This window comes from Nerophis ophidion, linkage group LG04, assembly GCF_033978795.1.
Source record: "Nerophis ophidion isolate RoL-2023_Sa linkage group LG04, RoL_Noph_v1.0, whole genome shotgun sequence".
Classification (NCBI taxonomy): Eukaryota; Metazoa; Chordata; class Actinopteri; order Syngnathiformes; family Syngnathidae; genus Nerophis; species Nerophis ophidion.
Genome location: NC_084614.1, coordinates 41,298,360 through 41,442,538, shown reverse-complemented (window position 1 = coordinate 41,442,538; position 144,179 = coordinate 41,298,360). Strand labels below are relative to the sequence as shown.

Here is a 144,179-nt window from a genome sequence, read left to right as displayed (position 1 = left end):
TTTGTGTTTATATTTACCCTTCTTTCCGCCTTTTTCAGACGAGACCCACCCTCTTTAGGAGTCCATGTCAGTCCGTTTACTCTACATCCTACCACACTTTTAGGTTTCCTGCAACACCTCTTCCTGATAGGGTAAAGAACACAACCTGCTTACGTAAATAAGTCTGGGGAGAAGGCACAAGGAGCCAAAGGTGAGCTGCCTGTTGTCATATTTCACAACGAGAACCATTGTTTCGCAGCGAGCTCGTTTCTTGCCATGCAAAGTAGTTTCCCCCCCTGAGCCAATGCATGGATGATAAACAGTTGCAACGGGCAACTTTCTGCCAGATGGAGAACTGTTGAGCAAAGCAAAGTGGGGGAGGATTCTTCCCACCACAGCTTTGTTCTGCTCATACAAATATTTGCATTGTCAGCAAGTGCATTCAAAAAAAGGGTTGAGGACATTTTTTCATGAAGAAGTTTTCTGTCTTCCTCCCTAGAGCGTTATATTCTACCCAAGGGTGTCCTATACAACTTTTTAAATGCTGATACTGATAGTGTGGCCTTCGGCTTTGGCCCATACGGATATTGATCCGATGCTATATCAGCACAAATCACACTGCCAAAAAGAGCTGTCCAAATACAAGATAAAAAGACTACATTTGAGGAACAAATACTAAAATCTAATGAAATCAACTAGCTGCATGGACAGATAATTTTACTATAGGACATCCAAAATTAACATATGTACTACATTTGAGGAACAAATACTAAAATCTAATGAAATCAACTAGCTGCATGGACAGATAATTTTACTTTAGGACATCCCAAATTAACATACTGTATGTACATGTAGAAATTAACAGGGTTTAAAAATCATAAATAAGCATTATATTCAATTATTATTATTGTTTTATTCAACTTGCAATCAGGAAATTAAGCATCCTCGAAATGTTGCAGAATCTTTAAGCAATATTTTCTATGGTAGCAGTTATTTTCTACATTTTTATTTTTTAAAAACTAGAATAGAAACAATATATACCTATACATGCCAAAATTAGTCAGAGATTAAAAAAAAAAAAAGCTTTAAGGCTATGGACATTTCTAGAAATAAAATCTTAAAACTTGGCAAATAATTTTGCCAAGTTTTCTACCACTTATTACCTTTGGGGTCGCGGGGGGCACTGGTGCCTGTCTCAGCTACAATCGAGGGGAAGGCGAAGTACACCCTGGACAAGTCGCCACCTCATCGCAGGGCCAACACAGATAGACAGACAACATTCACACTCACGTTAACACACTAGGGCCAATTTAGTGTTGCCGATCAACCTATCCCCAGGTGCATGTCTTTGAAAGTGGGAGGAAGCCAGAGTATCCGAAGGGAACCCACGCATTCACGGGGAGAACATGCAAACTCCACACAGAAAGATCCCGAGCCTGGGATTGAACCCAGGACTACTAAGGACCTTCGTATTGTGAGGCAGACGCACTAACCCCGCTACCACCGTGAAGCCCCAGTGCACATCACACATACTTCGAATATTTTTTCTTGTGGAATCTTTGAAAAAGCTTGTTCAAGTGAAATTATATCAAACAGAGAACAATGAAAAACACTAATCTTTATTATCAACCATCTGGGATGGACTTATGCCATCTCTTTTTCAAATGTTATATTATGCTTTATTGAGCATCAACAGTGCAGTACAACACACTACATAGATAAACAAAAGTTACAATGCAAATATCTTTTTCCATTGTTTATAAGCTGACACCCATCCACCTCCACCTTTCCAAAAACAAATATATATACAGTATATATTTATGGGTTGTCCTGATACAAATATTTTATGTACTGGTACCAAAATGTATTCACTACTTGTCTAAAATGAGAGGACCACAAAAAATGGCATATTTAGAATAGAATAGATTATAATTGAGTTTTATTGTCATTATTACAGTGAACAGGTTCAAAGATCAACAAAATTGGAGCAGATCCCCGAAGGTAATATAAATAGTAAAAAAAGATAAATATAAAAAAGAAGATATGTAAAAAAAAAAAAAATATATATATATATATATATATATATATATATATATATACACACACACACATATAGAATATTTGGCTATATTTTAACAAAAAAAATATTGTGATGCATTAAACATATTTCTTATTTCAATTAAAACACAATTTTAGCATTAAATAACATAGTGATTACTACACAAGCTTACTAAAAACATACTAAAAAACTTCACTTTTAGTATTAAGCAAGCAAACGGGTTACAAAAGCTCTTAATTTGGCTGCTGATGTATGCAGTATCATATTGTGTCATTCTTCATTCTATTACTTTGTCAAAAAGTATGAGGGACAAGTAGTAGAAAATGGATGATTATTTGATTTGTTCATTTACTGTTAATATCTGGTTGTTTTCTGTTTTAACATGCTCTATCTACCTGTCTGTTAAAATGTAAAAAGGACTTATTCTTCTGTTGTTTGGATACTTTACATACGTTTTGGGTGATGCCAGAGATTTGGGTATCGATTTGATACAAGGTCATACATTGGTCATATTTAAAGTCTTCATGTGTCCAGGGACAGATTTCCTGAGCTTATAAACATAATAAAAATGAAAATAAAGCAAAAAAGATTTTGTGATGATAAAATATCTCGATGTAATCATTGTATTATCGACTATACGGCTCTTGTACTTGATATTGTTACATTCAAAATCTATGCAGACCCACTCTTTGAGGTATTTTATCCTCCTACGGCGTGTAATGAGGCATATTCAGCTATTGTAATGTTTATTTGTTGCAAAGGAGGCGGGGATTAGTAATATAGAAGCGGCAAACAGGCACCTGGGGATAGGTGTGTGTGTGTGTGTGTGTGTGTGTGTGTGTGTGTGTGTGTGTGTGTGTGTGTGTGTGTGTGTGTGTGTGTGTGTGTGCGTGCGTGCGTGTTCTTTTATTTCTACCCTTCTTGAGAAAAGTACCTTCCAAATGAGGACCGGTGAACAAGTGTAGACATAAATCCTGGTCCCAATACGGAAAAACCATTACATCTAATAGAAAATGTCTCATTTGCAGCCCTAGTGGTGAAATCTATCAAAATGAGGGTGGTCCCAAAAAGCAGGGATTTTTTCAAATTGACTGTGTCGATTTTAAAACTGCTCCCCCTCTGGTCAACATATGAAATAACAAGTATATGTAAGAAATTGAAAGGTTTCAATCTTTCGTCACAATTATTTATAACAAATAATTAAATATGTATACAGAGACATATTGTCATAACTTGAAGTAAATAATGAAGATTAAAAAACAATGACAAAAAAAATTACATAAAGTAGGCTTTTTCCTTTACAATGTGTAGACTTTTTTCTCATAAAATTGGGAACAATTTCTCATTCATTTGTTATATAAAATTCCGACTTTTATCACAATATTGCCAATTTTTATGTTGTTCTTGTAAAATAGTGACATTTTTTTTGTGAAAATATGACTTTTGTCATCATTTTGCAGAGTAAAATTCTGATTATTATTATAAATTTGCCAAAATTCTAAGCTTTTCAAGTAAAATTCCAATTTTTATCATAATATTGCACAAATGTTCAGTTTTCCTGTAAAGTTTTGACCTACGTCGAGTAAAATTAAAACTTTTATTATGATAATGCCAAAATTTTAAGTTTTTCTTGTGAAATTCTGACATTTTTCTTGTGAAGTTCCAACTCATTTTTCACAACAAGCTGTTTTATATTAGTATTGTATGTATATATTATTAATGTTGTAAATACATATCATTATATATCTAGAAAGGGTGGTCCTAAAGTGGTAGGCATTTTTTGGAGGTCTCAAGAAGGTAAGAAATACAAGAGTGTGTGTGTGTGTGTGTGTGTGTGTGTGTGTGCGCGCGCGCGCGCGTGTGTGGGTGGGTGTGTGTGTGTGCGTGTGTGCATGCGTGTGTGTATTTATTTGTGTGTGTTGACTAACATGCGCCGCGGCTTGTATTCCAGCCTTGTGACCGCGGCGCACTTCATATATTTCAAAAGTTAAAAAAAAACATTTATTAATTTTAAAAAATAGGGTAACAAACAGTCCGCCATATCAAAATGAATACAATAGAAACAATATGAATGCACAAATATAAAAGTGACACAGAGGGAGATTTAATTTTGAGGAAATTAGATAAAATGAAACATTTTACATAGCAACGTGAAGTTGTTGCAGTAGCAAAGTGGAAGAGAGGCAACAGGCCACAAAGTGTCGGGCCTCTGCTGAAAGCACACCGGCATGTGGGATGCCAAAAAGAGCGGAAAGAGGGTTTGGGTCTTGTGAAAGATAATGAATATTTTAGACCATAAATCTACTGGCTTTGGACAAGACCAGAACATATGTAGGATGCTTGCATCTATTACACGCAATGCTGCCAAGCAATTAAAAAAAATGTGCAAGTAAATAATTAATTAATTGCTCATTATTTAATCTTTTTCAATTTCACCTAAAAATGCTGAGAAAGGCCTCAAATTTGAAGTACCGTATTTCTTTGAATTACCGCCGGATCGCTAATTAATTTAAAACCTCTTCTCACTCCTGCGGTTACCAAAGGCATGCGGTAAAAAGAAGCATGCGATAATTATTTTGAAACCTCTTCTCACTCTGGCACTTACCAAAGGCATGCAGTAAAAATTTGAGTGTGATGTAAGCTTGGACCTTAAATTCTACTGAATAGCTCTTAATCTTCTTCCCTTTATGAGATTTCAAATTACCGGTATTGAAATCAGCCTCCTCCATTTTGAAAATGATGACAGGGGAAGTGTCACTTGTGACCTCACGAGTTTAACCAGGCGGTAATACTAAGCATGCGGTAATTATTTTGCGAAGCGAGTTTGGCCCGGTAGTAAATCAAAGGCAGGCGCATAGTATATGCCCTGCGGCAATACAAAGAAATATGGTATTTGCATATATTGTCAAGATCCGTTCCCCCGATCATGTTTTGTTTAGTCATGTTCTTTTTAGTTTTGAACTCCTTTGTTCCTGTTTTGTGCACTCCTGGGTTTGTTTTGGTTACCTTAGGTGCTGATATATTTCACCTGCCTCTAGTGTTCGGCACGCTCACCTGCTGCCGGACATTAATCAGAGAGCTATTTATTGACGTTGAGCGCCACACTCGTCTGGCTTCCTTATTTGCATTATGGTTTATTCCTGTTTCTCGATTCTTGATTGCTATGCTAAGTTTCTTCCTTAGTTTCCCGTGCGATCGGCACGCTTTCCTTTTGTTTGTTTCCTGTCTTTTTGTATTGTGTATGATTTATGACAATACATCATATTCTTACTTGCACGCTTCTTCCGGAGTTTCCCGTCTGCATCCTGGGAGAACCACACCCGCATAAAGAATGGACCGAACCGTGACATTTGTTATTATTAGGAAAAGTATATAACAAAAAAGTAGCTTTGTAAAATCATTTGTTTGTTTCATGCGTCTGTCTGAAACCTGCAATGCCAGATCTGCTCCTAAACTCATTTCTGCTGCAGGGTCCATGTTTGGTGTTCATGGGGTAAAGCCACTTTCTTTTACCTGATTTCATTTGGCAATCCGACCTTCTTTAGCTCTTTTGTTCCCACTCTGGTCCTTTGCCATAACAACGTCAGAGGCGTAGTGCCTAGTAGGCTCTGGCTCCGGAGTCTGCATTTACCTGTTGATCCTTTGAGCTATCGTTACTGTATTTACTTTTGAACTTTTGACCTGCTTCCAGTTTATGTTCTGTGACTTTGCCTCATCCTTATTTGTAGTTTGTTGTTCTCTAATTCAGTTTTTCACGACAATAACGCGTTTTGTTAATCTTTTGGATTTAGATTTTTTTTGTTTAGCTTTTTCTACACCTGTGCACTCCCTTTGTTAAGGAATCCTTTTTTTTATAAACTTGTGCCTGAGTGGCTGCTTTGGGGTCCTAATACGGGGCTATACTTATGACAATTTGTTGTTTTTAATAGATTTGAACAGATCCATCCATCCATTTTTCTACCGCTTATTCCCTTTTGGGGTTGCGGGGGGATGCAGTCTGTTTTATATATCAAATATCAAAATAAAATATCAGGTTCACATAAAGTATAACAATAATAAAATCGACACATCCAAAAACATTAAGAATCATTTTCTGAGGAATTTGTTTTAAATGTTGAACTTTATTGGTTCTCCTTTGCTTCAGATAATATAAAATAAATAAAACGGATCCATCAACCACAGTGCTAACATATGTTACCAATAGTGGTTTAAAAGAACAGATTCAACTAACGTTTATGTTTGTCACAATTACATGTTAAACTTTGTGAAACGAATCGACAAATGATGACTTTCCTGACTGCCCATCACACATGTCTCATACACATACATTAATATGCAATATTATCTAATTTTTTTAACAGCACATGAACTGATTTATCCACGTCAGATGCTTTTCATTTCTTCCTTATGACATGTGCTCTAATTTTAAATAAAATGTACAGACCATTGTACATGTATATCACAAAATTTATTTGAAATATAATGTACACATCCTAGTACATGTCATACTATATCACTATAGTAATACATAGATGTGTTAGAATACTATAAAGTCTGTTTAATGGTTCAAAACCCATCAGGATGTGATGCTATTCTGAATGACTAGTGTAATAGACAGATGAAAACAAAAAGTATTGTCTACTCCATTCTAAAAACAGGACACCATTCATACTTATATACATACATACAGCAAATAGTAAATCAAAACGTGTAGTTTCATCTGCCTTCTGTTCTGCTAGCCATTCTGTTGTCATACAATAATTCCTGATGTGGCCTGAATCTCATTAGGAAAAATCAGATTTGAACCACTCTGGAGTGTTTAGACTGGCAAAAAAATGTTGATCATAACATACTCGTTTTAACATTTTGTGTGGTCGTGTGTTGAATTCATGATAGTGTGTAGCAAGTTGCTTATTTTGTACATCATTTATTTATTATTTTGTTCATCCCTTTTTTAGTGGCTGCACACAAAACCACAGGAAGATTTTTGTAAATAGAAAAGCATTTACCTTACATCATGATGACTAAACTCTTTTGATCATTTTATTAATGAACATTTTTGCATTCTTGCATCCAAACCAGATAGTCAGAAAGGCAGCAAAGATGTGTTTGTGTTTCAGAAAAGAGCCTGTTTGTACAAATCTTTATTAAGCACAAGTCAAGGATGAATTCTAAGCAACTGAGTAATAGTCGAAGAAAATATGAATCACCGCAAAGATGTGAAAAGTGGGCAAACAGTGACTCACACTTAACACCATCACAATTATTTGGATACACATAACAATATTCAGGCTATGAAATATATTTAAGGGCCATTAGATTGTAACAAGAGTGTGTCATTAGTAGAGCCTTCTGGTCATGAAATAGTTGGTTTTTTTTCAAGTGATGCACTTTATGTGACTGTGGTTTATGGATATTTTTGGAGTGTTCATGTGCAATTGCATAGTGCTTTCAAATGTACAAATGTTGCTAGCAAATATCCAGTACCTCCCTAATATTTCACTAAATTGACTGTTCTTGTTGACAATTTATCAGTTTCTGGTCCACCGTGCTCTTATTACTAAAGTGCTTTCTTAAGTCGACCTAAACTGCATAAAACCTCAGATACAAAGGGGTGTTTTTTTTAATTAAAAACTATCATGATTATGTTGATGTGTTGTACTATTGACAACTTCATTGTTATCGCTAAGCAGCGTGAAACAGTGCAGCTAAGACCCCTTAAAGAAACGTGGCAGGATGGTGCGGAAATGTAAATCACCTTCAAAGTGAAGTGAATTATGTTTTTACAGCGCTTTTTTCTGGAGACTCAAATGGCTTGACATAGTTAAAGCCATAATCTACATCTCAAAGCTACATTTAAATCAGTGTTGTGTGTCACTGGAAGTAGGTGGGTGAGGTGTCTTGCCCAAGGACAGATAGGCAGTGACTAGGGTGGCGGAGGCGGGGATCGAACCTATAATCCTTAAGTTGCTGGCACGGCCGCTCTAGCAACTGAGCCACGCAATTCACACAGACAGAGTTGAACTTAAAACACGCATCTTAAACACTACTTACCTTGAAACAGTAAATACTAAGGGTGTGGGAAAAAATCGATTCGAATTTGAATCGCATTTCTCACGTTGTACGATTCAGTATCGATTCTCTTTTTTTTTTAATCGATTTTTTATTTATTTATTTTTTAATCAATCCAACAAAACAATACACAGCAATACCATAACAATGCAATCCAATTCCAAAACCAAACCTGACACAGCAACACTCAGAACTGCAATAAACAGAGCAATTGAGGAGACACAAACACGACACAGAACAAACCAAAAGTAGTGAAACAAAAATAAATATTGTCAACAACAGTATCATTATTAGTTATAATTTCAGCATAGCAGTGATTAAAAATACTTAATTGACATTATCATTACACATTTATAAAAAATAAAAATAGTGGCGTGGCGCAGTGGGAGAGTGGCCGTGCGTAACCCGAGGGTCCCTGGTTCGATCCCCGCCTAGTACCAGCCTCGTCGCGTCCGTTGTGTCCTGAGCAAGACACTTCACCCTTGCTCCCGATGGGTGCTGGTTAGCGCCTTGCATGGCAGCTCCCTCCATCAGTGTGTGAATGTGTGTGTGAATGGGTAAATGTGGAAGTAGTGTCAAAGCGCTTTGAGTACCTTGAAGGTAGAAAAGCGCTATACAAGTACAACCCATTTATTTATTTTATTTACTTATACAAACCATAAGCAGCCATCCATCCATCCATTTTCTACCGCTTATTCTTTTTGGGGTCGCGGGGGGCGCTGGTGCCTATCTCAGCTACAATCGGGCGGAAGGCGGTGTACACCCTGAACAAGTCGCCACATCATCGCAGGGCAACCATAAGCATACTTCAGATATTTCTTTAAGTTTATTATGAGTATTTCACACTATTTGTTGGATATACAAAGTATTTTATCCCATTGCTACTTTTTAAAGCAGATGACATCAGTCTGGTGACAAGTAAAACCTCCTTTTCACCATGAAGTTAAAACATATGTTATGCTTCTGACTTACCAAAGCTGAAAAAGCCAAATGGACTGTTTCAAATTTTGATTTTTATACAGTGTGACACAAAACAAAGAGTCCTGCAAGTTGAAATGCTTCCTAATTGGCGACCAAATGTTAAACAACTGGGTAACCACTGGGTTGGTGCTAACATTGGAAGCACAACCATGACCATAATTAGACCTAGTAGAAGAAGCTCCCATTTGGACCCGAACTGGTTGATTGGGGGCAAATTCTTTATTCCAATATAAAAGTTTCTGACTGTTGTAACATTGCAGGAAATTTGGTAGGAAAAGCACATCATCCATTTAGGAAGTTGCAATATGCTTTTCTGCAGATTCATCACATTTTTTTAGCCCAATAGACTTATGCTGTCTTTAAATTGAAGTGGAGTGGTAATAGTTTTCTGGACCCCAAGTGGCCACAACAATTCCTTAAGAGGTCCTATTATGCTATTCTTTTTTTCACCCTCTTTTATTTGTATTTGGGATCCCTACAAGTACCGACAATTTTAACTCCAACTATGGACATTGCGGAGATATTTATAAAACAATCCTGCCTTCTTCCAAACTTGCTCCAAATGAGCCATTTGGAATTTGAGACTTTGGCCCAATCCCAATACACCCTCTCACTCACTACCACTAGCCCTATCCCACTACCACTACACCCTCCAAATGAAGTAAAAAGAACCCACACAGCAAAAAGAGGTATCGCGCTTTCCAGAACGGACCCGCGAAACAGACCCGTTTCGGGGTCCACCGGTCCTCAGGAACGGATCCGCCACAGAGGCGGGTCGCGGACCCGCCGTGGCTACGAGCTGTATCCGCTCTGCGTCCATGATCAAAACCTTACATCCGCGGCGGGTGCGCTTGGGACCCGCACATATATCTGCCGCCGACCAGCAACGGACTCATAAAAATCCTGGCTCATCTGGCCCAGGTCCATTTTGGACCCAATTATCTTATTTTCAAAATCCCTTCTGTTCTTGCTGTAGGATAAAATAGGAAACTAACACTATAGTGTTGGTTTCCTATTTTATCCTAGCGATATATCACTAGGCCCTACTACAGCAATATAGGCCTAAGTTTATAAGCTTAGGAAATGCATATTTATAATTATGCATTGCCTTGTATTTTTAAATACAATATTGTCAATAGGCCGAAACAGAAAATGGTCAATTCACTCTATAAAGTAAATATATAATATATGAATATATATATATAAATGTAAATATAGTAAATATAAATATTTAATCTATTAGGGTACAATGTAAACAAATGCTGCTCCATGCACAGCTAACATATCAGAAAATGAATAACTGGTGAAGACAAGAAGTTCAATAAAAGGTTTTTTATCGATACATATTTCTATTCCTCTGTCTGTGGAGGTGGAGGCGGGACTTGTTTCCTCGCTGCCCGATCCGCCGCCAGGTTGAACCACCAGATTGCGTGTTTGGTGACCTCAGCGTCTGTGGCTGACCTTGTCACCACATTTTTTCTTACAGCACCTGTAATCAAACAAGGTTACAAGACAGATACGTTTATGTTAATGGTATGTAGCATCCAAAGCCAAGTATGCTTACACAATACAAAATACGGGATAGGTATTAAGGAGATTACATTTGAAAAACAAACATGACTTAAAGTTACAGGAGGTGGTTAAAATAAGAGGTGCGTAAACTGAATTTGTGATCAGGGTATAGGTGTGCAAGACATCCAAAATGTTCCAAAAATATCGTTATTTGGTTCCTTGATCAGAGTACTGTATGTGGATAAATCTGTGTGTTTTTTTGGCTCTGTTGGATGACGGCGGCGGGGTGGGGGGGCATAAATAAATATCGATAACCAAACTTTGGGAAATTGACATTGTTTTCTTATTATATTTGTACTATCACTCTATGTTTGTATTCGTGTAGGCCTATTAACAAGACCTCACATTATATAAATAGCCGAGTGCGTACCTGAAAACACGTCACTGAACTTAAAGCCAATAGGAACCATTCCGCTGTGAAGGGGCGTTGGCGAGCCGGTTGCAGTCACAGACCGTGCGATCTCACACTACGAAGGAACCATAGACAAGGAACGCCAACTGAAAACTTGCTCCCGTGATGTTATGGGTCACGTGATATGGTGGCGACACTGACGTCGGCTTAGAAGTCGGACACACTTTTTTAACTCCGAACGTATCACGTTAAGTAGCCAGCTGCAGCGCACGAGGCAACGTGAACAAGTCCAATGAACTACTCAATTAGAGGCGGAGAGAATCGCAGCCATTGTCAACGCCGTTTACAATGCCATCGAAAAAAGGAATCAAAAGGAGGGAGTCTCACAGCAAAGTGCATGTTGTCAGAAAGGTAGGATTTTTGTTATCATTATTCAGATAGTTAACAGGAATGTTTTCACTACCTCGTGTGATTTTGTATTACTTTATTTCAGCTTTTTGACGGTTTTGAACATGCGAAGAAACGCAATAAAGGAAGTCGACAAACATCAGTTGACGCGTTACGTTAATCTGACCAAGAGAATAAGTTTGGGAGCAGCTACAGGTATTATGGTTGCTACGATTTTTAAGGCTGCCCCCACTATTGACTTTGAACGTATGAAATATTACTTTGAATTATATACTTACTGAAAAGCAAGGTCTTTCTTGCAATCCTGCTAAAGGCCTTTTTGTTGTTGACACCCTTCCAATTGATTTGATGTGAAACGTCATCTGTGAAGATCCTGCCCAGGATGTTCCAGCTTCACATCCTGGCCTCCAATGGTGGCCAAAGATGAAATCTAAAAGGCATAGACATCTCTTTAAACAAACAGGTACACATTTTTAAGCTTAAGTTGCATTTAAAATGTTTTTGTTCCTGTTGAAAGCCTCCAGGAATGTAAAAAAAAAAGAACCTGTTCTCTTGGCTCATGGACCTATGCTACCTTTACACACGATGTCAAACCGGGCAGATTGTGGCTCACTGACATAATCTTACCACTGGGAAAAGGCGGTTCAGGAAAGGCCTGGTTGTCAAGGCTGATTCAATATAATATTTGCATAATCATGGACAATCAATAAACCTAATGGCACCATTCATATTAAGTAAGAAACCTCACCACTTATTATTGAGCTGGGCCATTTGATGGTTCATTCAAAAATGCGTCAAATGAATCCACTGCCTCCAACTGTTCCAGTGGAAACTGGATATTGGCCATCATTTCCACTTCTGGCCCCGGGGTAATGGTCAACCTGCTAAGCTGGTCTTGGGTGTGTTTAATAGATTTCAGCAGGCTAAGGATGTGAACCTCAGCCGCTGTTGACAAACAGCAGTGTTAGTTAATGACAAAAGTTATTGACATAATTTGAAGAAAATATGTGATTAGTTGTGAATTTGAATTTTTTCCAAAATCTGTGGCACACAATGATTTGTCAGTTATTGCTCACCAGAGCAGGAAATGTTGTTGGCCATTCTTCCCCCTCGCCATGTTGGCCTGTAGGCCAGTCTGGATCCAGGCTCCTCTGTCTGCCACATGTTGAGGGCTGGTGCGGGGGCTGGAGGGAGTCGAGGAGGGACTGCCGTTCTCAGTGAGGTGGGCATTGTGAGAGCGTCATCAGTTAACCATGTCTGATGATACCTAAGGGGCCTATCTATTCACTAATATTTCAGAGATCAGTCCCTACCTTGTGTAACTCTCTGCATGTTTAATGCAGGTGCTGGTGAAGGCATATGAATAAGTCCTTCCCCATGGGAGATAAATTGGTATTAAATGGTTGTGATGTTTTATGCAGTATGTAGAAATCCGAGATCAGATGCAATCTGATTTGAAACCAAATGACCATTGATGTGTTGATATAGATGGGCCCTAGTGTATTCAATATTATTTCGGAGATCAGTCTTTACCTAGAAAGTTATCTCCAGTTGAGGAGTTGACTTGACGAGTACTTATGACTCTTGCTGGCACTCGGCGAGACGGTGGACCTGGGAGAAGGGATACAAGGAGAGGGGAATATCTTAAGCACTAAGAATGATAACAATATCTTTAATATTAATGTGGTGGTTTCGTTTTTTCGATGTTAGGAGATTATTCCTTACTCTGCCAATGCAATTGGCTTGCCAACCCCACAGATGCGAGGTAACCATTTCCCGGGTCTTCCTCGCTATCATCCGAGTCCCCGAGACCAGGGCTGTTGGGTAACCATATCATTGGGATTATTGCAATACCAAAATTACCAAATATACATATAGTACAAAAACAAGACAGAACACACTTACACTGGCTTCCTGTTCCTTTTTTTGGGCAGCTCAACCTCATTCTCTGCCTCAGATTGCAGGTCTGAGGTGTTGTAGCCGTTTCGATATTGTTACATTATTTTTAATGCGTCTTTGTAGTTGTCTAAAATCGAATATGTTAAAATGAAGATGAGTTTCAAATTAGCTGAACATAATATTATTATTATTGATGATGATGTATCAGGTCTCTCTCTTACAAGAGACCTGGTCAGAACATAGACAGAATAGGTTATTCCAAGTAGAAAGAGAAGCAACCATGACGTTATATTTAAACAAGAAGTCTATGAATTTGCATACCACAAGTTCGGAAAACAGAAACGTCAGCCTTTTTTGAACGTCTACATGTCCTTGTCTTAAGGTTGATAAAGAGACAGGCACAGTCTTTCTATTCATGTTTGTGCTAAAAAACAAGAAAATACAGTAAAGTTTATCATTGATCATTGTTTCTAATGTTATATTTAAATAAATACATTGTTAAATAGTGGTGTTGTCTGTTTCATTGCTACAAACTAGACAAGATATAGGGCAACGTTAAATTGTGGGTGCACTTCTTGATTCGGCCCAATGAATAGGCCAAGAGCTGCTAGAAAAATGTGTAAGCAACATTACATTTTAACAAACCAGAAAGTATCTTACCTGATTAAGCGAACGCAGCAGGAGAAATTGTAGGCAAAAATCTAGGCAATCCAGGCAATAGATGATGCTGCAAAACACACAAAATAGAAGATGGGACCAAGTTCCATATAGTAGCGTAAGAAATTATGAACAGGCGCAAAATACCTTAGTTGTCTGAACCGACGTAAACAGTGATTAAAAAAGGTAATTTCTAATTCATTCATTTTAATTATAAAGATTGCAGATAGACACTTTACATTATACATAATATATGTAACAGTCACTGTTCTGCGTTGTGTCTTTTATAGTGATGCACACACAGGAGTTGATGTGGAGGATTTATTCACCTTTTCTTTTTTTTGAATGGAAACAAAAACACGGCGTCTCCCACACAGTCCACAGTAAACAAGATCTCTCTCCACAACTGAGCGTCAGTGCACTCAAAATTATTTATGCTTACATGTGGAAATAACAATAATAATAATAAAAGGTAAAAAAAGTATAAAATAGTCTCTAATTAATTAAATAAAAAACAGTATATAAAATATATACATCAGCAAATAACGAAAATATATATTAAGAAAAAGGATCCTTAATATGTGCAGCAATATACCTAATTTTTTCCACTCACATCAACTCATTTTATATTTTTTTCTACAATTAACTATGCTTGAAAACTCATAACAGACATACCTTTTTTTTTAATGGAAACAAACAACAAGTCACACACAGTCCACAGTCAAAAGGATCTTTCTCCACTAAAGAATAAAGAAAGAAATAATACACACTCATATTAATACCACAGCGGCACACATGATGTCCACACAGACACGCAGCGGAGTTTTTGGCCTGTACGCAAACTCATGAGACCAGGAAACACCTTAATAACTTTCATTTCATTTTCATTTCGTTTTTATTTATCTCCTTCATTGATGTGCATCTTTGATCGATAGACAATTATACCTCAATTACACAATTTTAAATTCACACAACAATGCCTGAGAAGGAGAAGGATAGTTTCCTACCCCCTTTGAGATAATACATAGTCTTACGTCATGGATATCATTTAAACCAACAAATACATCCAAATATAATGAAACAATCAAAAAACACAAGAGAAACACAACAAGTGCAAAACTGCATAAAGTATAAACCAAACAGAGGAAATTATAATAATAATATACACCTCACGGAATGATACAAAGCAAATACAAAACCAGACAAAAAAGTTAGTGAAATAATAAATTAAAAGCTAAATGTAAACAGTTTTGGCTGTCCATATGATCTTATTGTTCTATCTTTATATATGTTTTTCAATTGGAATATATTTGTAGAATCTTTGATCTCATTGTAAAGACAATTCCACAATTTTACCCCCACCACTGATGTACACATTTGTTTTAAAGTTGTCCTTGAACACTGCTGTTTGAAATGACCTTTTCTTCTATGCTCTGTACTCTTAGAGGTGATGACCATACTTGCCAACCCTCCCGGAATTTCCGGGAGACTACCGAAATTCAGCGCCCCTCCCGAAAACCTCCCGGAAGAAATTTTCTCCCGAAAATCAGCTGGATCTGGAGGCCACGCCTCCTCCAGCTCAAACATGCACAGTTCGAAGCTTGAAAGTGAGTATTGCAGGCCGGTCTGACGGCATTTAAAGTCATTTTTAAAAACGACTGCTAATCCTCCTCCTTTTCGACTGGACGACCGCGGAGAATTAAAGTAGAAACACTCCGGAGGCAGAAGTTCATTAAGATGGGCGGACTCACCGGCTCTCAGCCATGTTTCCGTCACACAGAGGAAGTCAAGTCCGCGTGAAGTGAAGAAATCCTTCAGGAAAAATGTTTTGTTTGTCAAAGACCTCGCGTTCACAAGACCGAACATGGCGGGGGCCAGCACGTCCAAGGGCGCAGCTAATCCAGGTGGGGCCTGACACACAGCCCGCAGGTGATGGGGGAGAGGAGCCAGGGGGCGGGAAAGGAAGGCAGGAATCCGGCCAGGTAAAAAAGCTGACTGGGACGTCGAAAAACCAACGTCGAAGTTGATCATACCAGTGGGAAAGGGGCAAAGATCCAACAGTGTTTGGCGGTCATACTCAAGCAGTGAGCTGACAGAGACGAAAATAGACGCAAACAACACAAAAACGAACAGACCTGACAGCGAGAGACGGCAGGGCAAAGCACATACTGGCGCCATCTTCTGGAAACTCGGAATTGACGTTACTCAAATAGTGAAAGGTAAGTGTTGTTGTTTTTTCTAGTAACCAGCAAGCACAGTACAGTTAGTAGAACAATTGTCTTTTTATTACTGTGTATTTGATAGGTGCCGTCTGAAATTCAACTATTTATTTTATTTATATATATAATAAAATAAATCTATATAGCTTGAATTCACCGAAAGTTAAGTATTTTGTACACACACACACATATATATATATATATATATATATATATATATATATATATATATATATGTATATGTATATGTATATATGTATATGTATATATATATGAAATGCTCGAGTTGGTGAATTGGCTGTAAATATACTCTCCTCTTCACCACGCCCCCCACCCCAACCACGCCTCCAAACCACGCCTCTGCCCCACCTCCGACCACACCCCTCGCCCCTCACCCCCCACATCCCAAAATCGGAGGTCTCAAGGTTGGCAAGTATGGTGATGACAAACATTTTTTATAAATTTGCTGGTAATGTTTTACTTTTAGCCTTAAACATGACACACAATGTCTGTAGCTTTACTTGCTCCTGAAGTTTCAATAGACCAGAATTAATAAATAATATGTTGGTGCATTCTATAAGAATGCACACTGTCTTGTGACTTGTTGATAAGCATGAGAGGTAAATTCCCGGATTATGGTTGTTAAATTGTTGTAAAAAATTGACTTTTATGCTAAATGCTGCTGCTGGCATTACGCTAACTAAGCTAATAAACGTGGACTAAATGTGGCATTTTATGCTAAATGCTAGCGGCAGCATTTAGCATAAAACTCATTTTTTACAACAATTTAACAACCATAATCCGGGAATTTATCCCGCATATTTGGTTATCAACAAGTCACAAGACAGTGTGCATTCTTATACAATACTTTAAGAGCGACAACCAAAAAGTTTATAAAAAAAAATAAAAGGATCGAGAGACATAAAAAACGTGATTTACCAGCTCTGAGCGTCGCATCAAGAAAAATACACAGCAAAGAAACTTTACTTAACTAGCATAACATATTCTGCCGAAATTGCTATTCCATTTTAAATAAAATAGTCTTTTTTTACAGAATATAAAGTTTTACTGCTAGTCCTATCAAACAACGTCATTACAATCATACATAAGTGATGATAGAAACACAAAGGCCGGTCATTACTGTGAATCTAGCAATAAATCAATAAATCTATACTTACATTGTGTTCCAGCAGAGAAAGTCCAGAAATTATTGATTTTGGCTCGATCATGCGCTTAGCTTGACCTAGTTAGTTTTTGCACTTGACCAATCTCCATGTTCACCCCTGGGAGGTGAAACAATGAGCAGCAGCGGTGGTCGCGCTCGGGAATCATTTGGTGAATAAACCCCCAATTCCAACCTGTGATGCTGAGTGCCAAGCAGTGAGACAATGGGTCCCATTTTTATAATTCTTGGTACGACTCGGCCAGGGTTTAACTCACAGCCATGCAGCCTCAGTCCAGTCTTTAAGTATTTGTTATGACCCGCTGCCCGGATCATATTCAGGTTTTGAGTCTTTTTGGTATTATGTTCTGCTAATGTTTGTCTTAGTTCCTGGTTGCACTTCCTTGTTTCATTCTATCACCATAGTTACTTATTATTTTCACCTGCCACTTGTTTCTGGACGCACACCTGTTTTTGTAATTTCTGTCCTGATTTCAGCCTGCCTCCTTTGTTCATTCGACCTTGCTTCCTAATTTGTGTTTCACAACAGTGACGACTCTGATTCCAGATTTGTACTTGCTAGCTTCCGCGCTAAGCCTTTGCTCCTCTAGCTCCCATGCTAGTAGTTTTGTTTTGCCTTTTGTGCCTTGTGCAAGTTTTTCTGTTCATAGTCTGTTTTAATTTTAAATAAATTATTTGATCCTTACCTTCACGCTGTGTCCGAGCCCGACTGCACCGTGAGAGAACGAACCCGCATCACGATGCCACGCAATCGTCACAGTAGGAAGCAAGCGAAAGGACGTTCTCTCGCTGCGGGCTTTTCAGATGTCGACCAAGGTACGTGGTCTGTACTCCGAGCAATGGAGGAAGAGACGCTTCGCTGTTCGCCGGACGAAGACATGATATGGGGACCTGGTGGGTTTCTGGTCCCGCTCGACTCCATCTGGCCCGGTGATGTCCCCTCTCAGCAAGCTCGCTCGCGTCCGCGAAGGCGGAAGTCACACTAGAGGGCTTCGCTTCGCGACAGAGACGCTCCAACCTCGCAAACCTTCCCTCCGGATCACAGCCACCAAGAACCAGCCCAGTCTTCCACCCAGCCAATGTTTGGTAATCCCATCTCACACTTTGCCAAACATTTTACAGAGTGGGGTGTCAGTCAGCTGGAAACCAGCGCGGATGACATAATTCCGTTGACACCCCCCGATGACGTCATCCCGTCCACCGCTGATGACATCATCGACAAATGATTTTTTTTAAATTTTGTCTCTCGGCCGATTTCTAGTGACTTTAACAATGCTAAGATCATACACAATCAGGACATTTTTATTAAGAATAGGCCTAGTCAGTCCCAATCACCTGTCTGTTGGATTCCACCCATAAGGACTCAAGCCCCGCCCACGTCAGTGGCCTTGCCCAATAAACCTCAGGTGGGGGTTGGGAGAAGACTTTTTGAACAGTCGAGAGGGGAGGGGTCTACCCTCCTCCTGACCTCCCTCCACCCACCCCTAAAGACAATTCCAGACCACGAGGAGCGTGTCTGGCATTTGCTTCTTGAGGGGGGGACTAGTGTTAGGGAGCTTTGCTACAGAGGTAGTACAGCTGCGCCCAGCCCAGCCGCATCCTCCGGCGAGGCCAACACCACCGGTCTTTCGGCCCACCAAACCGCAACGCTCAGCTAGGCCACCTCCCCCTGCACTACGGCTAGCTGCACCACGGCTAGCACCTGTACCTAGTCCAAGTCATAGTCCTAGTCCTAGTCCTAATTCTTGTCCTAGTCCTAATTCTTGTCCTAGTCCTAATCCTAGTCCTAGTCCAAGTCCAAGTCTGGTTTTCACACCAGTACCTGACCCGTGTCTGGATCCCAATCCAGCACCTGATCCTAGGCTGGATGCCACTCCAGCACCTGATCCAACGCTGGATCCCACTCCAGCACCTGATCCTGGGCTGGATTCCACTCCAGCACCTGACCCAAGGCTGGATCCCACTCGGGCCCCTGATCCAAGGCTGAATCCCACTCCAGCACCTGCTGATCCACGGCTGGATCCCACTCAAGCACCTGATCCAGGGCTGGATCCCACTTTAGCACCTGATCCGAGGCTGGATCCCACTCCAGCACCTTATCCAAGGCTGGATCCCACTGCAGCACCTGATCCAATGCTGGATCCCACTCCAGCACCTGATCCAAGGGTGGATTCCACTCCAGCACCCGCTCCTAGGCTGGATCCCACTCCAGCACCTGATCCAAGGCTGGATCCCACTCCAGCACCTGATCCAAGGCTGGATTCCACTCCAGCACCCGCTCCAAGGCTGGATCCCACTCCAGCACCTGCTCCAAGGCTGGATCACTCCAGCACCTGCTCCAAGGCTGGAGCCCACACCAGCACCTGCTCCAAGGCTGGAGCTCGCACCAGCGCCTGTTTCCACGACGATGACGACTCCGCCTGTTTCCGCGACAACGACAACGCCGCCTGTTTCCATGACGACGTCTCAGCGAACTCGACCTAGCCTGACACGCCAAGCTTCGCCGCCTGCTTCGTCTGCGGCATCCACGCCTGACTCGTCCGCTGCTTCCAGGCCTGCCACGACGACTGCGCCGACGCGCCCACCTCCACGCCGGCCACCGATGTGGCCGTGCCCTGGTCGTCCGCCTCGCCAAGCGCACCCACCTCCCCGTCGGCCACGGATGTGGCCTTTTCGAGGTTGCCTGCCTAGACAATTGCGGCAGCGGCGTTCCACTCGCCGCCGCCATCTGACTTGTCCCCGGTGGATGCGGGAACACATGGCCTGGCGACCCTACGCCATGTCCTCCCTCCGCCCTACCTTCACTCTGGAACTTTCTTATAGTGGGAGGGGTTTTAAGTTATTCTCTGGGACATCTGGAATCTGTCCCTTAAGGTGGGGGGGGGGTCATGTTATGATCCGCTGCCCGGATCATATTATGTACAGGTTTTGAGTCCTTTTTGTATTATGTCCTGCTAATGTTTGCCTTAGTTCCTGGTTGCACTTCCTTGTTTGATTCTGTCACCATAGTTACTTATTAGTTTCCCCTGCCCCTTGTTTGCGGACGCACACCTGTTTTTGTAATTTATGTCCTGATTTCAACCTGCCTCCTTCGTTCATTTGACCTTGCTTCCTAGTTTGTGTTTCACAACAGTGACAACTCTGATTCCAGATCTGTACTTGCTAGCTTCCGCGCTAAGCCTTTGCTCCTCTAGCTCCCATGCTAATAGTTTTGTTTTGCCTTTTGTGCCTTGTGAAAGTTTTTCTGTTCATAGTCTGTTTTAATTTTAAATAAATTATGTGTTCCTTACCTTCACGCTGTGTCCGAGCCCGACCGCACCCTGAGAGAACTAACCCGCATCACGATGCTATGCAATTGTTACACTATTATTATTTAGAATTTAAACCCAACGTTTGCTAACGTGGCTAGCTGGCTAACATTACAAACTAACTTTCCAAACTAACATGTAATATATTATATAACTTATGCAGAAATTGTGCATTTTTCTCAGGCCTTACCTGAGCGCGTCAGCATCTGAAATGCCTCACTCTGAAGAGCTACATTCAAACCCCCTACTCCTTGTTATTCCCACTACACCTAAAATATAGAGACAGGGCTAAAAAGTAGGGTGTGTTGGGATTGGGCCTTAATGACATAATTTACTCAAGTGAACATCTCCATGTACGGTAAAGGTTTACCCAAGGAGCTTCGCGTGACTACGGCATTTTCACTCAGTTGTAGTTTGAAGTTGTAGTCAATAAGTTCCTTCTTTTTCTCTATTCTCTTGTTGTAGGATAAACTGGCTTGTACATGCACATGCATGTTAAAGTAGCTTTGCACAAGCGAAGACGCTGCAAGACTGGCTGTTTCGGACATTTTAGATCAGGGGTCGGCAACCCGCGGCTCCGGAGCCGCATGCGGCTCTTTGACCACTCTGATGTGACTCAGCCGCATACTTGCCGACCGCCCGGACTTCTCCGGTAGGTTTCCAGATTTCAGTGTCCCTACCAAAAATCTCCCGGGTTAACATTTTTATATTTTCACCCGGACATTAACTTCGAGGGCGTGCCGCGATGACAATGCCTCTAACACCTTTTCTACATGTCATCGCGCCAGGATTTACACCATGCTATCTGTGTGCCGTCCGGCCGGTCACATTTTTGATGCGACCGCTATCTGAACGCACACGCAACTGCAAGGTATACTTGGTCAACAGCCATACAGGTTACACTAAGAGTTGTGATATAAACAACTTTAACACTCTTACAAATATGCGCCACACTGTGAACCCACACCAAACAAGAATGACAAACACATTTCGGGAGAACATCCGCACCATAACACAACATAAACACGACAGAACAAATACCCAGAACCCCATGTATCCCTGACTCTTCCAGGCTACATTATACACCCTAAGAAAAAACTAAGAAAAAATGTGGTATGCATTTTTATGGTCATCACTGGCAGGAGATCACAGGTTTTCTGTTCTTAATTGATGGCTGTTATCATTGGTTGATTGCAATGGGAAGTCTGTTTGGAGCCCAGCCAAGTCTGGGAAGCAATGGGATGTGCAGACATAAATACAGCCACGCACAGGCAACAAACGCCTCACCATGTTTTGCTCTGGCCATTATACAAATGTCAAAATAGTTTAAACAAAGGAAAGCAAATAACCCCACAGGTTGGGATGTTTAGAGTCTCATTGGCATCGGGCCAACCAAGACCTGCAGTGTAATATTCATATCTTATTTTTCAATAATGTTCAAGATGTTTATCAGAATTTTTCATCCTTAAACCCAAAACAAGTGAAGTTGGCACGTTGTGTAATTTGTAAATAAAAACAGAATACAATGATTTGAAAATCCTTTTCAACTTATATTCAATTGAATAGACCGCAAATACAAGTTACCGTATTTCCTTGAATTGCCGCCGGGGCGCTAATTAATTTAAAACCTATTCTCACTCCAGCGCTTACCAAAGGCATGTGGTAAAAGTAAGAATGCGCTAATTATTTTAAAACCTCTTCTCACTCCGGCCCTTAATAAAGGTATGCAGTAAAAATTTGAGTGTGATGTAAGCTTGGACCTTAAATCCTACTGAATAGCTCTTAATCTTCTTCCCTTTATGCGATTTCAAATTACTGGTATTCAGAGGTGGGTAGAGTAGCCAGATATTGTACTCAAGTAAGAGTACAGTTACTTTAGAGATTTATTACTCAAGTAAAAGTAAGGAGTAGTCACCCAAATATTTACTTGAGTAAAAGTAAAAAGTATGTTGTGGAAAAACTACTCAAGTACTGAATAACTGATGAGTAACCTGATTACGGCAACAAATAATGCACAAAAACATAAATAATGCAATGAGGAAATATAGAGCCAGGAATATCTCTTAAGCAACTAAAACAATAATATATATTAAATAATAGTACATTAAAATAAAATAAAATAAATGGCACATTGAGCCACAATAACTTAACAGCACCATAGCCTCAGTAGGCATTCATTGATTTGATTGATTGATTGATTGATTGATTGATTAAAACATGTATTAGTATATACACACACATATCATATATATATATATATATATATACACATATGCATATATATGTATATATATGTATATATATATTAAATATATATATATATATATACATACATTTATATATATACAGTATATAATTTATATTTATTTATTTTGCCGTTTTTGTTCACATGTTGAAGGTGTTTTAATGAATATACATGCATGTTTAACATATAGATTCCTATCTTTCATGAAGACAAGAATATAAGTTGGTGTATTACCTGATTCTGATGACTTGCAATGATAGGAATCAGACCTCCACGTTTTCAAATGGAAGAGAAAAAAGTTCCTCTTTTCTGTCCAATAACACATGAAAGTCGTTGGTTTTTGGCATCTTATTTGTCCAGCTTCTATATTCGTTTTTATACACTTTACAATAAATACATTGGCGGCAAACTCCGTGGCTTGCTAGCTTGTTTGCTCTGGGTTTGGGAGACTCTTATTTTGTTAGCGCAGGCGCGATGGAGCGGCACTTTTATTTTGAAGACAGGAACTGTGCGATCAGTCTTTAGGCTTTTGACGGGAAGTACGGTTGAAATAAAAAGTATCTTTTTTCCTTTACACTTTTGATTGATTGATTGAAACTTGTATTAGTAGATTGCACAGTACAGTACATAATCCGTACAATTGACCACTAAATGGTAACACCCGAATACGTTTTTTAACTTGTTTAAGTCGGGTCATGTGACTGCCTGGCTCTGTTTGATTGGTCCAATGTCATCAGTGACTGCATGTGATTGGTGAAACGCAGGCATGCGTAGATCCTACTTTGAAGCTCTGTCATTAACCAAAACAAACATTAATAGATCGATAAAAAAAAGTAGCGAGCTGAATGTAGATAAATGGAACGGAGTAAAAGTAGCGTTTCTTCTCTATAAATATACTCAAGTAAAAGTAAAAGTATGTTCCATAAAAACTACTCGTGGAAGTACAATTTATCCCAAAAGTTACTCAAGTAAATGTAACGGAGTAAATGTAGCGCGTTACTACCCACCTCTGCTGGTATTGAAATCAGCCTCCTCCATTTTGAAAATGATGACAGGGGAAGTGTCACTCGTGACGTCACGAGTTTGACCAGGCAGTAATACTAAGCATGCTCTAATTATTTTGGGAAGCGAGCTTGACCCAGCAGTAATTCAAGGCAGGCACATACTATATGCCCTGCGGCAATTCAAAGAAATACGGTATTTATAATTTGAACTGAGAAACTTTTTATTTTTTTCAAATAATCATTAACTTAGAATTTTATGGCAGCAATACATTGCAAAAAAGTTGTCACAGGGGCATTTTTACCACTGAGTTACATGGCCTTTCTTTTTGACAACTCTTAACATTTGGGAACTAAGGAGACCAATTTTTGAAGCTTTACATGTGGAATTATTTCCCATTCTTGCTTGATGTGCAGCTTTAATTGTTCAACAGTCAGGGGTCTCCGTTGTGGTCTTTTAGGCTTCATATTGCGCCACACATTTTCAATGGGACAGGTCTGGACTACAGGCAGGCCAGTCTAGTACCCACACTCGTTCATTATGAAACCACACTGTTGTAACATGTGCAGAATGTGGCTTGGCATTGTCTTGCTGAAATAAGCAGGGGCGTCCATGGTAACGTTGCTTGGATGGTAACATATGTTGTTCCAAAACCTGTATGTACCTTTCAGCATTAATGGTGCCTTCACAGATGTGTAAGTTACCCATGTCTTGGGCACTAATACACCCCCACACCATCACAGATGCTGGCTTTTGAAAAATCAGTGGTATTCATACTTGCCAACCCTCCCGAATTTTCCGGGACACTCCCGAAATTCAGCTTCTCTCCCAGAAGAAATTTGGAGGCCACGCCCCCTCCAGCTCAAACATGCACAGTTCGAAGCTTGAAAAGGAGGATTGCAGGCGGATCTGACGGCATTTAAAGTCATTTTTAAAAACGGCTGCTAATCCTCCTCCTTTTCCTCCTTTTTGACCGCGGAAAATTAAAGTAGGAAAACTCCGGGGGCAGAAATTCATTAAGAGGGGCGGATTCACCGGCTCTCAGAAGGTGTCTGTGTGTAACTGGCAACCTGGATGTGACACACTCACAGACTTTTTAATTGGTCAAAAGGTGGAGGGAGGGACATCAAAATGAAAACAATAACAATATTTCGGGGCTGTAAATCTAATTTTAAAATTAGCATATCCCGGCTGATCTATTGTTATCCATCCATCCATCCATTTCCTACCGCTTGTCCCTTTTGGGGTCGTTGGAGCCTATCTCAGCTGCATTCGGGCAGAAGGCAGGGTACACCCTGGACAAGTTGCTACCTCATCACAGGGCCAACACATATAGACAGACAACATTCACACACTAGGGCCAATTTAGTGTTGCCAATCAACTTATCCCCAGGTGCATATTTTTGGAGGTGGGAAGAAGTCTATTGTTATCAATTATAAAAATATTCAAAAAGAACATGATTTATAATGCCTTTTGAAATATCAGGGCCATTTAATGATGACTCGACATGAAATTATAACAAGTGGCACCTTAAAGCTTTTACCAAAGGCAACGATCTTAAATGAAACTTTCACTACATAAACAATGTTGACATATATAGTTATATTTTGAAAAAAATCATGAAATGCAACCTTTCCTGAGCAAAAACGATGCATATTTATCCGGGAGAATCTTGATACCAATTTCCTTGACCAAGCCACACACAAAGAAATTTCCAAGTTTCATCTGTTTTGTCGTGTAAAATGGCGTCTGGCGCACAATAGTTCAATATGTCTGGGACTGCGAACGAGGTAATCCTTGATATAGAATAGAATAGAACAGAATAGATTAGAATAGAATAGAAATTACTTTGTTGATCCCTGGGGGAAATTCAACACCACAGTTCGCTCTCAAAAAACAATAAACACTTTTTTTTTTACATGCCAATAATATAAATACAGTGTAATCCACAGCAATATTCACATGTGAATAATATAAATACAGTCTATTATACAGCATTATTCACATGTGAATAATTTATATACAGTCTATTCTACATTTAAGTGCAGTCAAGAAGGAACATATGCATTATACAGTCTGATGGCTGTCGGTATGAAGGACTTCCTGTGTTGTTCCTTGTTGCATTTAGGGAGTCCGAGCCTTCCACTGAACGTGCTCATTCTCTCCGCCAGGTCCGAGTGTAGTGGGTGGGAGGTGTTGTCCATAATGGCTAGGAGTTTTGCTGGACTTCTCCTCTCTGACACTACCACCAGAGAGTCTAGCTCCACTCCCACCACGCTACTGGCCTTTTTTACCAGCTTGTCCAGCCTGTTAGCGTCCCTCACTCTCAGTCCGCTTCCCCAGCAGGCCACGGCGCACAAGAAGGCGCCCGCCACCAGGACTCGTAGAACATCTTCATCATATTTGTACAGACGTTGAGGGATCTTAGCCTCATTCTTGTAGAGGGCCTCAGCGTGTTTTGACCCATTCAGCTTGTTGTCCTTGTGTACACCGAGGTATTTATAATCCTCAACCGTGTCCACATCCACCCCCCTGATGGAAACAGGGGTCGCCGGAGTACTCCTCCTCCTTCCTAGGTCCATAACCAGCTCCTTGGTCTTTGTCACATTGAGCTGGAGGTGGTTCTTTCCACACCATGTGACAAAATCCTCCACCAGTGCCCTGTATTCCTCATCATCACCATCCTCAATACACCCCACTATATATATCACTCAACTATACATCAGATATCACTCAACAAATATTTTTTGATAAAGTATAGAGATCTGTTCCATTGCATAGTTTGAATTTTTTGTTTGTATCTGCTTTTTGCGGGAAGATTTAAGCCTATTTTGTGCTCAGATAGTTTGGGCACTGCTTGCTGTTCAACAGCCTTCTTAGCTTGTATGACCACCGCTGCTTTTTTCACTTCCGGGAAAAAGTCAGTTGCCGGAATACTAGCAATACATATGGATGCCTTTTTTGAGGTCTTTAACATGGCGAAACATTTTATATTTTTGAGTCCTGAAACTGAAATTTTGAAATTGGCTCTCTAGCGCCACCTTTGAAATGAAAAAAAAAGAAGCCCCTCCTACCACTTTCACATATTGACAGGAAAATAGCAGGAGACGGGGCACATATCACGACGGAACGCACATTAAAGTTTCAGGAACCCATGCCTGAAAAACAAACAAAATACCTGAAAACAAACAAGAAGTCGGCCATCTTGGTTTTCGTCTATCCATTTTTGACTAAAACCAAATTTTCGATGGTAGGTCGGTGTATTAGGTGGGACGCAACTGCATGACTCCTGTGGCACCATTATCGCTACCTTGTGGTGGAAGACTACAACAGTCAAATCCTTCTTCCATATGCTCTGATTTTCCTGAAATTTTTGATGGAGGGTCTCTGGGTTTTAGGTGGAAAGCAACTGCATAACTACTGTTACCTTGTTATCTCCCCCATGTGGTGTAAAAGTATGACTGTCATAAATTCCTTCCACATGCTCCAATCTTCCTAAAAATGCTGATGGGGGTTTGGGGTTTATCCATCCATCCATTTTCTACCGCTTGTCCCTTTTGGGGTCGCGGGGGGTGCTGGAGCCTATCTCAGCTGCATTCGTGTGGAAGGCGGCGTACACCCTGGGCAAGTCGCCACCTCATCACAGGGTCAACACAGATAGACAGACAACATTCACACTCACATTCACACACTAGGGCCAATTTAGTGTTGCCAATCAACCTATCCCCAGGTGCATGTTTTTGGCGTTGGGAGGAAGCCGGAGTACCCGGAGGGAACCCACACAGTCATGGGGAGAACATGCAAACTCCACACAGAAGGATCCCGAGCCCGGGATTGAACCCTGACTGCTCAGGACTTTCGTATCATGAGGCACATGCTCTAAGGTAGGACATAATTGCATGACCATAGCGGTATCATTGTCGCTCCCTTGTGGTGAAAAACTACAATAATAATAACTTCCTCACAAATGCGTCGATCTTTCTGAAATTTTTGACGGTGTGTCAGGGCAGTGTTTCTCGCTTTATGTTACATATTTTTATATGAGATTTCCAGTTCATTTTGTTATTATTTTACTTTGTCAATATCTACTCTATTGTATTTGTGTTTGACTGTACTTCTATTTTTACTGAATAGTTTTTGTCAAACCATCTATTTAATTTGTTTATTTCTTCTGTTATTATTTTTACTAGCGTCTGTATATTCTCTGCTGAACAAAGCACTGGTGTGTCGTTTACAAATAGTACTAACTTTAAGCCCTTTGTAAATTTACATACGTTGTTTAAAAAGAGATTGAACAAAATTTGTCCCAGTATTGACCACTGGTGTAAGCCGCAAGATATATTTAATGCTGTAGACGTGTGTTCGCTTAGCTTCACGTATTGCTTCCTGTTGGTTAAGTAGCTTCTTACCCAGTTTAAGACCAACTCTCTGATGCCATACCGTTGTAATTTGTTAATTAAGATATTATGCTTAAATGTGTCAAATGATTATGTTAGATCCATATTGATTACCATATATGGCATTTGTAAGTCCTCCATTATTGCGATGAATAATGTTTGCTCTGTGTCACTATTGGTTCTACCCAAGTGTTCCACTTTTATTCATGAATTTGTCCAATCTGTTGTCAAATAATATTTCAATAATTTTAGAAAGTTGTGGAAGTTAGGAAACAGGTCAATTGTTTATAAACTGTTTTTTGTCCCCAGTCTTATTAATCTGTACTACTTTTGCCTTTTTCATTTTATTTGGGAATTTTCCTTTTTAAAATGATAGGTTGCTGAATAACATCAAAGATTTTGAAATCTCTTCAATAACCTTTTTTATCGCTTCCATAGCAATTACATTACAATCAGTTGAGGTCTTGGATTTACATTCATTCACAATTTGTATTTATTCACCTTATGTCATGTCTGTGAGGAACATTGAGTTGACTTCTATATAAAGTTGTCAATGCGTGGACTTTGGGGTTTGTTTTCCTGGAATGCAAAGGATAGTTGGAGCGGGCAAGGCGTGAACATATATATTTATTACTACAAAAAAGTAACAAAAGGCGCGCAAAAACTTGGCTAATGAAACAAAAACTTGCACAAAGGCAGAAACTATGAACATGAAGCAAAACTCGTTAACCGTGACATGAAAAAACAACTCTTAAGTGGTATGGCAAGAAGCATAACTGAACAGGCATGAGTATCAGAAGATGCATGGCATGAAGTGATTAGCGGTAATGTCGCCAGGCTGACTTCCTGGCAACTATCGGTTTAAATAATAGTGACATGATTAGAGGAAACAGGTGCGTGACTCAAAATGTGAAACGGGTGAAACTAATGGTTGCTATGGTGACAAAACAAGAGAGTGAAAAAGCAGGACCTGAGTGTCCAAAAACCAAACAGAACATACCTTAAACAAAACATGAACACAGACATAACAAAAGTATTATTCAAATCCTCAACTGACACCGGATCGGGAATCCTTTCTTCCAGATTTGATCCATCCATCCATCCATTTCCTACAGCTTATTCTCTTCGGGGTTGCGGGGGCACTGGAGCCTATCTCAGATACAATCGGGCAGTAGGCGGGGGACACCCTGGAAAAGTCGCCACCTCATCGCAGAGATTTATTTCAATATTTACAAAGTAGTTATTAAAGCTTTCAACTACTTTGTAGATTCTGTCAGTTTTTACATTTACGTCCGAGAAGTATTGATGGTAATCCTTCTTAGCACCACTAATGGGGAAGGAATCAGGTTAAAAAAAAAATAATAATAATTTGATGAATGTATGTGTTTTGGTCATGAATTCCAAGAGTGTTATTTGAGATTTATATTGTCAAGAGTTTATTTTAGAGATTAGATTAGATTTTGAACAAAAGGTGAACTCCCTGCACTTAGTCTGTGACAACAAGCAATGATTTAACGTTTGCTTGTAATGAAACAAACAGACTGGCGTGTCAGCTTGCGCTAATCTTGAGACGGGGCGGAACGGTCCATGCGCCTCCTCATGGCTAAATAAAGTTCCACTCGATGGAGAACCTCAGATAAAATAAATCAGGATATCCCACCAGCCGTGACAAAGTGCACCATTGTTTTGGTTCAAGTGGGCAGCCATCCTGACTGACGGTGTGTACTGGACGTGGGAAAAGACGGAAGTTCTTTGTATTGAAGCTTTCTCTGATGGGTCATGACACAACAATATGTTTACATGGGTTATGGCATTGGTCTGATGATTTGACCACACCTCAACCAAGGCTGGATTCCTTGTACCATTTTTAATGGGTAAATGGATAGCTGCTATTTTTATCTACACCAAACAGCAGCGTTCTTCAATGTTTTTTCCAGGTCGAGGACAGCGCAGGGACCCCCTACTTGTATAAAAGTGTGTTTTAAATTAAACTGGTCCTAAGGTATATACCTTGTTATTGTGAAGATAATCAAATATAAAGTATATAGCACTGCTACTAGCATGCTGGAAACTCACATGCTAATCGCTAGCTGACAATTAGCACCTAAATCCTTAGCTTGCTGCTTGCGTCGATGATTGCTATAGTTGTCTTTAATGCTAACATGAATACAATCTAATTATTTATTCATGATGTATTTTAAACCTGCAGTAAGTACGGTGGCCACGCCAATGGATGTTGGATCAATGTTACTTTGTATTTACTGTAATACATTTTAATTTGTGTAATAATCGTGGGGCGGAATATACATTTAAAAAATTTAAAGATTAGCTTTACATTTGCGGACCTCCTAGTCCAGCCGACCGGATGAATCTGAAAGTGAAACAACAATAATGATTTAAAAAAAAAACATGAAATCACTAAGACACTAGTTAAACAACTTGATTTGTCAAATGAAACCTAATTGCTGGCAGGTAGCTGATTCTCCAATAAATTTTCTTGGGATGTAACATTTACAGGTATTAGGGAGAAACCACAGTAAAACTCCTGACAGTTAGTACAACTCTTTTAAACTTAAATGATCATAAAACTGTGATTGATAAACAAACTTTAATAAACTTACGGACAGGTGATATTGCTCATTAACTGGAGAAACAAGCAAGATTAAAGGCAAACATGAATACAAGAGACACTAACGTATTTCTGAATTGCAAAATATATTCATGAATGTGCACATTTATTTTGTGCACATTCAACAATACTGTGGTAATAATGATAACCGTGATCCTTTTGTCACAATAAACCTGATGTGAAATTTTCATTTTGTTTCATACATAGCATACAGAAACATTTAATATTGCAAGAAGGCTACTCTGATACATTTTACACACTAAAAATGCTAAAATTAAATCAGTCTAGCTTTAAGCTAAGCTATCTGAACAAAACAAAACAATGCAAATTAGTGTTTCCTCATCGTTAGTTAATTCATTTTATTTATATAAAATGCTGGGGGCCAATAAAAAGATGCATTACTGTATATTTGTGTTACTACTTATCCCAACTGTACTGTTCTTTTTCTTTAATAAGAAATTAAATAAAATCACACTTTATTCGTGTTCCTGGGTTTACAATCAGTTCTGATACTGATTTGGCTGCTTAACTTCCCCCTGTCTGCTTTGTACTGCAGTGCCTGGTTTTCGGGCTACATGGCAAAGCCACCTGCACGCACACCTGATACCCATTTTCTCCTGACTACTTACGTTCTTCAGTCCATTCACTTGGCGCCAGTAGATTCCTGATGGTTCACCCTTCCAGTTGTGTTTATCTCCTCTGCCCAAACTCCACTCATGCTTCTCAATCCTGTGACTTCCGAGTTTTTTTGGGTGCGTTTTCAGTTTCTCCACACCTTTTGTTTTCATCATTAGTTATTTTTCCTCACTCCTTATTGAGTGCACTTTTTGTTTTTATTGTTATTACTTCTTCTCTGTGTTGAGGTGCCACTGTAATGCTCAAGTCGCATGACAGCGATAAGTGGTGTGTTCCCAAGATGCACATAGCCAAGGAGGCAGTGTGCAAGTAAAAAGTATTTAATGTAAGCTCAAATAAACAAAAGATGAGTGCCTTTACGGAAAGCACAGAAGCATACAGAAGGCTATGAAACAATAAATGCAGAATGATAGCTAATCTTACAAAAAGTGTGGAGCAGAGACAGCTATCTGTAAACGATCATCAAAGTCCCGGCAATGAAGGTTGCAATAGGCTCAAGTCAAATCGTCCTGATTGCTAACAGCAAACAGTTGTGTGGAAGTGCTCAGGGACGAATTGATGCGGCCACAGGAAAACGCCAACAAAACAGGAAAAGTCACCAAACTAAAAGCACAGGACAGGAAGTAAAAACTAAACACAGGAAAATGCCAACAAAACAGGAAAAGTCACCAAACTAAAAGCACAGGACAGGAAGTAAAAACTAAACACAGGAGAATACCAACAAAGTCAAAATAAGACACGGCCGATAGTAACAAATCTTCTGGCCAACAGGGACCTCGCAGAAAAAGAACGTCTTCACTTCGCACTCACTGGCTTAGAACAGACCGCCTTCCAGAAGCTGTCTGCCAATATCGGCATCCTCAGTCAGCGTGTCGATCAGATAAGGACTTTGACTCACCTGGATGCAAGTCACGCCTGGACGGGATCGTCCCACCTTCACCAGCGGCTTTTCTTCCAACTCGTTGGGAGCCCAATATTCCTCACCCCCCAGTTTACCGCTGAGTCTGGCTGTCTGGCTCATTAGTTTTGATCAACAGGCAGGTTCCTATTCTGCAGCCTAAAATATTTTTGTTACGAGCCTGTATCTGACAAAGCTGCCCCCTGGGCCATGGCTGCTAGTAAGAATGCTTCCGCTGTGCGCACGGCACTGCCCTTGTATACTGAAGAAATTTTGTTTCATCAATCTCTAAAATGTAGAGAAGGACTTTAAGCAAGGCAATCTCACTGTGGCTGCATACTGCATGGACTTCCGCCTCCTAGCTGCAGAGAGCGGATCAGGTGACGCTGCTTTATGCAGGATTTTTTGCAAAGGATTAAATTGTCGCATCAATAACGAACTTGCTACCCATTAAGAGACTGCCACCCTTGACACACTCATTGACTTAGCATTTCGCCTAAACGACAGAATACGCTAATGTGCTAAAGAAGGAGGATAGCCGATACTATACCGCTTTGCCTAAAGGAGCGATATCGACGGTGGCAGGAGTCAACCCTGCAATTACTCCTGCCATAACCACCACACGTCAGCCTAACGACGCTACTGAAGCGCCTCTGCAGCTTGGAGGAGAAGTTTCCGCTGCGGAGCGAACTGAAAGCCCGGGCCACCATATTTCCAACTGCTCCATTCCTCCTCCCAGACAGACGGCTTTCCTCCTGCGGGGATCATTAAACAGCCTTCTACTAATACCTGTAGGTTGTGTAAATACCCCCCAGGCTCTTAGACTTGGAAAGAGACTTGAACTTTCAAGGACTTTGTTGGGAGGGGGGGAAGCAATGTCAAGATTGTTGCATTTATTGACTAAGGGGCAGACAATTGCTTTATGGACTCAAACTTTGTCGACTTGTATTAGATTTCTTAAGTTAAAATTTGATCCCCTACGGCGTCCAGTCTTTAGATGGCTGTTTACTGGCAAGGGTGGTGCACCAAACTGAGACTTTCGCTTGACAGCTATCAGATAATCATCATGAGGCGATACCCTTTTATTCTTCCGTCTCAGTCGACACCCATTGTATTAGGTCTCCCATTGCTGAAATGGCATGATCCCAATACAGATTGGGGTAAAACCACTGTTTTGAATTGGAGCATCTTTTGCCACACTAATTGTTTGTGTTCCGCTGCTCCCTCGACAGTCATGATCCCAGGTCCGGATCATGTTTTTCGTCTTCTTCTCCCCTGTTAATTTTGGACTCCTTTAGTTCCTGAACCTTGTCTGTTCCATGCCATAGATAATGCTAGTTGTTCGCTTAATGCCTAAGTATTGTTTAACTCATGCCACAGTTTCGTGAGGTTCCGTGTCCATAGTTATATGTTTCCTGCGCTAAGTTTTTGTTTCTTAGCTTCTTGTGCGAACGGCACGCTTTCCTTTTGTTTGGTTGCTGTCTTTTGTAGTGTGTAGGATTTATTGAGAAATAAATGAACTCCTACCTTCACGCTCTGTCCGGAGTTGTCCGTTCTGCATCCCGGGAGAACAACCTCACAGTGAGCTGGGACCCCGCCTTGTGACAATCTGTTGAGGATACCGGCTGTATATCACAACGCTTAAACAAGTATTTAGTAAAGATCAGACACAGTCCTTTCCCCTCATCATCCTTGCGACTGTTCCATTAAACTTCTGCCAGAGGCATCGTTACCTGTGGAAAAGCTCTATTATGTGTCAGGTCCCGAACACTCGGCATCAAGTAACTATTTTTCCTCATCTCTCCCAGCGGGTCTCATGTGCCTCTCTTTCAGTTTTTTGGGAGGTGAAGAGAAGGGTGTCCGATGCCGCCACCAAGACCAAGGTCTCCGACAATGTTCCTGCAGGCAAGCTATTTTTCCCCAATGAACTGAGATCTAAAGTCCTGTATTTGGGACAGACATTTAGTTTTCTTGTTATCCTAGCATGAGGGACACCCTGTTCCTAGTCACACAAAGGTTCTGGTGGCGGCGATGAAAAGCAACGTCAAGGACTTTGTCAATGCCTGCTCCGTCTGCGCCAGAGGCAAGGCCTCTCATCGCCCTCCAGCCGAGCCGGTCTTCTCCATTCATTACCTATTCTGTCACAGCCATGGTTCCACATCGCTTTGGATTTGATTACAAGCCTTCCAGTTTCTCGGGGCAACTCCGTCATGGTCGACTGACTTTCTAAGACTTCTAAGCCAGCCTCACACACATCACATGCACCAAGCCTTTTATTTAATTACACACGTCACATCATATTGAGAATAAATACGCTGAAGGCTAAACTGCTTCCCTGCCTCAGTGTCGTCTTCTTCTCCCCTGTACTCTTACAAATAACAGCACTTGAAATTTCGTTACACTTGTGCTATAGAATTTATGTAATCAAACACTTCACAAACAACTCATATTTTATTTCTTGGTACAATGTAGCAAATCACCAATTTTTTTTGAACACTAGAATAAAATCAGAGTGGCCCTTCCCTTATAAAAAAGTCATGTTGCTCCAATATTGTGAAGGCATACAACTGCGGCATATTTCATTTGACGAAAAAGGGAAAACAACAACCTTGTCATCAGTGAAAGCAAATTAATCTGTCCATGAAGCATTAAATGTTTTATTTTCATCAGAAATGTTTCTTTTTTTTGATCCGTCCATTGCTAGCTTACCAGGGGTTGACTGCAAAAATATATATAATTGCTTAGCAGCAAGACATGGTGCACAGGGGCTGTGACAAACATTTCGATCGACAATATATTAAAATGTTTTATTTTCATATGACAAAATCCAAGAACTCTCCAAAATAACAACTGCTAAAATAAAATAAATTAATTATCCATCCATCCATTTTTTACTGCTTGTCACTCTCTCGGTCGCTAGAGCCTATCCCAGCTCTACTCAGGCGGAAGATGGGGTACACCCTGGACTATGGCAGGGCCAAAACAGATAGACATACAACATCAACACTCACATTCGCACTCTAGGGACAATTTAGTGTTGCCAATCAACCTATCCCCAGGTGCATGTCTTTGGAAGTGGGAGGAAGCCGGAGTACCCGGAGGGAACCTACGAATAAACTAAAATAAAATAAGTAACCATTATTTGTTGACACTTTGTTTCAAAACCAAAGGGAGCCACGGCGGCTGCATGAAAGAGCCGCATGTGGCTCCGGAGCCGCGAGTAGCAGACCCTTGACCTACACCAATTTGCAATTTCAAGTTTGGAAGGCTTTTTGCAAGGTGTTAGGGGCTATCCGGAGCCTTTCATCAGAATATCAATACCAGACCAACGACCAAACGTATGTGCTAACCAGGACCAAGAGGCGGCACTCTGTTTTGTATGCCACAACACCCTTTATCTTGGTTTTCCCACCCCCCTTGGGTGGAGAATGCTCACAATTCTCTCACCTCCTCGGCCACAAGTATGTCTCCTTTTAAAATCGCCTATGGTTACCAGCCAACTCTTTTTCATTCCCAGGAGTTGGCGATCGCAAGCCTATCTGTCCACCAGCGCATTTGCCGAGCTCTTTGTATGTGGCTGGATACGAGAGCGGCTTTGTCCCAGACGGCCGCCCAGAACCATAAGATGGCGGATCGTGGGACCCTTCGAGCCCACCGGGCTCATCAACCCGGCGGCAGTCCAATTCCAGCTGCATCCATTCATCAAGCAACATCTGTTTGTTCACGTCTCCAACCTCAAGCCGGTTTCCACCAGTCTTGGGGAGTTGGGGGGGGGGGATGTCTGTGAATCTGGCACCTCTGATTCCGCCTGTCTACTTTGTGTTACAGTGCCTGGTCTTTGGGCTGTGGGGCGGAGTCACCTGCACACACCTAAAACCCAATTCCTCCTGATCTGATTACGTAAGCTTTCCAGGTCCCTTGACCCGATGCCAGTAGATTCCTGATGGTTCACCCTTCCCATCGTGTTCATGTCCTCTGCCCTGGCTCCACTCACACTTCTTAGTTATTTCTCCTCACTTCTTTTTGAGTGTGCTTTTTGTTGTTGTTATTACTTCTTCTCTGCTTAAAGGTTCCTTCTTTGGCAAAAGCCGATTGTGAGAGTTACTCTAACACATTAATACCTCGCCAAGGAAATTGTATCAATGTGAAGTATGTTCACTCATTGCTTTTCCTTTTTTGTATTTTGTGGTCTATAAGACCTAACTTGGATGTTGTAGTCGTAATGATTTGTGCAGTCCTTTGAGACATTTGTGATTTGGGGCTATATAAATAAACATTGATTGATTGATTGATTGAACTTATTTCCCACAATTTGAACCCTGCATTTTATTCAACACTGCCCTATTTTATGCGTTTTTGCAGGCTCACAAGCTACGCTTGCCACAACTAAATTTAGCCTTGTCCAATCAGACTAATGAAATTGCCAAATCGATCACAGACGACCAATTAATTTGTTCACATTAAATTAAATGCACTCACACAACCATTCAATCTGCCATTTAGAATGTTATGGACTCACCCTTATAATAGACAACACCCAACAAATTGCACATGACTCAGACGATCAACCGGGCCAACACTAACGTGCCCCGAAAGGCCAGACCGCTGTTCGACAATGTCAGGAGAAGAATGGTGGTGGGTACATCGTATTGTTATGTTAGTTTATATTTATCTGGGTGTGGAGTACTACAATCGGATGTGGGGTTAAGATCCAATCACAGATCTGTCACTTAAAATAATTGATTTATTTAATGTTTAAAATAAAAAAAATGAATGTGCTTATTTTTCATCATGCTATAGCATAAATATTATGTGCCTATAGAGTATTTTATATATTTGCTAAATATATGCTAAAAACTAATTAATGTTACTTTCAGTCCTGTCACTCAAATGCTTATTTGGCTTCGGAACTTAGTACAAAAATGAAATGAAGTTGCCAGAGATGTGTATTATCAATCATCAATCAATCAATGTTTACTTATATAGCCCTAAATCACTAGTGTCTCAAAGGGCTGCACAAACCACTACGACATCCTCGGTAGGCCCACATAAGGGCAAGGAAAACACACCCAGTGGGACGTCGGTGACAATGATGACTATGAGAACCTTGGAGAGGAGGAAAGCAATGGATGTCGAGCGGGTCTAACATGATACTGTGAAAGTTCAATTCATAATGGATCCAACACAGTCGCAAGAGCCCAGTCCAAAGCGGATCCAACACAGCAGCGAGAGTCCCGTTCACAGCTGAGCCAGCCGGAAAACATACCAAGCGGAGGCGGATCAGCAGCGCAGAGATGTCCCCAGCCGATACACAGGCGAGCAGTACATGGCCACCGGATCGAACCGGACCCCCTCCACAAGGGAGAGTGGGACATAGGAGAAAAAGAAAAGAAACGGCAGATCAACTGGTCTAAAAAGGGAGTCTATTTAAAGGCTAGAGTATACAAATGAGTTTTAAGGTGAGACTTAAATGCTTTTACTGAGGTGGCATCTCGAACTTTTACCGGGAGGGCATTCCAGAGTACTGGAGCCCGAAATGAAAACGCTCTATAGCCCACAGACTTTTTTTGGGCTTTGGGAATCACTAATAAGCCGGAGTCCTTTGAACGCAGATTTCTTGCCGGGACATATGGTACAATACAATCTGCAAGATAGGATGGAGCTAGACCGTGTAGTATTTTATACGTAAGTAGTAAAACCTTAAAGTCACATCTTAAGTGCACAGGAAGCCAGTGCAGGTGAGCCAGTACTGGCGTAATGTGATCAAACTTTCTTGTTCTTGTCAAAAGTCTAGCAGCCGCATTTTGTACCAACTGTAATCTTTTAATGCTAGACATGGGGAGACCCGAAAATAATACGTTACAGTAGTCGAGGCGAGACGTAACAAACACATGGATAATGATCTCAGCGTCTTTAGTGGACAGAATGGAGCGAATTTTAGCGATATTACGGAGATGAAAGAAGGCCGTTTTAGTAACGCTTTTAAAGTGTGACTCAAAGGAGAGAGTTGGGTCAAAGATAACACCCAGATTCTTTACCGAGTCGCCTTGTTTAATTGTTTGGTTGTCAAATGTTAGAGTTGTATTATTAAATAGAGGTCGGTGTCTAGCAGGACCGATAATCAGCATTTCCGTTTTTTTGGCGTTGAGTTGCAAAAAGTTAGCGGATATCCATTGTTTAATTTCATTAAGACACGCCTCCAGCTGACTACAATCCGGCGTGTTGGTCAGCTTTCGGGGCATGTAGAGTTGGGTGTCATCAGCATAACAGTGAAAGCTAATACCATATTTGCGTATGATATCACCTAGCGGCAGCATGTAGATGCTGAAGAGTACAGGGCCAAGGACCGAACCCTGGGGAACTCCACACGTTACCTTAACGTAGTCCGAGGTCACATTGTTATGGGAGACGCACTGCATCCTATCAGTAAGAGTTGAACCAAGACAGGGCTAAGTCTGACATACCAATTCGTGTTTTGATACGTTCTAATAAAATATTATGATCGACGGTATCGAAAGCAGCGCTAAGATCGAGGAGCAGCAACATAAATGACGCATCAGAATCCATCGTTAGCAATAGATCATTAGTCATTTTTGCGAGGGCTGTCTCCGTGGAGTGATTTGCCCTGAAACCGGATTGAAAGGTTTCACATAGATTGTTAGACGCTAAGTGTTCATTTAACTGCTCCGCAACAATTTTTTCGAGGATTTTTGAAATAAAGGGAAGGTGAGACACCGGTCGGTAGTTAACCATGAGGTCAGGATCGAGGTTAGGTCTTTTAAGAAGAGGATGAATAACCGCTTTTTTGAATGCTAGGGGAACAGTGCCCGAGGAACGTGATAAGTTTATAATATTTAGCACTGATGGACCTAATAATACAAAGAGCTCCTTGATCAGTTTCCCAGGAAGTGGGTCAAGTAAACATGTTGTTTGTTTTATTCCATTTACACGTTGTAACAATTCCTCTAATGTTATTTCCTCAAAACAAGAGAAACTATTTTGGTGGGCATTATCCGCCGTATAAACAATCGTGTCAGTGTTAATAGAACCCAGTTGTAGCTTGGACGCATTGTCTTTAATCTCCTTTCTAATGACTTCAATTTTCTTACTAAAGAATTGCATAAAGTCATCAGCTGAGTGGGTGGAGCTACTGGAAGGAGTCCCTTGTTGGGTTAGCGATGCTACCGTACTAAACAAAAATTTAGGATCGTTTTATTACGGTGAATGAGATTTGAGTAATATTTAGCTTTAGCTAAGGTAAGCATGCGTTTATAAGTTATTAAACCATCACTCCATGCTTGATGGTGCACCTCAAGTTTAGTCGTGCGCCATTTGCTTTCCAGCTTTCTACATAATAATTTCTGAGCTCTAGTTTCTTCTGTAAACCACGGGGTACGCTTTTTTGGAGCCTTTTTTAACTTTAGCGGTGCTATGTTATCAATAGTTTCGCGCAGGGCGTCGTTAAAGTTGTTAGTGAGGTTATCAATAGAGCCCACATACTTTGGGAATGGTGCCATTACCGAGGGCAGTAGGTCAGCAAGAGTTGTCGTTGTGGCCGTATTAATGTTGCGGCTGCTATAGCAGTTATTATTATTATTAGTTTGCCGTACATGTGTCTGAACCTCGAATTTTATAAGGTAATGATCGGACAATACTTTAGTATACGGGAGTATTGTAACTTTGGAAACGGTGATACCCCTGACAAGCACTAGGTCTATCGTATTACCGTTGCGATGCGTGGGTTCATTTATTATTTGTGTGAGACCACAGCTATCAATTATAGTCTGGAGCGCTACGCACGGTGGGTCCGATGGGGTATTCATATGGATATTAAAGTCCCCCATTATGATTATATGATCGGCGTGTGTCACTAGATCAGCAACGAACTCTGAGAATTCATTGATAAAGTCCGAATAGGGCCCTAGGGGGCGGTAGATAACAGCCAGGTGTAGAGGCAGCGGTGTGACAGACCTCATAGTAAGCACCTCAAACGATTTATATTTATTATTTATGTTAGGACTAAGGTTAACGTTTTCGTTGTATATTAGTGCGACCCCCCCACCCCTTTTCAGAGGACGGGCAATATGCGCATGTGTAAAGTTAGGAGGACATGCCTCATTTAGCGCAAAAAAGTCGTTTGGTTTAAGCCAGGTTTCGCTGAGACCGGTGACGTTAAGATTGTTGTCTCTGATGATATCATTAACTAACAACGTTTTGGGAGACAATGATCTTATGTTTAAAAAACCTATATTATAGGTAGTGGGCTGTTTTAGGGAATTTTTGATCAAATTATCCGTAGTAGCAATATTAATAATGTTGTGTTTATTATGCCCGGTGCATTTAGTATAATTACGACCATATCTAGGAATTGATACGACGGGAATTTTCCGATTGTTTGTTTGTTGCTTTGATAAACTGCAAGCATCATAGTTAGCCACCTCAGTAGAACACATGTCCAACTCTGAAACACTCAAAAAAGAAAAAACTTGTTCTAATTTAACTGACTCCTTACCCAGACCAGTAGTCTCGCATCTTCCATTTAAATCCGGCTTCAGGATGGAGGGAAGTGGTATTCTGTGGGGATTAGCCTTCTGCTTTGTTTTTAGCCCCGCTCGGCATCCGCGTTTCCGATCACACCGCTGGCGTCTGCTCCGTAGACGGCCCCCGCTGCTACTATACTCCCCTGCTTCACAGGCCGCTGGATGTAGCCGCCTAAATATTCCCGTGCTAGTTAGCAGGTCTAGTAAGCACGCGTCTATCAGTCCAAAACGGCCCGATATGTCCACATCCAGAAGTGTCTGGCGGTCGTACGTGATCACGGAGTGACCACGATGTGAGCCAGCCATAAAGTTTGTAGAATTGTCCGGTATTTCTGCCAAATGTTCCATATTTAGCAGGAGCTCCTCGAGGTCGCAGCCCTTCCGGGCGCCGCCATCTTTTATAGTCACAAAACAGTTTAATTTGAGAAACTTACGACAAGGAAATTTGGCTGTATTGGTCCTTTTACATTTACAGGAGACATTCTTCCTTTTTAAAGTTTATAGCACCGTTTTGTGTTTGTAAGGTTTAAGAAGTTAATTTAGGTTTTGAGCTATTGACAAAATTTACATTCAAATAATTCCTCAGTTTTGATTGGGGGATTATGTTTTTTTAATCTTTAAGGAAGTGAAATAATTTCTAGTCTAAACCCAGAACAAAATGACCCAAAGTGCATCAGAAGCAAATAAGCCAACATTAATACACAATTGTATTTCTTAGCTTTCACCCTGGATGAAGCCCTTCTATGAAAACCAATGACATTGAGGAACAATGAGAGTGCATGACAGTATGAACAAAGAAAAGGCACTGCTTGCTTCCCAAAACAAACCAGATGGATTTTCCATTGCGGAGTTGTGTTAATGAGAGGAAGTCGGGGAGTACTTCCCAGGGATTGCATTGTGATACTGTGGACTCTTCCTCCTTCTAAGTTTGATCCAGAGAAACCTCCATGAGTTTGGGCCCCATTCCTACCTGACTTTCTCAGTCAGACATGGTATTCCCCGCCCGGGATGCCTGAAAAACAGCCATTACCCTGATAAGAGGATGTTTGATAATGATTTTAGAGAAACATGCGACCGAGAAGTCACATTGCCAAAGCTAACATTCGATTGAAGCTTAATTATTTTTCCTGTTCTGTACCAAGGATCCGTGGAACTTGGAACAAATACAACAAACCTGTGCTACTGTGTAAACTTGCGGAAGTTCAACTATATTGACAACAATGCAACTTGTTGAAGAATATACTTTATTTCTCTCACAAGAGAGAAATGATGTGGCTTCGGTGCAGATTCAAAAAGTCCACAAAAATAAGGCTTTTTGGCATTACTTTAACACAAAAATCTTATGATTAATTAAGTATACATTTCTTAATGCAATCAAAAAACAACTTTGTCACTAAATAGCACAGTGAACATACTAGAAAATTTCACTTTTAGTAGTAAGTAAGCAAACAAAGGCTTCTAATTTGGCTGCTGACATATGCAGTAACATTTTGTGTCATTTGCCATTTTATTATTTTGTCCAAAATATGAGGGACAATCGGTAGAAATGGATGGATGGATCGATTATTAATTCATTTGTTCATTTACTGTTAATATGTGGTTATTTTTTGTTCGAATATTTTTCATCTACACTTCTATTCAAATGTAAGAAACACCTATTATTGGTTGACAAGACTCTGCAGCATCATGTGGACATCGGGGGCGGTACCTCTGGATTGGCAGACCGGGGTGGTGGTCCCTCTCTTCAAGAAGGGGGACCGGAGGGTGTGTTCCAACTATTGTGGGATAACACTCCTCAGCCTTCCCGGTAAGGTTTATTCAGGTGTACTGGAGAGGAAGCTATGATGGATAGTCTAACCTTGGATTCAGGAGGAACAGTGTGATTTTTGTCCTGGTCGTGGAACTGTGGACCAGCTCTATACTCTCGGCAGGGTCCTTGAGGGTGCATGGGAGTTTGCCCAACCAGTCTACAGTACATGTGCTTTGTGGACTTGGAGAAGGCATTCGACCGTGTCCCTCGGGAAGTCCTGTGGGGAGTGCTCAGAGAGTATGGGGTACTGGACTGTCTATTCGTGGCGGTCCACTCCCTGTACGATCAGTGTCAGAGCTAGGTCCGCATTGCCGGAAGTAAATCGGACACATTTCCAGTGAGGGTTTGACTCCGCCAAGGCTGCCCTTTGTCACCGATTCTGTTCATGACTTTTATGGACAGGATTTCTAGGCGCAGTCAAGGCGTTGAGGGGTTCCGGTTTGTTGGCCGCGGGATTAGGTCTCTGCTTTTTGCAGATGATGTGGTCCTGATGGCTTCATCTGGCCGGGATCTTCAGCTCTCACTGGATCAGTTCGCAGCCGAGTGTGAAGCGACCGGAATGAGAATCAACATCTCCAAGTCCGAGTCCATGGTTCTCGCCCGGAGAAGGGTGGAATGCCATCTCCGGGTTCGGGATGAGATCCTGCCCCAATAGGAGGAGTTCAAGTACCTAGGAGTCTTGTTCACGAGTGGGGGAAGAGTGGATCATGAGATCGACAGGCGGATCGGTGCGGCGTCTTCAGTAATGCGGACGTTGTACCGATCCCTGGTGGTGAAGAAGGAGCTGAGCCGGAAGGCAAAGCTCTCAGTTTACTGGTCGATCTACATTCCCATCCTCACCTATGGTCATGAGCTTTGGGTCATGACCGAAAGGACAAGATCACGGGTACAAGCGGCCGAAATGAGTTTCCTCCGCCGGGTGGCGGGGCTCTCCCTTAGAGATAGGGTGAGAAGCTCTGTCATCCGGGCGGAGCTCAAAGTAAAGCCGCTGCTCCTCCACATCGAGAGGAGCCAGATGAGGGGGTTCGGGCATCTGGTCATGATGCCACCCGAACGCCTCCCTAAGGAGGTGTTTAGGGCACGTCCAACCGGTAGGAGGCCACGGGTAAGACCCTGGACACGTTGGGAAGACTATGTGTCCCGGCTGGCCTGGGAACGCCTCGGGATCCCCCGGGAAGAGCTGGACAAAGTGGCTGGGGAGAGGAAAGTCTGCGCTTCCCTGCTTAGGCTGCTGCCCCGGCGACCTAACCTCGGATAAGCGGAAGAAGATGGATGGATGGATGGATGGATGGATGGATGAATAGTTTTTAATCCTTTTAATCCTTTTCAGCAACAAACAGGAGATAATGCTGCACTATGTAAAGTTGTTTATGGGTTTGTTTATTTTATCCATTAGTGCACATCTGTATCCATCCATCCATTTTGTACCGCTTGTCCCTTTTGGGGTGGCAGGGGTGCTGGAGCCTATCTCAACTGCATTCGGACGGTAGGCGGGTTACACCCTGGACAAGTCGCCTCTTCATCACAGGGCCAACACAGATAGACAGACAACATTCACACTCACATTCACAACATCTGTATGTTTGCTACAGTTTGCTATATAAAACATTCAAAATGTGCAACTAATTCTTACGATACTTAAGTTTTGAGCAAATCAATGACTTGCAGTTCAGTAAAATGTTGAAAAAAAAAAACATTCCTGCATGGCATTCTGACTACAAAACTGTATTTGTATCCACACATTGAGGTAGTTCCTCGAGCAATTTTGTTTGATGCAAGGAAATAGTAACCTGGGAGTAATCACATTAATCACAGTTCAAGTGTGTGATTAACCTCATTAAAAAAATAATCAATCGACAGCCCTGATGTATATATTTACAGCCTTAAATTATGTCCTCATTTTTATTCTAGGGGTATAAAGAAAAAAATTTTTTTCAAACTTTTTTACATTTAATTCTTACTTACCCTTGCTCTACAATTTTTATTCACATCAGGAGAAATTCAAAATAGTGATGTAGTACAGGGGCAGCACGGTGAAAGAGGGGGTAGTGCGTCTGCGACACAACACGAAGGTCCTGAGTAATCCTGGGTTTAATCCCGGGCTAGGAATCTTTCTTTGTGTAGTTTGCATGTTCCCTCCAGGTACTCCGGCTTCCTCCCACTTCCAAAGACATGCACCTGGGGATAGGTTGATTGGCAACACTAAATTGGCCCTAGTGTGTGAATGTGAGTGTGAATGTTGTCTGTCTATCTGTGTTGGCCCTGCGGTGAGGTGGCGACTTGTCCAGGGTGTACACCGCCTTCCGCCCGATTGTAGCTGAGACAGGCAGCAGTGCCCCCTGCGAGCTTAAAGGGAATAAGCAGTAGGAAATGGATGGATGTAATATAGTTCTCCTATCTTATTCTGGCGCCATTAATATGAGACAAACCGGCCAACATATATCTACATATCTTGTAACGTCGGAAAAGTCTCGCTCGCGCCAACAGCGCTATTAATAGTTGAGAACATTTTGTGTTGCCATGGCTACGCTATACAGAAATACAAAAAAAATGGCCAATTGAATAGGTACATAACCTTTTAATGGAGGGCTGCTTTGAGAAAAACTCAAAAAAGGCAACATTACCTCCTCTTGTAGCTCAGCCATAGTTTCTCATAACTCGATGCTTAGGGTCTCATTTTGTTCACACACCTGTTTATTTTAACACCGGCAAAAAAGTTTTTACATCCAATGTGTAGCGTTTTTTTGATTGATTGATTGAAACTTTTATTAGTAGATTGCACAGTACAGTCCATATTCTGTACAATTGACCACTAAATGGTAACACCCGAATAAGTTTTTCAACTTGTTTAAGTCGGGTTCCACGTTAATCAATTCATGGTAAATTCATGGTACATTGTAATTTACTAGAGCAGTGGTTCTCAACATTTTTTCAGTGATGTAGGCCCTGTGAACATTTTTTTAATTCAAGTACCCCCAAATCAGAGCAAAGCTTTTTTGGTTGAAAAAAAAAGATAGAGAAGTAAAATATAGCACTATTTCATCAGTTTCTGATTTATTAATTTGTATAACAGTGCAAAATATTACTCTTTTGTAGTGGTCTTTCTTGAACTATTAGGAAAAAAAGATAAAAAAATAACTAAAAATTTGTTGAAAAATAAACAAGTGTTTCAATTATAATTAAATATTTCTACACATAGAAGTAATCATCAACTTAAAGTGCCCTCTTTGGGGATTGTAATATAGATCCATCTGGATTCATCAACTTAATTCTAAACATTTCTTCACAAAAAAAGAGATCTTTAACATCAATATTTATGGAACATGTACACAAAAAATCTAGCTGTCAACACTGAATATTGCATTGTTGCATTTCTTTTCACAGTTTATGAACTTACATTCATATTTTGTTGAAGTATTATTCAATAAATATATTTATAAAGGATTTTTTAATTGTTGTTATTTTTAGAATATTTTTTTAAAATCTCACATACCTCTTACCATACCTTCAAGTACCCCCAGGGGTACGCGTACCCCCATTTGAGAACTACTGTACTCAAAGATGGAAGCCGCCAAAAATAAGCTTTTTTGTATGTGAACAAGCTGTCCTCACGGCCACATCTTTCATCCGAGTGTCATGTGTTTCGGTGAAAACGTAGACACACATGTCCTGTCTCAGAAAATGTCACTCTTATGGAGGTCATGTGTCCCATTTCACTTCTGTTGACCCTCAATGTCAAAAAAGCCAGCAAAATCTCTCATTGACTCAAAAGTTAAATGTTGGTGTTCAAAACCCAACAAACACAAACATTCACATGTGCTAAATCATTTAAATTCGACCATTTTTACACTTATTGGAAATCTAAGAACATTGGAGCGTTCCCCCAAAACCTTGAAGCAATCAAAGTGTGTTCGAAAAGTCAAACAGTCTGACTTAGTTTGGCAGGATGTTTTTTAACAAATCATACAGAAAATGTTGTATCCTTGTGTAATGGCCGCAGGTGCATCTAATTACATGAAGTCCTTTGAAGTCACGTGGTAGTCCCTCCCCTCAGGCGTCTGAATCTGGTGCATACTTGCCCACCCTACAGATTTTTCCGGGAGACTCCCGAATTTCAGTGCCCCTCCTGAAAATCTCCTGGGGCAACCATTCTCCCTAATTTCTCCCGGATTCCACCCGGACCACAATATTTGGCGCGTGTCTTAAAGGCACTGCGTTTAGCGTTCTCTACAATTTGTCGCCACATCCATACAAACAGCTAGCTGGACAGGTCACATAATATATGCGGCTTGTACACACACACATAAGTGAATGCAAGGCATACTTGGTCAACAGCCATACAGGTCACACTGAGGGTGGTCATATAAACAACTTCAACACTGTCACAAGTATGCGCTACACAATGAACACACACCAAACAAGAATGACAAACACATTTTGGGAGAACATCTGCACCGTAACACAATACAAACAGAACATAACATCCTTTGCATCACTAACTCTTCCGGGACGCTACAATATACACCCCCTGCCCCCTGCAACCACCAAACCCCGCCCACCTCAACCCAGTCCCCCACCTCCATCTCCCGAATTCGGAGGTCTCAAGGTTGGCAAGTATGGTCTTGTGTCTGTATTGTTGTGTAACTAAAAGTTCAAAGGACACACAACATAGACAGACAACTGGGCCACCACTAGTAAAAAAGCATTGTTTTCAATATGCGGTGGAGTCGAGCCAGTCGGGGCTAACTGTTAGCATACTTGTGAGAATGTTAGCATGAACACGTTTTTTGCTAGCTTCTCCTATATTAGCATGCTAACGTTTTATGCTAGCTTTTTTGCACCTTGGTTTTTCTTCTTACCCAGTTAAGTGCTAGCATGCTAATGTTAGCCAGGTAACGTTTTATGTAAGCTGTTTAGCTAATTTTGTTTGTTTAAACCTAGTCAATCATGGACTTTGCTACTCAGTGCTTTTGATCAAGTGAGAATGTTAGCATGTTGACGATTTATGGTAGCTTCTCTTATAATAGAATGCTAATGTTTTATACTACCTTTTTTTGAAACTTTGTATGTTTACACCAACAAATGGCATTTTGGTATTTCTTCTTATCCGGTCATGTGCTAGCATTATAACATTAGCATGCTAGCATCAGCATGCTAACTTTTTCGGCTAATTTTCCACTTTTTTTTTCTCTAATTCCGCAGCCATACACCTTACAGTCATAGAACTTGGAAAGTGACACATGTTAACTGTTAGCATGCTAAAGTTACCATGCTAACTTTTGAGGTAATTTTGCAACCGTATATCCCAGAGTCATATAACTTGGTATGTGACACTTGTTAACTGTTAGTGTGCTAATGTTGAAACTTTTTCGGCTAATTTGACACCTTTTTCTTTAATTCTGCAGCCATACACCCTCGAACTTGGTAAGCATGTGGATGTTAGCATGCTAGCTTTTTTTTTAGCTAATTTCGCATCTGTTTACCTCAAGGTCATATTACGTTTGTGACACATGTTAGCTGTTAGCATGCTAACGTTAACATGCTCATATGTTTGATGTGTTCCATACTAATGTTTTAGGCAACTTCTTTAGCTCATTTTGTATGGTTGAACCTAAAACTCACAGATTCGGACATTCAGTGCCATCTTAAAAGTACGTCCATCGATTCCCGGTCAGAGGTTCAGGGCACAGATAGCAGGCACATCAGAATTTCCGTAGGAATTTTATACTTGTATACATACAATTTTTAAGCTGGTCAGCAACTTGCCACATTCCTGCACCTATTTATTTATTTATTTTTTTTAAATTTATACTTTTGATCATGTATCGCCCTCTAGACTTCAATGATTACTCACAAACAATGAAAAAGAAAATGTATCTTATGCGCTGTCGTCTATGTCAGTAAAAATTTTACCAATATTTCCACTTCCAACTCGAGAAAACATGTTGCGGTAAGTTGTAATTGTTTTAAGATTATAGCTGTACAAATGGAAACATTAGACCTGTTATAACATCATAAGTTACTGTAGAATGTGCATATGTTGTGGTACATGTTGTAATAGTGTGTCTGTCTCTTGCTCGCTCTCTGTCACACACACACACACACACACACACACACACACACGCACGCATGCGCACACACACGCACGCACGCATGCGCGCACACACACACACACACATATATTCTTGTATTTCTTACCTTCTTGAGACCTCCGAAAAATTCCTCCATCTTTAGGACCACCCTTTTTAGACAGAAACTATTTGTATTTACAACATTAATAATATGTACAAACTATGCAAATATTAAAAAGGTAAGCTTTATGTATTTTTTTTTGTGAATTTATTTTTTGTAATTGGTTTTTAATCTTCATTATTTACTTCAAGTAATTACAGTATGTCTCTATACACATATTTATTTTATTTTTGTAATTAATTGTGGTCAACAGGAGCGCAATACAAGTTGTTACACACACTTGCCATTACATATGTTGGCCAGAGAGGGAGCACTTCAAATGTTTACACAAACTTGTTATTTCATATCTTGACCAGAGGGAGAGCACTTTTAAAACCAACACACAGTCAATTGGAAAATTCCCTCCTTTCTGGGACCACCCTAATTTTGATAGATTTAACCACCTGGGATGCAAATAAGACATTCTCTATTAGATGCAATGGTTTTCCTTATTCGGACCATGATTTCGGCCCTAACTTATTCACCGGTCCTCTTATAGAAGGTACTTTTTCTTGTTGATGTCTCAAGAAGGGTAGAAATACAAGAACACACACAAACACACATGCACACACACATAGTACTTGAGTAGTTTTTTTTTTTAGATGACTACTTTTTACTTGAGTAATATTACACTAGAGCAGTGGTTCTCAAACTGCGATACGTGTACATGGGCTCCATCTAGTGCAGGGGTAGGGAACCTATGGCTCACGAGCCAGATGTGGCTCTTTTGATGACTGCATCTGGCTCTCGGATAAATCTGAGCTGACATTGCTTAACACGATAAGTAATGAATAATTCCACTTGTAATCACAGTGTTAAAAATAACGTTCAAAATATAAAACATTCTCATGCTTTTTTTATGTTCAAGAAGTTGCGTTAATGGTAAGAAGTAATTTATTTATTATTGGTTAGTGTGGGGCTTGCCCTCCTGGGGGTTCTCCAGACCACCAAGAGTCTGTTTTAGAGTTACAATATTGTTTTATTTCATTTTTCTCTCAGTTGCTTTCCAGCAATTGTCTTTTTCTCTTTCGTCCTCACTCGCGCTCTGGCTCCAGCCCCTACCCTGTCTCTCCTCCTGGCTGCTGTTTATAACAGAACGACAGGTGATTAGATAACAAGGCCCAGGTGGGCCTTCTATGTACCTGTCGCTAATTTCGAGGCCGGTCCTGGCAACATCCCGCTTTGCTGCAGGCCACACCCCCTCCACAGTTAACATCAGAATAACAACGTCAATACAAAGAATAAGAGACCTATTATACTCTGGAAATGTTGGTCTTACTTAAAAATGCACGTGTTTAGTTGTGTTCAGTGTTAAAAAAAATATTATATGGCTCTTAGGGAAATACATTTTAAAATATTTGGCTTCTTGGCTCTCTCAGACAAAAAGGTTCCCGACCCCTGCTCTAGTGGTCTGCCAAGAATAATGTGATTGAAGTAGTGTTTTATTTTCCTTGATCAAAAAACAATGCTACTGTTCAAACTGTTCATAATGTTAAATATACTTGTTAAACAAAACCTTTGCCTTGTTTTCAACAAATACTTAGGCCTGCAACGCTACTATATTCTAATGTTGGTATGAGGTGATACTAAAGTAACGGTTCTCCTACTTGAGTTCCATTTTTGGCTGCTCTACCCACCTCTGGTGCCACTAAATTAATAGTTAGGATTAATCAAAGCCCCGAAATTCGCTCCTTAGTTTTCGGTCCTGGTTTCTCTTCTTTGCCTCGCACTGATGTGTTTATGACACCAAGTTGTGGTACGCATCCTTAGTAATAGAGTATGTGAGGCCCTGAGAAAAAGCATCATCTGACGGTTGACAGCTGTTAGAAACACGCGGTGAGCGTGCAGATTGAATTGTGTTGAAAAGACCTCCTCTTGCTTGCTGCACCTTCGCTCAGAACAGCCAAGAGGGATTTCCCCCCAATGCAAAACATAAACTTGGCTCCAATAAAAGCATTTGTTGGCACCTCAGTGGACAACAGGAAGTCTTTGTTTATCGAAAAACATCCCGCCGCTGGCTTTGGGGACGCATGACCCTTCTTGTTTTACGGAGACAGAGCGTCAGGCAGTGGTCACGGCGGAGCCCGTAGTTCAAGATCTCAAAATACTGAACAAAGCTGCCATATCCTTAAGATAAACAAGTAAGACACAAGTGTGCATGTGTTTATATAGTGGCGGCGTTGGGTTTGCGTCAGAACCTTGCTCTGTTTGGTATGTATTGTTGAGAAAGGCTGCAGAAGGACACGCCCGTGTTCAGGGGCCACAACACCTAAAGTTAGAAGCAGACTGTTCAATAACAAAATGTTCACATTGAAAATCTACTTGGCCAATTGGGAAAGTGAGGATTTGAACAACATTTTTTTTGTACGAGAAAAGTTGAAACGTGCTTCGTCTACCCAATCAATGGGTCTTTATTAGGTTTCCAGCAATAGATCCATATCATTCACAGTGAGAGTTCAACACATCACTATATATTCTAGAAGTAGAAACCAAAACTGAGTATAGTATATATGGCTGGGTGTAGGGGTGTCCCAATACAACTTTTTCACTTCCCACACGATACCGATATTGATCTGATATCAGCACGAATCATACATACTTTTTTATTTTGTACTGTATTGTGAAATGTTTGAAAAGTGTGATCAGGTGAAATTAGTCAAACAGGTGTACAAAATACTAACCTAAGTCCCAAAAATGTTAAATCAAACCATGGCGGCATGGCGGAGATATTTATAAAAAATTCTTGCCTTCCTTCATACTTACTTCCGTTTGGAATGTGCCCTATTTGTGATGTTTTTCCTAAGTGTGATGTAAGTGGATATTTCCAAATATGGAAATATGGCAGTGGTTCTCAAATGGGGGTAAGCGTACCCCTAGGGGTACTTGAAGATATGCCAACGGGTACGTGAGATTTTTTAAAAATATTCTAAAAATAGCAACAATAAAATCCTTTATAGATATAATTATTGAATAATACTTCAACAAAATATGAATGTAAGTTCATAAACTGTGAAAAGAAAGGCAACAATGCAATATTCAGTGTTCACAGCTAGCTTTTTTGTAGACATGTTCCATAAATATTGATGTTAAAGATTTCTTTTTTTTGTGAAGAAATGTTTAGAATTAAGTTCATGAATCCAGATGGATCTCTATTACAATCCCCAAAGAGGGCACTTTAAGTTGATGATTAATTCTATGTGTAGACATTTTTATTTATAATTGAATCAGTTATTTATTTTTCAACAAGTTTTAATTATTTTTATATCTTTTTTTCCAAATAGTTCAAGAAAGACCACTACAAATGAGCAATATTTTGCACTGTTTTACAATTTAATAAATCAGAAACTGATGACATAGTGCTGTATTTTACTTATTTTTCTCTTTTTTTCAATCAAAAATGCTTTGCTCTGATTAGGGGTTACTTGAATTAAAAAAATGTTCACAGGGGGTACATCACTGAAAAAAGGTTGAGAACCACTGTCTTAAGGTAGTCAAATGCCTCGTCGTCTAATTAGTGACGCGCATGAATGGATGAGTGAGATGAATGAGATGGGACATTGCAGCAAACTTCACGGGGGCTCGCATCCATGAGGGCTTGTATGCCATCTTCTCCTCCTTCGGACCCCTTTACCAATCCTAATACTACTAAATCCCTTAACTAGGGATTTAGTTTAACCCGAAGAGTTTTGTAAGAGTCTGCTATTGTAGTCTGACGGTGTTGTCAATAAGTTCCTTATTTTTCTCCATCCCATTGCTGTGGGGCAGACTGGCTCGTACATGCACATGCCTCCTGCGCCGTTGCCATTTCTAATACAAAGTAGTGTCTTGTTCCAACATATCCGTCAGTAGACTCGATATGGAAGCCCTAAAAACTACAACATGGATGACAGGGAGCAGATGCTGTTGAAGTGGAGGACGTAAATAAGACTGCAATAAAACAACGCGTCTTGGAGATGGTCAGAAAGGTTCGAAGATGGTCTGTAAAACATAATTTATGCAACATTTTGACCAAAGAAACCACCATTACATGTTATGTAGACTACAAGGAAGTGTTTTATATGTAGACCATTTTAAGTTTTTGAAGGGTGCAAACTTTACTGTTTTGCTTAAATTTCTTAATTAACTCTAATCCTAAAAGAAATAAACAAGTAATGATTTTTGTGACCCTTTTGAAGGCTTTTTGATAAGATGATGTCACAAGTCTAAACTAGTAAAAAAAATTAATGTTATGCAAATGTTTACTAATTAACAGCTATGACATCATGGGGACGGCGTGGTGGTGGAGTGGCCGTGCCAGGAGCCGGAGGGGTCCTGGTTCTATCCCCACCTGCTACCAACCTCGTCATGTACGTTGTGTCCTTGAGCAAGACACTTCACCCTAGGGTCGTGGGTCGTGGTGAGGGCCTTGCATGGCAGCTCCCGCCAGTGTGTAAATAGGTGAATGTGGAAATAATGTCAAAATGCTTTGATTACCTTGAAGGTAGAAAAGTGCTATACAAGCATAATATCATTTGATAAAAATACTTTAAAGGGTTAAAAACAAACAGCCAAAAGAAAACTTTGCATGTTTAATATATATTTTTAGGGCCGAATTTGATCTAGGGATTTAAACAAAGTACATTAAAAAATAAAAAAAATTTAAAAAATGTTTTAAATGGCCATTTTTGAAGAATAACAGACTTTATATACATCCCGTTTGGCTTTGGGGTATTGTCGAATAACTGCTAATGTATTGTACGCCTGTGATGGTATTGAACGTGGAAATATTTTAACTCAAGATGAAAAAAAATATTTTCGGAAAAATCCTTTGTAATGGAGTAGAACGACGAAAATATAGCCAAAAAAATGCAGCAAAAATTTACTGAAAGGACAAAAAAAAGTCAGCTTTTATCCCCTGAGGTTTAACTTGAAGTAGAGTGGTAAATGTGTGTTTTTCGGCGACCTTTGGTTGTCACAATAAATTATTGAGTTGAATATTGCGACAGCACGGTGGGACAGGGGTTAGTGCATCTGCCTCACAATACAAAGGTCCTGGTTTTGATCTTGCGCTCGGGATCTTTCTGTGTGGAATCTGCATGTTCTCCCTGTGACTGTGTGGGTTCCCTCCGGGTACTCCGGCTTCCTCCCACCTCCAAAGACATGCACCTGGGGATAGGTTGATTGGCAACACTAAATTGGCCCTAGTGTGTGAATGTGAGTGTGAATGTTTGATAGCAGGTATCAAACAATCCTGCTAACAAACAGGAATGTTTGACAGCAGGAGTACATAAATTATCGTACACTACGATGCCGTTGACCCCCGCCCCCTCACCAACATCTCCTGAAATAAATGTGTCGGCAAAGATACTCACATTTTAAAACAAAAAAATCACGATTGTAGACGACTACAACGTGTCCAATTGTTCACATGGAAGCGTAAAAGGTGTTCAAGAAAATCATTTTGTTCCGATATTTTAAACGACGTTTGAACTATGAGGAACAAAATGTCGTATAATAGATGTAAGATACATATTTGTCTCAAGTTTCGTTAGACACACAAAATTTAAATAGGGCCAAAATGGGATGGGGTTGCGACTTATCCATGGTGTACCCCGCCATCCGCCCGATTGTAGCTGAGATAGGCTCCAGCACCCCCGTGACCCCGTAAGGGATAAGCGGTAGAAATGGATGGATGGATGGAATGATGCGGAGACGTTTGTATGTGTAAATAATATGCAACTATAATTACCTAATACTTGTTTATATTGTAGGCAGCAATAATGTTCAACTAAGGACACTTATTACGTATATCTAGCTTGTGTGCTAGAGTGTGCTTAGCTGTTGTGTAGCTGCTAGTAGCCTATATGTATAAAAATGTTTACCTTTTGTAAGAGACTTGACTAAAATACAAAAAAAGACCAACCTTGTGTGCTTTTTTAGATGTTAAGAAGTTAATGTTTGTTTTGGAGATTCAGATTCAAGTCTACGTATTCTGATGGATGTTTTTTGCTGATATCATACCAATATCCGATATCAATATCAGATCAGGACACCCCTAGCTGGGTATATAAATGGTACAACAATAAAGCAATATAGCACTCGCTCTGCTATGATGGCATTATCATTTCATACTGATGTGAGCCGAAATAAAGGCTAAAACAGTTTCTTGTGGTCGATAAGTTCGGACTAAAACAAACTACAAGGTTAGTTCAGATTGTTGAATAATTGTGTTAAGTGTGTACAGAACGAGCAGTACCTCAAGTCAAGTTTTTTTTTACTTGTCTGGTCTTTGTCAAGGTGCATGTACATCTCATCCATTTCATCACAGTATGACCCCAACTGCTCTTCTTACTTTCACACTATTCTTCCCTGTTGTGTTTAGTCATGTCTTCCATGTTCTGAGCCTCAGACGACGGCGGCCTCGTGTTCCTGGTGCTTTTCCTGCGTCGTTTCCTGGGCCGGTGCTCAGAGAGCCAGTTGGTGACGGCCATGGCGAGGCGCAGGAACCCGATGCTGATGCAGTGCATCTCTGAGGTAATGGGGATGTCGGAAAAGACGGCGTGATCCCGGCCGAGCAAAGCAGAGCTGCACTGGAAGTCTTTGACAATGTTGAGGATCTCCTGACGCTCTGCCTGACGCATCATGCCTCGGACGTTCAGCAGGGTGGACACGTGCTTCTGCCTGTTGAGAGGAAGGAGGTGACTGTGAATGGACGTCGGCTCAGCGGGCTGGCAACCAACGAATTTGAATCGCATGCAGGTGAGTCATCAGTTTCTGGGAAGGTGCTGGTAAAAATTTATGAGCACATTTTGTGACAAAGCTTCACAAATCTCTTCCTGTTGCGTTGCAGACGGATGCTCTATTACTTACTGTAATACCTACCATATTTTTTGGACTATAAGTTGCAGTTTTTTTCATAGTTTGGCCATGGGTGCAACTTATACTCAGGAGCGACTTATGTGTGAAATTATTAACACGTTACCATAAAATATCAAATAATATTATTTAGCTCATTCACGTAAGAGACTAGACGTATAAGATTTCATCGGATTTATCGATTAGGAGTGACAGATTGTTTGGTAAACATATAGCATGTTCTATATGTTATAGTTATTTGAATGACTCTTACCATAATATGTTACGTTAACATACCAGGCACCTTCTCAGTTGGTTATTTATGCGTCATATAACGTACACTTATTCAGTCTGTTGTTCACTATTCTTTATTTATTTTAAATTGCCTTTCAAATGTCTATTCTTGGTGTTGGGTTTTATCAAATAAATTTCCCCCAAAAATGCTACTTATATTCCAGTGTGACTTATATATGTTTTTTTGCATTTTCGGCAGGTGCGACGTATACTATGGAGCAACTTATACTCCGAAAAATACGGTTTAAGATGAAAATTGATGCTGACCCTGTCGATCATCATAGAGCCAAAACTAGTTCCAGTTGTCTTCAACAGGGGGTCTGTGACCCCTCGGGGTTCTCAAAGTTGTGGTGAAATTTTCGGTTGATTAGACTTAAAAAAAAAAAAAATTAAAACATGAATAAATATTATAACCTGCTCAGTGGTCTTGTGGTCCGCCCTGAGATAGGTAGGTTGCGAGTTCAAACCCCGGCCAAGTCATAACAAAGACTATAAAAATGGGCCCCTTTGCCTCCCTGCTTGGCACTCAGCATCAAGGGTTGGAATTGGGGGTTAAATCAGCAAAAATGATTGCTGCTGCTCACTGCTCCTCTCATCTCCCAGGGGGTGAACAAGGGGATGGGTCAAATGCAGAGGACAATCATTGGTACTTTAACTCTAACTTATAATACTGTATCATTATAGTCATGTTGGCATTTAAGATAGCTAGCGATTAACAATTTAGATGCCAGCGAGCGACGAGGCCACTAGTTGCCATCCAGCGGCACTATACTGGATCATTTGAATATCTTACTATTGCACAATAAGAAAAGTAACTTTTGAATCAGTTTAATATGAAACATGATTGTACTGTAGACATTCCTTCGAGATATAATTTTGCATAATTTTAGGGGTTGTACCAAGTCGAAGGGGGGCGATAATCAGGAAAAGCGTCCTCTGCCTACACAAAATAAAATCCAATCTTGTATTTTAAACAAAATAAACACATAACTATTTGTTTATTTTGTGAGTGACAGGTGAATACAAGCGGCCCTAAGAGATAAAACAATTTTCGTCAACACTATTTATTTAATGGAACGTCTGCCAAGACACTTTAAAGAGGACAGGAATTACAAAGTACATTTATCACTTTATTGAGCAAAACTGTTTATATTCAGCCGTAACCACAACACACACAACCAACCAACACACACACACAGTTTGTGTGTGTGTGTGTGTGTGTGTTGGTTGGTCGCACTTGGCCACTGATTCGTTTTTGGCCACACAAAAACTCCAACACCACTAAAAGTGTAAATGACAGGTCATTACACTATGACTCCTCAATCAGGTGTGTGTTTATTATACTGTCATTTATTAAACATTTTAATTAATGGATATTAATCATGAAATGCTGTTACTATATTAAATTAATGCTAACAAAATTATATATTTTACAGAGAGAAAGTTAAAAAAAAGTACACTTTATTTAATGCTAACATCTCTTCGACATGAGAATGTTTTAAAGGCCTACTGAAACCCACTACTACCGACCACGTAATGATGAAATATTAACATTGCAACACATGCCAATACGGGTTAGTTTAATAAATTGCAATTTTAAGTTTCGCACCAAAGTATCCTGCTGAAACGTCGCTGTATGATGACGCGTGCGCTTGACGTCACGCATTGTAGAGGACATTTTGTTCCAGCAGAGTTCCCAGCTATAAGTTGTCTGTTTTCATCGCATAATTCCACAGTATTCTGGACATCTGTGTTGCTAAATCTTTTGCAATTTGTTCAATGAATAATGGAGACATCAAAGAAGAAAGCTGTAGGTGGGAAGTGGTGTATTGCGGCCGCCTTTGGCAACACAAACACAGCCGGTGTTTCATTGTTCCCGAAAGATGACGGTGAAGCTTTACTATGGAACAGAGCGGTCAAGCAAACACGGTTGGATTGGACCACACACACAAAGTACAGTGTATTATGCAGCGATCATTTCGAAACATCGTGTTTCGAAAGGGGGCCCTTGCGAAGGGCAGAGATGGGCATCGCCACCACCTGACCTTCAGGTTGTACAGGTACGACCATATAATCTCACTATAACACTAGTAACACAATAAGCAGATAAGGGATTTTCCAGATTTTCCTAGTAAATTTGTCTAATAACATCTGTCTAATAAATTTGTCTAATAACATCTGAATCGCTCCCACTGTATAGTCTTTTTTTTTTGTAGTCCTTGATTCTCACTTTCCTCGTCCACGAATCTTTCAGCCTCGCTCAAATTAATGGAGAAATCGTCGCTTCCTCGGTCCGAATCACTCTCGCTGCTGGTGGCCATGATTGTAAACAATGTTTAGATGTGAGGAGCTCCACTACCCGTGACGTCACGCGCATATCGTCTGCTACTTCGGGTACAGGCAGGGCTTTTTTTATCAGCACCAAAAGTTGCGAACTTTATCGGCGATGTTCTGTACTAAATCCTTTCAGCAAAAATATGGCAATATCGCGAAATGATCAAGTATGAGACATAGAATGGACCTGCTATCTCCGTTTGAATAAGAAAATATCATTTCAGTAGGCCTTTAAGGGGAACTAAATATGATCTCTTAAAGGGGTACACATTTTTTACAAAGTGGGACCCCCACCCAGACATCCAATACTAGAGCATAGCTCATGAAAAACAAGATTATTTTGCTATTGTCATTGTATGTTTGCATGTATTGTATTGTATGTTTGCATTGTATGTTTGTACATACTGAGCCGCTGAGCTGCTGCATCGCCTCTGAGTTAGTGAACATTAGATAATAAATCATGCATCTCATGTCAATAGTAGAAGGTAGTGGCCATAGACTGAGAAGTTGGTCAACTTTTACATCCAACTTGGACCTAGTGATGGCAAAAATGACACAAAAAGAGGCTATTTTGCGCCCACCATTTAAGAAAATTACAATAATGAATTCTTCATCTGACTGGGAAAGAATAAACATCCCATCAGTCAGTGTCCCAGTGAGAGCAGACATTGTACAGTAAGTTATTGTTTTACTATGTTTGTGGTTTGTATTTCTTTTTTTAGCATTTGGCAATAGTGCTACTTTCTGGATCTGCTTATCACTCAACTTCTAAAACTTGTAGTTCCTCCAATGTATATTCAGGCTCAATAATGTAAAGTTTTCCACCATCATTTATTCCAAAGTAGTTGCTCATGAACACTTCCATGAGTAGTAGTATTGTTTTTGTCAGAGGAAATAGCAAACATTGTGATGCAACTGGGAAATTATTGGACCGCCGTATGCTTAAAATGACCAATATACATAATTATTACATGTTATTATGAATGTGTCTGTTACTACATTACATATTTATGTACAACATGTGTATAAAATGTTTTTGGATGTTTTGAGTGCGTTGTTAATGGAATAGAGCAAATCCCCATTACCTCCTTAACTGAGTATTGCTAGCGTTTAAAGTTAGAATGCAATTGAAAAAATAAAAACATATGTGTATTTGTCTTACATAAGGGATGATAAGAAACATTTTCCAAAATGGTAAATATCCCATTTAATGATAATAATAATTATTATAATAAGTGGACTTGGCAACACTGCCCACAGCGTGGGACAGAATGTTATGACGATGAATCTTATCAATTGTTCCCTGTTACATTAAATCCGGTCGTAACTCTGTGAATTCATGTTGATAATTAATTAACTATCTAACTAACCACAACAATTACATAACCTTCACGCAAGCACAACTTTCATTGACAAGCTTCCTGTGTGTAGTAGTTGTTGGAAACAGTGGCGACTGAAGCGACATCCACATTGTTGTTGGAGCTGGAACTAATCATTTTGAATAAACGTTCACTTTTATTGTACATATGGCTCCGAAAAGAAAGGAAAAGGCATTCCTGAAGGTGGCCGTGCGACCCCTGATTGGGTTGAGGCAAAGGACGGGCGAGAAGGAAAACCTGGAAAGGATGTACTAAAAAAGCCGACCGATCAGAGCTCTGTGGTCTGCGTCTGCAAATTATTTGGAGGTAGATGTAAAGGTCCGCCGAAATCTTCGGGTGGGAAGCTGGCATCTGCCATCCAAGCTGTGTATCGCGAGAAATATTTCAGCCTTTAGGGCCAGGGATGTCAAACTCGTTTTTCATTGAGGGCCACATCGTAGTTACGACTGCAAACAGAAGGCCGCTTGTAACACGTGAATAATGTATGAATTTGCCTCTGGATTTCTTGATTAGTTAAATAAATTGTTTTAAGTAGACTGTAAATTGTACAGTAAAAACTTTACAGTTACAACATTTTACAGTGAAATATCCATCCATCCATCTATCCATCCATCTTCTTCCGCTTATCCGAGGTCGGGTCGCGGGGGCAACAGCCTAAGCAGGGAAACCCTGACTTCCCTTTCCCCAGCCACTTCGTCTAGCTCTTCCCGGGGGATCCCGAGGCGTTCCCAGGCCAGCCGAGAGACATAGTCTTCCCAACGTGTCCTGGGTCTTCCCCGTGACCTCCTACCGGTTGGACGTGCCCTAAACACCTCCCTAGGGAGGCGTTCGGGTGGCATCCTGACCAGATGCCCGAACCACCTCATCTGGCTCCTCTCGATGTGGAGGAGCAGTGGCTTTGCTTTGAGCTCCTCCCGGATGGCAGAGCTTCTCACCCTATCTCTAAGGGAGAGCCCCGCCACCCGGCGGAGGAAACTCATTTCGGCCGCTTGTACCCGCGATCTTATCCTTTCGGTCATGACCCAAAGCTCATGACCATAGGTGAGGATGGGAACGTAGATCGACCGGTAAATTGAGAGCTTTGCCTTCCGGCTCAGCTCCTTCTTCACCACAACGGATCGGTACAACGTCCGCATTACTGAAGACGCCGCACCGATCCGCCTGTCGATCTCACGATCCACTCTTCCCCCAATCGTGAACAAGACTCCTAGGTACTTGAACTCCTCCACTTGGGGCAGGGGCTCCTCCCCAGCCCGGAGATGGCACTCCACCCTTTTCCGGGCGAGAACCATGGACTCGTACTTGGAGGTGCTGATTCTCATTCCGGTCGCTTCACACTCGGCTGCAAACCGATCCAGTGAGAGCTGAAGATCTCGGTCAGATGAAGCCATTAGGACAAAGGACAGCCTTGGCGGAGTCCAACCCTCACTGGAAATGTGTTTGACTTACTGCCGGCAATGCGGACCAAGCTCTGGCACTGATCGTACAGGGAGCGGACCGCCACAATAACACAGTCCGATACCCCATACTCTCTGAGCACTCCCCACAGGACTTCCCGAGGGACACGGTCGAATGCCTTCTCCAAGTCCACAAAGCACATGTAGACTGGTTGGGCAAACTCCCATGCACCCTCAAGAACCCTGCCGAGAGTATAGAGCTGGTCCACAGTTCCACGACCAGGATGAAAACCACACTGTTCCTCCTGAATCCGAGGTTCGACTATCCGGCGTAGCCTCCTCTCCAGTACACCTGAATAAACCTTACCGGGAAGGCTGAGGAGTGTGATCCCACGATAGTTGGAACACACCCTCCGGTCCCCCATCTTAAAGAGAGGAACCACCACCCCGGTCTGCCAATCCAGAGGTACCGCCCCCGATGTCCACGCGATGTTGCAGAGTCTTGTCAACCAAGACAGCCCCACAGCATCCAGAGCCTTAAGGAACTCCGGGCAGATCTCGTCCACCCCGCTTTTTAACTACCTCAGCGACCTCAGCCCCAGAAATAGGAGAGTCCACCACAGATTCCCCAGGCACTGATTCCTCATAGGAAGACGTGTTGGTGGGATTGAGGAGGTCTTCGAAGTATTCCTTCCACCTATCCACAACATCCGCAGTTGAGGTCAGCAGAACACCATCCGCACCATACACGGTGTTGATAGTGCACTGCTTCCCCTTCCTGAGGCGGCGGACGGTGGTCCAGAATCGCTTCGAAGCCGTCCGGAAGTCGTTTTCCATGGCTTCCCCGAACTCCTCCCATGTCCGAGTTTTTTCCTCAGCGACCGCTGAAGCCACACACCGCTTGGCCTGTCGGTACCTGTCCACTGCCTCCGGAGTCCTATGAGCCAAAAGGACCCGATAGGACTCCTTCTTCAGCTTGACGGCATCCCTCACCGCTGGTGTCCACCAAGGGGTTTTAGGATTGCCGCCCCGACAGGCACCAACTACCTTGCGGCCACAGCTCCGATCAGCCGCTTCGACAATAGAGGTGCGGAACATAGTCCACTCGGACTCAATGTCCAGCACCTCCCTCGTGACATGTTCGAAGTTCTTCCGGAGGTGCGAATTGAAACTTTGTCTGATAGGAGACTCTGCCAGACGTTCCCAGCAGACCCTCACAATGCGTTTGGGCCTGCCAGGTCGGTCCGGCATCCTCCCCCACCATCGCAGCCAACTCACCACCAGGTGGTGATCGGTAGAAAGCTCCGCCCCTCTCTTCACTCGAGTGTCCAAAACATAAGGCCGCAAATCCGATGACACAACTACAAAGTCGATCATGGAACTGCGGCCTAGGGTGTCCTGGTGCCAAGTGCACATATGGACACCCTTATGTTTGAACATGGTGTTTGTAATGGACAAATTGTGACTAGCACAAAAGTCCAATAACAAAACACCACTCTGGTTCAGATCCTCGAAGACCTGTGAAATATAGCTGGGTTTCTTTTGTTTGTTTTTTACAACATTTTTACAACGGTAATTGGAAAAATGTATCTAAAGCTCTGATATAAGCTCTGATACAAGCAGTCCTGCTCTGTGTTTACTTGTGCAAAGTTGGACAGCCAATTAAAATGTAAATGTCCTCCAATAAGCACACAAGATTGGTCTTTTCTTGTATTTTAGTCAAGTCATTTACAGAAGTAAACATGGTAGACTCTAGGAGGAGTGGTTCTCAAATGGGGGTACGCGTACCCCTGAGGGCACCTAAAGGTATGCCAAGGGGTACGTGAGATGTTTAAAAAATATTCTAAAAATAGCAACAATTCAAAAATCTTTTATAAATATATTTATTGAATAATACTTCAACAAAATATGAATGTAAGTTCATAAACTGTGAAAAGAAATGCAACAATGCAATATTCAGTGTTGACAGCTAGATTTTTGTGGACATGTTACATAAATCAATCAATCAATCAATCAATGTTTACTTATATAGCCCTAAATCACTAGTGTCTCAAAGGGCTGCACAAACCACCACGACATCCTCGGTAGGCCCACATAAGGGCAAGGAAAACTCACACCCAGTGGGACATTGGTGACAATAATGACCCAGTGGGACGTCGGTGACAATGATGACTATGAGAACCTTAGAGAGGAGGAAAGCAATGGATGTCGAGCGGATCTAACATGATACTGTGAAAGTTCAATCCACAATGGATACAACACAGTCGCGAGAGTCCAGTCCAAAGAGGATCCAAGACACAGCAGCGAGAGTCCCGTTCACAGCGGAGCCAGCAGGAAACCATCCCAAGCGTAGGCGGACCAGCAGCGCAGAGATGTCCCCAGCCGATACACAGGCGAGCAGTACATGGCCACCGGATCGGAACGGACCCCATCCATATTGATGTTAAAGATTTTTTTTTTATGAAGAAATGTTTAGAATTAAGTTGATGAATCCAGATGGATCTCTATTACAATCCCCAAAGAGGGCACTTTAAGTTGATGATTACTTCCATGTATAGAAATCTTTATTTATAATTGAATCACTTGTTTATTTTTCAACAAGTTTTTAGATATTTTTATATCTTTTTTTCCAAATAGTTCAAGAAAGACCACTAAAAATTAGCAATATTTTGCACTGTTATACACTTTAATAAATCAGAAACTGATGACATAGTGCTGTATTTTACTTCTTTATCTCTTTTTTTCAACCAAAAATGCTGTGCTCTGATTAGGGGGTACTTGAATTAAAAAAATTTTCACAGGGGGTACATCACTGAAAAAAGGTTGAGAACCACTGCTCTAGGCTACTCGGAGCTAGCAGCTACACAACAGCAAAGCACACAATAGCACACAAGCTAGACATTGAGCACCTAATTGAACGCTATTGCTGTCTAATTCACAACATTTGTCAATCTGAAAAAAATATGTATAAAATAATTATAGTTTCATATTACTTATTATATATGAGCAAACTACTCATTCAATTTACTGTGTCAAAAGCGTAACCTAAAAAATTATTGTGGCCACTAAGCGGTGACAAAAAAGTTAATTACCACTAAACCTCAACTTAAAGACAGCATAAGTTCAGATGGTTAACAATAAATAGGTTACTGTTTGTCATACCTTGTTCTCTGTTTAAGTAATCTTACTTGATCAAGACTTTTATAACATTCTACACTACAAAATAATAAAAGCATGTAGATTTGTGCTGATATTGTATCGGATCAATATATGTATGGAGGAATATTCAAGGCTCCAATATCAATATTGCATTAAATGTGAAAAAGTTGTATCGGGACACCACTACTTTTTAGTAGTAAATAAACACGATGCACCAGGACTCGGTAAATCTGTCGACTTAGACATGTTAACATAAACATGGTTGGTTCCACTGTAGGCAGTTTTTAGTCTGCTTTCATTTAAATGCATGCTGGAGTAATATATTCCGTGATACAACAGTTCTCAGTCAGTAATCCATCCTAAAACGTCAGCCGAAAAACAACTTTTACAAAAAAAAAAGTTTCTAAAAAAATAATGTAAATCCAATTAATCCATTCCATCCATACATCCATCCATTTTGTACCGCTTGTCCCTTTTGGGGTAACCAGGGGTGCTGGAGCCTATCTCAAACGAAACACATTTTAATTATAGTTTTACTTGCAAAAATATATTGTTTTTATTAATTATGGGTACTCCGGCTTCCTCCCACTTCCAAAGACATGCACCTGGGGATAGGTTGATTGGCAACACTAAATTGGCCCTAGTGTATGAATGTGAGTGTGAATGTTGTCTGTCTATCTGTGTTGGCCCTGCAATAAGATGGTGACTTGTCCAGGGTGTACACCGCCTTCCGCCAGATTGTAGCTGAGATAGGCGCCAGCGCCCCCCGCATCCCCGAAAGGTAATAAGCGGTAGAAAATGGATTATGAACGAATTGGATAATTGATCATTTTACATCACCTCAGTGAAGACTCTTGTTAGCGAAGATGACAATGGTACTTTACTTAAAGTTCTTTTTTGACTCGAATAGTGCTTCTCAAATTATTTACCAAAGTACTGGCACTCACAACTTTATTTGGCCCCAAGTTGGCCTATTTTGCAGTTGTACTCAATAACATTTTTTTAAAAAGCATGGACACTAAATCACCAGCGCATGGATTTCTTTATATGGGCTTTTACGTGTGGGAGCGGTTTGTTACACGCAACATTTGATTGTACAGTACAATAACCGGGACAGTGTATAACTTAACGTTTAACAAAGAACGTTTAAAATCGAGGCTGGTTTTATTTGTTTCTATCAAGGATTGTTTTGATTTACTTTCAGAGTACACCGTTATCATCCTAATGTATTTGTTTTATCAAAGCGGTACATTAATTTGATTGATTGATTGAAACTTTTATTAGTAGATTGCACAGTTCAGTACATATTCCGTACAATTGTCCACTAAGTGGTAATACCCCAAATACGATTTTCAACTTGTTTAAGTCGGGGTCCACGTTAATCAATTCATGGTAAAAAATAATAGTAATACTAACAGTAGGAGGAGTGTATGTACATCCATCCATCCATTTTCTACCGCTTGTCCCTTTTTGGGGTCGCGGGGGGTGCTGGAGCCTATTTCAGCTGCATTCGGGCAGAAGGCGGGTTATACCCTGGACAAGTCGCTACCTCATGTCAGGGCCAACACAGATAGACAGACAACATTCAGACTCACATTCACACACTAGGGCCAATTTAGTGTTGCCAATCAAGCTATCCCCAGGTGCATGTCTATTATAGTATTTTAAAACAAAAAGGCACCCAGACGCCGGAAGGACGACTCGGTGGACTCTGCTAAAATACCAAGAGGGTACATAGCATTGTGAAAGCTTCCACACCTTCTTGGTTCCAAGTGTGGCACCAGTCTGTCTCTTGCAGGGTAGCAGGAATTGGAAGTACTCGGCAGCAGCTTCCTGTCTGCTCTTTAGAGAGTTATGCGTCACAAGCGGTCGTAAGGTTGCCAGCTGTCATCTCAGTCTTAATCTGTGCACAAACAGCTCCCGCGCTTTGGACTGCCCCCGCGAGGCCTCTGAGACTCATCCACTCTCAAAACAATCCCGTGCTTCTCTCCAAAAATAGCAATGTTAATGTAGATATATGTCCACGTTCCTTTCCTTGTTTTGATCCATTGTGACAAAAAAAAACACGTTCATACTCATGCATTTCCCTGCATGGCCAGCTGCCAAAGACAACAGGGTGAATGTGTGGCAGTAAGCATGAATAATATAGGACACTTGGGGTTACAGAGCAGAGGATTTATGTTTTCATAGACTTTTCCTGTCAGAAATAACTTAACACATTTGTTAAATTCCCTTACCGTATATCTGGAAACTCTTTCACCAGGACAGCCACCTCCATCTGGATAGAAGGCGTGTCTTCAAGGAGAATGATGTCAGCAATGTGGCAGATGAGACTGTCCAACCAGGATGCGTTTGATTCCTGGAACAGACAGAACATAAAGAAATTGGTATGCTACTATCTGGCTTTATTGATGAATCCATCAGCTTTAGGAATGGGTACCTTTCAAATTTGAACCGATACGGTACCTCGGAATCGATACGATAAGCGTACAAATTATCGCTACTTTTGTGTATCTTCATCTGATACGGAATGTTAATGGAATGTTAATGTGTTACTAATAAATTCCACTTTTAAATGTAAAATTTTACACAGATGTACTATCAAGCTGTTGTATCTTGTTTTCTTACACTTCTGAGTCTCATTTGCAAGCATGCATTCATTTCATTTTGTCCACGGTGTGTTGAATTTGTAAGTCTTTTTTAGTTGTTGAGTCCTACAACATGTTTATACTTTAAGTATTGTAATTATTACCCACAAACTGTTTTATTGTAACGTGTACCTGAGTTGCAGTTTTGATTACTAAATTTGGGGGTGCTATGTAAAATCGCTAATGCTAAATAGTAGCCTTTAAATGGCATATTCAATGTTTTTTAGCATAGAGCCAACACTTTTAGAAAAGTGTAGCCTTATTTTTAAGAGCTTTTTACCAAAGACTATAAAAATGGGACCCATTACCTCCCTGCTTGACATTCAGCACCAAGGAGTGGAATTGGGGGTTAAATCACCAAAAATTATTCCCGGGCACGGCCACCGCTGCTGCCCACTGCTCCCCTCACCTCCCAGGGGGTGAACAAGGGTAATAATTTCACCACACCTAGTGTGTGTGTAACAATCATTGGTACTTTAACTTTTTAACTTTAACTTTTGACCAGGGCTGTCCCGATCTGACATTGATATTTGATTAAAAAAACAAAACAAAAAACTGTTTATATTGGCCCGCATTTAAAACTTCTAATAGAAGAACCCAGATACAAGCAGTCAGTTCGGCTCCCGCTAGCATTTCTTTTTACTAGCTTAGCAGACCGACACCAAGTTGTCTGTTATGGTCCATTTGAGAGCCATTTTAAAAGTCTTCACTTCAAAACACTGCAAAACTGAACACACAGAAATTAAGTCACTGTAACTTACATGAGAAACAAAATATCATAAAATAAATGCATTAAAACAAATGGGCTAACTTACACTGGATATGTCAGATAGATGCTTCCAATTCCCATTAGCATATTTACATGGCGTTGTTAACGCCTCCATACTTGGCAATCAAAACTAACTAAGATGAATGTTGAAATCAAACAGCTGGTGGAATAGAATATAATAGAATAGAATACAATAACTTTATTATCATTCAGGACATACAAACACAATGGACAATAAAAGTAGCAGCATAAGTCTATCCAGGACGAGCTGCAGTGGGCTTAAACAACCACCAAGTAGAATCTGTTAGCAGATAATACTGTATCCTCTCTTTCTCTTTCGGACTTTTCATGTCTCGACATCGAGGAAGCGGCATTCTTCAAGCATTCTCCACTCACGCTTTAATTGAGAGATGAGGCAAACACTAATCCAGACTTACTGTGTATGATCTTATTGATCTGTAGTGTCTGCCAGAGGGTAACATTTGGAACCAGTGGGTTCCCGGGTCAGAGGAGTTTTTAGCAATATTCTGAGCTCTGCTGAGGTGGATAGCTCTCTTTAGAGAGTAAGGACTGGACTAGACACAGGACTGAAGCACTTTGCCTGGTACTCCATCAGATCCAGAGGCCTTCCTCGAATTTACTGACCTCAGGACACGCCTAACATTGTGTTCTTGCAGTTTGAGAGACATAAACATTAGTTTTGGCAATGCCTTATCCCCTGACCTAAAGGTGAAGTTATGTGCTCTGAGGAGATGATGGGCCTCTCTTGTTAGCTGCCATTCATTCTATATCAGAATCAGAATAGTTTTTATTGCCGTTGTTTGAGAATGGGTTCACAAACTAGGAATTTTACTTGGTGCAATCGTGCAACATAAAACACATATAACATAGAATAGAATAACATGAGCTGTAACTGAGCTATCAGATCTTGTTACTGTTAATGTGTCTGATGGCCGAGGGGAAAAAACTGTTCAGGTGGTGGGAGGTGTGGGTCTGGATTGACCGTAGTCTCGTGCCTGAGGGGAGAGGGGAGAATAGTTTGTGTCCAGGGTAAGAAGAGTCAGCTGTGATGCAACCCACACGCCTCCTGGTCCTAGAGGAGAACAGGTCCTGGAGGAATGGGAGTTTGCAGCCAATAATCTTCTCAGCAGCACGTACGATGCGCTGCAGTCTGTGGCGCCGGGGAACCACACGGTGATGGAGGAGGATGGAGTCGATGATGGTTGAGTAGAACTGCAACAGTATCTCGATCGGCACTTTGAGTTTCTTCAGCTGCCGCAGGAAGTACATCCTCTGCTGGGCCTTGTTGATGAGGGAGCTGATGGTCGGCTCCCACTTGAGGTCCTGGGTGATGGTGGTGCCCCAGAAACGGGTGGAGTCCACAAAGCAGACGGAGGTGGGAGAGTCAATCAGGGTGATGGGGGATGGTGGGGCTGTGACTTTCCTGAAGTCCAAGATTATCTCTACTGTTTCCTGGGCATTCAGCTGCAGGTTGTTGAGGCTGCACCAGAACGCCAGCCGGTCCACCTCTCTCCTGTAGTCGTCGCCATCCGAGTTGAGCACGATGAGGCTAGGGTCGTCCGCAAACTTGAGCAGCTTTACGGACTTGTTGAATGTAGGTGCAGCAATTTGTATGAAGGGAGAAGAGCCAGGGGGAAAGTACACAGCCCTGAGGATTACCAGTGATCATGGTTCAACTGTCCGAGAAAATCTTCCGCAGCCGCACGTGCTGTCTTCGGTCCGTCAGGAAGTCATTGATCCAACTGCAGAGGGAGTCGGACACGCTGAGCTGGTAGAGCTTGTCTCGTAGCAGTCCAGGGAGGATGGTGTTTAAAGCAGAGCTGATGTCCACAAATAGGATCCTGGCGTAGGTTCCTGGGGAGTCCAGATGCTCCAGGAAGAAGTGGAGGGCCATGTTCAATGCATCATCCACAGACCTGTTGGCTCTGTAGGCGAACTGCAGTGGGTCCAAGAGAGGGGCTGTGATGTCCTTGAAGTGGGGCAGGACGAAGCGCTCAAAGGACTTTATGACCACAGACGATCAAGTCATACTTGATCAACAACCATACAGGTCACACTGAGGGTGGCCGGATAAACACATTTAACACTGTTACAAATATGAGCCACACTGTGAACCCACACCAAACAATAATGACAAACACATTTCGGGAGAACATCTTCACCGTAACACAACATAAACACAACAGAACAAATACCCAGAACCCCTTACAGCAGTGGTCCCCAACCACCGGGCCGCGGCTCGATTGGTTACCGGGCCGCAGAAGAATTTTTTATTATTGCGGTTTATTTAAATTTTTTAGATTTGTATTTTTTTATTTATTTCTTTTAATTTTATTTATTAAATCAACATAAAAAACACAAGATACACTTACAATTAGTGCACCAACCCAAAAAACCTCCCTTATTCATGACAGAAACCTCTCTTTTTCATGACAAAGGAAAAAAAAAAAAAAAAAAAAAAATAAAGAATCCCCCCCCACCCCCCCCTGCCGGACCGCGGGATAAATTATCAAACGTTGACCGGTCCGCAGCTACAAAAGCATTAACTCTCCCGGAACTCTACAATATACACCCCCGCAACCACCAAACCCCGCCCACCTCAACACCGCCACCCACCTAGCATAGCTCGGTTGGTAGAGTGGCCGTGCCAGCAACTTGAGGGTTGCAGGTTCGATTCCCGCTTCAGCCATCCTAGTTACTGCCGTTGTGTCCTTGGGCAAGACACTTTACATACCTGCTCCCAGTGCCACCCACACTGGTTTAAATGTAACTTTGATATTGGGTTTAACTATGTAAAGCACTTTGAGTCACTAGAGAAAAGCGCTATAAAAATATAATTCATTTCACTTCACTTCCTCCCCCCCCCCTCACCTCAACCTCGCCCATCTCCAAAATTCGGAGGTCTGAAGGTTGGCAAGTTTGATTTAACTTAATGGCAATGGACAACGGCAACCCACCTAGGACAGACTGAAAGGAATGCATACATAGCTAAGACAAGATAATAAGGTAAGAAAACAATATTCAGTCGCCTAGTGGGTAGAGTGTCCACCCTGACATCGCTAGGTCGTGAGTTCAAATCCCACCTGAGTCATACCAAAGACTATAAAAATGGGACCCGTTACCTCCCTGCTTGGCACTCAGCATCAAAGGTTGGAATTGGGGGTTGAATCACCAAAAATTATTCCCAAGCGCGGCACCGCTGCTGCCCACTGCTGCCCACTGCTCCCCTCACCTCCCAGGGGGTGATCAAGAGTGATGGGTCAAATGCATAGAATAATTTTGCCACACCAAGTGTGTGTGTGATAATCATTGGTACTTTAACTTTAACTTTACCTTTATATACATATAACAACTGGATAGTAAACATTCCATTTCCGATTTTACTCAAGCACTTTTTTCCAGCAGTGTCAGGATTCAGCATAAGGAGCCCACGGAATCACAAAAACACATCACTGGATCAAGTCTTTTTTTAACATTTCATAACTAAAAAGGATATTTTATTTTTAAATTCAGGGACAGTACATACTAATTAACATATTTGTACATTTAAAAATGTCATAGCCATGTGTCAATTGACACATCTTGTCCCCTACACAGGGTGATGTAATACAAAGAACGTAGAAAAACAGAGACCAGGCACTTGCTTAAGGATCATTAGGAATGCTAATCAACATCGTCAACAATTTTGATTGATTCATTGTAAAAACGGCTTTCGTTTTCCCTTCAAGGTCAATGGAATTATTTGCCTTATCATTCTCTAAAAATAACAATATTTTTGTGACGGTCTCTAAAAAGCTGTCCTCCACCCCTCGTATCCATTTTTCACAGTTGCTGCTGTTCACTCTTCAGCGTAAAAGGCCATCAAGGCCATCCTAGACTCACTTCAAAGTTAGCCATCTGACAGGAACAGGAAGATCCCTTCGAACACAGCAGCTTCCTGTTGTCAGCCAAGGTGACGGACGCTTGTTTGAACTCGTGCATAGAAAGGGGGCAAATGCCATGCTGTCCGGCATAGTTGCTTTTCGGCCGCTCCCCCCACGCCCCCACCTCCGGTTAGCGCAAACATATGCCAAATCCATCCATCTCCATCTCACTGACGGCTGGCATTTTTCAAAACTCACTCCTGTATCAACACTGTCTGGCTTATTCCTGACCTAGGAAGCTGGAGGGCTTCATTCCCAGTCACCAGGCTTGGCATTCAGCCTGGCAGTATGTGCACTACGTACGTTCCAAAACATGTGCTAGCTACAAATGCATGTTTGGAGATGACCATTTGGGAGGGAGTTGATTATTTTGTGTACGAATGTACCTGTGTTGTGCTACCGAAACCCGGTTACATAACTGCACTGGTGTCAACATAAATGGTAGTAACCAGACCTGAAAAAAGTGTAGTTATCGGTGCCTCGAATAGTTATCAGGTGGCTGAATGCAGATTCAACCATCTGCAAAAAGTGCATGGCGGTAATATTGTGGAGGACATCTCTTGTTATTAATGTAGCATCTCGACAGAAGCACACAAAGTCTGATGCTCTTTTTAAACTTTATTGCTGACCTTAACATGCCAATAGCGCCCTCATAGCGGTGCAGGCGCTGCAGCGCTCGCACAGCTCTTCCACCTTATGCACCAATGAGCGAGCTGCGTTCAAAAACCTGCGGAATTATGAGCACAAATATTACAACCCAAGCAAGTCGTTTTTTTTTTGCAGGTTCTTTTAGTTGTATATTGCTGCTAAAATTATGACAATTTTTTATATTCCTTAGTATACAAAAAAAGTATTTTTAGTTATATATTAAATATGTTAGATTCGAATGCCAAAAAGTTCAGTGAAGATAAAAAAACATTGTTTTTTTTTTTGTTTTTTTACAAATATTTGCATGTTTTCCATTCTTTAAGTATCGATTGAGGCACGATACCCCTCCATGATTGCATGCTGTTTTAGACTGGAGAAGTCCACATATATTGTTTTACAAAGCCCGTTCCATATGAGTTGGGAAATTGTTAGATGTAAATATAAACGGGATACAATGATTTCCAAATATTTTTCAACCCATATTTAATTGAATGCACTACAAAGACAAGATATTTGATGTTTAAACTCATAAACTTTTTTTTTTTTTTTTTTTTTTTTTGCAAATAATAATTAACTTAGGGCTTCAAGGTGGCAGAGGGGTTAGTGCGTCTGCCTCACAATACAAAGGTCCTGCAGTCGTGGGTTCAAATCCAGGCTCGGGATCTTTCTGTGGGGAGTTTGCATGTTCTCCCCGTGAATGCGTGGGTTCCCTCCGGGTACTCCGGCTTCCTCCCACTTCCAAAGACATGCACCTGAGGATAGGTTGATTGGCAACACTAAATTGGCCCTAGTGTGTGAATGTGAGTGTGAATGTTGTCTGTCTATCTGTGTTGGCCCTGTGATGAGGTGGCGACTTGTCCAGGGTGTACCCCGCCTTCCGCCCGATTGTAGCTGAGATAGGCGCCAGCGCCCCCCGCGACCCCAAAAGGGAATAAGCGGTAGAAAATGGATGGATGGATAATTAACTTAGAAATTTCATGGCTGCAACACGTGCCAAAGTAGTTGGGAAAGGGCATGTTCACCACTGTGTTACATCACCTTTTCTTTCAACAACACTCAATAAACCTTTGGGAACTGAGGAAACTTAATTGTTGAAGCTTTGAAAGTGGAATTCTTTCCCATTCTTGTTTTATGTAGAGCTTTAGTCGTTCAACAGTCCGGGGTCTCCGCTGTCGTATTTTACGCTTCATAATGCGTAACACATTTTTGATGGGAGACAGTTCTGGACTGCAGGCAGACCAGGAAAGTACCAGCACTCTTTTTTTCCGAAGCCACGCTGTTGTAACACCTGCTGAATGTGGCTTGGCAGTGTCTTGCTGAAATAAGTACGGGTGTACATGAAAAAGACAGCGCTTACATGGCAGCATATGTTGTTCCAAAACCTGTGTGTACCTTTCAGCATTAATGGTGCCTTCACAGATGTGTAAGTTACCCATGCTTTGGGCACTAATGCACCCCTATACCATCACAGATGCTGGCTTTTGAACTTTGCGTCAATAACAGACTGGATTGTTCGCTTCCCCTTTGGTCCGGATAACACGATGTCGAATATTTCCAAAACAATTTGAAAAATGTGGACTCGTCCAACCACAGAACACTTTTCCACTTTGCATCAGTCCATCTTAAATGATCTCGGATCCAGAGAAGCCGGCGGCGTTTCTGGATGTTGTTGATAAATGGCTTTCTCTTTGCATAGTAAAGCTTTAACTTGCACTTACAGATGTAGCGACCAACTGTATTTAGTGACAGTGGTTTTCTGAAGTGTTCCTGAGCCCATGTGGTGATATCCTTTAGAGATTGATGTCGGTTTTTTATACAGTGCCGTCTGAGGGATCGAAGGTCATGGTCATTCAATGTTGGTTTCAGGCCTTGCCGCTTACGTGGAGTGATTTCTCCAGATTTTCTGATCCTTTTGATATTATGGACCGTACACTCCTTTGTTGTGGACAAAGGGGTGTACCTCGACCCATCCTTTTTGTGAAAGACTGAGCATGTTTTGGGAAGCTGTTTTTATGCCCAATCATGGTACCCACCTGTTCCCCATTAGCCTGCACATCTGTGGAATGTTCCAAATAAGTGTTTGATGAGCATTCCTCAACTTTATCAGTATTTATAGCCACCTTTCCCAACTTCTTTGTCACATCTTTTTGGCATCAAATTCGAAAGTTAATGATTATTTGCAAAAAAAAATGTTCATCAGTTTGAACATCAAATATGTTGTCTTTGTAGCATGTTCAACTGAATATGGGTTGAAAATGATTTGCAAATCATTGTATTCCGTTTATGTTTACATCTAACACAATTTCCCAACTCATATGGAAACAGGGTTTGTACAAATTTGATAAAAAATATTATTTGTATCACATAATATCAAATTTTACCAATTTTTGATGTTGCTAGTTCAAAAATTGACAGGCAAACAGACATATTATAGCGGACTGCTTCAAGGTGTTACAATTTTCAATGCCAACACAGCAAAAAAGCCTGGTAGAAGGCACTCAAAATGCGCCACCTCAATTCTAATTTATTATGGATATGCCATATATATGGTACTATTGCATTAGCAATTTTACATGGCAATTTCAACACTTCTAATGTTTAAATGCACTTAACAATCAAACAGCTAGTGTGTAGTTAGTACAATACTTACAGTACAAACACTTTGAAGGCTCAACAAAAGAGAAAACTGGCACATTCAACTGAATGGCAAAGACTACTTCCTGACAACAGCAACACACTTTAGATAAACTGAAACTATTGTATACTTTACTCAGAAGCTTTAGAAAACAAAATACAACAACTGGACAGCACAGTTATTGTTATAAGCTCAGTGTTAAACTCTAAAAATATGAGATTTTATTATGACACAAATGACCATTTATTACAAATGCACTGAAAATCTATACTGTTGAGTACCAATACCAATTCAGGGTACATTACTGCCACCTGTAGCTAAAATTTTATTTTTCAATAAGAAAATCTATACTAAAGAATAGAATACAAGTTTTGGCTTGATGTCCAGTACTGTGATAAGTACCCAAGTATTCAAATAATTGAGACTTTTGGTGATGAAACCAACAAATTACTGTTGTCTACAAAATATAGTTAAAACGTACAGATTTGTTCTATGAATAATGACATTGCATTTTGGGAGTTTCAGGTCAGGCCTGCTGACGAAAGGTTCTGTTAAATAGGCCCCTAAAAAGATGGCTACTCCTCAAGAAAAGGCACTACGTGTATCGTGGTTTACTAAAAAAAAATACGGTAGAGATACGCACAAAACGACAGGATTAACTATGGAAGACATGACGTGGCACGAGACGTCGATGGAGCATTTTCAGTGTTGAATAAAGGGAGAAATGGACGACCGAGACAAGCCAAAATGTCCAGATATAAGGTTAGTTATTTGCTCATGAAATAGGGACGGGCCGATCGTTTGGCAACTGAACAGTATCGGAGGAATTTAATGAAAAAGTATGTGATCGGCCATTGCTGATGAATGCCTTCAAAAGCCAAATTACAAAAGCCAAACCCGTTGACAACAGATAGTGGAGGGCGGATCGTTTAATAAATTTGTGATGTCGATACCAAGGGTAGTATCAGTACATGATCAATATTAGAGTGATAAGATTAATATTTTTATTTTCACAAAATAATTTTTTTCCAAACTCATCTTGGACAAAGGAACATTTTGAGGGCAACATCAAAGGGTTTTGCTTTTTGCTTTTGTTTGGTTATTGTGTGACTTTGTTTTGCTCAAACAATTGGATGTAATGAAAGAGAACAAGAAACTACTTTGAATATTGTGTTGGTATGGTTACACTGTCAATAGCACTCATAAGTAAATAAAAACAATTTACAGTAAATACATGCGATCAATATTGGTATGAGCCAAAATCAATCATGGGTTATCAGATTCTTCAGATCCTGATTCGAGCATCCCTATTTTGTAATGAATATGTTAAATTTAAAGAAAAAAAAAATCTGATACAGTAATAATAGTAGGTTACATGTACTCCCTCTTCCTCCTACCTCCAAAGACATGCACCTGGGGATAGGTTGATTGGCAACACTAAATTGGCCCTAGAGTGTGAATGTGAGTGTGAATGTTGTCTGTCTATCTGTGTTGGCCTTGCGATAAGGTGGCGACTTGTCCAGGGTGTACACCGCCTTCCACTCGAATGCAGCTGAGATAGGCTCCAGCACCCACCGAGACCCCGAACGGTACAAGCGGTAGAAATGGATGGATGGTTGATTATGTAAAAGTTGTTAAAAAACAGACTCACCAAATCCTTAAATAGTCCTTTAAGCTGCTTGGCTTCGTCTTGTAAGCGGAATGCCATCCTCTTCCTCATCTTGGAAGACGTGCATATGAGCCGTCCCCGCATGATGGCTCGGACATATTCCACCAGGACCCGTCGGTGCACCTCACCCACCAACGTCTGTGTCATTCAGCAAATCTGTTAAAAATTTGCTGTCCCTGAACCTCTTAGTCCTGCAGACCCTACAAGACACACCTGATACGGTGGAGGGTCCATCCTTCGAAACTTTTTGAAGTGTTGTTTGATGCTGGCTTCAATGGCCTCGAACGTGTCCGTGTAGTTCAGCCATTTTGTCTTGACCATTTTGTCAAAAAACGGCTGAAAAAGACAATGCAGAGTTGGTAGGAGTTGCAAGTATGTAGTGCGCTGAGTGTATGTGACTGAGATACTCTGAGTATTACTTTACTTTTCATACGCCCCAACAGACAATCACCGCTTGTAACAAACTAATCTGTGTATTCCGCGCTTTTGAGTGCCCAAACAACAAATCCCAAGCATTTGCTTTTTTGTTGCATAAAACTACAAAATAATCTGCTGTGAGGCCATAGAAAGTTATGTTTGCCAACACTTTGAAGAAGAAGGTTGAGAAACACTTTTGAATTTACAAAATAACTCGTAACTTAATTAGAAGAGCCCTTGCTCTCCTTCCGCTCCGTTCTTTGCCTGTAGGATTTGGTTTTTCGTGAAAATATTGTCCCATTTTTATGTATCATCTTGGTTATTGTACTGCCAATTGATTTACCTACCAACTACTCCATTTTTACCACCTACCAGAACTGAGTGCCCAACAAAAAAATTCCACAAGCGGGTGACTTTTTTTTTATGGCATCCGGCTGGAAAATAATCCACAATTGGGCCAAATAAATTTACGAGTGCCAGCACTTTGATGAGGAAGGTGAATTTTGATTCCCAAAATAACGTGTAGCACGTAAAGTCTTTAATCGTAATTATTTTGTATTCTGCAGTGCATTCGGCAGGTAAAATTGTAATTACTCTCATTAAAAATGTGTTTTGTGTTTATATTTTTGAGTGGCTGCAATGGATTAATTGGATTTATATTATTTCTGATGGAAACAATTGCTTTGGTTTAAGTTTTGTCAGGCCTTTTGGAATGGGTTACTAGCAAAAACAGAGCATTTTGACACTGTGATGACTTGCAAGCATCCTAAATAAACAGTTTTTCAACCAGTTTACTAGTTTTATTCAATCATTGACTAGAAACTGTAAAGAAAAGTTCATTTAAAGCATTCAAGGACCAAAAACAGTCATTATAATAAAAATGGATGGGCTTAATTTAACACTTTGTAACAAAATCATATATTCAGGGTAGGGTTGTACGGTATACCGGTATTGCTATAGTATCGCGGTACTAATTATTCAAATACGGTACTATACTCTGTTTGAAAAGTATCGGTTCGCTGGCATGACAATGCTGATTTTACAAACAGAGGAGCCTGTTCGACAGCGCACAATCACTGAGTACTTACAAGCAGACACAGTGTGTAGACAGAAAAGGGAGAACGGATACATTTTGTTCTAAAAATTAAAGATAAAGGTGATGTTTTAACACTGAAACGCCCTCAGGAAGAGATGCTTTAAGACATGGCTAGCTAGCTAGCCTCTAACGTCCATTCGCAGTGAGCAGTGTTTTAGCTACTTCTAAATCACTAATACTCGCCTCCATGGCGACAAATAAAGTACGTTCGTATAAATATCACCCCTGCAGGACGAGAACTAGCTAAACATGTTTCACTACACACCATAGGGGGATACACTCTGAATGTAAACAAACACCTTGGGTGGATCTACACCTGACATCCATTGTAATGATACCAAGTACAATAGCGTATCGAGTCAATATTACTATGATTACATCGATATTTTTTATCGTCACAAAATCTTTTTTCCTTTTTTTAAAATTCATATTATATTTATAAATTCAGGAAATATGTCCCTGGACACATGAGGACTTTGAATATGACCAATGTATGATCCTGTAACGACGTGGTATCGGATTGATACCCACATTTGTGGTATCATCCAAAACTAATGCAAAGTATCCAAACAACAGAAGAATAAGTGATTATTACATTTTAACAGAAGTGTACATAAAACATGTTAAAAAAAGAAAATAACCAGATATTAACAGTAAATGAACAAGTAGATTAATAATCAATTTTTACAGCTTGTCCCCCATAGTTTTAAGAAAATAGAATGAGAAATTACACAATATGTTACTGCATATGTCAGCAGACAAATTAGGAGCCTTTGGTTGCTTACTTACTAATAAAAGACAAGTTGTCTAGTATTTAAGGACTAAATTGCAATAGGAAACATATGTTTAAAGTACCCTAAGATTTTTTGTTAAAATAAAGCCCATTTTTTTGTGGTCACCCTTATTTAGAAAAGTACCGAAAAGTATCAAAATGCATTTTGGTGGCGGTACCGGTACTAAAATGTTGGTATTGGGACAACACTAATTCAGGGTAATAAAGGCCAATTTAAGTTAATTAAGTGTACTATTTAGGCCATGACCGCGTAATAATAATAATAAAAAACGCAACCCTTAGAGGGACATGCGGTAGAAAATGGATGGATGAATGGAATAAGGAATTGTATTTATAATGTACTTAAAATTCTATGGTGGGTGACCTGCTCTTGATGTCCTCCTCACCCTAATGTGCTCAAACAGCCTGTCTGCCAGAACCCTCACAGACTGGTTGATGATCCTGTCCAGAGAAGAGTTGGCTCTCTTTCCAGAGTCCTCGCTAGCCTGTTGATCACACTGCCTGCAGCGCTCCACAAAGGTTCTACGGGGCACAAAGGTGGCATTAAAATACAGATCTTAGTTCAAATGAGAGATGGAAGCAGACATGTTTTACCTGAGAGGGGGGCAAGAGTTGACCAGAGCTATTGTCCTGGAAACATATCCATCTCCTCGATCACCGAACTCCGCCTGTGTCTCGTGAAACATCTCCACTTTTCTCTGGAAACTGTACACGATATTTAATAAGATCCAGCAGTACTGGGAAAAGCTCGTTAGTACCCGCGTCAGGACCCGATTAGAATTGCTTTATTTTCCCATTGTTATTTTTTGTATTATTCCGTTAACAAAATCCCTTTTTGGGAAGCTACAACATGCACAAAAACACACCAAGTTTTTTTTACACATTTTAGTTTTAGGGTTCCATTTGCCAAGGCTAGACAAGTAAGGTCATTCATCCAATTGCCAACAACATTGAGTCTTGTATTCTACATGCATGGCCGATGATACCTTGTGCCAAATTTAAGTTTTTAGCATAAGTTTGCTGCTACAAAAGCCAACCCTCTTTGGCTGATAATATATTTATTTTGTGATCCACAAACTAACAGAGCAACTAACTGTGTATGTTGATACCGAGTCTGTAGCCAATTCCTTAGGTTAATAATCATTGGCAAATAGACAGCCTTTATTACAAGTGCCATTATCCCTGGAGGACAAAGCTAAACATGTTACAAACCGAGTAAGAGCAAACGGGACCAGATAAGAAGGCATGCTAATTGCTAAACTAGCCGTTAAACTAGCTTGAAACGACAAACGAAGTAAGTAGTAAAGTTAAGAAATGTAGATTGAAGCGCATTACAGCAAAATGTAGCCAGATATTAACAGGGAATTAACAAGTACGGTAGATTAATAAGAGTGTAGAGAGAAGATTATATAACGTGTTCTGTTGCTGTGTAGCGGTCAGGCGTACACATGGGGAGGGCGGATCGATCCATACATTGGCAGATACCAAGGGTAGTGTCAGTATACGACCGATACATTTTGTATTTTTACAAAATATTTTTTTGTTGTTTACAAAAACAACATGTAATAAAATGTAAAATTTATGTAATAAAATAACGGCTGAACTGTCCCCTCAACACTGCGGTCTCAGTGCTTTGCAGATTTTAAAGTGCCATTGGCCACAATGACAATTAAATACCTATTTAAGTTTCATGTTCAAATTACGACGTTTTTTTACGTGTATAAAGACACTGTAGTTTAAATATTGTGTTGTTACAATCCCGTCCTGTCTTTTTTTTTTCCCATTATAATTAAGATTCAAATTTACAGATAATACAGTACATGTGATTGGTTTCTACCAATATCTAAATCAACCAATTTAATCACAAAGATGTATTTATATTTATTTGTATTTCCTAAATTAATTTCGAAATTTCAAATATTATCATTTACTGTATGATACAGTATACAAATATATCTCTGTATTTGCACTGATATAAATGTTATATTGGTTTCTATGTTATTTTGTTCCTCACCTGTAAAGAAAATCAGCCAAACCGATGAGACTAAACCGAGCCACTCTTGCCCCGAGAAACTGGTTCACAGATGTAGATTTGTCTAGATCAACTTTCAGTCTCTAGAAGTGAGAACAACACATTTTTTTAAGGACATCTGGAATTTAATTGTAATGTATCCCGTTTTTTCTTTTTTTTTACTGCAAAATCATTTTGTACCTGTATGACCGAGCGTGCTAGATGGGACTGATATTCCTCTATGTGTAGAGTATGGGCCCATCGTCGTTCTTCATCATCCAGAACCTGAATCAGCTCTGTTGTTACCTTCTCCTGGAACAACATCAACAAAATGGTCCACATTTATGCACATCTCTCCTAATAATACTAAATTGTTACCTTTACGAGACTAAGACAGTCTTCTTCCAGCCTGTTCACTGTATTTTGAGGCAGAATGGGTTCCAGAGAGGCATAGTTGATGGGTGTTGCGGTGCCTATGGTTCCCAGAACATCCCTTTGTAAAGAGAAACATGTGTTTTGTGGAAAGACAATTAGATCCTTAGAATTAACCGTTTGGTACTGTCTAGTGCTGACATATGTTCTGGTACTCTACCGGTTGTAGATGTTGTAGAACCAGTCCAACAGCGAGTAGACATCAGTAATCTGCAGTGGGTCACTGGTAATGACTTTCAGACGTTTGGCCACAGCTGTATGATAACTTTCCACATACACCTGGAAAGCGGCAAACTCCTCCGGGTAAATAGACACAGCATTCCTCCTTGCTGCATCCAAGTCATCCACCACCCGACACCTCAGGCGCTCAAGATACGAGGACAGCTGGCCGGCTTGAGTGTCCACCTGGTGTGGCAAGCTCCAGTCTGCAGCCTCCGCCACTGCTTCCCTCCACTTTATCTTCAGTCGTCGAGGACGATGGCTGGGTTGGATCTGTAGAGCCAGATCCGTTTGTTGCTCTAGCTTGGTGTCCTCTCGAAGAGTCCAGGCAGCATCGGCATGTTCCTCCTGTTGAATCACCAGCACCACAAGCCCAAGGTTGGGCCCAGCGCTGGGCTGACGGAGAGACTCACGCACAACATCCCACATCTCCTTCATCAAAGCCTCATAGAGGAGCTCCACGTCCTTCTCTTTCCTTCGGCTCGAATCCAGAGTAGCATTGGCGCTCAGTGAGTCATCCAAAGATGAGAATGACAGGGGAATCAGGCCAGAAGGGCTGGGGGGGCTGAGGGTCGGAGTCAGGGTGGGACTGGTCGGACATGGCAGGAGAGACAACAGTTCACACTCCCGCTCTAGCTCCTGAATATGTGTGTCGGCCAGGAGCAAGTCCCGGTGGTTGACTAACTGTAGGATCTCTAGTACTGTTGAGAGAAAATCAAAGACCAATTTTGTTGGAATCATTGTACGTATATGCCATAGTATCAGAAAAGTAAGTGGTCATTTGAGTATGTGTGCATGTCTTGGCTAAAAACTAAGCTATGTATTACTTGTTTAGCACTTGAAAAACATGGTTCCCCAAGGATTCGGCAAACAGATATTTAAGGCTCCCATAGGGTAGAGGAAATGCAGGCATTTCCTGATTTGGCACGCTACTGTTGATTGAACCCGATGACTCAGAACTATGGGGAATTCTGAGGAAATGGGGCACAGGACCATATTTCATGACTTCAATTTATGGGTATTTTACCGACTCAAAATCAAAAATGGCTGAACCAAAAAGAGACAGCATTTGTTAACATTAGTGGTTTAAGAGAACAGATAAATACATGACTATATATTTCATAATGTGTCATAATTGATGTGTGAATGTGAGTGTGAATGCTGTCTGTGGTGTTAGCCCTGGGATGAGGTGGCGACTTGCCTTCCGCCCGAATGCAGCTGAGATAGGCTCCAGCATATCCTCCCCCCACCCCCCCGCGATATCCCAAAAAGGACAAGCAGTAGAAAATGGATGGACGTTGGGTATAATGACTGTTATTCAGGCAAAATACACAAAAAACATCATCCAGAAATAATATGGAGATGCTATGTGTTGTTATTTTCCTGTTGAACTACAGATTAATAGCAACCGCTTTTCCAAACATTGCTTTTATAAGACAACTTTGGTTGCGTGCGTGTATATTAGTGGCATACCTGCCAATGTTTACATTTCAAAATATACTGCAGGACATTTCCCTGAAAAACATTGGGAAATTAGGTATTTTAATTTTCATCAAAAATCAATGTTACATCAATAAAAATTGTAGCATAAACATTTCAATTGTTTATATCGTGATTTTAACTCAAGCAACGCTATTGCTTTGCAGTACCATTTTACACTTATAGACTTTGCGTTGAGCACTGGCAGAGGATGGATGTCAACATCCTAGCAGAGACGGAATGCAAAATGGAAGTTGAACCCACAAAACCCGAATAGTGATTGATGCCTAAAAAGGGAAGAGCAACTATTTTATTTAGCTTTGGTTTGGATTTGAAAATTCAGACACCAACCCAGCAACATGTTGCCAAAAAGTCGATGCTTACGGCTTGGACACGTCTATTCTTTTTTCATCATTTGAAGACACGACATTAAAAGAAAAGTACAGAGACAGTGTTAATTGTTAGGTTTTAAAACAATAGCACTGAAGATACTTTTTATTGTTTTGTAATTGTATTGTCCTGTTTATAGGACAATACAATTACAAAACAATAAAAGTTTTTGAACAATTTCCCTTTTGGTTTGAACAATTTCCCTTGTGGATCATTAAAGTTTGTCTAAGTCTAAGTCTAAATGTAAGTCTAAGTCTATGGCTGCAAAGTTTTTTTCATAAACAAAAGGAGAAAAGATCAGTAAATTTGTCGTTTATTTAATGTTTATATTTATATATACATATATATATATATATATACACACATACACACATATATATATATATATGTATAAATATATATATATATATATATATATATATATATATATATATATATATACACACACATATATATATACATACATACACACACATATATATGTATAAATATATATATATATATCAATCAATCAATCAATCAATGTTTACTTATATAGCCCTAAATCATATATATATATATATACATTCATACATACATACATACATACATGTATGTATATATATATATATATATATATATATATATATATATATATATATATATATATATATTCACACCTACGTAATGGTAAGTGAGGCATCCACTATTTCCCAATTAATGACATTATTAGGGGAATGTTTTCTGATATTATGTGTGCTGTGTGCAGAATTGAGAGCCCCGAATGGGAGATATTTGTGTTTGTTAATAGACACTTTAAGTTTGATTATTCCACACCCTGCCCTTCCTACAAAGACTTGTGCAATAAATGCCTTTTTCGGCTTTTAGCAAACAGACTCCTGTGTCTTGGTGAGAATCAGGTGCCACAATATATACATACAGTATATACGATATATATATATATATATATATATATATATATATATATATATATATATATATATATATATATATATATATATATATATATATATATGTATATGGAGAGTTCCGGTGACGTCATCAAGCTGAATGGCAGCTTAGAGTAACATCTCCCTCGTGAGAAAAGTTATTTCGCACCGTGATACTGTAAAACACCAAATTTTCAGATACTCTCTGAACAAACAAAAGGGGCAAGGATGGGGAAAACCAGAGGAAATCGAGGAAATGTCGCTACAGAGTCCGTAAATGAGGAAAGCCATGTATCCGCGAACAGCTCACCTGTAAAGCTACAAGATGGCGGTGCTAATGCTAACCTTCGCTTGAAGGAGGCGGACGCCGAAGGTTTAGCCCAAGTTCTGGAGGCGATTCGGGATTTCCGAGAAGACATAAAAGAACAGTTAAACGATATAAAATTCAAGCTCACCAACATTAAACAACAAATAACAGACACAGAGGAGCGAATCGAAAAGGTGGAGGACCGGATTCACAACATGGAGTACGTGTTGAACAAAATGATAAAAGTCATTAATCTGCAAGAAAACAAACTACTCGATTATGAAGGGAGATCCCGACGCGAGAACTTGAGGATATACAACGTGCCCGAAGGAGTCGAGGGACCGTCTATCCCAGAGTTTGTGGAAAAACTGCTGCGTGACATCTTGGAGATTCCCCTAACTACGCAACTCGACATTGAAAGAGCGCACCGCGCGCTGGCGCCAAGACCCACCGGAGACAGAGAAGACAAGCCGCGGTCAATAGTAGTCAAATTCCTCCGCTACAGAATGAAAGAAGAGGTCATGCGCAAAGCCTGGGGAAAGAAGAAGATTTTCCTGAATGGGAGACTACTATATTTTGACCAAGACTACCCCCCAGCAGTCCTTCAAAAGAGGAAGGAATATACTGAAGCGAAGCGAGTGTTAAAGCAAAGAAATATTCGCTTCCAGACTCCGTTCCCGGCCAAACTACGAGTATTTTATGAGAACGGCACGCAGTTGTACCGGACAGCAGAGGAGGCGACAAGAGACATGAAGGACAGAGGACTGCCAGTCAGCGTGATTACGCCAAAGGAGAGCCTGCTGGATCAGCTGTCCCGTTTCGCCTGGGAGACCACGGGAGGAAGGAGCCGGGAGGGGACAGGTGAGGAGCCAGAGAAAAGCATCAAGGAGAGACTGCAAGCTTTCAGAAGATAAACATCGTCTTCTCCGGAGGACCTGTTAATCTTGACTGACTTTTTAAAGTACTGGTAAGATGAACAGAACTCAAACAGGTGACTTTAAATTCACCCTAAGACATTCGTGCTATATATAATAACCCCAACTAGATGAGAAATATATACAAATGAGGGATGCATCTATGTAATGAATATAGATTTTTTTCCCCTCTCTATCGAGCGCCATGATGGGGGGCCTCTGCCCATAGGTGGGAGAGGATTTCCCCCACAGCTACATGCAGAGGTGGGTAGTAACGCGCTACATTTACTCCGTTACATTTACTTGAGTAACTTTTGGGATAAATTGTACTTCTACGAGTAGTTTTTATGCAACATACTTTTACTTTTACTTGAGTATATTTATAGAGAAGAAACGCTACTTTTACTCCGTTCCATTTATCTACATTCAGCTCGCTACTCGCTACTTTTTTTTTTATCAATCTATTAATGTTTGTTTTGGTTACTGACAGAGCTTCAAAGTAGAATCTATGCATGCCTGCGTTTCACCAATCAATGCAGTCACCGGTGACATTGGACCAATCAAACAGAGCCAGGCGGTCACATGACCCGACTTAAACAAGTTAAAAAACTTATTCGGGTGTTACCATTTAGTGGTCAATTGTACGGATTATGTACTGTACTGTGCAATCTACTAATAAAAGTTTCAATCAATCAATCAAAAGTGTAAAGGAAAAAAGACACTTTTTATTTCAACCGTACTTCCCGTCAAAAGCCTAAAGACTGATCGCACAGTTCCTGTCTTCACAATAAAAGTGCCGCTCCATCGCGCCTGCGCTAACAAAATAAGTGTCTCCGAAAGCCAGCGCAAACAAGCTAGCAAGCCACGGAGTTTGCCGCCAATGTATTTCTTGTAAAGTGTATAAAAACGAATATGGAAGCTGGACAAATAAGATGCCAAAAACCAACGAATTTCATGTGGTATTAGACAGAAAAGAGGAACTTTTTTTCTCCTTCATTTGAAAACGTGAACGTCTGATTCCAATCATTGCAAGTCATCAGAATCAGGTAATACACCAACTTATATTCTTGTCTTCATGAAAGATAGGAATCTATATGTTAAACATGTATGTATATTCATTAAGACACCTTCAACATGTGAACAAAAACGGCAAAATAAATAAATATAAATTATATACTGTATATATAAATGTATATATATATATATATATATATATATATATATATATATATATATATATATATATAATATATATATATACATGTATATGTATATATATATATATATATATATATGTATATTTAATATATATATACATATATATGTATATATATATATATATATACATATATATATATGATATGTGTGTGTATAAATGATTTGTGTGTGTATATATGATATGTGTGTGTATGTATATATGAGGTAGATCACCTCGACTTGGTCATTTACTAAGTAATTGATAAACGTTGAAAAACGTATTGGGGTCTTACCATTTAGTGGTCAATTGTACGGAATATGTACTGTACTGTGCAATCTACTAATACATGTTTTAATCAATCAATCAAATCAATGAATGCCTACTGAGGCTATGGTGCTGTTAAGTTATTGTGGCTCAATGTGCCATTTTTTCATTTTATTTTAATGTACTATTATTTAATATATGATATTGTTTTAGTTGCTTAAGAGATATCCCTGTCTCTGAATTTGTTCATTGCTATTTTTATGTTTTTGTGCATTATTTTTTGCCGTAATCAGGTTACTCATCAGTTACTCAGTACTTGAATAGTTTTTTCACAACATACTTTTTACTTTTACTCAAGTAAATATTTGGTTGACTACTCCTTACTTTTACTTGAGTAATAAATCTCTAAAGTAACTGTACTCTTACTTGAGTACAATTTCTGGCTACTCTACCCACCTCTGGCTAGATGCTTTATCTAGCCTAACCAAGGGTCATTTATTAGAGACCCCTTCCTTGGAACTACATTTTTCCTTTTTCTCCGTTTTTTTTGTTCATTTTGCCTTGGTTATTTTGCTTTGTTTTATTTATGTTATTTCAATTGTTTTCGTTATGGGAGTAGACTTGCTTGGTTATATTTTGAATATTTTTTGGTACACTTACAACTAAACACATATGGCTAGTGACAGAGTAAAATGTGTGTCGTTCAATGTTAATGGGCTATTGAACCCAATTAAACGCAGTAAAATCTTATCGAAGGTGAGGACAGAACAAGCCCACATAGTATATTTACAGGAGACCCATTTGACTGACAAGGAGCATGTAAAATTAAAGAGAATGGGCTTCACGGTGGCAGAGGGGTTAGTGCGTCTGCCTCACAATACGAAGTTCCTGCAGTCCTGGGTTCAAATCCAGGCTCGGGATCTTCCTGTGTGGAGTTTGCATGTTCTCCCCGTGAATGCGTGGGTTCCCTCCGGGTACTCCGGCTTCCTCCCACTTCCAAAGACATGCACCTGGGGATAGGTTGATTGGCAACACTAAATTGGCCCTAGTGTGTGAATGTGCGTGTGAATGTCGTCTGTCTATCTGTGTTGGCCCTGCGATGAGGTGGCGACCTTTCCAGGGTGTACCCCGCCTTCCGCCCGATTGTAGCTGAGATAGGCGCCAGCGCCCCCCGCGACCCCAAAAGGGAATAAGCGGTGGAAAATGGATGGATGGATGGGCTTCACTCACCTGTTTTTTTCGTCATACAAATTTAGGACATAGGAGAGGAGTTGCTATCCTCATCTCAAAAAAGGTAAATTTTGAAAAAGTACTGGAAATTCGTGATAAAGAGGGTAGATTTATTTTAGTAAAGGGAAAGATAGATGGGAACCCAATTACCTTATTGAATGTTTATGCACCACCTGGGAGTGATATTAACTTCTTCCAAAAAATCACCAATATTATGGTAACGGAAACCGAAGGTTTTTTGATTTGTGGTGGGGATTTAAATATCTATTTACAGCCAAAATTGGACTCATCTAGCATAAAAATACATAACGTTAAACCCCTTTATAAGAAAGTAAACACACTTTTCGATGAAGTAGGCTTAATTGACATATGGCGAGACCTTTTCCCAGACAGAAGGGACTATACTTATTTATCAGAACACCACTTCCCTCCATCCTGAAGACGGATTTAGATGAAAGATGTGAGACTACTGGTCTGGGTAAGGAGTCTGTTAAATTAGAACAAGTTTTTTCTGCTTTGAGTGTTTCAGAGTTGGACATGTGTTTTACCGAGGTGGCTAACTATGATGCGTGCAGTTTATCAAAGCAACAAACAAACAATCGAAAAATCCCCGTTACTGAGGTGGCTAACCATGATGCGTGCAGTTTATCAAAGCAACAATCAAACAATCGGAACACTACCGTCGTATCAATTCCTAGATATGGTCGTAATTATACTGAATGCACTGGGCATAATAAACACAACATTATTAATATTGCTACTACGGATAATTTGATCAAAAATTCCCTAAAACAGCCCACTACCTATAATATAGGTTTTTTAAACATAAGATCATTGTCTCCCAAAACGTTGTTAGTTAATGATATTATCAGAGACAACAATCTTGACGTCATCGGTCTCAGTGAAACTTGGCTTAAACCAAACGACTTTTTTGCGCTAAATGAGGCATGTCCTCCTAACTTTACACATGCGCATATCGCCCGTCCGCTTAAAAGGGGTGGGGGGGTCGCACTAATATACAACGAAAACTTTAACCTTAGTCCTAACATAAATAATAAATATAAATCGTTTGAGGTGCTTACTATGAGGTCTGTCACACCGCTGCCTCTACACCTGGCTGTTATCTACCGCCCCCCAGGGCCCTATTCGGACTTTATCAATGAATTCTCAGAGTTCGTTGCTGATCTAGTGACACACGCCGATAATATAATCATAATGGGGGACTTTAATATCCATATGAATACCCCATCGGACCCACCGTGCGTAGCGCTCCAGACTATAATTGATAGCTGTGGTCTCACACAAATAATAAATGAACCCACGCATCGCAACGGTAATACGATAGACCTAGTGCTTGTCAGGGGTATCACCGCTTCCAAAGTTACGATACTCCCGTATACTAAAGTATTGTCCGATCATTACCTTATAAAATTCGAGGTTCAGACGCATGTTCGTCAAACTAATAATAATAATAACTGCTATAGCAGCCGCAACATTAATACGGCCACAACGACAACTCTTGCTGACCTACTGCCCTCGGTAATGGCACCATTCCCAAAATATGTGGGCTCTATTGATAACCTCACTAACAACTTTAACGACGCCCTGCGCGAAACCATTGATAACATAGCACCGCTAAAGTTAAAAAAGGCTCCAAAAAAGCGCACCCCGTGGTTTACAGAAGAAACTAGAGCTCAGAAATTATTATGCAGAAAGCTGGAACGCAAATGGCGCACGACTAAACTTGAGGTGCACCATCAAGCATGGAGTGATGGTTTAATAACTTATAAACGCATGCTTACCTTAGCTAAAGCTAATTATTACTCAAATCTCATCCACCGTAATAAAAACGATCCTAAATTTTTGTTTAGTACGGTAGCATCGCTAACCCAACAAGGGACCCCTTCCAGTAGCTCCACCCACTCAGCTGATGACTTTATGCAATTCTTTAGTAAGAAAATTGAAGTCATTAGAAAGGAGATTAAAGACAATGCGTCCCAGCTACAACAGGGTTCTATTAACACTGACACGATTGTATATACGGCGGATACTGCCCTCCAAAATAGTTTCTCTCGTTTTGAGGAAATAACATTAGAGGAATTGTTACAACGTGTAAATGGAATAAAACAAACAACATGTTTACTTGACCCTCTTCCTGGGAAACTGATCAAGGAGCTCTTTGTATTATTAGGTCCATCAGTGCTAAATATTATAAACTTATCACTTTCCTCGGGCACTGTTCCCCTAGCATTCAAAAAAGCGGTTATTCATCCTCTTCTTAAAAGACCTAACCTCGATCCTGACCTCTCACCTTCCCTTTATTTCAAAAATCCTCGAAAAAATTGTTGCGGAGCAGTTAAATGAACACTTAGCGTCTAACAATCTATGTGAAACCTTTCAATCCGGTTTCAGGGCAAATCACTCGACGGAGACAGCCCTCGCAAAAATGACTAATGATCTATTGCTATCGATGGATTCTGATGCGTCATCTATGTTGCTGCTCCTCGATCTTAGCGCTGCTTTCGATACTGTCGATCATAATATTTTATTAGAACGTATCAAAACACGAATTGGTATGTCAGACTTAGCCCTGTCTTGGTTTAACTCTTATCTTACTGATAGGATGCAGTGTGTCTCCCATAACAATGTGACCTCGGACTACGTTAAGGTAACGTGTGGAGTTCCCCAGGGTTCGGTCCTTGGCCCTGCACTCTTCAGCATCTACATGCTGCCGCTAGGTGACATCATACGCAAATACGGTGTTAGCTTTCACTGTTATGCTGATGACACCCAACTCTACATGCCCCTAAAGCTGACCAACATGCCGGATTGTAGTCAGCTGGAGGCGTGTCTTAATGAAATTAAACAATGGATGTCCGCTAACTTTTTGCAACTCAACGCCAAAAAAACGGAAATGCTGATTATCGGTCCTGCTAGACACCGAACTCTATTTAATAATACAACTCTAACATTTGACAACCAAACAATTAAACAAGGCGACACAGTAAAGAATCTGGGTATTATCTTCGACCCAACTCTCTCCTTTGAGGCACACATTAAAAGTGTTACTAAAACGGCCTTCTTTCATCCCCGCAATATCGCTAAAATTCGCTCCATTCTGTCCACTAAAGACGCTGAGATCATTATCCGTGCGTTTGTTACGTCTCGCCTCGACTACTGTAACGTATTATCTTCGGGTCTCCCCATGTCTAGCATTAAAAGATTACAGTTGGTACAAAATGCGGCTGCTAGACTTTTGACAAGAACAAGAAAGTTTGATCACATTACGCCTGTACTGGCTCACCTGCACTGGCTTCCTGTGCACTTAAGATGTGACTTTAAGGTTTTACTACTTACGTATAAAATACTACACGGTCTAGCTCCATCCTATCTTGCCGATTGTATTGTACCATATGTCCCGGCAAGAAATCTGCGTTCAAAGGACTCCGGCTTATTAGTGATCCCCAAAGCCCAAAAAAAGTCTGCGGGCTGTAGAGCTTTTTCATTTCGGGCTCCAGTACTCTGGAATGCCCTCCCGGTAACAGTTCGAGATGCTACCTCAGTAGAAGCATTTAAGTCTCACCTTAAAACTCATTTGTATACTCTAGCCTTTAAATAGACTCCCTTTCTAGACCAGTTGATCTGCCGTTTCTTTTCTTTTTCTTCTATGTCCCACTCTCCTTTGTGGAGGGAGTCCGGTCCGATCCGGTGGCCATGTACTGCTCGCCTGTGTATCGGCTGGGGACATCTCTGCGCTGCTGATCAGCCTCCGCTTGGGATGTTTTCCTGCTGGCTCCGCTGTGAACGCGACTCTCGCTGCTGTGTTGGATCCGCTTTGGACTGGACTCTCGCGACTGTGTTGGATCCATCTTTCACAGTATCATGTTCTCATATGTTCTCATAGTCATCAGTATCATCAGTATCACAGTATCATGTTCTCATAGTCATCATTGTCACCGACGTCCCACTGGGTCATTATTGTCACCGATGTCCCACTGGGTGTGAGTTTTCCTTGCCCTTATGTGGGCCTACCGAGGATGTCGTAGTGGTTTGTGCAGCCCTTTGAGACACTAGTGATTTAGGGCTATATAAGTAAACATTGATTGATTGATTGATTTCTCCGCTCCGCACAGTCTTTATTCAAAAATAGACTATTTTCTAACATTTGGGAAGGATAAAGATAAAATATGTACTAGATCTAAGTGACCATGCACCTATATACCTATCTATTGACTTTAATTTGAGGGCAAAAAATAATACATGGAAATTAAACTCAAGTCTGCTGAATGACCTACCCTTTAAGACACAAATTAAATCTGAAATTAGTCTTTTCTTAGAGTTCAATGACACAGGAGAGGTTTCGCCTCCCATTTTATGGGACACCTTGAAGGCTGTTTTAAGAGGGAACATTATAGCAATATCTTCATTTAAGAAAAAAAACGAGAATACAAAATCAGATGACTTAAAAAAAAGACTCAAAGAATTAGAAAGAAGACACAAACTAGATTTGGCACAAGATACATTAAGGGAAATAAGAAATATTAGGAATGAAATTAACAGTTTGGCCACACAAGAAATAAAAAAACATCTAATGTTTCTGAAACAGAGACACTATGAAAGTGGCTCTAAGTCTATGAAAATATTGGCCTGGAAATTTAAAAAAAAGATAGCGGAAAACACAATTTATAAAATCAGGGATCCAAGAACAAAAGGGATAAAAACTAAACCAAATGAAATTCAGGAAGCCTTCGAACATTTTTATAAAACTTTATACTCCGAGGTCTCTAGTAGGAGCATAACTCAAATCGACAGCTTCCTGAATTCCCTGAATTTACCTATTTTAGATGAAAAACAAAATAAAACAATGTCTGCAGATATAACCGAAAATGAATTAAAAGTTGCCATTAGTAGGCTTAAATTAAGTAAATCGCCAGGATCAGACGGTTACACGGCAGAGTGGTATAAGGAATTTAAAAATGAATTAATACCTGTCTTACTCCCCACATTGAATTGGGTCTTAAAAAAGGCACAAACGCCACCTAGTTGGAGGGAGGCAATTATTTCAGCTATACCAAAAGAAGGCAAGAATAGAATCAAATGTGGATTTTACAGGCCAATATCGGTTCTCAATGTAGATTATAAACTATTTACTTCCATTATGGCCAAACGATTAGAAGATTTCTTACGTATGTTAATACATAATGATCAAACAGGTTTCATACAGCAACACCAAACACAAGACAATATAAGAAAGACACTACATATTATGGATCATATACAAAGAAAAAACATCGAAGCAGTTGTTATAAGTGTGGAAGCTGAAAAGGCCTTCGATTCGGTCAATTGGAATTTTCTTTACAGAGTTTTATACAAATTTGGCTTTCAGGATACAATCATTAAAACTATACAGGCATTATATAATAATCCTACTGCTAAGATTAAAGTCAATGGATACTTATCAAACAGTTTTACCCTAGAAAGGGGTTCTAGACAGGGATGTGCATGGTCACCATTACTCTTTGCATTATATCTGGAACCATTAGCTCAGTCTATCAGACAAAACGAAGATATTAAGGGAATTAGGATTAAAGGAAGAGAGTATAAATTGGCTTGTTATGCGGACGACATGTTGGTCTATCTTGGACACCCAACATACTCGCTCCCTATTTTAATGCAATCATTTGGAATTTATGGTCAATTATCAGGATACAAAATTAATATAGGTAAAACCTATCTACTCTCATATAATTATAACCCACCAGGGGAAATTAGAAGTAGTTACCCTCTGAAATGGCAAACAGACTCTTTTAAATATCTGGGCATTAATTTGTCAAAAGATCTAACAAAATTATCAGAATACAATTATCTACCCATACATAAAAAAATAAAAGATGATATAGCAAGATGGAACTTAATTCCTTTTTTTAGCCTTAGTTCTAGAATTGATTCCATTAAAATGAATGTACTGCCGAGACTGCTATACCTGTTCCAAACCCTTCCAGTAGAGATTAACCAAAACCAATTCAATGAATGGGACAAAATGCTGTCGAGGTTTATATGGCAAAGTAAAAGGCCAAGAGATTGTCTCAAAACTCTACAATTGATCAAACAAAAAGGAGGATGGGGTTTACCTTGCCTCCGATACTATTATTTTGCAGCCCAGATGAGAGCAGTGATATGCTGGTGCAACCCGTCATATGTTGCTCAATGGAAAATTATTGAAGAAGAAATGGCCTCCATCCCCATACAAGCAATTCTGGCAGATAGCAATTTACAAGCCCACATAAATAACATTGATAATCCATGGGTGAAATGGACCCTTAAAGTGTGGAAAAAGATCATAAAGGAACACAAACTCAAGAGCGATATTGCAGTTCTTAAGTGGTGTGCCTATGATACAGAGTTTGCACCTAATCAATTAGACTCAAGATTTAAGGATTGGATATCTAAGGGTATAACAGCTTTATGTAGTGTAATGGAAAATAAAAAAATGCTTAGTTTTGAAACTATGAAAAGGACATATATATTAGAAAACAAAGATTTGCATCGATATCTGCAGTTGCGTCATTTTGTTAATATGAAGGTGAAAAGCGTTACAAAGACGAATATATGTTGGATTGGATTGTTTACAAAAGCTTACAATTCAGAAATTGTAAGCTGTTTCATGCCTGTATAAGTGTTTGTTGAATATGAAATTATACTCAACCTCATATATTAAAACAAAATGGGAGAAGGAAGGCGGGATAATTATATCGGAGGAAGAATGGACAATAACATGGAAATATCAATGGACTTGTACCAGCTCACCCAAGAAGTCTCACTATGATAACTCCCCTGCCTGCTGGAGAAATTGTGGGAATTCAAACGCAAACCACTACCATGTTTTCTGGAACTGCTCTACCATAAAGGACTATTGGAAAGAGATACACCAAGCTTTACAGGATATTTTTAAACGAGAAATACCCCTTGAAAGTAAAACTTTGTTTTTTGGACTTGCTCCTCAAGATTGGCTGAAGAAAGATAAATACTTAATGAATATCCTACTGGTGGCTTGTAAAAAGACCATCACTAGGAAATGGATATCCCAGGAGAGCCCAACTTTGAAGCAATGGATGGAAACCACAATGGACATATATAAAATGGAGAAGAGAAATTTGCCTCATACTGGGAAAACTGGGTCAATTATGTCACGCCCCATAAGCCTGGCTTAAATCTTGGGAATTAGTGTACTGTTTGAAAAATAAAAAAGGTTACTCCCTATATGTGTATATATACATATAAGTATCTGTATATATTCTATTTTATTTTATTTCTGTTCATTATTATTATCAATGTATTATTTATTCTTTGCGGATTTAATTGATGTATATGTAGATACTACCTTGTTTTTGTTTATCTCTGTTTCTTTTTCTTTTTTGGGGGGGGTGGGTGGCAAACAAAAATACTTTTGACATTTAGGACAGACAACGGTTATGTGATGTATGTGAATATGATTTAGTAGATGGAAATGTCTGATGCTGGATGTCAATAAAAATAAAATGGAAAAAAAATTATATATATATGTATACAGTATATATATATATTTGTATATATATATATATATATATATATACAGTATATCTATATATATTTGTATATATGCATATAAATACATTATACATATATATATGTATGTATGTATACATACAGTACATATATATGTATATCTATATATATGTGTATATATATGTATGTATGTATACATACAGTACATATATATGTATATCTATATATATGTGTATATATATGTATGTATATACATATATATACATATACATATATATATATATATATATATATATATATATATATATATATATATATATATATATATATATATATATATATATATATATCTTGATTGGATTATCCAGAGAATAGTGCTCGATACCGTGGTAGAGCGCAATATGTAGGTGTGGGAAAAATCACAAGACTACATCATCTCTACAGAACTGTTTCATGAGGGGTTCCCTCAATCATCAGGAGATTGAAAAATCTCCTGATGATTGTATATATATATATATATATATATATATATATATATATATATATATATATATAAAAAGACATGCACCTGGGGATAAGTTGATTGTCAACACTGAATTAGCCCTAGTGTGTGAATGTGAGTGTGAATGCTGTCTGTCTATCTGTGTTGGCCCTGTGATGAGGTAGTGACTTGTCCAGGGTGTACACCGCCTCCTGCCCAATTGTAGCTGAGCTAGGCACCAGCGACCCCAAAGGGAATAAGTGGTAGAAAATGGATGAAAATATATATATATATATATATATATATATATATATATATATATATATATATATATATATATATATATAGATAGATAGATAGATATAAGACATGCACCTGGGGATAAGTTGATTGGCAACACTAAATTGGCGCTGGTGTGTGAATGTTGTCTGTCTATCTGAGTTGACCCTGCGATGAGGTGGCGACTTCTCCAGGGTGTACACAGCCTTCCGCTCAATAAGGGATAAGCGGTAAAAAATGGATGGATATATATATGTTTGGGTTTTATGGTAATAAATTGGAAACGAGAACTTTGAAAAATACCGGTACCAGATTTATATCTTGATATTGGCAATTTAATTAGTATGTAATGTGGGTGGCCTCCAAATAACATTCTGCTCCAATTTAGCCTTGGTTGACACTAAGCACACTGCAGTGATTCACATTTTTGTTTTGTTTTTTACATTAAAAAAAATGTATTGAGGGTCAATCACTAAGTGAGGGTGTGCCTGATAATAACCCAGCAAAGCGTTGGAACCTAGTCCAAAAAGATATATTCTTAGTAACTCATGCTTCCCTGTACTCTACCTGAGAGGGGCTCTCTGGTTTGGACCACTGGCTCCTCCTCCACCTCTGCATCCTCCTCAGTCTGCTGGGAGCCCTTGTCGGACATGGATTCCCTCTTCAGCTTGCCCAGACTCACCATCCTGAGGAAGGAGGGCCTCCTGGATGCCTCCGCCTCACCGTCTGCAAACAGGTCCCCGCAGGGCAGGCTTTCTCTGTGCTCCTCCTTATGCCGGCCTGTAATGCTACATAAAAAAAAGAAGACGGTAAATGAGCACTCCTGGTGGGAAGAATGTGTTACTGCATTAGAAGTTTAGCTTATTTCTATTTTATGATTATAGACAAACTGTTAGCAACGTGACAATACTGTGATGTTCTTTTCTATGATACTAATAATCACTAGGTGTGACCCTGGAGTATTGGCCGATACTAATATTTATTTGATATGATACCAGCACAGCTCATAAATACTTTTAATTTGTAGCATGGAATGTTTGAAAAAGCTTGCTCGAGTTAAATTAGTCAAAGAAAGAACAATGGTAAGTATTAAAAACTCTAACTTATTTTATTTATTATTTACTGTCTGGAATGGACTTATGCATTTTTTCAAGGGGTTATTTGCAACTTGCTCACAGTTGTACCTTTCAAAGCAAAAAACATAACGAAAGCACCATTGGCTGGTTTACGTTACCATTAGTGGTTTAACAGAACACATTTGTGGTAAAACTGTCTATATGGTTCACAATTACTAAGTTTGTGGAATATCATTTTTCAACAGTCACTCAACCTGTCTCGTCAACACGTACAGGCAGGGTGTGTGTGTGTGTGTGTGTGTGTGTGTGTGTGTGTGTGTGTGTGTGTGTGTGTGTGTGTGTGTGTGTGCGTGTGTGTGTGTGTGTGTGTGTTTGTGTGTGTGTGTGTGTGTGTGTGTGTGTGTGTGTGTGTGTGTGCGTGCGTGTACGAATATATGCTACAAAGATAACATATTTAATGTTCAAAGTGATAAACTTTTTTCTTTTGCAAATAATCATTAACTATAGAATTTGATGCCAGCAACACGTGACAAAGAAGTTGGGAAAGGTGGCAATAAATAATGATAAAGTTGAGGAATGCTCATCAACCACTTATTTGGAACATCCCACAGGTGTGCAGGCTAATTGGGAACAGGTGGGTGCCATGATTGGGTATAAAAACAGCTTCCCAAAAAATGCTCAGTCTTTCACAAGAAAGGATGGGGCGAGGTACACCCCTTTGTCCACAACTGCGTGAGCAAATAGTCAAACAGTTTATAGGAACAACGTTTCTCAAAGTGCAATTGCAACAAATTTAAGGATATCAACATCTACGATCCATAATATCATCAAAAGGTTCAGAGAATCTGGAGAAATCACTCCACGTAAGCGGCATGGCCGGAAACCATCATTGAATTACCGTGACCTTCGATCCCTCAGACGGCACTGTATAAAAAACCGACATCAATCTCTAAAGGATATCACCACATGGGCTCAAGATCACTTCAGAAAACCACTGTCACTAAATACAGTTTTTCGCTACATCTGTAAGTGAAAGTTAAAGCTCTACTAGGCAAAGCGAAAGCCATTTATCAACAACATCCAGAAACGGTGCCAGCTTCTCTGGGCCCGAGATCATCTAAGATGGACTGATGCAAAGTGGAAAAGTGTTCTGTGGTCTGACAAGTCTACATTTCAGATTGTGTTTGGAAATATTCGACATCGTGTCATCCAGACCAAAGGGGAAGCGAACCATCCAGACTGTTAACGACGCAAAGTTCAAAAGCCAGCATCTGTGATGGTATGGGGGTGCATTAGGGCCCAAGGCATGGGTAACTTTCACATCTGTGAAAGCGTCATTAATGCTGAAAGGTACATACAGGTTTTGGAACAACACATGCTGCCATCTATGCAGTGTCTTTTTCATGGACGCACCTGCTTATTTCAGCAAGACAATGCCAAGCCACATTCAGCACGTGTTACAACAGCGTGACTTCATAAAAAAAGAGTGTGGGTACTTTCTCTGCCCGCCTGTAGTCCAGACCTGTCTAACATCAAAAATGTGTGGAGCATTATGAAGCGTAAAATACGACAGCGGAGACCCCGGACTGTTGAACGACTGAAGCTCTACATAAGACAAGAATTGGAAAGTATTCCACTTTCAAAGCTTCAACAATTAGTTTCCTCAGTTCCCAAACATTTATTGAGTGTTGTTAAAAGAAAAGGTGATGTAACACAGTGGTGATCATGCCCTTTCCCAAATACTTTGGCACGTGTTGCAGCCATGAAATTCTAAGTTTATTATTATTTGCAAAAAATAATAAAGTTTATGAGTTTGAACATCAAATATCTTGTCTTTGTAGTGCATTCAATTGAATATGGGTTGAAAATGATTTGCAAATCATTGTATTCTGTTTTATTTACCTCTAACACAATTTCCCAACTCATATGGAAACGGGGTTTGTACATTTGGCGAAATGTACTAATGCGAACATTGATTAGCATGGACAATTAGATCAGACAAGCCATTAAAATGTCTGCTTGCTTTGAGAATAACAACCCTTATCTACGTTTCGACTCCCTCAAATGGACTCAACGCTGCTCATAACAGAAGACGGCTGTTCTGAAAACATCCCCTGACGACACCTCAGTGATAGTCGCTCTGACCTCCTCCCTCCTTCAACAACACCCGGGAGTTGAACTTTGCTCGTAATTCCTGCAGAGCGACTCCAGGCCTGCAGACACAACATAACAAAATATACCCTGGACAATGGGCATATGCACAAACACACACATCCCCATCCCAACCCCACGCTTGAATCCCTTAGAGAAGATGGATGGCTGAGCAGCGATTTTAGATAGCAGCAGCCTGCCAACGTAGCCCCCACTCCCTCCCCTCTGTTGCAAGTTTTGTGGATTCTATGTAACATGTTTGTATGTGCTTATGGTTATTTTTATTTTTTTCTTGGCTTCAGTCTGTTTCCCTGCCCAGGAGCCCAGTCTGAGACAAACCTTTTTTTTTACTCATCACCCCCCACAGCGTTTACCTTTTTCCCACATTTCTTAGGGGCGCAAAAAGTTGGCTGACCCGTTTGTGTTCCTAACTGTGTCCCTATATTGTATGTCTGCTCTTGAATGAGATTGTGAAAATCTGAATTTCCCTTCTGGGACTAAGAAAGTAAACAAATGATCAATGACAGCTAACACAAGTTATTCAAATCGCTATTATTATCTAACAACACAAATGCTGCACAAATGCATTTGTTATGTACGTACGTAGTGATGTCATTACATCAATGAAGCCGTAATAGGGCAGGATATACAGTGTGAAATACATTGGGAAGTTGGTACCCTCTAAACATTTGCGTAAATGTTGCAGACCCTTTCAAGTCAAAGTGGAGTGATAATTGTTTTTGGCGACACCTAGTGGCCACAATAATGCTTTCTAGAACGCTTTTGTTTTAGAGACTTTCTATCTGACTGTAATATTATATTTTCATGGTACTTGTTTATATAGTTTATATTATTTACAGACTACAATATTGTTTTATTATGGATATTTATTACGTATGTCTAGCTTGTGTGCTGTTGTGTGCTTAGCTGTTGTGTACCTGCGAGATCCTAAGCCTGTAGCCTAACTTGTCTCCCTTTTGCAAAAGGACTTGACTAAAATACAAAAAGGACAAACCTTGTGTGCTTATTGGAGGACATTTAGATGTTACCTGGCTATCCAGACTTGCACAAATAAACGCAATGCAGGACTGTTTGTATCGAAGCTTTTAGACATAAGCCGCTATAATCCGATGCTAATATCAGACGGATATCAATATCGGATCAGGGCACCCCCACTAATTACTTTACACTAATTACGCTACATACATTTATTACATAAAGTTGAGCCCTTTTAATCGTGAACTTTACATTCCACGACCCACTGTAAATGGCAGCACAACAAGAATAATGGATAAACTCATAAAACTCCCAGAAAAATGCAAATTTTTGAGTTTCTAAATCCTACAATATTTGAAAAATTTAAATTTGAGCAAAATGCAATTAACCACTAACCGTAAGTTATCATTAACAAAAAGATTTACAATTTGAACTTCATGGTGGCAGAAAACAGTATGTGCATGTGAACATTGTAGATTTAGATAAAAAAGATTATAAAACATGGCGTACCCCAAGATTCTGTACTGGGACCAGAATTGTTTAAAGTCTATATTAATAATGTCTGTAAAATTTTTGAAAAAAACCTAGACCGTATTTCTCTTTGCTGATGATACAAGCCCGTGCTGTTGTGGGCAAGACCTTGGCCAGCTCCTAGAGACTGTAAAGAGTGAACTCTTCATTCTGAAGCAATAGTTTGATGCTAATAAATTATCAGGCAATTTAAATAAAACAAAATATATGATTTTTGAAAATAAGAAAACGAACATACCGTGTCACATAAGAATTGTTGATATGGAAATAAAAAGGGTGTATTCAACACATTTTTGGGGAATCTATATAGATGACAAATAAAATTGGAAACTGCACATGAATGTACTCTAGACAAAGATGGCAACAATTATCGTGTTGGCCCTGTGATGAGGTAGCGACTTGTCCAAGGGGTACCCCGCCTTCCGCCCGATTGTATCTGAAATAGGCTCCAGCGCCCCCCGCAACTTCCAAAGGGAATAAGCGGTAGAGAATGGATGGATGTATGTTTTATAAAAAAAAAAAAACTCTGTAAATCAAAATTGTTTAACATGTTATACAATTATTTCGTACTTCCATATATCCATTATTGCGTTGAAATCTGGGGTAATAATTATAAATCAAACATCAACTCTATGTTCTTACCACAAAAGAAAGTAATTATAATTGGAAATTATGCAGATTATTATGCTCATACCAATTTTCAATTTCATTAAATTAAAAACATTAAAACTGTGCCATCTTGTTGACTTCAACCCTGCTATTTTGATGTATAAAGCTCATAACCGAATGCTGCCCCAGTGTCTCCAGGACAGGTTCAAATCCAGAGAGAGTCCATATGACCTAAGACAGGGGTCGGCAACCTGCTGCTCCGGAGCCTCATGCGGCTCTTTGACCACTCTGATGTGGCTCAGCTACATACTTGCCGGCCCCCCCAATTTTTCCGGGAGGTTTCCGGATTTCATTGTCGGGGTTAACATTCTCTGATTTTCACCCAAACAACAATGTTGAGGGCGTGTCGTGATGCCTTTAACGTCCTCTAAAACATGTCATCACGCCCTCTTTTACATCATGCTATTTGTGTGCCGGCAAGACACATGTAGTAAGCAGCCTCTGTTAATACACGTAATTGACTGCAAGGCATACAGCCATACAGGTTACACTGAGGGTTGTAATATAAAAAACTTTAACACTTACTAATATGCGCCACACTGTGAACCCACACCAAACAAGAATGACAAACACATTTCGGGAGAACATCCGCACTGAAACACAACACAAACACAACAGAACAAATACCCAGAATCCATGCATGCCTGACTCTTCCGGGCTACATTATACACCCCCGCTACCACCAAACCCCGCCCCCTCAACCCCGCCCACTTCAACAGACGCACGGAGGGGGGGTGGGGGGGGGGGGGGTTGGTGATAGCGGGGGTGTATAATGTAGCCATGAAGAGTTAGGTATGCATAGGATTTGGGGTATTTGTTCTGTTGTGTTTATGTTGCGTTACGGTGCGGATGTTCCCCCGAAATGTGTTTGTCATTCTTGTTTGGTGTGGGTTCAGAGTGTGGTGCATATTAGTAAGAGTGTTAAAGTTGTTTTAACGGGCACCCTCAGTGTGACCTGTATGGCTGTTGAACAACTATGCCTTGCAGTCACTTACGTGTTTCTGCAGAAGCCACAGAAAACATGTGACTGGGCTTGCAAGCTCTTTGTACATGTTGTCGAGGGCGCTTAAGGCGGTGCTATCATGGCACGTCCTTACTATCTATGTTTGGGTAAAAATCAGCAGATGTTCGACAGAATGGTTGCTCTGAAATTCGTGAGTCTACCGGAAAAATTGGGAGGGTTGGCAAGTATGATGCTGTCAAGCGGCATTCATATAAAACTTGCAGGCAACACTAACATTAAGGTGCGGGTCGCGTGTTTGAGACCCCTGGTGTTTACATACAGTAGCACAAAACAAAACAAAACTCTGTATGCAGTGTTATTTCATTATAAATTTCAAAAGAGTTTTGTAGCTTCCATCGTTTTCTTTATTTAGTGAAACGGGTCTAAATGGCTCTTTGAGTGGTAAAGGTTGCCGACTCCTGACGTAATAGGTTCTTCCGTCTTTTAGAAAGCAAACGTGAGAACTATTTTAAAAAGTAGATGTGTGTCCGTCAAAGGGTTAATCTGTAGAACAGCCTGGATCCATCCATCCATTTTCTACTGCTTGTCCCTTTCGGGGTCGCGGGGGGCGCTGGAGCCTACCTCAGCTACAATCGGGCGGAAGGCGGTGTACACCCTGGACAAGTCGCTTCCTCATTACAGGGCCAACACAGATAGACAGACAACATTCACACTCACATTGACACAGTGTTCACATTAAAACAATACCTGATCCATAGGCGTGACAGTATTTATTTGGACAGTTGTTATGCTTTGTACAAAATGTATTCGTAATATGTTGTGTAAAGGAAATTTCATAGTTCTATGAAGCTCAAGATCAGAGCCTGATGTCTTCCGGTTTTACTCCATCTTGGATTTGAGTTTGTTTGAGTTTGTTATCAGGGTTAACTTCAAGCGTCAAGCTTCAGCTTACACCCCTTTGGGCTGTAAAATTGTCAATTTATGAATTTATGGATGCAAAATTGTTTTTGTTGTTTTGTTGGCCTCTGACTGAACAAATATTAATAAAATAAAAGAATAAACTAAACTAGAGGAAAATAATCTGAGTATTTGCGGGAAAGCAAATGCACAAATGTACATGTTTCATTTGTGATAAATGTATTCCTAATTGAAAATAACTAAATTTTACACTTTTACACTTTTTTGGTCTCCATCCCACAAATGTTTTTCTAACAATTGAACAAAAGGACATTTGTTAGTTGAAGATCCTTAAGAGTAGACAGTGAAATGTATATGGGTGTATTGTGCAGATAGCCAGATAGCGATATTTTACTCACGTGTTTGGTTAAGAAATAATGTAAGAACAGGTGAAATGGAAATTTGAGTCATTAGAACTCAGGGTTGTCCTGATACCAATATTTTGGTACCGGTAGCAAAACGTATTTCGATACTTTTCCATAAGTTTCTAAATGAAGGAGACCACAAAAAAGGCATTATTGGCTTTGTTTTAACAGAAAATCTTACGGCCCATTACACATATGTTTCTTATTGCAATCAAAGAACAGTTTCGTCCTTAAATAAAATAGTGAACACACTAGACAACTTGTCTTTTTTTAGTAAGCAAAAATAGGCTCCTAATATGGCTGCTGACGGAAGCCATAAGATGTTAAGTCATTTCTTTGTCATTTTGTCAGAATTATGAGGGACAAGCTGTAGAAATGCATCATTAATCTACTTGTTAATTTACTGTTAATATCTGATCATTTTCTGTTTTAACATGTTCCATCAACACTTCTGTTAAAATGTAATAAACATGCTTTACATAATTTTTAGATGACACCACAAACTTGTGTATCGATTCGATAATAAGTAGTTACAGGATCATACATTGGTCATATTTAAAGTCCTCATGTGTCCAGGGACGTATTTCCTGAGTTTATAAACATATTATAAATTAAAGAAAAGGAAAAGAGATATTGACGTAACATTTGTAGCGTCGTCTAGATACGTGCTTGTACCTAGTATCATTACAGTGGATGTCAGGTGTAAATCCACCCATAGCATTTGTTAGCGGTGAGCTATTGTATCCTCCTACGGTGTGTAGTGAAGCCTGTTTAGCTATTCCTCGTCCTGCAGGGATGATACCTGCAAGAAACGTACTTTATTTGTCGCCATTGAGGCAATAATTAGTTTTTTAGAAGTAGCTAAAACATCTATGGCTAGCTAGCAAGCCATGTTGTAAAGCACCTCTTGTAGAGCAGCGCTTCAGTGTTATAGCTTCACTTTTATCGTTAGTTTTCAAGCCAAAATGCGTCCATTCTCCCTTTTCTGTCGACACACAGTGTCTGCATTTAAGTACTTCCTGATTGTGCGCTGCCGAACATGCTCCTCTGCTCTTAAAACCAGCAATCCCACGACGTGACAACAGCGCTCCGTCATGCCCCCAAATAGAGGCGGTATAGTACCGTTTATGATTTACTAGTATTGCGGTACTTTACTCGTACTGGTATACTGTACAACCCTATTAAATGCCTACTGAAGTGAGATTTTCTTATTTAAACGGGGATAGCAGGTCCATTCTATGTGTCATACTTGATCATTTCGCGATATTGCCATATTTTTGCTGAAAAGATTTAGTAGAGAAATCCACGATAAAGTTCGCAACTTTTGGTGCTGATAAAAAAGCCTTGCCTTTACCGGAAGTCGCAGACGATGACGTCATAAGGGTGAGGGCTCCTCACATCCTCTCATTGTTTATAATGGGAGCCTCCAGCAGCAAGAGCTATTCGGACCGAGAAAACGACAATTTCCCCATTAATTTGAGCGAGGATGAAAGATTTGTGGATGATGATATTGATAGCGAAGGACGACAAAAATAAATAAATAAATAAATAAAGTTTTTTTTAAAAAGGCGATTGCATTGGGACAGATTCAGATGTTATTAGACACATGTACTAGGATAATTCTGGGAAATCCCTTATCTTTCTAATGTGTTGCTAGTGTTTTAGTGAGATTAAATAGTACCTGATAGTCGGAGGGGTATGTCCACGGGTGTCTTGAGGCCAGTGTCTGAGGGAAGTCACGGCAGATACAAGGACGGCGCAAACTCCACAGATCTCCGGTAAGAGGCGACTTTTTAACACAATTTTCTCACCGAAACCTGCCGGTTGACAAGTGGTCGGGATTCATGTTCGCTTGACCGCTTTGATCCATAGTAAAGCTTCACCTTTGGGAATTTTAAACAAGGAATCACCGTGTGTTTGAGTGGCTAAAGGCTAAAGCTTCCCAACGCCATCTTTCTACTTTGACTTCTCCAATATTAATTGAACAAATTGCAAAAGATTCAGTAACACGGATGTCCAAAATACTGTTTAATTACGCGATGAAAAGAGACAGATAGTGCTGCGCTAATATTCCCTGACAGTCCGTTACGTCACACACACGCGTCATCATTCAGCTACGTTTTCAACAAGAAACTTTGCGGGAAATTTAAAATTGCAATTTAGTAAACTAAACCGGCCGTATTGGCATGTTTTGCAATGTTATAAACTATCAGACTGCGTGGTGGGTAGTAGTGGGTTTCAGTAGGCCTTTAAAGCTATTAAGTTGCTTTAAAAAAAGCTTTCATGACAAACAAAGAAGTGTTTGGAAATGACCTAGCTTACCTGACACACAACTCGAGGCACGGTCACATGACAAAGATGCAGGTAGGACACATTTAAAGCGTTGCTGAGCCGTACATTAAATGGTAAATGGGTTGTACTTGTATAGCGCTTTTCTACCTTCAAAGTACTCAAAGCGCTTTGACACTACTTCCACATTTACCCATTCACACACACATTTACACACTGATGGAGGGAGCTGCAATGCAAGGCGCTAACCAGCACCCATCAGGAGCAAGGGTGAAGTGTCTTGCTCAGGACACAACGGACGTGACGAGGTTGGTGGGGATTGAACCAGGGACCCTCAGGTTGCGCACGGCCACTCTTCCACCGCGCCACGCCGTCCATTAAAAGTAAAGGTTTTCCATCATAGTTATTTTGGATAGTTGTATACAAATTGTATGTTTTGGTCTTAGTTTTTATCAAACAGAGTTTGAGTGCATTGTCTTATCCAATACCAGATAACAGCACAGCAAAAACAATGTTGGTTATGATTCCCACTTTTCCTCACCGTAACAGAGTCATAATTCCTTCTGAGCTCCTGCGTAGTCCTTTTCTTTTGTCCCTCTCTGTCGGGAGCGTGTTTGAGTCTCCAGGGCTATAGTGGGGAGAGTTGTTCCCCCACACGCTCCTGCCGGATTTGCGGAGCCCCTTTCCCAGTTTCCCAAGGGTCTTTAGTGGTGACACGCCACAAATCCTCTCAAGGGTTCCCCGGAGTGGTTTTCCTTTGTGGTTTACCGCACTGTGTCTTTCAGCGTTCAGCTCGTTTTCCTCCTCTTCTCCATCACAGGCCGACCTGACCTGCAGGCTACCTCTGACCTCCCCCATGATGAGGCCCGCGCCACCTTCGCCCCTCTCGTCTTCATCCAGGTCCACGTCCTCAAAGGGGTTGAGGTTCTTGTTCAGATCCTTGAGCTCGTTCAGCTCCTTCAGATTATTCAAGTCTTTGAGGTCCAAGTCAAGCCGTGGGAGAATCAGCTCACCGTTGGCTCTGGGGAACTCATGGCAGCTCTTGGACCTTCCCGGGAGCTTCTTCAGAATGGGCATGGTTGCACTTGCGATTGGACCTGATGGGCTGTAAATACAATCAGCAAAGCGTCAGTCAGTTTTTGTACGGGCAAATATTGAACATAATTAACTCATCCAGAGGTTCATTAAGTTAAGCTCAAGACGATGACACGTTTGTTACTGGATACTTTCTAATGCTCTTCTGCCATGGAGACTTTGTATGTGTAAGTAATATGCCAATATTGTTATTTGATACTTGTTTACATTGACAAATGTGCTGTTTTATACTGCAATATTGTTCAATTAGGGACCCTTATTACATATGTCTAGCTTGTGTGCTAGTTTATGCTATAAGTTCCGTAATTGTTAGCTCCTCGCAACCCAACTGCTACCATGCTTACCTTTTGTAAATGACCTGACTAAAATACAAGCAAAGACCAACCTTGTGTACTTATTGGAGAACATTTAGATCAGGCCTGGGTAATTAATTTGACTTGGGGGCCAAATTTAGAGAAAAAAAGAGTCTGGGGGCCGGTATATCTTATTTTTAGGAACACTAACACAAAACCTCACAATAATGTCTGATTGAATGCTAAAAACATTATGACAGACCGCCTTAAAAAACAGAATATAATTTACGTTTTTTACACCCACAATGTACATGAAAATAAAGAATGTGGGGTTTACAATATTAACTGTGAACGATAAAACTCTGAATACTTACAACACATGAACGTCACACCCCCTCTCGATCGACATCTTTTACAATCAAGCAAAACGCAACAAAAATACAACAAACACAGCAAAATATGAACGCAAAGGGTAAAAAAAGACACCTACAATTTGATACATCTGATATATCACTAAACTTTAGAACTTTGTTGTAAAAATCTCATTCCTGGTCTGTCCCTGACACCCGCGTTTCAGGCTGGCCGCTCTGGAAACACTCTGTGGGAACGTTCCCCACCCACCTGCTTGGTGCCTCGTCTGAGCTGCTGTGACTTAGATTACCATAGTAACTAACTAGATTACTATAGTAACTAATATATCATGCAAAAGCACAGATTCCAACCATTGAAATACTTTGCATAGTTGAAGACTTACGGTCTTCCCTGCACATCATAAAGGCAGCTACGGTTTCCATCTTAAAGATTAAAAAAATTATTTGGGAATGCCGGGCGGGCCAGATTGAAAAGCTTAACAGGCCGCATGTGGCCCCCGGGCCTTAATTCTCCCAGGACTGATTTAGATTTTAATTGGCTATCCAGATTTGCACAAGTTAACACGCTGCAGGACTGCTTGTATTGTGGAGTATTTTAGATGCAGCCAATTTTTTTTCCCCTTTGCCTCAGTCTGGACCCGCTCTCCAGGGCCCAGGCTTAGACCGATTGTTTTTATTATATTTTATTTTATTTTAATGTTTTATTTTTTTCTCCCATTCCCCCCACTTGTTTACCTGTATCTCACCTTTTTTGTAAGGGGCGCTGGAAGCCGGCAGACCCGTCAGCAATCCTGTTCTGTCCCCCTGTAATGTTTGTCTGATCTTGAATGGGATTGTGCTAAAAATTAAAATTTGCCTGAAGGAACTCTCCTGAAGGAATAAATAAAGTACTATCTAATCTATCTAATCTAATTGTTTTTTTTTGCTGATATCAGACCAATATCGGATCGGGACACCCCTTTAAAATATATTAACTATGAACAATTTACACTAAAACAACATATACAGTATAGATTCTCTGGGTTATGTTCCTAGGGCAAAGTGAAAACCGCACCTATAAAAAGCCCTAAAAATGCCTTTTTTATGTTTTTCTTTTTGTTGTTGGTATATGGGCGATATCTGATCTCAACAACGAATCAGAACACCCTTAATTCCAATAATAGCAACACAATATGTAGTGTACAGAAAAGTGGTGATAGCAGCACAGCACACAGCATGCCACATAGTAGAGGTAGTTGTGACCCCAAGACGCTAAGACAGAAGGAGGCGTGCAGGTAAGATATATTAAATGTCCAAAAATACCTAGATAGAGAGCGTCAGGGAAGTGCAGAAAAAGTATAGGGAAAGCTACGCAAATGCAAAGCATGATAAGTAAAGCAACAACATACAAGCAATGACCCAGCACTGCATGCAAGGAATCTTGGCAGATAAAGAAGCTTGATTGGCAATCAGTGACAGGTATGGGAGACAGTGCTCAGGCCAGAGGAGTGGTCGAGCCACACAGGAAGTGGAACTAAAATAAGAGCGCTGCAAAGGAAACAAACACATATATAATGAAACAAGGCGATGTCAGACAGGTCATAACAGTAAACATGTAACATGAAACATTAACTCTGTGATTATATCTGATTTAAAAAAAATAATCGTTTGACAGCAATACTTATATTTGATACAACAGTACCCTCGTTTTAGACTCAACATTTCACAAAAATTGTGCCTCGTTTTTGGTATACCGTCTTGGCTACAGGGGCCAAATATTGTGCAGAAGCAACTAGTATCTTTTTATTGTTTGTCTGCGAAATATGACACCATGAGGCCAAAGAAAGTTACGAGTGCCAGCACATTAGTGAAGAAAGTGAGTGACACAACTGAATTCGGGGAAGTCTGTGTAGCTTTCTCTTCCTCCCTCTTTGCCATCTTTGCCAACAAAAGTCTTCAATAGATTTATAATTGATGTTCAATGTTCATTAATCAATTTCATTTGCTGTTAACCTTCTTCTTGTGTTAGCTTTCTGTTACCATCTCTTTTAACAGGTCGGTTTTGATCCATGTCTTAAATGAGCTGTATAATACACTAAAAATAAATATCATCCATTTAGTTTCTCATCTCTTGGTTACCTTGTTAGGCTTCCTTATCCATGAAAATATTGGTTTTGATATTTTTGGTATGGACCATGGGCCTTTTTTTTGCCAGTATACCCCTCAATTTCAATTTAAAAAAAATGGTAAAATGAACTATAAAAGAATCATATAAATAAATAAAAGGTTGCTGTGTTACTGGACTATTAAGGGGTATTAGAACACATATGTTAAATAGATGTGTTTTATTTATTTTTTTAATTTTAATAATTTTGAGACTGAATTGACCTCACATGTCTGGACAAACCGTCTTTGTTTGTGTTTGTACTGATAACAAGGTAAAATTAGACTCCCCTAAAGCTCACATGATTGGGAGAGGAGCTGGCTGTCAGTGTGTTCAGTTTTGGCTCTAATTATTGCTTGATAATCTTATTTTTATAACTGGGTCAAAACCGACCCTAACAACACCAAGGTCATAATTTCAACCAAAGCATTTTATAATTTAGTGAACAACAAAAAAAATGTTTTGTTTTGTTGAAATAGAGGTTCCTGACAAAGTCAAAAAGCCTTGATGCAAAACAATAAATGTATGTGGTTCTTTTATGCATTTAAAAACTAAAACGGGTCGGTGCCAACCCTAACACAAGACGAAGGTTAAATGGTTCTGGGTATGATTATGGTAAATACATTTTTGTAAAGTTAGTATTACTAATTATAAATTGAATATTTTCATAGCCAGAGCATAACAAAATTAAAAAACAAACCTTCTAAATACTCTTTTTAACATTATGAGACCCCTCTACACATAAAGTAACACCCACATAGTCACTTTTTCGACTGAGTGGGTTCCCTCCTGGTACTCTGTCGTCCTCCCAGCTCCAAAGACATGCAACTGGGGATAGGTTGATAAATTGGCCCTAGTGTGTGAATGTGAGTGTGAATGTTGTCTATCTGTGTTGGCCCTGTGATGAGGTGGTGACTTGTCCAGGGTGTACACCACCTTCCGCCCGAGTGCAGCTGGGACAGGCTCCAGTCCTGCGCAACCCCGAAAGGGACAAGAAAACAGATGGATGGATGAACTAAAATTTTTATTTAATTGTGTGCTGTTATTTTGGAGGAAAAACAACACCTTTAACATCAATCAGCAATTGCTTCTCCCTCGATGCCCAGCAGGGATAAAATCCAGAATGTCTGGCCCATATGCCACCATTGCACTGACACTGCGGGCCCTTGGGGGGACAATGTTGAGGAAAATTTCCTATTGCTTCATATCCTTAACAATGATGGAGCAAATAGGGGCGAGGAATAACATATAAGTGACATTTTGCAAGCGCCTCCTCACATAAAATGGAGCCCTCACTGATTGCGTGGTCCTCTGCAACGCACATAATCTGCCGCCCTGAGATCGGTAGGTTGTGAGTTCAAACTTTGGCCGAGTCATACCAAAGACTATAAAAATGGGACCCAATACCTTTCTACTTGGCACTCAGCAGCAAAGGGTTGGAATTGGGGCTTAAATCACCAAAAATGATTGCCGGGCGCGGCCACGGCTGCTGCTCACTGCTCCCCTAAATGTAGACTCGTCAGACCACAGAACACTTTTCCACTTTGCATCAGTCCATCTTAGAGATCTCGGGCCCGGAGAAGCCGGCGGCATTTCTGGATGTTGTTGATAAATGGCTTTAGCTTTGCATAGTAGAGCTTTAACTTGCACTTACACCATTCATATATTCATCCACCATCAGTGTGTGAATGTGTGTGTGAATGGGGGAATGTGGAAATACTGTCAAAGCGCTTTGGGCTCCTTAAAAAGGGGTAGAAAAGCGCAATACAAGTACAACCATTTACCATTCATTTACCATTTACAGATGTAGCGACAAAATGCATTTAGTGACAGTGGTTTTCTGAAGTGTTCCTGAGCCCTTGTGGTGATATCCTTTAGAGATTGATGTCGGTTTTTGATACAGTGCCGTCTGAGGGATCGAAGGTCACGGTCATTCAATGTTGGTGAATGACCGTGATTTGCAAATCATTGTATTGCGTTTATATTTACATCTAACACAATTTCCCAACTCATATGGAAACGGGGTTTGTACGTGGTTCACACTACAAACGATCAAATGTACAATGTAGTATGTTATGTATATAAACCAGTGAAGTTGGCACGTTGTGTAAATGGTAAACAAAAACAGAATATAATGATTTGCGAATCCTTTTCAACTTATATTCAGTTGAATTGACTGCAAAGACAAGATATTTAATGTTCGAACTAAGAATCCACATTTTTTTTTTGCACATAATCCTTAATGTAGAAGTTAAGGCCAGCAACACATTGCAAAAAAGTTGACACAGGCATTTTTACCACTGTGCTACATAGCCTTTCCTTTTAACAACATTCAGTAAACGTTCGAGAACTGAGGAGACCAGTTTTTGAAGCTTTTCAGGTGGAATTATTTCCCATTCTTGCTTGATGTACAGTTTAAGTTGCTCAACAGTCCGGGGTCTCCGTTGTCGTATTTTACGCTCCATAATGCGCCACACATTTTTAATGGGAGACAGGTCTGGACTACACTCTTTTACTACGAAGCCACGCTGTTGTAACACGTGCAGAATGTGCCTTGGCATTGTCTTGCTGAAATAAGCAGGGGCGTCCATGATAACGTTGCTTGGATGACAACATATGTTGCTCCAAAACCTGTATGTACTTTTCAGCATTAATGGTGCCTTCACAGATGTGTAAGTTACCCATGCCTCGGGCACTAATACACCCCCATACCATCACAGATGCAGGCCTTGGAACTTTGCGCCTATGACAATTCGGATGATTGTTTTCCTCTTTCGTCCGGAGAAAACAACATCCACAGTTTCCAAAAACTATTTGAAATGTGGTCTCGTCAGACCACAGAACACTTTTCCACTTTGCATCAGTCCATTTTAGATGAGCTCTGGCCCACAAAAGCCGGCAGCGTTTAACTACAGATGTAGCGACAAACTGTAATTACTGACAGTGTTTTTCTGAAGTGTTCCTGAACCCATGTGGTGATACCCTTTACACGCTGATGTCGGTTTTTGATGCAGTACCGCCTGAGGAATCAAAGGTCCGTAATATCAATACTTACGTGGAGTGATTGCTCCAAATCCTCAGAACCTTTTGATGATATTATGGACCATAGATGGTGAAATACGTACATTTTTTGCAGTAGCTCGTTCAGAAATGTTGTTCTTAAACTGTTCGACAATTTGCTCACGCATTTTTTCACAAAGTGGTGACCCTCGCCCCATCCTTGTTTGTTGAAAACTGAGCATTTCATGGAAGCTGCTTTTATACCCAATCACGGCACCCACCTGTTCCCAATTAGCCTGTTCACCTGTGGAATGTTCCACATAAGTGTTTGATGAGCATTCCTTAACTTTCTCAGTTTTTTTTACCACTTGAGCCAGCTTTTCTTAAACATATTGCAGGCATCAAATTCCAAATGAGCTAATATTTGCAACAAATAAAGTTTTCCAGTTCGATCGTTAAGTATGTTGTTTTTGCAGTCTATTCAATCGAATATAAGTTGAAAAGGATTTGCAAATCATTGTATTCTGTTTTTATTTACGATTTACACAACGGTTTGGGTTTTGTATATATATATTTTTTTTTACTGGGAAACTCAAAGCACAATCTTCACTTGTGACCATAACCCAATGTCTCATACATTATGATTGTTTGTTGTGCGAATCATGTACAGTATTATAGATGACAAAAAAATATATATATTTTAAGGATTGGACTCAGTTGAAAGATTACTTGGATTAATGGGAAATGCACAGATACAGGAGCTGCATAAATTTTAATGGGGAGTACATTTTGCCAGGCTTATACACCATGGCTATAAACTAACGGGGCCGAGTCTGGCCCGGGAATGAGTTCAGTAAAAAAAATTCAGAAAAGACTAACATTTTTGCAGCAGATTCCTACAAACACCTGAGTGTTATCAGAGATTATTTTTGATAAGCTTTTTTGTAGTAGGTCCTTAAAAACAGAAGCGCACTCCTGTTGTATATGAACAGAAATTAAACAAAAAAGCATTTGCAATCAAACACTTTTCATTTTAAAAATAAAAGAGAAATTTAAAAAAAAGAAAAAAAAGGAAAGAAGAAAAAATACAGTATATATACATACATAGATTATACATATATATATACAAACATAGTCGCCACTTCATTGCAGTATATATACATATATATATATATATATATATATATATATATACACACACACATTTACCTACTGTATATACAAATATGTCATTTGTTATACATTTTATATTTTTATTATATATATATATATATATATTATGTCATATGTATGTATACATTTATTAATTTTTTGATAAGATGCTATTCTCAGTATTTGTGTTATTGCTTTTTCTTTAACAAATTTCCCTTTTATAATCACAGAGAGAAAATCACAACAATTTATTGCAGTTTTCACTTTCCTTTGCAATTTTTTTGCAACAAACACCTAAAAAAATACCCCTGCACTTTCCATTGCAATTCTTTGGAACAACTTCTGCAAATACAACCGTCTCTAAAAGACCCCGCGGTAATCTGGAGGGACTAATGAATTACTGCTCAAAAATGTTTGATTTAAGATGAAAACAAAGCACTATTTTGTTACATTTGTTAAAATCCTGTGGTTTTAAGAAACAAATCTATACAATCACCAGGGGACGTAATGTAAATGAAAAAATAGGCCTTAAAACTCTTTAAAATCCTGGAGAGACTAAGATGTGTAAAGTTCAACCCTCAAGTAATTTCTTACATACACACTACATATTCAATATATCTTTTTGAGATCGCACCTGTTTTGACACCTGACAACCAGTCAGCGTGAAAGCAAATAAACCAGAAGCTGATTTAAACAGGTGGCTTACCTGTAAAGAAAATCCTTGTTGCAGTTTTTCAATGCAGTGTCATCCTGGAGTGTGCAGGCTGTGCAAGAAAGTGTGTGTGACTGAAGAGTGTGTCGGAAAGTGTTTATGGACTCCAGAGAGCAATGTGGCTGTTGGAGCGCTATTGTGGTGGAAGGTGATACGTTTTCCTGAGGAAAGGCCTGTCCTGTTCCTTCTACCCCTCCTACACTAGAATATCTTCAGTCCCCCACCCCATCTTTGTACCCTGGGGATTACCCTCTCTACTTAGTAGTGTTATAGATAAAGAATAACTCCTACAATTAATATCAAGTTCTCTAAAGTAATTCAAAATCAGGGGGTTCGCAGAAATATCTATTACCCTGGGTGGTTATAATTGAGGCTAATTAGGTGCACGGGCCTGTGGGATTTGTTAACCTCTGCACACTTGAGTAGACAAGGGAGTATATTATCGCCTTTGACTGATGTCGATGGAGTTTGAAAAGGTTCTTTTGAAAAAGATGAAGCAGTGTACTTGAGTGCAAATTCCACTCCCGTAATAACGTTGGCGGAAGGCTTCAGACGGACATATTCCGGTGAACAAAACGATGTAGCCATATTGTTTGTGTGTAACACTGCAGCTCAAGGCCACGGCAGGGCTCCAATGTAACACAAAGAAAAAAAGAGTGTGTGTGCAAATTGTTGTACTGTGCAACTTTAATGGAAAACTCAACAAACTGACCACATGAGTTGACACTTTACCAATATTGCAGTTTTCCTTGCAGCTCCTCTCTGCCACCTAGTGTACAAACCGAAAAGTGTCCTGACTACAAAGGTAAAAAAAAAAAAAACAACTTATATAAATCATCCATCCATCCATCCATTTTCTGCCGCTTATTCCCTTTGGGGTCGGGGGGCTGAAGCCAATCTCAGTTACAATCGGGTGGAAGGCGGAGTACACCCTGGACAAGTCGCCACCTCATCGCAAGGCCAACACAGATAGACAGACAACATTCACACTCACGTTAACACACTGGGGCCAATTTAGTGTTGCCAATCAACCCATCCCCAGGTGCATGTCTTTGGAAGTGGGAGGAAGCCGGAGTACCCAGAGGGAACCCACGCATTCATGGGGAGAACATGCAAACTCCACACAGAAAGATCCCGAGCCCGGGATTTAACCCAGGATTACACAAGACCTTCGTATTGTGAGGCGGACGCACTAACCCCTCTCCCACTGTACATATATATATATATATATATATATGTGTGTGTGTGTGTGTGTGTGTATATATACAAACCCCGTTTCCGTATGAGTTGGGAAATTGTGTTGGATGTAAATATAAACGGAATACATTGATTTGCAAATCCTTTTCAACCCATATTCAGTTGAATGCACTACAAAGACAAGATATTTGATGTTCAAACTCATAAACTTTATTTCTTTTTTGCAAATAATAATTAACTTAGAATTTCATGGCTGCAACACGTGCCAAAGTAGTTGGGAAAGGGCATGTTCACCACTGTGTTACATCACCTTTTCTTTCAACAACACTCAAAAAACATTTAGGAACTGAGGAAACTAATTGTTGAAGCTTTGAAAGTGGAATTCTTTCTCACTCTTGTTTTATGTAGAGCTTCAGTCATTCAACAGTCCGGGGTCTCCGCTGTCGTATTTAACGCTTCATAATGCACCACACATTTTCGATGGGAGACAGGTCTGGACTGCAGGCGGGCCAGGAAAGTACCAGCACTCTTTTACTACAAAACCACGCTGTTGTAACACGTGGCTTGGCATTGTCTGCTGAAATAAGCAGGGGCGTCCTTGACAATGTTGCTTGGATGACAACATGTTGCTCCAAAACCTGTATGGACCTTTCAGCATTAATGGTGCCTTCACAGATGTGTAAGTTACCCATGCCTTGGGCACTAATACACCCCCATACCATCACAGATGCTGGCTTTTGAACTTTGCGCCTATAACATTTTGCATGGTTATTTTCCTCTTTGTTCCGGAGGACACCACGTCCACAGTTTCCAAATATAATTTGAAATGTGGACTCGTCAGACCACAGAACGCTTCTCCACTTTGCATCAGTCCACCTTAGATGAGCTTAGGCCCAGCGAAGCCAGCGGCGTTCCTTGGTGTTGTTGATAAATGGGTTTTGCTTTGCATAGCAGAGTTTTAACTTGCACTTACAGATGTAGAGACCAACTGTAGTTACTGACAGTGGTTTTATGAAGTGTTCCTGAGCCCATGTGGTGATATCCTTTACACACTGATGTTTTTTAACGCGGTACTGCCTGAGGGCTCAAAGGTCCGTAATATCATCGCTTACGTGCAGTGATTTCTCCAGATTCTCTGAACCTTTTGATGATTTTACGGACCGTGGATGGTAAAATTCCTAAATTCTTTGCAATAACTCGTTGAGAAATGTTCTAAAACTGTTCGACAATTTGCTTACAAATTGGTGACCCTCGCCCCATCCTTGTTTGTGAATTACTTAGCATTTCATGGAAGCTGCTTTTATACCCAATCATGGCACCCACCTGCTCCCAATTAGCCTGCACACCTGTGAGATGTTCCAAATAAGTGTTTGATGAGCATTCCTCAACTTTATCAGTATTTATTGCCACCTTTCCCAACTTCTTTGTCACGTGTTGTTGGCACCAAATTCTAAAGTTAAGGATTGTTTGCAAAAAAAAAATGTTTATCAGTTTTAACTTCAAATATGTTGTCTTTGTAGCATATTCAACTGAATACGGGTTGAAAATGATTTGCAAATCATTGTATTACGTTAATAATTACATCTAACACAATTTCCCAAATCATATGGAAAAAGGGTTTGTGTATATACAGTATACACATTTATGTGTGTGTATATAAATATATACACATATATATATATTAATATATACACACATATATACATACACATATATACATATATTATATATACTGTATATATATATACATATACACTATATTGCCAAAAGTATTTGGCCACCTGCCTTGACTCCCATCCATCCATCCATTTCCTACCACTTGTCCCTTTTGGGGTCGCTGGAGCCTATCTCAGCTGCATTCGGGCGGTAGGCGAGGTACACCCTGAACAAGTCCCCACCTCATCGCAGGCCTTGACTCACATATGAACTTGAAGTGCCATCCCATTCCGAACCTGTAGGGTTCAATATGATGTCGGCCCACCTTTTGCAGCTATTACAGGTTCAATTCTTCTTGGGAAAGCTGTCCACAAGGTTGCGGTGTGATTATAGGAATTTTCGACCATTCTTCCAAAAGCGCTGTGGTGAGGTCACACACTGATGTTTGTCGAGAAGGCCTGGCTCTCAGTCGCCGTTCTAATTCATCCTAAAGGTGTTCTGTCGGGTTCAGGTCAGGGGTCTGTGCAGGCCAGTCAAGTTCATCCACACCAGACTCCGTCAACCATGTATTTATGGACCTTGCTTTTTGCACTGGTGCACAGTCATGTTGGAAGAGGAAGGGGCCTGCTCCGAGCTGTACACAAGGTTGGGAGCACGGAATTATCCAAAATGTTTTGGTATTCTGGAGCATTCAAAATTCATTTCACTGCAACAAAGGGGCCAAGCCCAACTCCTGAAAAACAAACCCTTACCTTATTTCCTGCTACACCAAATTTCACACTCGGCACAAGGCAGTCCAAAATGTACTGTTCTCCTGGCAGCCTCCAAACCCAGACTCGTCCATCAGATTGATGGAAAAGCGTGATTCATCACTCCAGAGAACGCGTCTCCACTGCTCTAGAGCATCTTGGTGATGTATGGCTTAGATACATCTGGCCGGCCATGGAAACCCATTCCATGAATCTCTCTGCATACTGTGCGTGGGCTAATTGTAAGGTCACGTGACATTTGGATCTCTGTAGCAACCACGTCAAAAGTGGTAAAGGAATGGCTAAATCAGGCTTGAATTAAGGTTTTAGAATGTCCTGACTTAAACGTGTGGACAATGCTGAAGAAACAAGTCCATGTCGGAAAACCAACAAATTTAGCTGAACTGCACCAATTTTGTCAAGAGGAGTGGTCAAAAATTCAAACAAAAGCTTGTGGATGGCTACCTAAAGAGCCTTATTACAGTAAAACTTGCCAAGGGACATGTAACCAAATATTTACATTGCTGTATGTATACTTTTGTCCCAGCAGATTTGGTCACATCTTCAGTAGACCCATAATAAATTCATAAAACATTATATATATATATATATATATATATATATATATATATATATATATATATATATACCTTCCGCCCGATTGTAGCTGAGATAGGCGCCAGCGCCCCCCCGCGACCCCGAAAGGGAATAAGCGGTAGAAAATGGATGGATGGATGGATATAAATAAAAATAAATACATTTATATACACATACATATACATACTTTAAGCCAGTGGTTCTCAACCTTTTTTCAGTGATGTACCCCCCGTGAACATTTTTTTAATTCAAGTACCCCCTAATCAGAGCAAAGCATTTTGGGTTGAAAAAATGAGATAAAGAAGTAAAATACAGCACTATGTCATCAGTTTCTGATTGTTTAAATTGGATAGCAGTGCAAAAATATTGCTCATTTGTAGTGGTCTTTCTTGAACTATTTTGAAAAAAATATATAAAAATAACTAAAAACTTGTTGAAAAATAAGCAAGTGATTCAATTATAAATAAAGATTTTTACACATAGAGGTAATCATCAATTTAAAGTGCCCTCTTTGGGGATTGTAATATAGATCCATCTGGATTCATGAACTTAATTCTAAACATTTCTTCACAAAAAAAGAAATCTTATCAATATTTATGGAACATGTCCACAAAAAATCTAGCTGTCAACACTGAATATTGCATTGTTGCATTTCTTTTCACAGTTTATGAACTTACATTCATATTTTTTTGAAGTATTATTCAATAAATATATTTAGAAAGGATTTTTGAATTGTTGCTATTTTTAAAGAATCTCACGTACCCCTTGGCATACCTTCAAGTACCCCCAGGGGTATGCATACTCCCATTTGAGAACCACTGCTTTAAGCCTTGGACAAAAGGAGGTCACTGGGGGAAAAAGGTTTTGAAAATATTCATAGGCACGGTACAAAACAATGAAAAATATTATCTTTATTAGCAGTGTTGTTTTGATGACTGTTTAAAAGCAGAAGATCAAAAGTGAAATGCCATTAGACAAGTGAAGTTTAATGCGAGTGTATGATGTTGCTATGTTAAATCCTTCGCCTGACACGCAATAACACTATGACAAGGAGGTATAATGGCTACATTTGCAGTGCAGTGATCAAATCGTGATTCAACCTATGAGAAGTAAAATAGCTGAGTCCATTTTAAGTGCCTGACTATTCAAAGCATTTACATTAGAAAACTATGAATGACAGTTTAAAGTTTTACATTTAGGGCACAGTAACTTCATTCCTCTATCAAACGAAGTGCAGTCAAAATCCTGACACAGACCTTTGAATGTTTGTCTAAATGTTTTTGCATGGGAATTTGCATGCACTTGACTAGCAAAATACATCATTATAATGACTTTTGTAGGTGGATTGTTGATGACATTAGTTACTGTACTTGGTGCTGCCTTAACACACTGTATTTTGAGTGTGGGTCTCGTCAGAGGGTCTGGTTCTGGCCTGGGGCGTGTTGCGAGTTGTTGAAGTGATAAGGCTCATGGCGATGGTGGCTATGACAGATGACCGGATGCTCGATGCCTTCGCTCTGGAGCTCTTCCTGCTTGTGAACTCCCTCGAGCTTCTCCACCAGCTCTCGGATAAAAGTCTGCCGACAAACACCTAAAATCACGCAAAGCAGGCACCTCCACAACATACAATTTGATGGTCTGTGTCATTAAGTGTCAGGGATTACAGTGATACTTTGCTTTTTTGAACACCCCACTTCTTGTATGATTCGGTTTTTAACAAAAAAATCGGCCCAAAAAAACTAGCTTGGTTATTGTGTGGCTAAACAGTGTGCATCATTCCGCTACAAAAAAGAATCTCACACGTTGGTGGCGTTGTTTTTTTTTTTGGGGAGAACAACTACAAAAAATTCCACCATGTGGCCGAAAAAAAGGTACAAGCGCCAGCAAATAGAGAAAGAAGGTGAGAAACAATTGAATTCAAGCAAGAACTTAAGCAAAGTACCACGGTGGAGAGTCTACTAAAACGTAACTGTCCATTTAATAATGTAATTTTGATGTATTTTACAATATGTTTTGTGTGTAAAACTAAAATTATCCTCTATTATATATGAGTTTTGTGTCCATATTTTTGGGTGTTTGGAACATAAGATTTACATTGATTTTAATTTTCTTTTTTGTATGATTTTGTCTTTGGAAACAATTATATACATAATATGTAAAGGTAGAATTTACTTTATAGTAGTGATAAAAAAAAAAAAAATCACTCTAAGGGTTTTGTGAGTCAAGTGACTATTTTTTTTCACTTATTCCTAATAAAAAAAGGATTTATGCACTATAGTAGTCATATGCTCAGACACTTTGTCGCCGTGTTTTATCTACTCATTCATATCTATGGCTCACAGTGTTGTCTCAATATTATTGTGTTTCCTGATTTATTCATCTTAATTAAGATAATTTCCTCTTCTTGGCTGGTCACTCTGCTTTTCCAGTTAGACTTCTGTTTTTCTATTGTTGTTTCGCTACTTCACATTCAAGCTAGCTTTGTGGTTAGGATGGCTTCTCCTCTCCTTCTGCCTGTGTTTTGCTCATTGAATTTCCAAGCGTGTTCCGTATTTTATAACTGTCTGTATTCATTTAACATACTTAAATAATCGATATTTTAGCGTTTGTCCATTGATTCGGAGTCGTGCACGTCTGAAATGCAAGGGTCTAAGAATCCATCATTTTTCCCACTCCTATGAATAAGTGGTCCGTCTTGCCAGTATGCGTTTGCACACTGTGTGTAGTTAAACATGCACACTGTGTGTAGTTAGGCAAAAGTAATACAAATGAAAAGAAAGAAAGATCTTACCTCTGTGTTATTATTACAGGTTTGAAGAAGCTCCTGTGGAAAAAAATAGGACTTTAAAGAATTAAAATAACTCTTACAGTATTGTTTAAGAAACTTATATAAAGTCACTTTGTGCGTTCAATTCAATTAACCAAGGCTTTGTTTAAACACAACATCAATAACAGACAGTTATGTTATGTTTTTATGTCATTTTATGAGCATTCACAATATATCGTACTCGTCCATGTTAAACAGTATAAATACTGAAGAGCTAAATGATTTGAAATGTACGGAAAATAAGGAATTACAGGAACACTGGATGTGTATAATGTTACCCAGAATTTGTTGATGCTTAAATGAGTTGAATGATGTGGGAAAGTTACAATCATTTCAATGTGGACGTTTGAGGTACAAAAGAAAAATTATTTGGAAAACTTAAAATTGTGTTGTTGTTCCTCTTTTCTGACTTATAAATGTTGTTATGACGTGAAAAAGGGGTAAAATTATAAATATTTTTTTTTACATTTAAAATACTTCTTTGTGGTCTATATCAGTGGTCCCCAACAACCGCTCGATTGGTACCGGGCCACAAAATAATTATTTATTAATTGTAATTTTTTTTTATTCTAAAAAAGAAAAAAGAAAAATTTAATTGTTTTTTTTTTTTATTAAATCAACATAAAAAAACACAAGATACACTTACAATTAGTGCACCAACCCAAAAAAAACCTCCCTTTTTCATGACAAAAACCTCCCTTTTTCATGACAAAGAAAAAAAAAAAAAGAAGAAAAAATTAATACCCCCCCCCACTGGGCAAATTATCAAGCGTTGACCAGTCCGCAGCTACAAAAAGGTTGGGGACTACTGGTCTATATAACATGACATGGTGGTGTTGAGGTCAAAATGTTGCATAGTCTTTAGGCTGCTTTCTGACCGTTTGTTCAGAGCACGCCGTTTGGAGCAAGTTTGGAAGAAGGCAAGATAGTTTAATAAATATCTCTGTCATGCCTCTATGATTTGATTTCAAATTTTTGGGACTAATGGGGATCTCAAATACAGAAACATAGGTACTAACAGAAGAGAAAAGTTGGTTTATATATCGTTTTGTATCGTCATGAGGCAATACACTTCCTTAGTCTTCCATGTCACTCGACACCCATTATATTAGGTCTCCCATGGCTTAAACTTCATATTCATAGTATTGATCGGGGTAGAACCACCAGTTGGACCTTTGGACCACTTTTTGCCATGCCAATTGTTTGCATTTTGCTATTTCAACGACGTAATAGGAGATCATTATTCTATCGGAGGTACCTGCCGAATATCATAACCTCAAACAGGTATTAAGTAAAAACCGGGCCCAGTCCCTTCTCCCACATCGTCCTGACAACTGTTCCATTAAACTCCTCCCAGGGGCACCGTTACCTGTGGCAAGACTATAATGTTTCAGGTCCGGAAGAGTCAATATTAATTGACTATATCGCGGCGGGTCTCATTCACCCCTCTTTCATAGCGGTCCTATGTTAACTCTTGTGGTCTAAACTGTGAAGAATAGCTATCCTTTGCCCCTTATAGATTGGACATATGCTTTTTTATCTTCGACAGCTGTTTTTATTTAATTGGATTTACACGATGCTTACCACTTGTTGAAAATTAAGGAAGGGGATGAGTGGAAGACCACTTTTAACATTCCTTTGGAGAATTTTGAATATTAAGTAATGCCTTTAGGCCCCCTGAATGCGCCCGCGGTTTTCCAAAATCTGAATTAACGATGTCCTCAGAGACATGATCAATCAATTCAGTGTTGTGTAACCTGATGCCATTTTTATCTTTTCCGGAAATCTCCAAGAACATGTCCGCCACGTCCGTCTTGTCTTGTCTTGCAGTGGTTTTTGGAGAATCGGCTATATCTCAAAGCTGAGAAGTGCCAATTTCACTTGCCATCAGTGTCGTTTCTGGGGTTCATGGTGGTGAAGAGCCATCTAAAACTTGATCATGCCGGTCTTCTCTATCCAATATCTATTCAGTCACGACCAGGGTTCCTCATTGCATTGGAGTTAATTTCAGTTTCCCTGGGCAATTCCGTCATACTCAATGTGGTCAACCGATTTTCAAGAATGGCACACTTCATTCCCTTGTCTAAAATACCTATATCCCTAAAGACTGTTCAACCACTGGTCAACCTCTGGACCTGGCCTTGGACAGGAAACCCAAATTCGCATCATAAGTATGGAAGGCTTTTTTGCAAGGCATTTGGGGCCACCCAGAGCATTTCATTAGGATATCATCCCCACACCAATGGACCGACGGAGCGAGCTAACCATGACCTGGAGGCTGCCCTGCGCTGTGTATGCCACAGACACGTTTCCTCCTGGTCCTCCCACCTCCCTTGTGGGGAGTATGCTCACAATTGCCTTACCTCCTCGGCCACAAGCATTTCCCTTTTTAAAGTCGCATACGGTTACCAGCGGCCTCTTTTTCCTTTCAAGACACCAGGATCATCAGCCCTGCGGCGGTCGAACTCCAGCTTCCTCTAACCATCAAGTGACATCTGTTGGTTCACGTCTCAAACCTCAAACCGGTTCAAACCAGTCCGCTGTGCCCTCCAACGCCTCATTGAATACGTATCTACTTCTAATAAGTATCTACTTCCTCCCCACACCTTTTGTGTGCGATTTCCATTTCTCCACACCTTTTGTGTGCATCCTTGGTGTTTTTTTTCTTACTCCTTTTTGAATATGCTTTTCATTAATATTCTTTTTTGCTCCGTCTCTGCATTAGGGTCCTACTTCCGCGAAGATCGATCATGACATATCCTAGATTTGAATGAATGGAATATTTCTGGTGCAACTATTTATTTACCACATGGTGGCTAGTGTAGAGAAAAAAATACATAAGGATTAATAGAAGAAAGTAATGTGAGAAGGAACCATGGAAATCAAAATCATGATAACAGGCATCAGTCAAATGAGCTCAGTGTGAACCTGGAAAAAGGGAGCTTATCTACCACTCTTGGTATTTTCGAGCAAATGCCAATCAGGCTGCACTTTGTTGATTTGTGATCATGTCCCCAACTTGTGGACAGCATAACGCTTTAATGCTGTCTGTTTCTGACAGTTTAAGCATTAACATGCACACCAGTAAACTGCTCGAGGCCATTTTGTGCGGCTCCTGGCAGGGATACTCCTGTTCATTTTGCACAAAGTAGTAGAAAGCTGTCCTATTAAATGTGGTGTTACTGAGAATGTATGAACTTTTGTGTAAATACAGAGTCGTCTTGTTTCCAATGACCTCAACATGTTCATCTTGGAAATGTTTAAGAAAGGTTTTACAACTGTGGATGTAGTTTAGTGTCAAAAACGTGGGTAACAAAGCTAATATAACTTTGGTGTAGAATAACGTGAATGCTCTTCAGTGTTTACACAATAAAACAATAAAAGTAGCTCTGGAACTGCTTTCCATGGTCCCAAGTAGCTTTCAAAATGCAAATGTTTGGAGAAGTCTGCTTAATGAACTACTTGAAAGTACTGCATTGTGCATTTCACTGTTACCTGCAACTTGTTCGTGCGTTGCATATCATCTGGTAGGTCAATTAAATCGTCAATATTCACCTCTTCTGGTATATCTCCTTCCTGAAATCAAAACACAAAAGCTCCTCCATCTTCATCATACAAAGTAAGTGGCTGTTTACTAACACCTAAGGAGCAATAAACACCCCACCCGCACATACAATCAGTCTGAAGCATGGTCAATAGCATCTTCCCATTGTATCAGCCTGCCTATCCATTGGAGGAATGTTTAAAATTCATACGCCGCAATATTTTGTCAACAAAAAGTTTGTTGAAGCTATTGGATTGTATTGTTGAACAATATTGGATGTTTGGGACCGCTGTCAGTTGGGACAAAAGACACATGGACGAGCACAAGATTCACATGAACGCCATTCAATCAATCAATCAATCAATGTTTACTTATATAGCCCTAAATCACTAGTGTCTCAAAGGGCTGCACAAACCACTACGACATCCTCGGGCAATTCATTCACAAGTTGCTGCTACGATACATTTTCAGAGTCATCTTTGTCGCAAAGGTGTTTTGTATTTGTCAAATATTCCCTGGTTACCATTTTGGTTTTTTTGGAAGTTTGTTGAAGCTTTTACTTTCGTGTGTCAAGCAGATGAAGCATTGCTTGGGAGTGCTGCTGTTATGGTTTTAAGAAGCTCAGTTGTAATTAGATCAACTACCGTATTTTTCGGATTATAAGTCGCTCCGGAGTATACGTCGCACCGGCCGAAAATGCATAATAAAGAAGGAAAAAAACATATATGTCACACTGGAGTATAAGTCGCATTTTTGGGGGAAATTTATTTGATAAAATCCAACACCGAGAATAGACATTTGAAAGGCAATTTAAAATAAATAAATTTAAAATAAATAAAAAATAGTGAACAACAGGCTGAATCAGTGTACGTTATATGACGCATAAATAACCAACTGAGAACGTGCCTGATATGTTAACGTAACAGATTATGGTAAGATTCATTCAAATAACTATAACATGTAGAACATGCTATAAGTTTACCAAACAATCTGTCACTCCTAATAGATAAATCCGATGAAATCTTCCTCGATGTCGCTTCTAAACAACTCTGCCAACTCCAAAGGTATGCGCCGCTTCCACTTGTCGTTTTCTGCTGCATATTTCACTACGTCTACCTTGTAATCTGCAGTACATGATAATCTTTTCGGTGCCATTTTTGTTCAGCCATTCTCAGTTTTTATAAGTCACCGCCAACGATGAAATTAATCAATTTATTAGCTACGGCAGTAGCATATAGCAGTTAGCATTCCATGACCCACAATGCACTTCTGCTATGACCCTCCCCCGACGAATTCTTATTGGTCGACGTGTGTGTGACGATTGCTGACATTTTCTTTGTCTCTTCCGCGAATGAGATAAAGAAATATTATTTGATATTTTACGGTAATGTGTTTAATAATTTTACACATAAGTCGCTCCTGAGTATATGTAGCACCCCCGGCCAAACTATTAAAAAAACTGCGACTTATTGTCCGAAAAATACGGTACTTCCAATACTTCATCAGACAGCATTAAAGCTGAGGCTGAAGCAGCTGCTGTTCTGGTTTAGCAAAAGCGACTAAAGGATAGTCATGCTCTAGATTAGCAATAACAGATTCTGAAGAGAAAGAAGGAAGAAATGGACATGGACATAAAGTTGGATGCATCTATGGCAAAGGTGAATGTGTTAAAAGCTGCAGATAGATCCTGTTTGTCTCAAATTTCTGCTCAATCTGATGGCATAAATTCACAATATGATAAAGAAAATCCCTTATTAGATGCTAATTCCCAGCTTTCTGTTCCTGTGCACACAAGACATACATCTTCGAGAGATGGTGTTAGGCTTGAAGTAGTAAAGGAACCTTGTGCACCAGCATCACAACCTTTTCAGCTTGCATCACAATATGAGTTATTACAGTGCTTTGAACCAACTACACATATTACTTGTGATAGCTCTGATCCATTACTTACGGTTTTCGAAAAGCAAAATTAAATCCCATCTTTATTGGTGAAACAACAATCACTTTTACTTTTACCTAAACAAGAGCTGCAGATTTTTGATGGAAATCCGTTGCATAATCAGACATTTATACAAGCTTTTGAACATAATATTGAAAAAAGAACACAAAACACTTAAGACTGTTTATACTATCTTGAACAACATACCAAAGGGCAACAGGGAGATCTCATTAGAAGCGCTCAACACATGCCAAATCATTTTGTATACAATAAAGCAAAATCATTACTCAGACAGCATTTTGGAGACAGATTCAAAATATCATCAGCTTACATGGAGAAAGTACACACATGGCCAGTGATTAGGTCAGAGGACCACAAGGCTTTGCAAGCATATAGTTTTTTTTATTAAGAGTGTTGCAATACTATGGAGGATTCACTTTGTGACCTAAATGTTCCTGTAAAAATTCAAACCGTTGTAATGAAACTACCATTTAAACTTAGAAATGGATAGAGAAGTGTTGCTTGTGCCCTGCAGGAGAAATTTAAGAGAATAGTAACGTTTAAAGACAATTCAGAGTTTGTGGAGAAGGAAGTGAAGATTACCAGTGACCCTGTGTACAGAGGTATACAGGATTCCTTTGTGACAAAAGGGAAAACTAAAATCCTACCTATGATGAAAAGTCTAAAGCAGTGGTTCTTAAACTTGTTGGAGGTACCGAACAGCACAAGTTTCATATGTGCATGCACCGAACCCTTATTTAGTGAACAATAAAATGTTGTTGTTTTTTTCAAATTCAAGACAAAGTTGCATGTTTTTTGTAACATTTTAGTATGGGGAACATAGTCTGAGTAAAAAAGACTTAATTTAGAGTTATTTGGACACTAGGGGAACATGTTCTAAGTAATAAACACTTAATTTAGAGTTATTTGGTTAGGGTTAGGGTCAGGGTTCTAATAAGGCCACACCGAATAAGGCATTAATTAGTACTTAATGAGTAGTTAAGATCCAATATGTTACTAATTTGCATGCTATTAAGCAACTAATTAATGGTGGATATGTTCCCTATACTAAAGAGTTACCATGTTTTTTTACTGGTGCACAAAATGAACCGTGCATGAACATCACCTTGTTCAAACAACAAAACTAAGACAGTGCATAAACTCACAACAAATTACACACCTGCAAATCAATCAGCGGTTGCCGTATCTGTAATATGCCAAGAGGATGAAGTTTGTATTTACACGAAGAGTCGGGTGTGTTTTTACCTTGGCCGAACCCCTGAGGTCGACTCACCGAACCCCTAGGGTTCGATCGAACCCTGGTTAAGAACCCCTGGTCTAAAGTCCAGAGCCAATCGTTTTGCCACTGCAGTTTTACCTGTGAAGAAAATCGTTCAGCCTGGCTCTACCTACATGGGATAAAAACTTGCCTCTTTTGTGGAGCTCGACTTTCTTTACATCATACAAAGTAAGTACTATCACCTATGGAGCAATAAACATGCCACTAGCACATACTAATAGTCTAAAGCGTCAATGTCATCCACCCCCTGTATCAGCTTGCCCCAGCATTGGAGGTACTTTTAAAATTAATACGCCGCAATAATAATATTCATAGATTAATAAATGATTGATTTATTATCAAATCGTAGCCCTTGAATCACAATCGAATCCTGAGGTCCTCAATGATTCCTATCTCGAAGCATAAATCCTTCTTCTGGTCTCTAACAAACTAAAAATAAATTAACAGATGCACGGGGCGGTATAGCCTGGTTGGTAGAGTGGCCGTGCCAGCAACTTGAGGGTTGCAAGTTCGATCCCCGCTTCTGCCATCCTAGTCACTGTTGCTGTGTCATTGGGCAAGACACTTTACCCACCTGCTCCCAGTGCCACCCACACAGGTTTGAATATGTAACTTAAACATTGGGTTTCACAATGTAAAGTGCTTTGACTCACTAGAGTAAAGAGCTATATAAATATAATTCACTTCACTTCACATTTTGTTAGTTGTTGTGGTACAATCCAGGTTGATGCTGCTATGCTTTTATTTTTAAGTGTACTTTGAACTGAACAGGAAGTCACAATTTTCCCCACCTATTATTTTACATATATTATTAAATATAAGTTGTTGTTTTTTGTAAAAATAAGATGTTGATTTGGCGTCAAGGTGATGCTGCAAGATGTTCTACTTCAGGAAGATTGGGAAAACCTTGAACAAAAAAGCTGAATACCAAGTGTTGTTTTGGCGTGACAGTGCCTCTGCAGCCTGCTCTCTTTCAACAATTGTCTATTGTAGCTTTTTATCAGCTGAGTGTGTGTGTGGGGAGGGGTCTCATCCACAATACCACATTGTGTGTGCCTCCTCTGACAGGACTACCTCTTCAACTACTTTTATATGTTTATTCTGCTTTTTCCTTAAGCTTTGGATGCAAGCCACAAGCCCAATTTGAAGACTTTGGGTGCAAATGAAAAGGTTGTATCCTCTCATGTCCCCTCACACGTGATCCGAAGGGTGCAGATAAACCAGATGCACACTGTTTATCTCCTACAATGCTCCCTTCCTCTTGCTTGTTTTCTCATCATTTAAGCCTCTCTAGTTTCAGACTGGCCATGTAAGGAAACATGTTCCAAGACGGATACAGATCTCAGGATGCTTGACCTTGTAAGGAGATGCAGCGCAGCTCATCCCTGTTTACTCTTATGACATTTCATTTATTATTGCAGTTGTAAGCACTGTCTAGCATAAGCGGATCAATTCTAATATCAATAGTAAAGATATTCAGGGTAGTATTAAAGTTGGATCGATACTAGGGTCATAAGATTTACAATGTCTTTTTTCACAAATGTGTGTGTTTTTATTGTATTGTATACATTTTTACATTATTAAATGTAGAGTGTTACCACAACGTTCAAGTGTTTTTTTAATATATGAGCTGTCTCTCAGCTAACTGTTATGCTTTTAGTTGACAGAAAAAATTGGATTACGCGCCTCCTCGCTGCTAGTTGGCATAGCGAATACCACAGGGGACCCCGTGAGATCTGCCTAAAACATACGGTCTTACTTTCAAGCATTATAGCAAGAGATCAACATAATTTGCTTTCCAACCATGGGAAGGAAGGAAGTGACTAGGAATGACAGTGCTGAGATGAAGAAGTGGATGATACTCATTGAATTAAATAAAGGAATCATCAAAATCATAACAGTGTGTGTACCTAACTTACTTAAGGCAGTTTGAGCATATCACTGCTCGTCTGCACCATACTGAAACAGATTGAGTCGATAACGCCAGCCAAGAACGTTAAAATAATATCCAAACAGCTGACATTTAACCATAAAAATACAGCCAGGCTGCTGATGGCATGCTGGACGGAGATGCTTTGAAAGTCAGCTCTCTAAGGTAAATGCTGTACATTATTTTAACATTACATTTAGAGGCATGTTACATGTTAAAATTGTGCTCCGATTAAATTTATTTTCATTAATTTCAATGGATGTTTATTTGAGATTGTTTTGTGTATTGAGCGGCATCATTGAACCAATTAAGCTGAGGTACTACTGCATTTGGTGACAAAGTTAAAGCGTTTGAATGAGAGCCATAGTAGTATATTACTCTCTTTATTTTTTTATTCTTTACTTTTTTTTTGGCTCAATCATTTTTATCAATAGATCAATCAAACGTTATTTATATAGCACTTTTAATACACAGGCAAGTAGCAAGACAAAGTGATTTAGCCCCAACAAATAAGAAGAGAAGAAAACACACACTGACAGCACTACTGACAATAACAAAACATAGCATTATGTAATAAAAATAATTAATAGTATTATTTTGTGAATATTGATACTGTCTTGCTAATGTTGTAATTAGATATAGTTTTATTCATCACACATATGGCCTTTTTTCTTTTCTGATGATCAACAAATTAAAAACAAAATTATTCAATAACCCTAAAAAAAAAAAATCTGTATTAGTGTCAGCGATACTGACTCTTTACATACAATACTTGGTATCTGATCAATGTCGAAATGCTTTGTTTTGCAGTGGAACCTCTGTTTTTGTTTGCCCTATTTTTCATAAGATTTAGTTTTTAATGAAAAATGCCACATGTTGGAGAGTCAGTCTCAGTGCTTTTTTCTTAGTACTACTGCAAAATAACCTACTAGGGACCAAATATGTCATTAAACTGCCTATAATCATGCTCGCGCATAGCCAATACGCACTAAAAACACAAAAATAAATAAAGTGATATAATAAAATAGCAATAAAAGTACAAACCCCATCTCCATATGAGTTGGGAAATTGTGTTAGATGTAAATAAAAACAGAATACAATGATTTGCAAATCATTTTCAACCCATAATCAATTGAATGCACTACAAAGACAAGATATTTGATGTTCAAACTCAAACTTTCTTTTTTTTTTTTTGCAAATAATAATTAACTTACAATTTCATGGCTGCAACACATGCCAAAGTAGTTTTGAAAATGGAGTTTTCAGAGAAAAAAAAATACATTTTATTTTTGGCCAAAATCGTGCAGCCCCACTTCAGACTGGGAATACATTCAACACGAAACGGGAAACCCACATAACAAAATAAGAGCACTGAACTTGAAATAAATGAAAACTATGTCATGCAAAGTAGCAAGTGGAAGCAGTTTGTTAAAGAAGGTGAGAAAGGCTATTGAATTTGAAAAAAATCTGGTTGTAAAGTACAAAGGCGCCGTCCACACGTTCCCCTCATCCTGCTCATCGTTGTCTTCGTCAACAAGGGTCTCCAATAAAGATAAAAGTTATGTTCAATACTAACTCAATTATTAAATTCTTCTATATAAGGAATCTTAAACTCAATACACCTCCAGACCACTGGAGGTAGAGTCCGGTTGAGGCTGGGTCGTAGAAGCTGGCCCTGAAGTATTCACTTTGAAGTCCCACAGTGTATAGACATTAGGGTTTTACGGTATACCAGTATTAGTATAGTACCGCGATACTAATGAATCATATTCAGTACTACACAGCCTCTAAAAAGTACCCCCATAATTTATTTTTTACCACTTGTCCTCAATAATTTTGACAAAATAATAGAATGGAAAATGACACAGTATGTTACTGCATATGTCAGCAGCTAAATTAGGAGCCTCTGTTTGCTTAATTACTACAAAAAGACAAGTTTCTTGTATGTTCACGATTTTATTTAAGGACAAACTTGCAATAAGAAACATATGAATAATGAACCGTAAGATTTCGGGTTAAAATAAAGCCAATAATGCTACTATTTTTATGGTCCCCTTTATTTAGAAAAGTACTGAAAAGTACGGAAATAATTTTGGTACCGGTACCAAAATATTGTGATCGGGACAACACTAATAGACATACATAATTACTTGTTACCTGCTTGTCAGCCTGTGGGACTAAAAATAAATACAGTGTCAGCCAAAGGGGATAAGCTTTCGTGAACCGCAATAAAATGCATTAATCAGCATTGAGCTTTATCACCAAAATCGGCCGATACTGATCAGTGGCCGATCAATTGGCGCATCCCTAATCCAAAAGGTTGTTTTTCTTTTTAAAAGGCATGTTACAGGTTAAAAATGTGTTTTATTTGAGTGGCCGAGCAATTTCAGTTAATATCAATGGGAGACATTGATTTGATATACAGTACAAGTGTTTTGAGTTAAGAGCTCCATCACATAACCCATTAAGCTCGTAAATTCAAGTCCCACAGTATATAATGATATCCATATCAACAATACTATTCCTGTATTTACGTGGTATCAGATCCAGACCAGATTTTGAAGTATTGCCCACCAATAATTGACTTGGTATACTCAGTGTTGTTTTATAATGTATTGTTAAATGTGAGGATTAAAGGACGAAACTGCCGTTTTGAGAGTTATGTAAGGCAGTGTTTTATTTTTTTCATTGAAAAAATTCTGAGGCACACCACCTGAAGAAAACATAAAAAAATTAAACTCAGTAGCCGACGTGGACAATAAAAAGGTGTTCTCGCAATTGTTGGATATGATTTCAAACCATAACCAATGATGCATCAACATAGCTTGTCTCAAAATAGGGGTGCTGTCACGACCTGTCACGTCACACCGTGACTTATTTTGTTTTTTGGATGATTTCCTGTGTGTAGTGGTTTAGTTATTGTCTTGCGCTCAGATTTTGGTGGCTTTTCGTATTTTTTTGGTATTTTCCTGTAGCAGTTTCATGTCTTCCTTGAACGCTAACCCCCGCACCGGCTTTGTCTTTCTTTGCTATCCCTCTTAGTGGTAAAATTGTTGATTGTCATGTCATGGACGGATGTACTTTGTGGATACCGTCTGCTCCACACGCTTTAAGTCTTTGCTGTCGTCAAGCATTTAGTTTTTGTTTACTTGGCAGCCAGTTCAATTTTAGATTTGTTTTGCAGAGCCTTCCCTAAGCTGTAATGCCTTTTCTTAGCGAAACTCGCCTTTTGTTTATTTTTGATTTAAAGGTTGACCGGCAACACTAAATTGGCCCTAGTGTGTGAATGTGAGTCTATCTGTGTTGGCCCTGCGATGAGGTGGCGATTTGTCCAGGGTGTACACCGCCTTCCGCCCGATTGTAGCTGAGATAGGCACCAGCGTCCCCCGCTACCCCAAAGGGAAAAAGCGGTAGAAAAAGGATGGATCGATGTTACATACCTTTTTACCTAGAAGCTGCCTCCCACATATTGCGATCACGACAAACCATGTTCCCGACATCTACAAAGTAATTAGCTACCTGCTGCCACCTACTGATATGGAAGAGTATTACACGGTTACTCTTTTGATAGATTGATTGCAACTTTTATTAGTAGATTGCACAGTACAGTACATATTCCGTACAATTGACCACTAAATGGTAACACCCGAATAAGTTTTTCAACTTGTTTAAAGGCCTACTGAAACCCACTACTACCCACCACGCAGTCTGATAGTTTATATATCAATGATGAAATATTAACACTGCAACACATGTCAATACGGCCTTTTTAGTTTATCCATCTCCATCCATCTTCTTCCGCTTATCCGAGGTCGGGTCGCGGGGGCAACAGCCTAAGCAGGGAAACCCAGACTTCCCTTTCCCCAGCCACTTTGTGTAGCTCTTCCCGGGGGATCCCGAGGCGTTCCCAGGCCAGCCGAGAGACATAGTCTTCCCAACGTCTCCTGGGTCTTCCCCGTGGCCTCCTACCGGTTGGACGTGCCCTAAACACCTCCCTAGGGAGGCGTTCGGGTGGCATCCTGACCAGATGCCCGAACCACCTCATCTGGCTCCTCTCGATGTGAAGGAGCAGCGGCTTTACTTTGAGTTCCTCCCGGATGGCAGAGCTTCTCACCCTATCTCTAAGGAGAGCCCCGCCACACGGCGGAGGAAACTCCTTTCGGCCGCTTGTACCCGTGATCTTATCCTTTCGGTCATGACCCAAAGCTCATGACCATTGGTGAGGATGGGAACGTAGATCGACCGGTAAATTGAGAGCTTTGCCTTCCGGCTCAGCTCCTTCTTCACCACAACGGATCGGTACAACGTCCGCATTACTGAATACGCCGCACCAATCCGCCTGTCGATCTCACGATCCACTCTTGCCCCACTCGTGAACAAGACTCCTAGGTACTTGAACTCCTCCACTTGGGGCAGGGGCTCCTCCCCAACCCGGAGATGGCACTCCACCCTTTTCCGGGCGAGAACCATGGACTCGGACTTGGAGGTGCTGATTCTCATTCCGGTCGCTTCACACTCGGCTGCAAACCGATCCAGTGAGAGCTGAAGATCCCGGTCGGATGAAGCCATCAGGACCACATCATCTGCAAAAAGCAGAGACCTAATCCTGCGGTCACCAAACCGGAACCCCTCAACGCCTTGACTGCGCCTAGAAATTCTGTCCATAAAAGTTATGAACAGAATCGGGGACAAAGGACAGCCTTGGCGTAGTCCAACCCTCACTGGAAATGTGTTCGACATACTGCCGGCAATGCGGACCAAGCTCTGGCACTGATCGTACAGGGAGCGGACCGCCACAATAACACAGTCCGATACCCCATACTCTCTGAGCACTCCCCACAGGACTTCCCGAGGGACACGGTCGAATGCCTTCTCCAAGTCCACAAAGCACATGTAGACTGGTTGGGCAAACTCCCATGCACCCTCAAGAACCCTGCCGAGAGTATAGAGCTGGTCCACAGTTCCACGACCAGGACGAAAACCACACTGTTCCTCCTGAATCCGAGGTTCGACTATCCGGCGTAGCCTCCTCTCCAGTACACCTGAATAAACCTTACCGGGAAGGCTGAGGAGTGTGATCCCACGATAGTTGGAACACACCCTCCGGTCCCCCTTCTTAAAGAGAGGAACCACCACCCCGGTCTGCCAATCCAGAGGTACCGCCCCCGATGTCCACGAGATGCTGCAGAGTCTTGTCAACCAAGACAGCCCCACAGCATCCAGAGCCTTAAGGAACTCCGGGCGGATCTCGTCCACCCCCGGGGCCTTGCCACCGAGGAGCTTTTTAACTACCTCAGCGACCTCAGCCCCAGAAATAGGAGAGTCCACCACAGATTCCCCAGGCACTGATTCCTCATAGGAAGACGTGTTGGTGGGATTGAGGAGGTCTTTGAAGTATTCCTTCCACCTATCCACAACATCCGCAGTTGAGGTCAGCAGAACACCATCCGCACCATACACGGTGTTGATAGTGCACTGCTTCCCCTTCCTGGGGCGGCGGACGGTGGTCCAGAATCGCTTCGAAGCCGTCCGGAAGTCGTTTTCCATGGCTTCCCCGAACTCCTCCCATGTCCGAGTTTTTGCCTCAGCGACCGCTGAAGCCGCACACCGCTTGGCCTGTCGGTACCTGTCCAGTGCCTCCGGAGTCCTATGAGCCAAAAGGACCAGATAGGACTCCTTCTTCAGCTTGACGGCATCCCTCACCGCTGGTGTCCACCAAGGGGTTTTAGGATTGCCGCCCCGACAGGCACCAACTACCTTGCGGCCACAGCTCCGATCACCCGCTTCGACAATAGAGGTGCGGAACATGGTCCACTCGGACTCAATGTCCAGCACCTCCCTCGTGACATGTTCGAAGTTCTTCCGGAGGTGGGAATTGAAACTTTCTCTGACAGGAGACTCTGCCAGACGTTCCCAGCAGACCCTCACAATGCGTTTGGGCCTGCCTTTTTAGTTTACTAAATTGCAATTTTAAATTTCCCGCGAGTTTCTTGTTGAAAACGTCACGGAATGATGACGCGTACGTCAGAAAATATTAGCTCAGCACCAGTTACGGCCAAAAGTAGTGTGATTTAACCGCATAACTACACAGTATTTTGGACATCTGTGTTGCTGAATCTTTTGCAATTTGTTCATTTAGTAATGGAGACTAAAAATCAATGTTGGTGGAAGGCGGTGGATTGCAGCTGTCTTTAGCACCGAGACACAGCCGATGTTTCTTTGTTTGTTGTGAAGCGGAGCGGTCAAGCGAACATGTTTTTTCTACGTCAAACAGCATGTTTTTGGATGGGGAAATTGTGATATATATTTTACCGGAGAAATCATTGGATTATTCGTCATCCTGCAACAGCGGCAGCTGTGAGCTTGGCTCCTCGACTTCTCTCTGAGACACTTCGTGTTCACCGCAGCCATCCGACCTCGAGGTATGTCTTTACAATCTTTTACAATCTTTAAAATCTCACTAAAACACTATTAAAACAATAAGTAGATAAGGTATCTTCCAGAATTATCCTAGTAAATGTGTCTAATTACATCTGAAACGCTCACTTTGCCGCCGCCGGGAGCAGTCGCTTCTTTTTTCTAGTCCTTCACTTTCAATATCCTAATTCACGAATCTTTCATCCTCGCTCGAATTAATGGGGAAATTGTCGCTTTCTCGGTCCGAATTGCTCTTACTGCTGGTGGCTCCCATTATAAACAATGTGAATATGTGTGGAGCCCTGTAACTCGTGACGTCACTCGCACATACTTTCGGTAAAGGCAGGGCTTTTCTATTAGCGTCCAAAAGTTGCAAACTTTATCGTTGATGTTCTCTACTAAATCCTTTCAGCAAAAATATGGCAACATCGCGAAATGATCAAGTATGCCACATAGGATGGACCTGCTATTCCCGTTTGAATAAGAAAATCTAATTTCAGTAGGCATTTATGTCAGGGTGCACATTAATCAATTCGTGGTAAATTCTCTGCCAAACTCCAGACAGCGCAGACACTCAACAACGGCACATTGTTTACGGATTATAATTACTGGTTGGCAAAAAATATGTTTAACCCAATTAGTTGAAATTACATAATCTACCACGGCACACCAGACTTTATCTTGCGGCATAGTAGTGGTTGACAATCACTCATGTAGGGTGTGGTTTTAGTAAAAAGCATATGTTCTTGTTCCGTTATTTAATGAAGCTATAAATGAAGCATTTGTATTGTTATTTGCAGATATTGTCGTATTTGGACTGACCTGACCAGTGTAGAGCACATCCAGGCTCTCATCGATCCACTTCTCGACGTCGAGCCGCTTCTGCAACTCTTTCCGGTTGTACTTGACCGTGACCCGGCCATGTCTCTTGGGTACATGGCCGGCCTGCTCCTGAAATCCTTCATCTGTTCGGTGCACGTCGTCATTTTCTTCAAGTGTTGTCCGTGTCGCGTCTGCTGCCATGACTGCTCTGGACTGGGCTGACTGACTTTTTTTTTTTTTTTTTTTTACCAGCACAAGTGGATACGGGGAGGCGACAGATCGACTGGAGTCTCTTTCCGTCTCATAGAGTAAACATGGAAGACCTCTCATATATGTAAGCATGTATAGAAGCCATTATCCTAACCTGTCTTTGTTTAACGTTGTACTATCGAAAACCATCTAAAAAGCCCACACATGCTTGCGTCCACTTCAGTGTCGGTCTGCCAGATATATGCGTGGCCGTGGCGCGAATTCAGGTGATATATTGTTCTCTTGTGTGTGCCTCCCCACATTTCATTGGCTGTTGACGCTGTCAATCAAACTGCATCAAATTAAAAAAATAAAACGCAGTATTTGTTTTTATTATGAGAAAACTATGTTTAAAGCAAAGTGAGGCTTTTGTTTTGAAATTCTACAATCAGGATTTGACAGGGGACACTGCCACAGAGTTCACATATATTGTGTTTGTAGTGACGCAGGTTAAGAACTGCTTGGGTTTTACTGACGGCATGTCCCAAAGGGACAAGCGGTAGTAAATGGATGGCTGGATGGATGTCCGGCTCAAGTCCCGCCCATTTAATATGCGTGGTGGTCAAGCTAGCTCTGTTCTGTATGGGTACTAGGCATCATTGTCTAGAACAGGGGTCATCAACCTTTTTGAAACCAAGTGCTACTTCTTGGGTACTGATTAATGCGAAGGGCTACCAGTTTGATACACACTTAAATAAATTGCCAGAAATAGCCATTTTGCTCAATTTAACTTTAATAAATACGGTAAATCTATATATATATATATAAAAAATGGGTATTTCTGTCGGTCATTCCGACGTACATTTTTTTTCCTTTTACGGAAGGTTTTTGTAGAGAATAAATGATGAAAAAACACTTAATTGAACGGTTTAAAAGAGGAAAAAACACGAAAAAAATAAAAATTTAATTTTGAAACATAGGTTATCTTCAATTTCGACTCTTTAAAATTCAAAATTCAACCGAAAAATATGAAGAGAAAAACTAGCTAATTCGAAACTTTTTGAAAAAAATTAAAAAAATAATTTATGGAACATCATTAGTTATTTTTACTGATTAAGATTAATTTTATAATTTTGATGACGTGTTTTGAATAGGTTAAAATCCAATCTGCACTTTGTTAGAACATATAACAAATTGGACAAAACTATATTTGTAACAAAGACAAATCATTATTTCTTCTAGATTTTCCAGAACAAAAATGTTAAAAGAAATTCAAAAGACTTTGAAATAAGCTTTAAATTTGATTCTACAGATTTTCTAGATTTGCCAGAATAATTTTTTTTGAATTTTAATCATAATAAGCTGGAAGAATTATTTCACAAAAATTCTTCGTCGAAAAAACAGAAGCTAAAATTAGAATTAAATTAAAATGTATTTATTATTCTTTACAATAACAAAAAAAAATACTTGAACATTGACTTAAATTATCAGGAAAGAAAAGGAAGGAATTGAAAAGGTAAAAAGGTATATGTGTTTAAAAATCCTAAAATCATTTTAAGGTTGTATTTTTCCTCTAAAATTTTCTTTCTGAAAGTTCTAAGAAGCAAAGTTAAAAAAAAAATGAATTTATTTAAACAAGTGAAAACCAAGTCTTTAAAATATTTTCTTGGATTTTCAAATTCTATTTGAGTTTTGTCTCTCTTAGAATTAAAAATTTTGAGCAAAGCGAGACCAGCTTGCTACTAAAAAAAAAAACAGAACAGGCCAGCGGGCTACTCATCTGGTCCTTACGGGCTATCTGGTGCCCGCGGGCACCGCGTTGGTGACCCCTGGTCTAGAAGAAAAAAATGCCATATGCTTGTCCTAAAGGGACAAGCCGTAAAAAATGGATGGATAGATGGATGTCCGGCTCAAGTCTAGACCATTTAATATGCGTGGTGTTCAAGCAAGCTCTGTTCTCTATGGGTATTAGGCACCATGTAACCATTCTTGAAGAAAAAATGCCTTACGCTTGTCCGAAAGGGACAAGCGGTAAAAAATGGATGGATAGTTGGATGTCCGGCTCAAGTCCCACCCATTTAATATGCGTGATGGTCAAACGAAGAAAAAAATGCCTTATGCTTGTCTGAAAGCGACAAGCGGTATGGATGGATGGATGGAGGGATGTCCGACTTAAGTCCCGGCCATTTAATATGCGTGGTAGTTAAGCTGACTCTGTTCTCAATGGGTACTAGGTACCATTTAACATTTTCTTGAAGACAAAATGCCTTATGCTTGTCCGAAAGGGACAAACGGTAGAAAATGGATGGATGGATGGATGGATGAATGTCCGATTCAAGTCCCTCCCATTTAATATGCGTGGTGGTCAAGCTAGCTCTGTTTTCTATGGGTACTAGGCATCATTTAACCTGTCTAGAAGAAAAAAATGCCTTATGCTTGTCCGAAAGCGACAAGCGATAGAAAATGGATGGATGGTTGGATGTCCGGCTCAAGTCGCACTCATTTAATATGTGTGGTGGTCAAGCTAGCGCTGTTCTCAATGGGTAATAGGCAACATTTAACCTTTCTTGAAAAAAAAATGCCTTATGCTTGTCCGAAAGGGACAAGCGGTTGAAAATGGATAGATGGATGTTTGGCTCAAGTCTCGTCCATTTAGTATGCATGGTGGTCAAGCTAGCTCTGTTCTCAATGGGTACTAGGCATCATTTAACCTGTCTCGAAGAAAAAAATTCCTTATGCTTGTCCGAAAGCGACAAGCGGTAGAAATGGATGGATGGTTGGATGTCCGGCTCAAGTCGCACTCACGTAATATGTGTGGTGGTCAAGCTAGCGCTGTTCTCAATGGGTAATAGGCAACATTTAACCTTTCTTGAAGAAAAAAATGCCTTATGCTTCTCCGAAAGGGACAAGCGGTAGGAAATGGATGGATGGATGGAGGGATGTCCGGCTCAAGTCCCGGCCATTTAGTATGCGTGGTGGTCAAGCTAGCTCTGTTCTCAATGGGTACTAGGCATCATGTAACCTTTCTCGAAGAAAAAATGCCTTATGCTTGTCCGAAAGGGAGGTGTGCTAACAAAGGCAGGTGGGACAAATCAGAAATCATGTTGACAACAACAAACAGGGAAGTGCACAAACTAAGAATCGGAAGAGTCAAACAATAAACAAAAAACACAAGAGACTAAAACCCCAAAACCATATATGATCCGGGAGGCGGATCATAACAGAAAATGTATGCATCAATTACCTTTATTGCAGAAACGAAAAAAAAAAAAAAAAACAATCATTAAAATGGAAACATCTATTATTCTTTAACAATAGATTTCATTAAAACCGCCTTCATCATCAGTCAGATACGTTGTCCCTTCCAGTGTATGGAAAGATGTTTTGTACACTTTATAAAGCACGACAATAGCCATCACCTTTCCTCGATCACCTGCAGCCCATAACGTTTTAACTGAAAACTCAACATTGATGTTAATCAGTCAATCTATTTGTGTTTTCAGCAATGTAAGCCCAATGACAGGTCAGAACTTTGTAACAGAACAAGACCAAACTCCCATCATGCACACACTGGTGGAGGCAAACCAAATGAGCAACAGGTCAGAACTCTGTTTTGAATGCCCAACTTTTGTTTTTAAGCAAATCATTAGCTGTAGAACCACATGGCATAAATTCTGAGCACATTACAATGACTCAACAACAAAAAATATTTAGAAAATAAAAATGGCAAAGAAAAACATTTGGTAACAGGACTAAGGTTATATATATTTTTAAAAACACCCTTACTGTTATAGATGAAATATTGAATTTCCATCCATCCATCCATTTTTCTATTCCCTTCGGGGTAGCGGGGGGCACTGCAGCCTATCTCAGCTACAATCAGGCGGAAGGCGGGGTTCACCCTGGAAGGCGGGGTACACCCTGGACAAGTCGCCACCTCATCGCAGGGCCAACACAGATAGACAGACAACATTCACACTCACATTCACACACTAGGGCCAATTTAGTGTTACCAATCAATCCATCCCCAGGTGCATGTTTTTGGAGGTAGGAGGAAGGGAACCCACGCAATCACGGGGAGGACATGCAAACTCCACACAGAAAGATCCCGAGCCCAGGATTGAACCCAGGACTACTCAAGATCTTTGTATTGTGAGGCAGACGCACCAACCCCTCTTCCACCGTGCTGCCCGAATATTAAATATCTCCCCAAAGTTATGAGTGAACTTACTTTTGTTCTTCTAAAGGCCTACAGAGGATTTGAACGATGCATCTTCGTTTGGACCACGTGACATTTTTCATATGCGGTAATTATGCATTAGGATTACAGAATTGAGTGAAAACTCAGGGCCTCGCCACATCGTGCTTGGATTTTTGCAGCTTCACTCATTTAAATTCTATGTATTTTTGGCTTAAATTAAGCAAAAAACGGCTAGATGAACTAAAAATACCAATACTACAATAGTCCATTCATCCATTTTCTACCGCTTATTCCCTTTTGGGGTCGCGGGGGGCGCTGGCGCCTATCTCAGCTACAATCGGGCGGAAGGCGGGGTACACCCTGGACAAGTCGCCACCTCATCGCAGGGCCAACACAGAAAGACAGACAACATTCAGACTCACATTCACACACTAGGGCCAATTTAGTGTTGCCAATCAACCTATCCCCAGGTGCATGTCTTTGGAAGTGGGAGGAAGCCGGAGTACCCGGAGGGAACCCACGCATGCACGGGGAGAACATGCAAACTCCACACAGAAAGATCCCGAGCCTGGATTTGAACCCAGGACTGCAGGTTCTTCGTATTGTGAGGCAGATGCACTAACCCCTCGGCCACCGTGAAGCCCTATACTACAATAGTATTATAATAGTATTGGACTACAAATGAGACCAAATCAACCGGAGCGTTTTTTTTAAATTATTATTATGGCAGCATTACTATATTGGAATAAATGAGTGAAAGATGACTATGTGGGTGTTATTTCATGCCTAGGGTTCTAATAACGTTGAAAATCATATTTAGCTGGTCATTAACATGTTTTTATGTTCCATCCATCCATCCATCCATTTTCTACCGCTTATTCCCTTTCGGGGTCGCGGGGGGCGCTGGCGCCTATTTCAGCTATGTTCTATCCATGAAAATATTGGATTTATAACTAACAATTACTACTGCGCGGAAATTCAATGTTGTCATTGTCAAGCCCAGAACCAATTAGCAGCAATAAACACATTACTGTATTAATTTTTTTAAAGTTAAATAAAATTGAAGTTTAGGTAGTATAAGGAGTAGCACGCATATGTATAGAATACCGTATTTTTCGGAGTATAAGTCGCTCCGAAGTATAAGTCGCTCCTGCCGAAAATGCATAATAAAGAAGGAAAAAAAAACATAAATAAGTCGCACTGGAGTATAAATTGCATTTTTTGGGGATATTTATATGATAAAACCTAACACCAAGAATATACATTTGAAAGGCA

At 40.2% G+C, this 144,179-nt stretch overlaps 2 protein-coding genes across 2 annotated transcripts; both read right to left on the bottom strand.

Moving 5' to 3' along the window:
- Nucleotides 1–51,465: 51,465 nt before the first annotated feature.
- On the bottom strand, nucleotides 51,466–115,721 carry exoc3l2a (exocyst complex component 3-like 2a). Its single transcript, XM_061898071.1, has 13 exons — nucleotides 115,531–115,721; nucleotides 107,312–107,875; nucleotides 97,340–97,560; nucleotides 81,698–82,457; nucleotides 81,484–81,598; nucleotides 81,307–81,417; nucleotides 81,109–81,209; nucleotides 79,689–79,799; nucleotides 79,481–79,616; nucleotides 77,002–77,124; nucleotides 76,771–76,926; nucleotides 66,713–66,834; nucleotides 51,466–55,738 (listed from the first exon to the last, which is right to left on the bottom strand). The coding sequence occupies exons 2-13, from the start codon at nucleotides 107,845–107,847 to the stop codon at nucleotides 55,417–55,419; spliced, it is 2,814 nt and encodes a 937-aa protein (XP_061754055.1). The 5' UTR covers nucleotides 107,848–107,875; nucleotides 115,531–115,721; the 3' UTR covers nucleotides 51,466–55,416.
- A 4,910-nt stretch (nucleotides 115,722–120,631) lies between these two features.
- On the bottom strand, nucleotides 120,632–138,995 carry ppp1r14aa (protein phosphatase 1, regulatory (inhibitor) subunit 14Aa). The gene is made up of 4 exons (XM_061898070.1): nucleotides 138,515–138,995; nucleotides 126,058–126,138; nucleotides 122,527–122,559; nucleotides 120,632–121,312 (listed from the first exon to the last, which is right to left on the bottom strand). The coding sequence occupies exons 1-4, from the start codon at nucleotides 138,854–138,856 to the stop codon at nucleotides 121,148–121,150; spliced, it is 621 nt and encodes a 206-aa protein (XP_061754054.1). The 5' UTR covers nucleotides 138,857–138,995; the 3' UTR covers nucleotides 120,632–121,147.
- Between the last annotated feature and the right edge of the window lie 5,184 nt (nucleotides 138,996–144,179).

What these genes read in the sequence shown, in the direction of transcription:
- ppp1r14aa (XM_061898070.1), bottom strand. Translation starts at nt 138,856, where the DNA reads ATGCTTACATATATGAGAGGTCTTCCATGTTTACTCTATGAGACGGAA. An exon ending in AACGCACGAACAAGTTGCAG is followed by an intron (nt 122,560 to 126,057) that starts GTAACAGTGAAA and finishes TTTTTTCCACAG; the next exon opens with GAGCTTCTTCAAACCTGTAA. An exon ending in CCTGTAATAATAACACAGAG is followed by an intron (nt 121,313 to 122,526) that starts GTAAGATCTTTC and finishes GTTTGTCGGCAG; the next exon opens with ACTTTTATCCGAGAGCTGGT.
- exoc3l2a (XM_061898071.1), bottom strand. Translation starts at nt 107,847, where the DNA reads ATGCCCATTCTGAAGAAGCTCCCGGGAAGGTCCAAGAGCTGCCATGAG. An exon ending in GGAATTATGACTCTGTTACG is followed by an intron (nt 97,561 to 107,311) that starts GTGAGGAAAAGT and finishes TTTTTTATGTAG; the next exon opens with CATTACAGGCCGGCATAAGG. An exon ending in TTGGCTGATTTTCTTTACAG is followed by an intron (nt 79,800 to 81,108) that starts GTGAGGAACAAA and finishes TATCGTGTACAG; the next exon opens with TTTCCAGAGAAAAGTGGAGA.